A 144,179-nucleotide genomic window follows, 5' to 3' on the forward strand; every position below is an offset into this window, starting at 1 on the left:
GGCCCAGACCCGGCAGAGGCTGTTCACTGCTGTCAGCACAGCAGCATCCTTCACACCCAGGTTTCAGCAGGTTAAAGGGAGGGGTCATCTGCTTGCTCTATTCGACATCGCTCAGGACAGTATAGCTTGTGTAGTGGGACAGAGCCCTGGACAATCTACACCAACATAAATGCACAGCCTGCTTAGGGAGTAGGGGAGGGGCAGCAGAGACTGGAGAGGCCAGAAGAGCCTTAGGAATAGATGTGACTCGCCTGCCTGCCCCTCTCAGGTCCCTGCAGGAAGGAGACTCTGATCTAGATACTGAGCATCATTTGGTTGGTGCTTGGAGTCGGGGAGCCTCAGGAGAAGCCTTGAGCCAGCCCTCCAGCCGTACACCTAGGAACCCCAGCACTAAACTCTGCTCCATTTCAGAACCCTGGAAGCAAGGTTGCTCCACGGTTGCAATTAGAAGCATATCACACAGTTGTGAACCAGGGCTGAGGGGGTGAAGGACTGTACCCCTCAGTGGCTGCTGGGTGCTGGAATGTGGACTGTGGATGCCCCCAACCCCAGTTATCATAGGGTCTGGGAACTGGGATGCTGAGCCCAGAAGGTGGAGTCTTCACATCTCTAAGATGGCATATTTATGTTCAAGTGTCCTTGAAGCAGGGTGCCCTGTGCAAGTGATTGCTGAGGGAGGAGTGCCCACCTCCTGAGGGTGGACAAAGGAGATGAAGGGCAGGACAAAAGCTAGGATGTGGCTGAGGAGATCCCAGGATCTTCTCATGGGCTGGGGGTGGGGGTCAGGGTGGCCAGTGTGTGGGTTAGGGAGGGATCAGTAACAGGGCCAAGGACATTCATAGAAGCTCAGAGTGTGAACTGAGGGACCCTTGGGAGCCAGGGTCTTCTTGAGGGTGACCCATGGGAGTCTAATATGTGGGCTGGGTGGGTGCCATCAGGGTCCAGGCTATGACTGTGGGGTGTGGGATCCCATGGGGGTTTGGAGAGTGAGTCAGGATTGGAGGTTTTCTGTCCTGAGGCAAAGGCCTGGAGTGTTGTGCCCACATAAGCCAATCCTGGATGTGGGCCACCCCCAGGAGCAGTGCTCAGCCCTGCGTTAGTCATGGCTGTGCTGTGTAACAAGTTGTCACACAGTACCTGCCTTGAAATCCTGGTCTGGAGTTTGGGTGTGGCTTGGCTGGGTCCCCTGCTTGAGTTGGCATCTAGATGCTGGTTGAAGTTGATGTCTTTCTGAGCTTAGGGTCTTTCCATGGCTCCTGTGGTGGGTTTCAGGAATCTGTTGTGATGGCTGTAGGACTTCTATCTTGCTCCCTTGACAACGGTTGGTGTGGGGGCTGTTGGAAACTCCTACAGACTCCTAAGTTTGCTTGCCATATGACTCTCTCATGAGACAGCAGCTGGCTTTGTTAAGTCTTAGTCCACTGGGGACATTGGGTAAAACACCATGAACTCACAGCTCATGGTGGCAAAAGTTTCCACTTCCACAGTTCTGGGGGACAGAAGCCCAAGAGCAAAGCGCTAACAGCCTTGATATTTGGTGAGGTCTGTGTCCTGGCCCATAGATGGAGTTTTAAATTAGGGCTCCATTCTCATGGTCTAAACCTCCCAAAGGCCTTATTACAGTTGGCTTAATGTCAACTTGCCATAAACCAGAGTCCCTTGACTAGGGAGCCTCACAGGAAGAAGTGTCTAGGTTTCATTATTGGTGTGGGGAAGGCCAGTCCTGATCGTCAGGGATACCTTCTGCTGTCAGTCCATATAAATGGGGATGGTAGATGGAAAACCATCTCTCCTTGTGCTTTCTTTGCCTGCATCCAGCTGCAGAGTTGACTTGTCCTGCTGTTACTGCCGCTGAGTCCTTCACTGATAGCAGAACCAGTTTCCTTGTGAACTAGTGACTAGTGGCTCTCTGGGAACCTTGCTGGCTTCTGACAACCTATTGGGACTGCTGAGGTACCCAGCCTCACAGACCACATGACTACTAATTGTCAGGTAACCAATGAGAGGCAGGCATTGTGAGTTGCTCTGACTGCCCTGGAACCCAGCCTCAAGCACAAAGCGACTACCATGTTCTCAGCCTCTTAGATGTAACTCTGCTGCTTAGATGTAACTCTACTGTTTTCAAGCTGACTCAATAAGCTCATGGGGCACACAAAATCTTCCAGGGAGCCAGGAGTCTACCACATGAGTTGTGAAAGGGCGTAGACATTCAGACCAGAGACAGAGCCCTCTGAACTGAGAAGAGATGGCTGGAATGGTTGTCCCACCACCGCTTTATACAGTGACCTCAACGAGGGAGCCACTGTTCTTGTCAGGTGCAAGTGATGCTGGTCAGGTTCCATGTGCATGCAGGAGGAGAGATTAGACAGGGTCTCCCTTCAGCGGAGGCCTTTCTTGTACTGTGGCTACCTCATCCATGGTATCTCTAGAATGTGCAGCTCCCCGAATCCATGGACAGTGGCCCCAGAAGGAGTATAGACGTAACCCAGTAGATACCACCTTTACGTGGAGGACACTGGGAGAGAGCATCTTCTAAATGACGCTGGCCTGTGGAAACAAGGCCAACCAGAGTAGTCACCAGTGTCTCTCTGGTTACCTTTTGTGCAGCACAGCGATCAGCAGCGTGTCTGAAGTGCATCTAACCCCCACCCAGCTCCAGAGCACAGGGGCGCCTTGGAGATGGATCTGTTAACTCTGTCAGGGAAGACAATGGGAGTCTCCCCCTGGAACCAAATGGTAGAGTAGAATCCCAAATATGGGTGGTTGGGTGAGAAAGACATAGGGCTGGGATCTCCTCGCCAGTACAAGGGAGATTTGTTATGGGGTGCCACCAGGTTCCCAGAAGTCTCTGCAGTCACATGTGAGGTGGGGGAGGGTCTAGGTCACAGTAACCATTGCACAATAGAGAGTTTAAGCCCTTGTTGGGCACGGACACTTACTTCTTTACCTCTCATTGTAGCTGGCATGGCACCCTTCTAACAATGAGCGGGAAGAAGCTATTTTGAAAAGGCACAGTTGCGTTTGGACTCGGCAGAGAGAACCACCCATGGAATCCTATGCAAGGTGACAGTTCGGTTAACCTCACTGGAGGGGGCTGCTCTCGGCATTCAGCTGTCATTAAAAGTTGTCTTTTGGTAGCAGAGACATGTCCTGGGGCAGATGGTTCTCCCTGATGCTAATCTTGAACTCCACCCAAGAGAGAGGCAGCAAGCACCTTGGTGTTCTGTGAGGCCAGGATTCATGCCTGCATGGTGCAGAGAGGACTAGGGTGTGAGCAGGGAATGCTGTCCTCCCCACCCCGCCATGTCATATTGGGGGTGTGGTTTAACTCCTAGAGCCTCTGCTCCAGTTTTTACTTAAAGTAGGTAGGTGAGGACCCCCCCCACCCCCCCAGTTCAGGTCTGCATTCCCACTGCCCAGCAAGTGTATTCTCAGCAGCAGAGCATCAGGAAGCCATGGAGATGCATTGAGATTCTTCCTGGGGTGCTGCCTCCCCTTCTTCCCTCTACCGGAAGGAGGTAACACATAGAAGAAGCTAATGATTTTGTTTTCTGCACATGACTCCGATGGGACCTCCTAGTAAAATACAGATATCTCCTGATGCTTTGAGACATCTAACTTTTCACACGTGCCACTGGATGTCCGAGTGGTGAGAAGCGTAGAGGTATCCAAAGTTGGGGCTCTGACCTGAGCTCTGCTACTGACTCAGTGGGGGTCATAACAATGTCACCTGTCCTCTTGGGAATATGACTTTACTCATGTGTGAAACAGGAGCATAATTTCATGTTACCTCAATTCTCATGGGATCTGGAGATGGTGGTGTGGGTGAGAACACTTGGTATGTAAGTATGAGGACCCGTGTTTGAATGGCCTGCCCCCATTTAAGAAGCTAGGTGTGGCCAAGTGCGCACCTGCAGCCTCAGCAGTGTGTGTGTGTGTGTGTGTGTGTAGGTGGGGAGGATAGGGACAGGATTGGCTTGTCAAAGCTTGGCAGCTGACAGCTGAGTTCCAGTTCCAGGGTCAGTGAGAGACCTGTCTCAAGGGAATAAGTGGAGAGTGACACAACAGGAACCTGTGTTCTTCTCTGGCACCTAAGTGCGGGCCCCTCTTTCCAGCGTGTATATTTGAAAGGGCTTCAGGTCAGGAAAGTCCTTGAGATTTTTGAGAGATGTACTTTAAAGTGCTTTGCAAGGTACAAAGCTCTGTAGAAACCCATGCTCCCACTGGAGAGTTTCCGTAGGAGTCCGAGCCAGAAAACCGCCCCCATGCCAGTGTGCGTCCCAGAAGGAGACCGAGTCTCACAATCAGGATCATTATGTATAGAACTCTCGCCCTTCTTGCCTCTCGCGCTGGCAAACAGAGCTCTGGTTAGCGGCAAGCCAAGGAGACGACGCTAATTGCTGGGTTTGATATTTGAAAAGAGAGATTATTAAGCGAGGTCTCAGTTCAGAAACTTCAAGAAGAAATGGGAGGGTGTGGTGAGGGTGGAGGGGGGAGATTGCATTTCCTGTTTTTCTTTCTGATGGTGGTTGAAAACCATGGATACCCACGGAGAAATTCCAAAACTCATTCTTTTTCCTGCTAGAGGCCTGGCCCAAAAGGTGATGGGTGGAAGCGGCCAATTCATTATTTATTTTTGTAGCTATTGAAGTGGGTTTAAATTATTTAATTTCTTTATTTTATGTGTACGAATGCTTTGTCTGCATTTATGTCTGCACACCGTATGTGCCTCGTGCCCTTGGAGTTCTGATGGGGGTGTCAGGTCCCCTGGATCTGATGGTTGTGAGCTCCCATGTGGGCACTGGGAACTGAACCTGGGTCCTCTCCAGCCCCTCCATCCTTTTTGTCTTTTCTTTTTGTCTTTTTTCTTTTCCTTCACTCTCTCCCTCTCTCCCTCCCTCCTTCCCTCCCTCCTCCCTTCCTTCTTGTTGAGATAGGTTCTCTCTGCCTTTATTTGGAACTTGCTGATTCAGCTAAATTTACTGAGCAGTAAGTCCCAGAGATCTGCCTTTCTCTGCCTTCCCAGTGATCATCTGACACCGCAGTGTCTTTTTAAAAAAATTTTTAATGTGTATTTTGGGGACAGACCTCAGGTCCTCTTGCTCAGGCATTAAACATTTTATGGGCTTTGGTGATTTCCAACCCGTGGGATGTGACCCCCATGGGGGTCACATATCCCATATTTACATTGTGATTCATAACAGTAGCAAAACTACAGGTATGAAGTAGCAATGAAATCACTTATAGCTGGGGGTCTCTACAACATGTATGAGAGAGTCGCAGCATTAGGAAGGTTGAGAACCACAGGGCTAATGCTATTTCCACAGCACTTTAGGTTCTCATCGTTACCACAGTTAAGTTTTACTTCAGTAACCAATGACTGAAAATTATAATTCCTTCTAGCTCATGGTTGAGTTCCTTTTTTTTTTTCCTTTCTTAGAATTGGAGTTTGCAGGAGTCCAGCTAAATGCTTGTAGGGCAAAGACAGCCTTCATAGGTGACATCAGCTTGCAGAGCAGGCCAGAAGCAACAGAGCCCCAGGTCTGGTTTTCATTTACAGTTTGGGTCTGTCCTACGGCAGGGAGGGGAGAAGAGGGTCTGGAGGAAGGAAGGAGAAGGAGGAGGAGAAGAAGGCGGGGGGGGGGAGGGAGAGAGAGGCAGAGGCGGGAGCAAGAGGAGGAGCAGGAGGAAGCCCTGACTGTACCCCTGGACCCTGTCCAGTTTGGAGTTCAGCCTTCCACCAAAGGCTGCTCAGTTCTCCAGGCTGCAGCTCCCAGCAAGGATTGCAAGAGAGACTGGATCCTCCGTTCCTTGGTGGAGAAAGGTTGCAGCAAGAAAAGGAGACTCAGCGAGAGAGAAAACTATGCATTCTGGTGAAGCGTGATTGAGTTTAGAAGCCCAGGGACACGCATCTTCAGGTTTGCTCAGGGTAAGTGTGAGTTTTTTTTCTTGTCTGTTTTTCTCTGTGGCATGAAGGAAACACTTCAATCAGAAGTGAGTTAGTGGCTCTTACGATCACCCTGTCAGTCAGTTTCTGTACATATTTTAGGTTTCTGAAAGAGTCTGCTGCTGCTCTTTCTTTCCTTTGTGATGCCTGGGTTTCTTTAACTTGCTGAAGGTCACGGATTGCCCAGTTGAGTCTATCTTTGCTGCTGCTGGGAGCGTCCCGTCCTGTGTGTCCCTGCCTGCATACTGTGCACCCCTGACTGTGGTGCTCTCTGCCTGCTGGTGTGTTGAAAAGTCGTCTCTCCTTCCCCAGACCAGCTGCTTTGTTTGCAGAGGCATCTGATGGGAACACAGGGCAACGGCAGAGTGGATGGCAGAGAGCGCTCATCTCTTTGGGCTCTCCAAGGGTCATGGGTAGGGGTATACTGGTTAATGGGGAGAGGCTCTCTTCTGAGTTGGGAGAGATACTGGTGCCAGTTTCAGGGCTGGGCCGGAGCTGCTCAGCCATGGCCATCAAGGCTTCATCTTTTCAGGAATCTGAAGTCACTTTTGCAGGATCTGTCCTTTGGGGATGCTTAAGGGATCTTCAGACCTAAAGCATGCAGAATGTGATACTAGGGCAACTTTCCCAGTGGATAAAGCAAGGCTTGGGATTGGGCTGCCCTGGGTTGTCCAGATGGGAGGCCTGTGCCCAGTTGGGAGGCCCAAGGGCTATTCCCTGGCCATGAGGATGCTGGGTGGGGTTCAGGCCCTCTCTCACTGAGGATGGAAGAGTTCCTGGATGGCCGCCAGCCCATTTGGGGACCTATTTCAAGCTACCATGGGATCAATGCAAGGGTGGGGCCAATGGGAAGAGTTCATTGGAGTACTGGAGAGAGGCTAAAGGAAAATGAACTTCACAAAAGCCCAGGCAAACTTAGGGACCGGTGTGGACTTCAAGAGCAATCTGTTATGAGCACGAGTGGGCACATTCCACCCTAGAGGAAGCCATCTCTCTCCCTACCCCAGAGCTGATTTCAGATGAAAGCCCCAGCGCCTCAAAGCTTCAAGGGTACTCATGGGACCTGAGGAGAGCTCCCAACTTCCCAGAGGAAGCCGAAATGTGGAAAAGCCTTTAAAATAAAAGCCAAATTGCTCTTAATAAAATAATGTGGAGCCAGCTGGTTGCCGTAGTTGCCAGTCCTGGGACTTTTGGCTTCTTTGCTGGGTGATTGTGGTCATCCCTGGCTTATGGGCGTAGAGAGAGAAGCTCTGAGATGCTGGGCTACTGGCCGGGCCCACCTGAGTAGCTGGCCTCCAGGAGCATCCTTTCCCATTGCTGGGGTCACTGGGCTGCTGATCCAGCAGTAGGGGGGGCCCTTTAGACCTCCATGTGGGATAGGCTGACAGACTGACCTCCTCAGAGCAGACTGTCCATCTGTTACAATCTATTCAAAGCCACAGGGCAGTCGGCTCAGTCGTCACAAGGATACACAACTCATGGGGACAGAAGGGAGGCCCACTTCAGGGAGGAGGGCATGGTGCTGTGATTGGGATTCCAGTGTAGGACTGTCATATGCCCAGGCCAGCTTGAGGGCTCGGAGGGCTCACAGTAATAACCTGAATTTTGTGCTGTGGCTTTCTGCTGAGGCTGAAGGAATGGGGGTTTAGAACTTCTGTGAGAGAGATTTACAATTGGGAACAGTGGTCAAATATCTGGGCATCTTTGATCAGGCAAAACTTTGCATTGCTATAAAGGGAAATCCCTCCCCCTGCCCCCTCTGTCTTTCTCTCCCTCACTCATAGCAGTGAAAGGCCATTCAGCTAACACTGGGTGGGGAAGATGGTCAGGATGGGTGACAGAGAATGGCTCTCCTGGATTTTTCCAGTCTGGGAACTAGAGGGTGTGGCCACAGTGCCTTCTTTGAGGGTGACTGAGGTATCCTTTGGCCTAAGAGTGTCTCTTACCTTGGAAGTGTGTACCACACCCCATTCTGGTGGAAACTGTCAATCCTGGAGCCTAATGATGTCCCTGAGACAAGACAAGCATGGTTCAGAGTGAGAATGTCTGAGGCTCTGCACTTTGCTTTATCCTACAATAACTGCAGTTTTGTGACTTCAGACAGTACAATGTACAATGTATCAATGACCATAGAGTATCAAAAATTCCTTTATTCACCCAGCTTCTGGAGCTGTGAACTGTGACCTTATTTTTGGAGTAAAACCTACAGACTCCAGTGTTCAAGGCTGCCACCTCCTCCTGAGACCACCTCCCTCCTTTGGCGTGGGTGGAGACATTTACTATCCAGGGCTCAGTTTTCTTTCCCGCTCTTTCCAGACGTTTGGTGACTTGGAGAAAGAGTGGCCAAAATAGAGCTGCTGTCTGAGCTGAGACACCACCTGCTTTTATGAGAAATTCCACATTTAGGTTTGAAAATTCATTAGTGAGTTGCCAGTTGTGTCGTGTAAGATGCTGTTGTAGGCGTGCTAACAATGTTAGCAAGAGAGAAACGAGACTGCCGTCACTTCTTTGTGGAAGAAGCCGAGAATTGGGTGTCTTCTGGGCAGGGGTGGCAGGTGATGCCCAGGGCTCAGTGAGACACTGTGCACTGAGGAAGCTTTTCTTCACTGACTGACCTACAGGCAGGAACTGCACATGGTGTCCTGGCTGTGGCAGACAGGCAGTAAAAACACACATAAATAATTTATGACTTGGGAAGTGACATTTAAAAATCCTGTTGGTAGCTCAGCCAAACCCAGAAAACACTTCAGATTTTAAGAATTATTATATTTTTAATTATTTCCAATATGTACATGCATGTGTGGGGGTGTGAACATGAGTGCAGGTGTCTGCAGTGGCTAAAGACACTGGATTGCTCTGGAGCTGGAGTTGTGGGAGGTTATGAGCAACCTAATATATGAGCTAGGAACTAAACTCAGGTCCTATGCAAGAGCAGTGAGTGTTCTGACCTGCTGAGCCATCTCTGCAGGCATGCTTCAGCTTCTAACACACGTTGTTAAAGGAGATGAAGATGTTTCTCTCTGTTCTCCCGCTTCTAGTTTATAAAGTTTCTTTGTGTTACTCATGGTCCAAACCCCAAGTGATAATTCTCCATAATATCCATTGCCGTCTAGATCATAGCTGTGAGTGTCTTGTTGGGGAGTTCACGCCAGGTCCTGGTTTTTAAAAAGAGAGACCCACTTTAGCAATGAATTAAGCTAGCTTTCAAAATTGAAATTCTTAACGCATCCCATTCTCCCAGGTCTGCTTTGGGAAAGAAAGTTTGAGTGGGCTCATAGCTGCTTCTGGGGCTGCATTCTGGTCTCTTTTCTCTAGAGGGCACTGTATCCCTTGGAGTGCCTGGAAGATCCAAGTTCCTGGCGAATTCCAGAGTGGGGTTTTGGGGAGTTGACCAATTCACACCCCAGCTTGTGGGTGGCAGTTGGGATTGGCTATTTCAGGCCAGCCTCTGTGATGGGCATACATCTAAAATTCCATTTTTCTTCCTTGCTTGTGTATGAGCATACAGAAATGAAATTACACCTTCATACAACACATTCTCTGTTCTTAAGTAATTGCAGGTGAAGAGCATTGGGCAACTGGGGGATTTTAAAGGAAACATATTGCCTGAATCTAAGTTACAAGCACTCCCACAGAGAGCATGGGGACTAAAACACACTCGCACACACACCGAATAAGCTCTTATTTGAACACTGGAAAAGTATTAAAATCTCCTATCTGGTAGCTCTTAATGAGTGTGTAACCTGCCCTTTGCTGCTCTCCCTAGCAGAGAAACATATTTAAAAGAATTTCATATAAATATCTCATTATAAGTATTTGTTGATTAAAATACATTGGCGACTCTCTGACTTTTCATCATTTATCAGAGAGGACCTGAGGCGTTGAATTCCATCTCAGAGCACCGCTAGCTTCTCTTAGTTGTCTCCCAACATGTTCTCAGGTTTACTTGTCCATCAGGTTCCTTCATTCCAGGGTGCTAAGCTTCAAGATCAGGTTGGCAAAGTTCATGACTTCTGTTTGGCTATTGAAATAGCGAAAAGAACATTGTCTTGGCAATGAAGAACACTTTCTTCATTCCCTTTGGGGACATGGGATGTGTTACTCAGGTGAAGTGCTGGTGTGTGGCTACAGTGTTAGGAGCAGTAACAAAGCCAGCCCCACCTAATGTTCCACACCTGCCTGACGGATTCCACCAGGCATGCGCCCAGGACCAAGGCATGGGGGCAGAGCGAGGGTGGATAAGCCTCGAGAATTACTATGGGAAGCAAGGTATCTTACGTTTTCCAGGTTTTCTTTGGAGTAGATGTGGCAGAGGAGTTCACTGTTGTTTGAAAAACTCTGAAGGATCTGGGATCTATTGCTCAATGGGGAGAGTGGTTCCCTGTGCCACAGAATCTAGAAGTGGTAACATATGTCTAGAAGCCCAGCGTTTTGGGAGGGGGGAGGGGGATCAGAAATTCCGGTCTAGTCTTGGCTGCAGTGTGAGTTTCAGGCCAGGCAGGATGACACATGTGAAACTGTCTCAAGGGAAAAAAATCTGGATGGTCAAAAATGGGAGAAATGAGACGAATAGCGCCTTGCAAGCCACCATCCAGAGGCACAGCACTCATCTTGCAGCACCATCCTCTCTCCTCCCTAGCTTTAACAATCAGGAAACACTGGGAGCTGGAAGTGGGCAGGGAAAGCCTCACTGGGAGCCATCTCTGCAGAATCCCCCAATGTGCTCTGTAACCCCGATTTCCACAGTCCCAGCGCTTTGGGAATTGTCAGCTGGAAGGAAGAGCGAGCTCATGGGTCACTTTAATTTCAGAGCTGACCAGCAGCTGGAGATGACTCAGGTCTCAGGGGGAACTATTCCAGGAAACTGGATTTTCACTTCTGGAATCTTCTCTAGTTGAGTCAGCACCCAGCGCTGGCTTCTAGAATCAGCTCAGCTCGAACCCACCTATGGCCTTACAGGGGATGTGGGGTGTCAGAGACCTGCTCATCAGACGCAGTGGATGCAGGCAGACATAACACAGTGGTCCAGGCATCCCTGCCAGTTTACCTTGTTTTACTCCTAAGTAGTAACTCTAGGGAGGCTACTTGTAGAGACAGTAAGGAGGTAGACAAACTAATATAAGATCTGTCTACTTAAGATGGGGTTTTCTCTTACTCTTGAAAGCCAGCGAAGAACATAACTTTTCCTTAGGCTGTGAGATGCCGTGGCCTCTTGCTCTCATAATTCTGTGGTGGCACACATGGTTTTCAGAGGCTGGTAGAACTCAAGTCTCTTGCCAAGAAAGGAAGAAATAGGATAAATGTGAGACGTGCCTCGAGCTAGAGCCAACTGTGGCCTGTGTCGTGGGTTGGGAAGGAGGGGCTGCTTGTATAATTGCTTGTGAAGCATTTTGTAGCAGGCTCTCTCTGCCGACTGTTAAAACCCAGCCCGCCTCTGCCTAACGGTTATAATTAGCTGGGTAAGCAGGCACAGCATCTCCTCATCTGGCTGCCACACCGTTCATAGAAGGCCTTTTATGTTCCATGGTGGCCTCTGGTAAGATGGATTCAGAGCTTTCTGCTTCGTGGCTATTTTCGTGTATTTTAGGAATATATTTTAAAGCCCGTTTCTAAATATCTGGACGATTAGTCTGGAGTTTGCTCCTGTTCCCTCTTTAGGGCACAGGGACTCATGTAGCCCAGCACGGCCATTCTAACTCACCATACAGCTTTCTCGCCTTGAACTCCAGAAATTCTTGCCTCTGCTTCCCAAGTGCTGCTTCTAGAGAAGGGAAGGAGCGAGGCCCTAAAGGGCTTAGCATGTGTCCAAGGAGCTCCCTGTCTTCTCTGCAGAAGTCTGTTAGAGGTGGCCACACCCTCTCTCCAATGCTTCTCTGTAGCACACTATGATAGTTGCTAAGCCTTCAGGCATTGCTCTATTAGGTCCCACCAGGAGGAGCCAACACCCTCCCATGCTGGTAGGGGACAAGGAGGGGGTTTGTTCATGTAGGATCATATAGGGTCAGAAATCTTGAAAGAATTTGTGGTCACAGGAACGATGTAGATTCAAATCTTTCTTGTTGAACACTGTCACAGACCAGAAATGCAAGGCGGTTGTTGTCAAACAAATGGAACAAACTCGATCTCTGATGCATTTCTTTGCAATGTGTGTCCCAAACCATTTGCTTTGGAAGGTTTCTGCAAAGTTGTGCCATATAGTGTTATAGTAACCCCACCCTCTTCTCTTAGACCTCACCATAAGACCTCTGCAACTAAGGAGTCTATGGGTGGCGATGAGGGAAAGAGTTCTTTCTATTGCTCCAAGCCAGTGGGAGGCAGAGGCAGGTAGATCTCTGAGTATGAGATCCAGCCTGGTCTACAGAGCAAATTCTAGGATAGCCAGGGCTACACAGAGCAACCCTCTTTCAAAAAACAAAACAAAACAAAAAACCCTTCAAAACAAACTAACAAACCCCTCAAACCCCAAAACAAACAAACAAACCCCTCAAACCTCCCCAAAACACACACACACACACACACACACACACACACACACACACACACACAAACAAACAAACAAAGACAAAACAAGCCTAGAAGCCAGGGAAGCAGCTCACTTGGCGGGATGATTACTCAGCATACACAAAGCCCAATTTGTATCTGTTCTGTGTCACTAGCTAGAACCATATACACAGTGGTGGTACATTTCTACAATCCTAGGACTCAGGAGGTAGAGATGAGGTGGGTCTTGGAGTTCGAGGCCAACCTGGTCTACAGAGTAAGTCCCAGGACAGCCAAAGAAATCTTGTCTGGAAATGCCAAAACATTTTTTTAAATTAATTAACTAATTAACTGTGTGCGTGACCATGGTCCCCAGAGACCAGTAGAGGGCACTGGATCTCTTGGAGCTAGAGTTTCAGGCTGTCATGAGCTGCCTGATGTAGGTGCCAAGAAGAGAACTTGGGGCCTCTGCAAGAACAGTGTATCTCTTAACTGCTGAGCCCCCTCCACAGTCCCTATTTTGATTCTTAACATCCAGAGACTGCCCTACCTGGGGATCCATCCCATATACAGTTACCAAACCCAGACACCATTGTGGATGCCACAAGTGCTTGCCGACAGAAGCCTGATATAGCTGTCTCCTGAGAGCCTCTGCCAGTGCCTGACAAATACAGAGGTGGATTTGCTCAGCCAACCATTGGACTGAGCACAGGGTCCCCAATGGAGGAACTAGAGAAAGGACTGAAGGTGCTGAAGGGGTTTGCAGCCCCTTAGAAGGAACAACAATATGAACCAACCAGTACCCCCAGAGCTCCCAGGGACTAAACCACCAACCAAAGAGTGCACATGGAGGGACCCATGGCTCCAGCTGTATATGTAGCAGAAGATGGCCTTGTTGGACATCAACGGGAGGAGAGGCCCTTGGTCCTGTGAAGGCTCAGTGCCCCAGTGTAGGGGAATGCCAGGACAGGGAAGTGGGAGTGGGTGGCTTGGTGAGCAGGGGGAGGGAAGATGGGATAGGGGCATTTTGGAGGGAAAAGAAGGAAGGGGATAAATTTGAAATGTAAATAATGAAAATATATAATAAAAAAGTTCAGAAATGAGGGTGGTAAAGACCAGGGAATGGGAGCACCCCAAACTTTACTGTGAGTTGAGATTGCATTCCATAGCGGGGGAGGGGGGTGTACAGCTAGGCTCTGGCTGTGGCTCCAGTTTAAGCAGGACAGTGAGGTGTTAATGGAGGCTTCAGAACTCCATAGGAGAACTGTCTGGTTTCCTCAAGTGTTGCCTGGAGACAAATCAAATGAAAGACTTCAAAATGGGAGCTCTGGATGCACTTAAGCCTTTGTTTCAAAATTATTTCCGCGTGTGCATGTATGTGTGTCTTTCTTTAAAAAAAAAAAGATTTCCAGACATGGAAAATGGAAATGCTTTTGAGGAGGCTTAATGAAAACTAATTTCACAGAATTGCAAAATGGCCTGGGAAAGTCTGAGCAGTACGCTTATGATTTCAAGCTGAAGATTGTGTAGGGCAACCTTGACAACCAAAGGAGTCTCCTGGGACTTCATGTGGGCGGCAACCACGTGGGAAAAGACACCTCAACTTGGTGAAAAAGAGACAGAGAAATGCAGAACTTAGACATGCTAACCAGAAAGGGGAGGATACAGTTAATAATGCACTTGGGTTTTGAGTCTGTTGCCTTGAGGGTACAGAGTCTCTGACAAAGGACAGACCACCCCACCCAGCACAAGGGTCCCAGGCAGCCAAGTCTGACTTTTGTGTTTTCATATGGGGAAGAAAGGAACCAGACATTCACCAACACCAAGGATGTTGGTCCTCCCCACCCCCAAGACTCAGGGAGTTTCCTGGAGGTCCCTGCCAAAGCCTGCCTAGCCTGTACCGTTTCCTGGGCTTCATTCCTTCCTTGGAGCTGTGGATTTTAGTCTGGATGCTGGCCCTATCTTGTTTTATCTATGTGGCTTTTGCAAATCACCTTTCCTCATCCGGTTTTAGTTTCTCAGCTTTAACCTGGTGGGAGCAGTGAACAGCCTCCGGATTCAGGGAAGGAGGTGGGAATCTTGCCTCTAAGATAGAAAGCCAGTGGCTCATTTCCTCTGCCCAGTGGTTTCTTCTCTCTCTTCCCCGAGAGTGATGAGTCTGGCAGTAGGAGAAGAGAGAGTGTGGCTACCTCTGTTTCCCCTCATTAAAAAGAGCGATCCAGGCCACTGTCCGGGGGATGATGCTTGCTGCCTTAGATCAGTGCAATCTCAATAAGTGCTCCCTTTCCTGCAAGTGCTTCTTCTGATCATCATTGTAGGGGGATGCAGTCCTATGATGTAAGGGGCTCCTACTCCTTGGGAGAATATTTATTAATGTTTTCATTTACTGTTAACTCTACTGTGTGGCTCATTACTAGAGTCTTGATTTCCTGACAGTAAACCATGGAGACAATTTCCTTTTGGTTTCACACCTGGGGATCCAGCAGCTTGGTGGGACCCCAACAACAGCTCAGCCCAGGGCATCGGCTCCTGTCCTGCTTCTCAGAGGTGAAGGGGCTTCTCTCATCTTCCCCTCTCCCTCAATACCTGGATAGAGTCTGGACAAACAAAGCTTCGACTTGTGCTGTGTGTATTTTGTCTCTTGGAGCCACCAGGTACTTAGGAAGCCTCTCTTCCGAGATGAATGCAAGAAAAATGAACATCTTGGCTCAGGCCACTCACGGAACACGAGAGCCATTTCCTTAGAGAAGCTCAATTAGCTGGTGGCTTCAAACATCTTCACAGAGCCATGGCATCACCGCTTCCAGCCTAGGGAGCACGGAAGGCTACGAAGGAGCTTTAGGGGTTGCTCCAGCGTGACTCACTATGTGACTAACACATGGTAGGATTAGTGTATTCAAAGGAGTCCCCTGTGTGAGGGGCAGGGATCATTAGTGAAACAACTCCATATGACTCACCCACAGTGAGCGCTCTATCCATGTGGTTTGCAGAGCCATGGAAGTATTTCCTGTCCTCAACATAGACTCAACAGTGGTCAGACAGCCCTTACCTCAGGCCCCACCTTTTCCCTTCCATAGATGCCACGGCTTATTGCCTCATAGCGAGGTGCTAGAATATTCTTGAATCGTAACCCTCCCACAAGAGGCCCCCTTAAAAGATGAAGGAGTGGCTCAGCTAGTGAAGTCCTTGCCTCTCAAGCTTGGGGACAAAGTTGTATCCAAGACTCAATAAGAAGCTAGGTGTGGCTGTGCACACCTGTTCTCCTGGCTCTGGGAGGCAGAGGCTGGATTCCTGGAGGCTTGCTGGTCAGGTTAGCCTAACCGGTGAAGGCTGGGTTTGGTGAGAGATTTTGTCTCAAATCAGGAGGTAGAAACCAGTGAGTAAACCACATAATATTGACATCTGTCCTCTTCATGCATACATGCACTCACATGCACACATATGCACACACTCACACATACATACACAATGCTACTTAAAGTCTTACATTTCCTGAATTAATTAAATATTTGAAATCATTGAACTGGAGTGCTAGAAGACCCGCATGCACATCTTTTGATTGGCGTTGTGATGCTTAAAACTCTGGTGGAAGGTGGTGGCAGGCAGTGACATAGCTGGATTTAGAGTCACAAAAGAATGCACCCTGTCCCTGGGCCATAGCTCTTTCAGAGGCGTAGTTTGGTGCACAATGGTAGGAGAGTTTTAGAGTTTTCATATATGTCAACTCGGCATTAAAATACAGCTCCAGACTAATTACAAAACTATTAGGGACTCTGGATGAACAGACTGTGTGCCTGGATCCAGAAGGATGCAGATTCTCCATCAAATGTCCGATTATATAACCAAATGAAGATTAGCATGTGGACAGTGTCCTTTTGTGTTGCTCTGAGTACGCATCATCAGTTAGTTTAACACACACACACACACACACACACACACACACACACACACACACAGAGAGAGAGAGAGAGAGAGAGAGAGAGAGAGAGAGAGAGAGAGAGAGGCAGAGGTATTGCTCTTGCTTTAGTCCTTTTAATGAGGAGAACCCTAGAATGGTCTAGAAGGGTAGAAAGGTCTAGAAGGTTTCTGGGTGGAACATGGGGTTGGCAGTGTTCTATAGAGTGAAAGGGCAGGGTTGAGGCAGTGACGTGGTGAGAGTAACCAGTCCATCAGCAGTGGCTTCCATACTGGCTCTGGACAGAGTCCCAGCACTGCCACTTAGGTTACATCAAGACATGGGCACATATTGTGGAGCCATATGTCTGAGCACCACAGACTGCTCTTCAGAGCTGTGTGTTTCTGTGTCTAAGAGGCAATGAATACGTCAAGCCAAGGAAATGGGACTGGGATTTGTACTGTTGCCACAATCCGACGTCATTGCAGAAACAAATGTGTGGAGAGCTTCCCTGATGTCATTATAGAACCGTGCCATTATAGAACCATGCCTCCTTTCCACTGCCGCCATGCTGCCCAGGGGTAGTTGTATTGGCAGGTGGTTTTGTGGCAGCTGATCTCAGTCCCTGAAGTCTTGGAATCTGAGCCACAGGCAGACTCTGAGTCCCAGGTGATGCTCACTGTTGATGTTCCTTGGAGATCTAGACCTATGACGGTGTGGGAATTGAGTCTGTTGATTATGGTTTCACCTTTGGGCATGCCATACCTCAGTCAATGCTGTGTCCCATTCTTCAAGGCTGAGCTTGGCCTCAGGAAGGAGGCTTAATAGCAAATTTGTGGATGAGCTGCAGGTGTTCTATATACTTCACTCTCATGTAGCAGCCTCAGAAATGCTCTGCTCTCCTAACTCCTCCCCGTCCTATTTTGCCAAGTGTCCCGCCTTCTCCTCACTCACAGCAAAGCTCCATCACCATCACCCAGTGGTTGGCCACAGTATCCTCTCCCATCAGTCTCTCAGTGACAGTTTTGGCACCATGAGACCATCTCATCTGGCAAAGTGCACACTTGTGTTCATTGGATGAGAAGCAGCCAGGGTGGACCACAGAACCAGAGCTGAGCCTGTGGGGGGGCAAGGCCAGACTTAGATGCACAAACTTCAGCCTTAGCCAGAGTCTGTACCAGGCTAAGATATCAGTTGGGGGAGATGTGACCCTGGTACCCGGTGCGCATGCTCACACCAGATTCTTATTTTCATAAAACTCACACCTTTCCCTCAAACACCATCATTTTTGCTACTACATGCTTCCCTTCTTTTCCACAAGTTAGTTACAAGCAGAAACAATAGTGGTGGTGCTTGAATACTGGGGCACAGTCTATGGCCCCTCAAAGATCTTCCATATTCAATATCATTTTTTTTTGCAAACACAATGACTGATTTTAGGGGTGCATCATTACCTGTGTCTTGAAAGCTGTCAATGGGGCAGGTGAGATGGCTCAGCACGTAAAGGTGCTTGTCACCTAACCTCAGTTTCATTCCCAGGACCCTTATGTTGGAAGGAGAGGACCACCTCCTCCAAGATGTTCACTGACCCTCACATGCACGCTTGTGGCACACCTGTTCATCCCACCCCCACCCCTACCCCCAGTAAGTAAGCAACTAACTAACTAACTAACTAACTAACTAACTAACTAACTAACTAAAAACTGGCTGTGATATTTACTACCTTAATTTTCTAACTTACTTATTTTGTTGTTGCAAACACATAAAATGTAGCATTTTAACTGTGTTTAGGTATACAGCGCAACATCGTTAGCTACATGTGCCTTGCACCACAGAACTCTAAATGTTTGGATTTTGTAGAAGTTGCTATAGCCATGGAGCGTCAATACAGCCTTCCTTCCCCTGCATCCTCTGTCCATTCTGTTTCTAACGCTGGCTACATTAGATGCCTTGTGTGAAGGAGTCATACACTGTTTCTTTATTTTTATTTGTTGATGTTGTTGCTATTTGTTCAATGCATTTAGCTTGCTTTGCTTGCCCATTGCACTAATGGATTAGGACTTTCTATTTTCTCTTAAAAAGAAGCCAGAGAGAAGGTACAGTTGCTGTTCAGAAAAGGGCTCTGTTTTTAGCCTTGTCTTTTGTTGTTTGGAGATGGGATCTAGTATCTCTCATATGTTCATCAAGTGCTTCATCACTGAGCTCTTCCTGATCAGATATTTTTTTTTCTCTACTGAGTGTGATGCTTGCTGGGGTTTTTCTGGGTATTATCTTTATTCTGTAGTGGTTTCCTTTAAGACCCAGTGTATTGAATGGTTTATTTTATTTATCTGTATCATGACAATGTGTTAAAGTTTGTCACACGAATTCTCTGAGATGATCATGCAATTTCCTCTGTCTGTCTGTCTGTCTGTCTTGTTTCACACCATCCTTGCATTCCAGCAACACATCCTACTTGGCCATGGTGTGTCCTTATTTTAAGCTGCTTTTGAGTTTGGCTTTCTAGAATTTGGCTGAGAACATCAGTATTTGTCAGGAATATTGACTGCACTTTTCTTTTCTGGTAGCATTTTTTTCTTATTCTTGTTTCAAGATAAGCCTGGCCATGTGAAACCAGTCTGGAGGTATTGCCTCTTCCTCGCTGTTTTGGGAAGGGTTTGGGCAGAGCTTGTTTAGTTCTTTTAACATTTGATGGGACTTCCCACTACAGTCTCCCGCTCCTGAGCCTTACTTTCAGGAAGCTTTGACTGTGGACTCAAATTCCACAGTAGCTACATTAGCTCGGAGTTTTTATTGTTTTTTGATACGGTCTTGGTTATTGAATGTCTGGTCCCGCCATCACAGCTTCCTGGTCTCATGGAGTCTTGTTGTAACTGCATGATGGTGGAGGCTCTTGTGCAAACTGTGATACAGGACCACTGTGTCACTGTGTTCTTCTTTCTCATTTCCCCATAGGCAGACTCAAACTTTTCACAAGACAAGGGATATAGAAGCAGTTTACAGTACTGGGGATTTGTGTGTGTGTGTGTGTGTGTGTGTGTGTGTGTGTGAGAGAGAGAGAGAGAGAGAGAGAGAGAGAGAGAGAGAGAGAGAGAGAGAGAGAGAGACAGAGAGAGAGAGAGGGAGAGAGAGGAGCAGAGGCGCTAGATTATAGTCTACATTGATTTGAGATTGATTTAGCTAGAGATTTAATTCACTAGAAGAACCTCTTTTACCATTTAATACCCTAATAGTGAAATATAAATTATGAAGTAAGCCAAATATCCCCAGATTAAATGTTTTTTCAGTTTCTTAAACCAGACAGACTTTCCGCTTTAACCATACACTATTCTAGATGATTCCCACTATCAAACAGTATGTTTTCAAATTCAGTACAAAAGAAAAAGAAGTGAGAGTCTGAGCCAATACTGATGATATTATTGGCTCTGGTCTCTCCCCTGGGCCTCTTTGAAGTACCCTTGGTCACCAGCGCCTTCCAGCCTTCTCATTTGCTCACTGGGAGATGCTGAGTCCCACCCCCAAGGGCCATGGGTCCCTAATGGCAGACATCAGTGCTTCAGGGCACAGGGAAGAGGGGGAGGAGAAAGGAGACCTTAGCCTGCGTGGAAGCCCCCAGGCAACTCTGTGGAGGAGTCTTGAGGAAGACTCCAGCCCCAAGCTGATTCATTACTGGAGAGAAGAGGATGAGGAGGCCTGAGAGGAGAAGAGAAGCTGTTGTCAGACACAGGCTACTGAACTTTCAGAACCTCAACTTGTCTGGAAGTCATGTTTGCAGTCATCAGCTGGTGCATGGTGGGAGGCAGGCAATAAGCACTCTGCCCTCAGGTCTGGCTTCGTTGTCTCCCAAACTGAATCTTCCTGGACTTGTTCCATTGTGATGAGATTTGAGGTTGGCACATGACAGGGAAAGCACTGGTTGGCAAAGGAGGAAAAGATAGAGATGCAAGTCTCACTGCCTCTGGCTAGGCAGAGCCTGGTCCTATCAAGAGGGCCAGTATCCCCCTTGCATCCCTACACCTCTGTACACACGAGGCTAACCCTCTACTCTTTCGTCAGTCCATTTTCTCAGGAGTGTGCCATCTTCCAGTTGCTGCCTGTCTCAATTTGGGAAAACATTAGTCATATAGTTCCTGACTACGGCCCATGTATGCATTGATTAGAGTTAGAGATTCTCATTTAGAGGGTCAGTTAATACTACTCTCAGAAGAGGGTGCACACCTGGCTCATTCCCTAGTAATCAGAGTGAAGAAAGAAAGTTCCAGTTGCACTGAGGTCACACTGAAGGTCCATTAAGAAAATATAACTACACCTTTCACACTGTGTTTGGGGATGGCCAGTCAGAGATGATGGCGGATATGATGAGGAAGTGCATTTTCCCTTCCTAGAAACCTCTGCTCAGTGCCCAGGCTTGCAGCAGGGAGCAAGCACTCTGGTAGAGAGAGTACTGTGACTCTGATCTTCTGCTGCTCTGTTTGGACTCAGAGAAGGATGACTTTTTATTTTTCTTTTAACTTGCCTCAGTCCCCTTTTTGAACACTAGTCCAAGGCTAAGTCCCATCTCCTTTTGCCATGTGGCTGTTTGTCCACCAACACTGCAAACAGCGTGGCTTTCTCTTTTTCTTGTCTTCATTTCCCTTCTTCTGGCATCCATTGAGATTTACAGAACTTGCCGACTCTGGTGTTTTTTTCTCTTAAGCTCTAATAAAATTGTCCTCAAACTTAAACAAAAAGTTAAGATAGGAAGTGAGAAGCCTCAACACACACACACACACACACACACACACACACACACACACACACAGAGGGAGAGAGAGAGAGAGAGAGAGAGAGAGAGAGAGAGAGAGAGAGAGAGAGAGAGAGAGAGAGAGAGAGACAGGGGGGGGGAAGAGAGAAATCTGTGTCCTGTTATCTGCAGGGTCCTGGGGCTGTAGGGATTGGCTCTGTGGCTAAGGGTCCTGGGGCTGTAGAGATGGCTCTGTGGCTAAGGGTCCTGGGGCTGTAGAGATGGCTCTGTGGCTAAGGGTCCTGGGGCTGTAGAGATGGCTCTATGGTTAAGAGCACTCACTGCTCTTGCAGAGTACTCAGGTTCCATGACCAGAACCCACATGGGGCTCACAACTATGTATACATCTAATGCCAGGGGTATCTGATACTTTCTTCTGACTTCCAGGAGCTTCTGCATATCCATGGTACACATACACACACTTGGGCACACATACACACACACAGACACACACACACATACACACTCAGGCACATATATACACATATATAATAAGACATAGTAAAGTTCTCGGTCCCCTCGGAAGAGCGCAATATACCCACCCTGTCTCTCCTCTTGACACCCAAATTGTTTGTAGAATAGAAGACTGTACTAAGGGCCCCACATTCATTAGACAAATGATTTATCTCATCATCATGTTTTATTTTGACATAGGGTCTTAGTGAGTTGCTCACATTGGTCTTGAACTCAACTCTGTAGATTAAACTGTCCTTGAATTTATGAATTTGTGATCTTTCTACATCAGTCTACAGTAGCTAAGACTATAGGCCTGAACCACAGGCAAGTGTGTGTGTGTGTGTGTTGTATAGTCATATGTCACTTAGAAGTGTGGGGTCCTTTCTGAGAACTGCCTTGGGTGGTTTCATCCTTGAGGGGGCATCAGAGTGTGTCTTGAGAGAACTGTGACATTACTAGGTAATAAACCTTGAGGGACCATTGGTGTTTGTGGGGGGTGGGGCTTTGCCAACTGGATGTCATTATGTGGCATGTAATGTATCTGTGTCTCTGGATGTCATTGTGTGGCATGTAGTGTATCTGCTTGCATCCCCCTGTCTGCCCACCCGTCTGGGTATTTATTGTCTACTCATTTGTTGCTGGTTCAAACACTAATCACACCCGAAGCCTGTTCAAACATCTAAAAAGTACACACAAAAGAGAAATGGTACACACACACACGCACACGCACACGCACACGCACACACATGCACGCACACACACACAAAGAAAAGGAACAGTTTTGGAGAGCTAAAAACCAATCATTCTTTTCACCTTGTCCTTTCTTTTAGGTTCACACTTGGTGCTTAGACATTCAAAATGAGGAAACACCGGCATGTGCCCCTAGTGGCCATCTTTAGCCTTCTTCTCTCAGGCATTGCCATGACTCGTGCCCAACAGCAAGGAGGTAAGGTTTAATTTTGTTTTAAAAAAAAAAGTTACTAGCAAGTGTTTGAGTCTAGATCAAATCACCCAGAGCTTGACATGGGGCCTGGGAATGCTGATGTGAGCAGCATGTGGGTGGGCCTTGCAGGCCTTCAGAAGTGGCATCTAGGGCAAGGTGGCTTTTCTTTTTTCTTTTTCTTTGTTTTCTCCTTCCTTCCTTCCTTCCTTCCTTCCTTCCTTCCTTCCTTCCTTCCTTCCTTCCTTCCTTTCTTCCTTCCTTCCTTTTCCTTCTCGTCCTCCTCTTCCTCCTCCTCTTCTTTTTCTTCTTCCTGTTTCTTTTGCTAAATCATGAAATTCAAATGTTAAGTTGCTTAGTAGCAGAATTATCTTCATATTGGGTCTGAGTAAAGTCTCCATCCCATGAAGTTTTCCATCTAAGGGACTTTCCCACATCTCTGGCACTGGCCTGCAGGAAGAAGACAATTATTGTGATAAAAATTCTTTCCTTAAAAATAAGAAAATAAAAAGACATAAAACTCAACTTTCTGGTCTCTAACCATAGACACAGAGTGATAGTTGTACACGGGACCACTGGTTCTTTAACAAAGAAAGATGTTTCCCTAAACAACTTTAAATAGTGGACTCCGATACTCCTATTAAGAATCTGCTTTGAGAATTTTAGGCCAGCAAGATAATCTTTCTGTGTTGGAACTGGAAGCCCTTGATGGGGTCTCCCTGTCATTGGCCAGTGACACCGGGCCTTCGGCAGGCCTGTCTACAAGGCTTCCTTAGATGGAAGGGGAGGCAGCCTACGTCACTGGGAAAGCAAGGCTTAGGGACCTCGTAGGAAAATCTGGGGTAAGTAGAGTTTCAGAGGGAACCTGGCTGCAGTTTCTGAAGGACCCTCCCAGGGCTTCTGACGGCCTGGTCCCAGGGTGTCTATATTTCTGTGGGAAGCCTCTCATCCTTGAGCAAGCACAGTACTGCTCAGGGTATAGCAGGCTCCTCTAGTATGGTAATATGTAGTAGTTGCTTAGAGAGCTCATCTTCATGTTCAAAAATCCAAGAGAAACAAGACTTCTCCCTGTGAAGATTCACAGTTTTCCCCACTTGTAGACTTACTCATCACATTACATTTCTTGCAAGTTTTCTAAAGCCCCGTGGGTTGGGTGTGAGCTTACAAAGCGTCAGTGGGCTCCTTATGCCTCTGTTGGGGCCATTTTCTACCTCACACTAGGGAATGAACTGCTAATGATGGTCATTTACCAAAGGCAAGAGATCTCTTTGGTCTGGTCAGATGGACACAGGAGGGTCAAATTGTCACAAACCGTTGTGCCTCAGCTCAAAGACACCCAGGCTTGTTTCTCTTCTTCTGGAATATTCTGCTGACCCCTGACTTGGGGTTACTCAGTATGGGACTTGGGCGATTGCTGGGTACAATGGTAGTCATGTCCTCTTTCTTGGCTCTGCTCTGCAGGTAAGTCCTCCTACTTACCCTCATTTAACTGAAACGTGTGAATTATTTGGTAATAGCAGAAGATCTGCTTTAGCTTATTTAGGAAAAGGTGATGGACAGGAGGCCACTGATCGGTAGAAAAACCTGAACCAATGTCTTTTTTTAAAGATGTCAAAAGCGGTGCGGCGGCTGACATAGTGTTTCTAGTGGATTCCTCTTGGAGTGCTGGGAAGGACCGTTTCCTGCTTGTTCAAGAGTTTCTGACTGATGTTGTAGAGTCTTTAGCTGTGGGAGACAATGATTTTCATTTTGCTCTGGTCCGGCTCAACGGAAACCCACAGACCGAGTTCCTGTTAAATACGTACCACTCTAAACAAGAAGTCCTTTCTCATATTTTGAACATGTCTTACATTGGGGGAAGCAATCAAACCGGAAAAGGATTAGAATACATAATTCACAGCCATCTCACTGAGGCTTCTGGAAGCAGGGCCGCTGACGGAGTCCCTCAGGTTATTGTAGTATTAACTGATGGACAATCGGAGGATGGCTTCGCTCTGCCCTCAGCGGAACTTAAGTCTGCGGACGTTAACGTGTTTGCAGTGGGAGTTGAGGATGCAGATGAAGGAGCCTTAAGGGAAATAGCAAGCGAACCGCTCAGTATGCATGTTTTCAACCTAGAGAACGTTACCTCACTCCATGACATAGTAGGGAACTTAGTGTCCTGTATACACTCCTCTATGAATGCAGAAAGGGCTGGGGACAAGGAAAGCCTTAAAGACATCACAGGTAATGTCTTCATTGCCAGGCTGCTCCCTGCCCTGCTGCTCTGTGGCTGTGAGCTTAGCAAATACTGCCCTAAAGCAACGTAGTGCCTAAGAGACGCTGGGGACTTAGAGAAGAGATGTTCTCAAGCTTAAAAACAAAGGTGTGACTTCTTCAGTCTCCTTCAAACACAGCCTCCACCTGTGCCAAGAGAAGGCTTCTGAAACAACCAACATTTGAAATTCAAACCCTACATACTGATGCTATCCCAGTGTTTGTTTACCTTCCTTAAAAAGAAAGCCTTCCTCAGATGGGCAGGCATCCATCCACCTAGCTGTAGAGAGCGTCAGGAGACACTGGGTTGAGAGAGGAGAGAAAGCCTGTGCTTGTATTAAAGATTTGATAGAATCGGAGGGCAGTGTCTTAGCTGTGGTGTGGTCCAAGTTTTTGTGTGTGTGTGTGTGTGTGTGTGTGTTTTAGAAGAAACTGAGTCCTAAAGGGTGGGTGACAAGCTTGGGGAAAAGCCATTGCTGAGCTGTGGTATTCCTGCTCATGGTCTGCATGGTTGTGTCTTTTGTGCCCTGGGACTGTAACCGTGAGACTTTTCAGATTCTAATGCCCCTACTTGTGGTCACCCTGGGAATATGCAGCAGCAAGTGGCCGTCACATTGTATGTTAACATTATACAGTTTGACAGGCCAACCCTGGGACTAGAGAGTCTTTAAATCAATTAAGACTATTTTTCCTTCCATGGATAAGTGCCCAAAAGACTGAGAGGGAAGAAACGTAGCAAGAATGTAAATTCTACTGCTCAACAGCGATCTTGCTTCATGTCTAGGACTAGCTTCATCATCAGTCAGGGGTGGGGGCAGGGTACCCTGTGCCAGAGCCCAAGTCCTTGAAGGGCACAAGTGGGAAGGAGGGAGATCCTGAGAGAGTGGATGGGGAGTAGAGAGGCATGCTGGGAGAGACTCACATCTCTTCTAGAAGGGGAAGGGTCTGCATCCCTAGGACTCTGGGATGGGGAAGCTGAGTATCCCAGGTGGAATGGGCGTGAACGGAGGAGGGGAGCACCAGGTATGGGAGCCTGGGGTTGGAGCTTTTTTGGAATAAGGATCACAGAGATGCGATGAGGGCTCACACTTGGGACATGACTGTGGACTTGCAGCAACACCCACTAAAAGCCAGAACTTGTCAGCCAGGGGACCTTCACCAGTGTGCCCCTCCCTTAGCTTGTTTCAAACTCTTCAGGTACATTTAGAAGCCAAAGAACTCCCAAACTGAGAGAATCACTCAGGTAATGCAGAGTAGAAGCTACTAGAACCATAGCCACACCCTCCTGGGGAGTCCTGGCAGGAGGGTGGGGAAGGAGGTGAAATGCTGGAGGGAATGGGGAGAATTCTGAGAGCCACAGGATGAGATGCCCAGAGGCTGTGCTCAGTGCTCAGGACAGTTGAGTGAGTATGGAAGAAGCATGTAGTAAGAAGGCGTTTGGAATCATGGAGTTGGAGAATTGGAGGGGGACGGGGTTGCCAATAAGGCCGGAAGGGCAACCTGTGTCCTCTAGAGATGGCTTCTAGGGGAGAGGCTGAAGAGGTGAGAGGCTGGCCATCCACATGGACAGCCATGAAGGTCTCTTTAGACAGCTCTTGAGTATGCAGTGTGGCCTCAGTTGATCGCCATGTGACTGGGGCCACGGAGAGAGGCTAGGCACAGTGAGTGGTAGGTGGTTCTTGACTAGGGAGAGTGATCTTGCAGCCAGGACTCAGGGGGCATGTGCAGCCCGGAGGAGGTGATAGAGGAAGCCAAGCTCACAGGCAGCTTCTCCCCTCTACCAAGAGCATGGCCGAGGCTGGAGGCTGGAGGTAAAGCATCTGGTGAAGCCAGTCTCCTTCAGTGAAGATGCTAAGGAGTGGGGTGAAGAGGCAGTAGAGAATTTGAGGCAAGAGTCAAACACTTCAAGGATCATGTGGGGCACAGACGGAACAGGCGGCAAGCCTTTGAGATTATAATCAGGTCAATGGGAAGCTCTAAGGAAATAATATCAGACCAGTTTCATCACAGAGATATAGAAAAAGGCAGTTGAAGAGAGGTGGCGGGTGTCAGCAGAAAGACACCTGCTGCTGTGGACATGCAAGGCTTGGGTACATAGGGCTTTGGGAATGACCCATCCTAAGGAGTTTCTGAAGGCTGGTCCTCCTATGCCTTCTCCACAGTTCACCTTGATCTCAGCCTTGGTAGGATTGGGGTCACCAAGGTCTACCAAATGACAGGGAAGAGACTACCTGGCTCTCTTATCTGTACTACTAGGGTTCCCTGCTTCCAGGGGGTAGGGGGGGGTCTCTCCTCTGGCATTGCTTTATAATTGCCAGGTTATAGGAAGCAAATATGTGTTCTAGAGGTCACCCTGGGTGGTATTCCAGTTTCAGAGTGAAGGTCAAGGGGGCATCTGGGGGATCTGTATGTGTCTACCAAGAGTCTTGACCCACTCCTTTCAGAATATGGGTATAATGACATACTTATTTAAAAATGTGGTTAGTAGAGAATGGCACATTTCTAAAGTTAATGTATTGGCAAACTTGTGAACACAAATAGATGATGTAACCACTATATAAATAATAGAAACTGAACTGGTCACAGCAAGAGCAAAGAGTCTACCTACTGAATATCTCTACACAGCTAAAAACCTTTGTTTTTATGCCAAGAGAGCATCTCTTGTCTTCTATGTGTAAGTCACTGGCAGCACCAGGGTAGAGTATTATTAGCCTGTTGTCTTTTCTGATTAACTGCGCTCTGCAATTCCTTCGAATCACATCTCACTGGATGTTTGTCCCACAGCAAGACTGAAATAAGATAAAACAAGTAGCCAGGATCATGATCGTGAGCCCTGCATAAAATTCTGGAAAAGGTGCATGGGTGGTCTGACTGACCTTAGATGTTCCCTGCCGACTGTTCTTGATTCTAACGTAAGAGCAAGCATTCACACGAAAAGCCATAGGGATCACTGCTCTGCATGGACTCTGCCCTCCTAATTAGCCTTGGTTGTGTGTCTTTTTTAAAAAAAGTCTCTTTGCCACCCTTTGGAAATGGGTGCAACTGAGATGTGAGACCTTTAATCTAAAATGGAAACTGAAGGTGATTCTGAGGGACCTATACATTTTCTTTATAAATTGTGTTTCTCACAGGAAATAGGAAGGTGATGTTTCCTGGGTACCCAGGCAACTGGGGCTTGGGGCTCTTCCATGGACATCTTGAACTCTTTCCATAGAAAGTACCACAGAGGGTATGACCCACGAAATACAATGTAGACCACCAACCAGCTTCCACATTTTACACTTTCAGGCTGATCTGATTTCTCTTGAAATTGGCCGTTGGTGCGCCTTGCTGCACACAGCCCCTGTGTGGCTTCGGCTCTCGCGGCTAACAAAGCATGCTGTGTGTGTTCCATTATTGTGTGTGTAAGAGGATCACGGTTCTGACTCAGTGATGACAAATTATCCATCATTTTATGACCTACCACTGAGCGTGTTCAGCCTGCTGTCCCATCCAGAGAGCTCTTGAGTGGTATATATGCCATTAGAAACTGCTATCCAAGAATGGTGGCGGTGAATATAAGGAAGACAGAATCATGCCATGCTATGACTGAAGATCTGCTTATTGTCCACCTTGATCATAAATAACCTTCTTTTAAAATATTTAGATAGGATGTGTAAGAAGCAGGTCTTTCTATGTCCTTTGAGGTCACTGGCTTAGACCTGGACAATGGAGGCATTTTCTGATGCTCTCTGTGCAATGGTGAGAGCCATTTTTAGGCTCTGTGGGACTCAAATGCCCTGGCTCTGCATCCTCTCAAGATCCTTCAGAGGTCTTGTATTCTGGCCCAAGACTGGTGAATGCTTTGGAATTTAAGCCAAGGGTCTGGTCTTACGTTGATTTTGTACCACAATTACTAACACCTAAGACCTCAGTCACTGGAACAAAGCTCTGTCCTCTTATAGCTTGTCAGGAGGACAGTGGTAACAACATTCCAAGTTAATACCATTCCCTGTGCAAAGGGTTAAACCCTGAAGGGGTTGTCAAGGTCTTTTAAGTCGGGAGGGAGGGAAGGTCATGCCTAAGTCTGGTACTCCCTGCTCCACCTCTTATAAGAACACAGCTTGAGTGAAAAAAAATATCTAATTTTGTGAGATGAGCTTTTTCCCCAGTGAGAATATAAACAGATTTTCTGGCACAAGGAAAAATTAAATTTAAATATAAAATACCCACTGGCACTCAAAAATCTAAATGAATGGTCCTTTCTTATATTACAGTGTAATAATTATGCTTCTGAGCCCTTCAGTGTGAATATTCATCCTCACGCAGAGGCCCTTCTTGTTCCTGGGTACACCCTTAATTCATTAAAACATTTGCTAGGGTGATTTTGCCCTTTTTCTAGTATAAACCAGTTTGATTTTAGTGCACAAGTTGAGCCTTTGGACTCCTCTGTTCTGGTTTATAGGCTCACTCACTTCTCTTTACCCAGTCTCCATGTAACCCTCATTTCCAGTAATGGATGGAAGGTTCAAGTTTCCCTCACTGGGAAAATGAGGTCTTTGGCCGCCATTTTTATTTCCTGCAGTGATGACAACGCTGATTGGCTTGGGATCTCTCAGCCAATCTTGGTTCTGTTAGGCAGTCCACTAGGATGTCATAAAATGAGGTTGGATAATTATGTCATGACTGGCTTCACATCACTCTGCTTAACATCGTTCTTCATTATTTGACTGAATACAGAGGCAATGCAAACCAAATACTTCTGATCCCAGCCCAACATTTGGATTTCACACACCCAAGCACCTGAGAGATGATTGTAGGATCTGACACATGCCAAGGGATCTTAAAATTAAGACTTAACCGTGTCTGAGTTTTGGGTCCCAGATGTGCATGGGGTCATCCATTTTGATTTTCAAGAAACAAAACAAACAATAGTTACCCAGGGAATTAAGTAATCTTCTGGAACCATCAGTCACTCGGCCATGAACCTGGGTTTTTGTTTACTCAACTGTGTGTTTGCATCAAAATCTTCATAATCATGTGAGGAGTCAGGAGAAATCACAATTTATAAAAAAAACATTGAATTTATGTCAACCTAATCATCTCTCCTGCAACATAGTATCCTATAATCAAATACAATTATTCTTCCCTCTAAATTTAGAAGAATAATCCAGAATGTTGATTTCTCTTGGGGTATGATGCTTTGAACTTTAACTGTGAAGGAATCACAGACAAAAATTTGCTCTAAATGCTGCTAGCACAACCATGATCCCTGAGACGTTCGTTGCCTCTTATCCACTCAGAATGCAGAACTAAAAGAGACTTCACATTCCTCCATCGACACTGTGTTTTGTTTGTCTGTTTCGTGTTTCTTGTTGGTTTCCAAGGAAACACGTCTGAAAGCCGGGATGATGCATGTGGTCACTTGTTCTAACACTTTCACTTTTTTTTTTTTTTTTGCATTTCTTTCTTTTAAAGCACAAGACTCAGCTGACATTATTTTCCTTATTGATGGATCACAGAACACCGGAAATGCCAATTTCGATGTCATTCGAGACTTCCTTGTAAATGTCCTTGAGAGACTCTCAGTTGGAAATCAGCAGGTCCAAGTAGGGGTGGTACAGTATAGTGATGAGCCCAGAACCATGTTCTCCCTGAACAGCTACCCCTCCAAGGCTGCTGTTCTAGATGCTGTGAAAAGGCTCAGCTTCGATGGGGGGGAGTCGGCCAATATAGGACAGGCCCTTGACTTTGTAGTGGAGAATCACTTCACACGGACAGGTGGCAGCCGCGTGGAGGAAGGGGTCCCCCAGGTGCTGGTCCTCATAAGTGCTGGACCTTCCAGTGATGAGATTCGAGATGGGGTGGTAGCTCTGAAGCAGGCTAGTGTGTTCTCATTTGGCCTCGGAGCCCAGGCCGCCTCCAGGGCAGAGCTTCAGCACATAGCTACTGATGACAGCTTGGTGTTTACTGTCCCGGAATTCCGTAGCTTTGGGGACCTCCAGGAGCAATTACTGCCGTACCTTGTTGGTGTGGCCCAAAGGCACATTGTTTTGCAACCACCAGCTATTGTCACACAAGGTATGTATGCCCTTTTTTGCCATCTATTCAGGAATGGGGGTGTGTTATATACTGTTTGTCATGAAAGGAAAGTGGACACTGGAGTGATTCACCTTGGGAGAACCCGTAAGTACTCACAGCCAATCAGCCATCATTCTGTGATGTGTTGGCGTCTATATGTCCTGTGTGTGGTCATTGCATTGTTCAGTGTTCAGGAACCTAAAGATGAACAAGTGAGTGGATCACTCTCTTAGAACATGGGTTATAAGGAAAGTGTGGTCTTTAGGCTAACAAAGTAACCAATATAAAATGTAACAAACGCACTGCTTTGAGCTATTAAGCATTGATAAATTATTTGTTCATCATCCAGTCATCTTGAAAGAGCCTTAAGGGATTCATCACAATTCTGAGAAAGCCACTCTAAGATAAAATCAGTGTGTTAGAAGTATGCTCATAGTGTCTTCCCAAAGGCAGTGAAGGGGAGTGGTTTCTGCTCCTGTCTGAGTATAGTGGACACGGGAGGGACTCGGGCTGAAGGTAAGGCTCAGCCAAGCTTCTGATGAATGGGGAAGTTATAGAAAATTCTGCTCCTGTGAGTCCAAGTTTGGAACAAATTGTTTTGAATGACATACTTCGGCAGCACAGTCAACTAGAGTCACTTAAGGAATGAATGTAAGCAAACCAACGTTATATGAGAGATACACGCTTAAACACGGATGCTATGGGGGTGCCAGAAAGGCTGTTGGTCTGAGACTCCACCACAGATGGTGTAATTTTTATGACCCTATACAGACAGTGAAAACCATCCAGTAAGTGGGGGACACAGTTGCTACCAAAGGCTTCAGTATCCATAAACACCCAATTCACTTCTTCCTGGTGTTGTCTTCAAGAAGGGATGTGCTCAGATCAGTCCTTAAATACAAGACCCTGTTACTCATTGTTCTTCAGCAGAGCACAGGCTCAGAGAAAGTGAGCACTTGGAAGGGACTCATAGGAAACTCCGGCTAGCATCTGCAGGCTGAGATTCTAATTTTTCTGTATGGAACCACTTGTGTGTCTAGCTATGTTTGCTAACTTTATAAAGAAAGAGCCTGGACCTATGAAATAACTGTTGTCATAAGCAGTTTTACCTGTTGTATCCCCTGGGATTCCAGGCTGGGTTTTCTTAGCTAATGGGGTAACTGTGGTCTTAACAATAAATGTTTTGATGAACACGCCACTGTATGAAGTGGACAGAAGTCTGAATGACATACTTTAAAGCTCCCCACTGGCTCATGTACGGAGCTGTCCTCTGCTGCTTGGCACTTTGTTAACTGGCGGTTCTAATCATAGCATGGTGGTAACAGAGACCTGGCCATACTTCCTCAGTATGAAATTCAGCTGGAATCAGGATAGCTTCCTTCAGATAAATTTAAGGCAGAGCTCTGGTGATAACGTTATCTGGTGATAACGGCAGTTGTGACAGGAAGCTCGGAGCTCCAGGACATCTTCACCTGACCTTGGCACCAGAACTCTTTGTGAGACCCTCTTTCCTAGGAAGGTTCTTGGTAAATCTGGGTTCAGAGGCTAGTCTGGCTGTAGCTTGTTGGAGCCTATTTTGCTTTCCTGCTTCTCCTATCCTGATGGCGGACAGGGTGCAGGAAGGGAGGTCAACAGCCTGTGATGAATTTTCTGAAATGTTGAAGAAAGGGGACTCCAGGTCTGAGTCCTGCCCAGTTGTGGTCTGAGTCCTGCCCAGCTGTGGTCTGAGTCCTGCTCAGCTGTGGTTTGAGCTGCAGATATCCATCCAGCTGCCTTGCTCCGGCTCTGGTGGTTAAGAAAACAGTGATAGGGAAATGCACAGCCCACTGACGCTTATCTGAGCCTGCGCACACTGGAAGCAAACCATTGCTCTATGCTTTAGGAACAGAATCAACACCATGGCTGCCTTTGGAATGACTGTTTGTGTGTGTGTGTATGTGTGTCTGTATGTGTGTGTGTGTGTGCCTGGATAGATCATACAACATCTTTGGGCTCTGATTTCTTTTTTTTTCCTTTTTTTGTTTTGTTTTGTTTTGTTTTGTTTTGTTTTGTTTTTTTGAGACAGGGTTTCTCTGGGTAGCCCTGGCTGTCCTGGAACTCACTCTGTAGACCAGGCTGGCCTCGAACTCAGAAATCCGCCTGCCTCTGCCTCCCAAGTGCTGAGACTAAAGGCGTGCGCCACCACTGCCCGGCCTGGGCTCTGATTTCTTAAATTCTCATCCAAGAGTTTACTGGGTGAAGATCTCTTGCCTTAAGAGAAGCTTCAACATCTGTACTTAAACAGGTGGTATGCTGCCCTTAGATTAGATTTCTTGTAGTTAACTAGCATTCTAGCCCCTTCCTCACAGACGTCACGGTTAGTCTCAGTGATGAACTCATAGCTCTTCGGCAGATGTTCTCGACTATTTGACATGTGCTAATCACTCTGCCAAGCACTGGAGACAACGGGAAGAGAAAGAGAGATACAGCCATTGGGTCTGTCACATGTGAGCTAATGATGAATCCATGTCTTAAGTGTGACAAGCTATGAGGCCATCAGAAGGGGCTGTGATAGAGAGGATGGGGGCAGGGGACTTAGTAGAATGGGCTGCAAAGTCGGAGGACAGAAATGAGCAGGGAAAGAAGAGCAGAGGGAAGAGATAAAGGGACGGGGTGGCCTTGCATCAAAAACTGAGATCCCTGCCCTGCCCTGACAGACAGATGCCAGCTCAGCTGGAGTGAAGGGGACACAGGCAGAGGCTTGAGAAGCAACTGGCTTGGGGGAGAGAGAGTCAGCAGATATTGTAGTTGTTAAGTGGGAGGTCAGACCCCCCTACAGCAGCGACAGTGGAGGATTGAGCAGAAAGCAGAGTCTTGAGGTGGTCCTTTTGGAGACCGGGGAGACCCACTTCCTGGGGGCCTCCCACTGTGACATGTTGGTGCCGTCACCCTCGTGTGCTCTGAGGTCCCAGCTGTAGAGCACAGGCTTTCTGACTGTGCATCTGTTTGTTGGATGCCGCAAGGAGAGAAGGGAAGAGAGCTACGGCTGCTCTGCCAGGAGGGTCTGATGGGGACAGGGCAAGTGATGGCTGGTGAATCAGAGAATCCCTGAGGATAGGCCCAGGGCATTGGTTGTGAGGCTGAGAGTGGTTGATTGAGGGAGAGGAAGGGTTAAAGGTCAGGTTTGAGAACTTGGTAGATGAAGAAGTGGGGGTTTAAGTTGACTGAAAGAGAAGATGCTGGGCAGGTAGCAGGATGTGTGTCATCTGTGGTGACCATGGGTAATAGGCATGACCTCAGAACATACTCAAGGCAAGTCCCAGGGCCTTCAGATGATGGAGAGAGGGGAAGATGGATAGATGGGGCTCTAAGGACGTGGCATAATAGTATCACGGACAGGAAGGCGGTTCCTAGGGTGGGGACAGGGTAGCTAGTTGACAGGGTTTGTTTGGTGATATTAATAGGAAGAATGAGGATATCCTTTTCCAACTCCCAAGCTTTGCTGGGAGGAGGGATCCTGGGGTGTCCTGTTGTCCATCCCAGGAATGAGGGCTGAAGAGCATCAGTCATGGCTGAGATTAGCTGGACCTTCAAGGTCACTTCCTAAGAGACAATGACTCCTCCAATCTCTGGGGAAGAGATTGGGGGCAGGGCGGGGATGGTGGTGGCGAGGAAGTGTTGGTCATCCTTGAGAGAATCATGAGGTTTGATAACTGGGTGTAAGATGGCCCATAAAGCAGCTCCTCCATCCCACAGAAAGAGAGGTCCAGAGAAAGGACCCGGTCCTGAGAAGGCTCATCAGCTAGTATCAGAAGCTTGAAGCAAACACAGGAACCTGACTGCTCTTTGAGTGGTGTGGGACTTTTTTTTTCAGCCCTCATTGTAGTTGCCTAAGCATCACTCCAGGTGCCTCCCTGTTATCAGTTTCCAGAACTTTAAACACAAAACCAAGTGACCTCTTCTATAATCGAAGAGGACATGTCTTACGGAACCTGAGGGTTCCGTAGGTATACTGTAGAATCCACAAAGCTGAGTCCATGGTGGATGGTTTCCGTGTCCCGTACATGTGGACATCTGTCCTTCCCATGGACCGCTGGTAAAATGTATGGTGAAGTGTTAAAACTTGTGAGGTGGTAAGTGTGACTCTTATCAGGTTATAACCTGATATGGTTATATGGAGATATGTTGGTGAAGGAGCGTGCCCCCTCTCCAGTGGCCATCCCATGGATATTTGTCTATCAGCCCGCTGTGTGAGAGATGCGTGATAAATATGTGTGCTACAGATATGGAACATTATATGTGTAGCATATATGTGTGTGCCCTTGTGTGCATATTGTTCAAAGCAACACAAGATATGAGATGTCCACTATACATACACACAAGCACTAGGTTTATATACAAAGATATTTTTATATTACAATCAAAGTTGCAACCCCACGAGACTGCATATTCCATACTGAAGGAGGAATGAGATCCCTGAATAGGTCATCATATCCATGTTTGTGGCCCAGTGAGCAAGGGCAGGTAATGTCACATACACATTTGCACCAGCAGGTAACTAACTGGGCTTCTGGGATAAAAAAGTCTTGTGCAGAATTGCCTCCCTCCTGGCACAACAGCTTTGTCTCCTTTTGGTCATAGAGTGTTAGAGGGGGCTCAGTCACACTAATCCCATTCCTTATGACAGCACCAGTGACCCTGGCACCATATTCCTAGCCTCTGGTCTCTGAGACCAGGAATGAGCGGTGAATTAGAACACATCATGAGAAGCATCTCTACTTCTTAGGAAGCCCTTCCTAGCCTCCTTTCTTCTGATGGGTGTAAAACATTACATTGTCATGCCGGCCGTCTGCTACAAGGGATATACGGGTGCTTCTTTGTAAACACACCCACCCCTGCTCAGCTCATCTAGAATCTTTACAGTCTAGGAGGAGCCTGAGACATCAGGCCTGGGCTTCGAGCCTGGTAGAGCCACTGTTCCCATCCCTTGGGCAGGTTGTACATGTTCTGAGGCAGCGGCTGGGTGAACTCATAACTGCTGCCAGTAGCAATCTGGCCCAGGTGCTTGCTTTCGTGGTTTGTTTGTGTGACCCAGGTCATGGCATGTCATTGACTGCCATTCCCACCTGGACTGTGAAGTAAGTGACAAGCTACGGCTGCCTTTGGTGGGGTGGACGCTGGCTCCTTTTCCAAGATTCATGACAAACCCGTAAGCCTTTGGTTTTCACTTGCCAAAGGAAGCCATACAAGATTGAACCAAAGGAAAAAGGAGCATTCCTGTTCTATTTTGCATTTGTGTGTGGATGTCCGGCTGCTGATGCAAAGAGTTTTCTGAACAGACATGAGTTTTACTCATTTAAAGTACTTTGGGCAATAAAGAGTCACCTCGTTAGTGGTGGTGTGTGAAGCTAAGACTAGCTTTCTTCTGTGAAGCTATTGCTGAAACACAATACAGGTAGGTTAGGTTGGAAAGGAGCCGGTCACTCATGTGTGACAGTTCTCCCAAGGACATTGGCCAAGGCAAGGGAGGGTAGTCTGTAGATAGTAAGATTTACAGTGTCTCTGTTGACCCTGATCCCTGAGGCCATTCTGTTCATCTTTTATTATTGCAATCTACAGTCATGGAAGTCAACAAGAGGGACATCGTCTTCCTGGTGGATGGTTCCTCCAGCCTGGGGCAGTCCAACTTCAATGCCATCCGAGAGTTCATTTCCAGAGTCATCCAGAGGCTGGAAATCGGACAGGACCTGGTTCAGGTATCCGTGGCTCAGTATGCAGACACCGTCAAGCCTGAGTTCTATTTAAATACCTACGCCACCAAAAAGGATGCCGTAACTTCAGTGCGGAAGATGAAGGCCCTGAATGGCTCAGCCCTGTACACGGGGTCTGCTCTGGACTTTGTTCGAAACAACCTCTTCACTAGCTCAGCTGGCCATAGGGCCTCTGAGGGAGTTCCTAAGCTCATGGTGTTGATCACAGGGGGTAAGTCCCTCGACGAAGTCAGCCAGCCTGCCCAGGAGCTGAAGAGAGGCAGCATCATGGCCCTGGTTGTTGGCAGCAGGGCCGCAGATGAGGATGAGCTGAAAGAGATCGCTTTTGACTCCTCCTTGGTCTTCGTTCCTGCCGAGTTCCGCCCTGCTCCTTTACTAAACATGCTGCCCAACCTGATGGCACCCCTCAGGACCCTCACTGGAACCACAGAAGGTATGGCGGCTGTGCTTCACACACACAGGAGGGGGCTGGCAGGCAGAAACTTTGAGAAATACCTGGTGACTGTTTAGCTGACAGACTGCTGTTTCACAGTGAAGACAACCATTTAGTTTTCCCCCAGAGTTGAAACAGTAGAGTTGAAAATGTCACTCTGTAAATGCCCATGATTTTAAGTTGTAGCATCATAGGGTCACCTGGCTGTACAGCTTTTGGCCACAGAAGTCACTCTCAGTTCTCTGATTGACATTCCTTCTGTTTTTATTAGTGACCCTTTCTAGGAACTTCCTCTCAGCCCGGGACTTTTCCTTTCCTGAGCTGACAGGTTTTCTACTCATAGATGATACAGTACCCTCAGATCTTAGCCCCTCTTTTCGCTCTGTATAAAAGGGAGTCTCTCAAACAGGAAAACATACTGATAGATGGGTGTGAAGATCCAGCCCATGGGCCTTCTGCTCCCTCAATTAATATGATTGACAGTGCAGAGTTATTTCCAGAGTCACTGAAGTTCTCAACTTGTGAACTGGGGTAACACAAACCTTCATCCTCAGTGAAGAGAAGATGGATATCCTGGAATCCAGCTTTCCCTCTCACAGACCTCACACAGAAGGGCTGGGCAGTGCATGAACCTATTGCATGGGTGCCTGCTTGCTCTTCAGACCATCTGGTCTTGAGAGTCCTCAAATTCTCTCTCTCTCTCTCTCTCTCTCTCTCTCTCTCTCTCTCTCTCTCTCTCTCTCTCTCTCTCTCTCTCCCCCACTCTTTCATAGCCAAAGTTAAATGCATGAACATAGGGTCCAGTTAGTCTGAATTATAATGGGGCATGTGGGGGGAAACTAGTGTCTATGTGTCCTTCAGCATCCATAGGGCATAGACCGATTCCCTCCATCTGTGAATACAGAAATCCACAGATGCTCAAGTCCCTTCTTTAAGATGGTACAAGTGCTCAAATGTAATTTGTATATATCCTCCTATGTATACTGTAACAAATGCAAGGCTAGCATTGTAGCCAATTGTATAGGAAGCACTGACAGGGGACACAATCATATTCAGTTTAAATATGCTTTTTTTTCAAATATTTTGAGCATTGGTTGAATCCCTAGATATGGGACCTATATTTTGAGCATTGGTTGAATATAGGTCCCACAGATATTCGACCCACAGATATGTGACCCACAGATAGGCTTTTCTTCATGGCCAAACATGGGATATGATCTCTTTGTCATCCAACTTCCCTGATACCTGTGACAAAATACATGACAAAGTCAAGGTAGTGAAGGAAGGTTGATTTTGACTCACAGCCTGAGGATGCTGCCTGCAATGGTGGAGGAGGCGAGAGAGCAGGAGCTTGAGGTAGCTGGTCATATTCTTAGTCATGAAGCAGAGAGAGAGAGATGGACGCTGGCACCCTGCCGGGTGTTCTCCTTCTTACTCTTGCCCAGGAAGGACCCCAGCTCTCGGAAAGATGGCATCTCCATTTAGGGTGAATCTTCCCAACTCAATAGCTCAACCTAGAAACTCCCTTACAGCATGGAAGCCTGTCTCTCAGGTGATTTTCGAATCTGTCTAAGTTGACATCTATTTTAACCATCTATGATGCTGTCTTAGTTAGGGTTTCTATTCCTGCACAAACATCATGACCAAGAAGCAAGTTGGGGAGGAAAGGGTTTATTGAGCTTACACTTCCATGTTGCAGTTCATCACTAAAGGAAGTCAGGACTGGAACTCAAGCAGGTCAGGAAGCAGGAGCTGATGCAGAGGCCATGGAGGGATGTTTCTTACTGACTTGCTTCCCCTGGCTTGCTCAGCCTGCTCTCTTATAGAACCCAAGAATACCAGTCCAGAGGTGGTACCACCCACAAGGGGCCCTCCCCACTTGATCACTAATTGAGAAAATGCCCCACAGCTGGATCTCATGGAGGCACTTCCAACTGAAACTCCTTTCTCTGTGATAACTCCAGTTTGTGTCAAGTTGACACACACAACTAGCCAGTACAGATGCTGCCACACCTCCTTGGAGGCTCTCTCCTGGGCACTCTGTTACCTGATACTGAAACAACCCCCTAATCAGAAAGGAGGACAGGGGGATGAGGACTCTGGTTGTAGGACCACATCCTTTGATTGGCCAACAGTCTTAAAGAAGCTGGGTTCCTAGGTCCACGTGGGCTGATATTTCTTGAGCTTTGGGTAGAAAGCTTTGTGTACCCAGGTGAGTCGCAGAGGGCCCAGCCAGCATAGGTGAGGATCCTGTGACCGGAGCTCTGGAGACAAGGAGCAACAGAAAAGACAGCACCCTGTGGACTTCAGTTCCAGGGAGGAAACACAGTGTTTCAGGATTCTTCTGGTGATGTTGGTTGTAAACATTCTAACTCTAGCGCTTTGTCTGTCTGTGAGCCATCTTGGTTTTGTACACTTGTCCATCAGTGTGCCTCACAAGCTCCAGCCACCGCAAGGGGAAAATATGCAGCCGCTGGCCATATTTTACCAGATGACCTGCTCTGCCACGTTGACTCCCTCCGTGTTCTGAATGTGTCATGTGTGCCTTCTTGGGCACACATGGGAAGCCCTCTCAGGGCCGTGTCTCACTGTGTTTTCTGTGCTTCACTGCAGTTCACGTAAACAAGCGGGATATCATCTTCCTCTTGGATGGCTCCGACAACGTTGGGAAAAACAATTTCCCTTATGTGCGCGACTTTGTAACCAACCTAGTTAACAGCCTCGATGTCGGAAGTGACAATATCCGTGTTGGCTTGGTGCAGTTTAGTGACACTCCGGTCACGGAGTTCTCTCTAGACACTTACCAGACCAAGTCAGAGCTGCTCGCTCACCTGAGGCGCTTGCAGCTCAAGGGGGGCTCCGGTCTGAACGCAGGCTCTGCCCTGAGCTATATCCATGCCAATCACTTCACGGAGGCGGGCGGCAGCAGGACCCGTGAACACGTGCCTCAGCTGCTGCTCCTGCTCATGGCCGGGCCGTCTGAGGATGCCTATTTGCAAGCTGCCAATGCTCTGGCGCGCTCAGGCGTGCTGACCTTCTGTGTGGGGACCAATCGGGCGGATAAGGCTGAGTTAGAGCATATTGCTTTTAATCCCAGCCTGGTATATCTCATGGACGATTTCAGCTCCCTGCCAGCTTTGCCTCAACAGCTGATTCAGCCCCTAACCACATATGTTAGTGGAGGTGTACAGGAAGTTCCACTATCCCAGCCAGGTAAACCTTCCAGCAGTGCGGACCCCTTTCTTTCCCTCTCTGGGTGCCTCTCTGGCAGTGGTAGCCAATGAAACCCCAGAGCCTGTGACTTGTGGAAGGATGGTGGGTTCATTTGGGTTGGGACTGGTTAAAGGCAGTGTGTGAGCAAATGCAGACTCCATGTCTAGAATAGCCAGCCACGCCCTGTTCATGTTGTTCATTAAGAAGCTGAACAAGGTGAACATTCTAGAGTTCGTGAGGGAGAGGTGGTGGGGGAAGGGAAGGAAAGGAGGGAAAAGAAGGGAAGGAGACAGAGACATTGATTGATGATTGATTGGTTCTGTTACAAGATTATGTATTGGCATCCTTTAAAGCTCACATCCCTCCTTTATACAGACTCTGCCATGTTTAAAAAAACAAACACCTGCATGCAACAGTCTGTGGTTACTACTGTGGCAGATTATTATTGTTATTATTATTATTATTTCCCTTGGTGATGAATACACAAGACCTACCAGTTGGCCACTTTCACTCAGATGCAAGCCTGAGCCAACGGCTGTCTCACTGAAGTAGTTCTCAGAATGGTTTGAGATGATATTTACATGATGGTGTGGCCTCCCTTTGCTGTTACCCATGTTTTCTTCAGTCCAGTTTCAGTAAATTGGAAATGTTTGCAGAGGTTTGGACTGGCCTCCCCGGCCCTCTAAAGCACCAGCAGGTAATATGTTGAGTCTTAACTCTTGACCTTACAGGTTCAGAGGTTCAGTCCATCATCATCAAGACAGGAGCATGACAGCACCCAGGCAGCCATGGTGCAGGAGAAGCAGAGAGTTCAACATCTTGTTCCCAATGTAAACAGGAAACTGGCTTCTAGGCAGCTAGGACGAGGGTCTTAAAGGTCATGCCCACAATGACACACTTCCTCCAACAAGGCCACACCTAGTCCAACAAGGCCACACCTGCAAATAGTGCCACTCCCTGGGCCAAGCATATTTAAACCACCACACATGTCAACCCAGAAGTCAGGGGGAAGTTAGTCTTCAATTGGTCTCTGTCCCAGGAGATAGGGGACAGTTTTCAGGGTGAAGTGTAGACAGGAACAGTTTCAATGGTCTTATTTATAACAAGAAAACATTGTCTACTCTCAGTGGTCTAACCTGCTGCAAGAACAGGGTGGGCAGGCTTTCCTGCAACTTGCTTTGTTAAGAATGTCTGGTGGTGGGCTGGTAGAATGGCCTGGCCAGTGCTATTCCTTTGCAAATATGTGCTGCTCTGAAACAGCAGAGGCCATTGGCAGGGGCCTTGTTCTCCTCCCTTGCTGGTACGGTGATGTCCTAAGAATCTGGTGAACTCCCACATTGTGGCAGTGCGAGGCAGAATGTTCTTGGTGTCTCTCCGCTTACTGTGTCCATCTGTTTTCCTTGTAGAGAGCAAGCGGGACATTCTTTTCCTCTTTGATGGCTCAATCAATGTCATGGGCCAGTTCCCTGCTGTCAGAGACTTTCTCTACAGGATCATTGAGGAGCTCGACGTGAAGCCGGATGGAACCCGGGTAGCAATAGCTCAGTTCAGTGATGATGTCAGGCTGGAGTCCCGTTTCAGTGAGCACCAGACTAAGGCTGAAATCCTTAATCTCGTGAAGAAGATGAAGATAAAGACAGGCAAATCCCTCAACCTGGGCTACGCCCTGGACTACGCACTTAGGAACATCTTTGTGAGGTCAGCGGGCAGCCGCATCGAGGAGAACGTGCAGCAGTTCCTGGTGCTGCTGGTTGCTGGAAGGTCTACAGATGCTGTGGCCGGGCCTGCAAGCTCCCTGAAGCAAAGAGGAGTGATACCTTTCATCTTTCAAGCCAAGAACGCCAACCCCGATGAACTGGAGCAGATTGTTCCGTCCCCTGCATTTATCCTGACTGCAGAGTCACTCCCTAAGATTGGGGACCTCCAGTCACAGATTGTGAGCCTTCTGAAAGCAGAACAGGGTTCAGGCCCTGTATCAGGTATAGCTCACCAAGATGCCCCCCACTCCCTGCTCCCTGCCCCCCCCAGAACCCCCTGTATCCCAGTCTCTAGCTTCAGATCTTTAGCAGAAGCTGCTGGCTAGAGTTCTTAGATGAATCTCTCCCAGGGCTCACATAGAATGTGGAAATTACAGGCTATTTCTAGGTGAACCAAAGAACAGGAGTATACGCTCTCTGATTTTCTAACTTGTGTCTTGGAAGGATACTGGTGAGTAGTTTTTAAAGGCACCAGAATATTTCACAAGAAGATGCCTTATAGAGGTTTAGATACCAATAGTTTATATCTTGAAAAAGTTCTTGTCTGATAATAAAGCCATGCGCTATAACTATGTTTATTACTAAACAGCCTTCGTTAGGACACAGTGTCAAGCGATGTGCTTTAAGTGGCTCTTACTAATGTAAGTCATTTATTTACATTCATTAAAGACTAAAGATGCCAGAGAAGGCAGATGAGTTCAGTGCCCCTTGCTGCTGTGCCCAGTCCTGTGCGAATCACCAGATGTTTTCCTTCAATTTCAGGTGAAAAGGATGTGGTGTTTCTGATCGATGGCTCCGAGGGTGTCCGCAGTGGCTTCCCCCTGCTAAAGGAGTTTGTGCAGAGGGTGGTGGAGAGCCTGGATGTGGGTCCCGACCGGGTGCGTGTGGCACTAGTGCAGTACAGTGACCGGACCAGGCCGGAGTTCTACCTGAATTCCCACATGGACCAGCAGGGTGTCATCAGTGCCATCCGCAGGCTGACACTGCTGGGTGGCCCGACCCCCAACACAGGGGCGGCACTGGACTTTGTGTTAAGGAATATCCTGACCAGTTCTACTGGGAGCAGGATAGCAGAAGGTGTTCCTCAGCTCCTGATTGTCCTCACAGCGGAGCGGTCGGGGGATGACGTGAGAGGCCCCTCGGTGGTCCTGAAGCAGGGCGGGGCTGTGCCTATCGGCATTGGCATTGGGAATGCTGACATCACCGAAATGCAGACCATCTCCTACATCCCCGACTTTGCTGTGGCCATCCCCACCTTCCGGGAGCTTGGGACCATACAGCAGGTCATCTCTGAGAGGGTGATCCAGCTTAATCGTGAGGAGCTGAGTGCGTTGAAACCCGTTTTGACGCCCTCACCAGGTGCAGGTGAGGGGTTGAGAATGGATTCTTTTAGTTTCTCTCCACATACTCACTTAGGGTACTTGCATGGACTGTGAGGTATGAAGCCCTTTTAGGCTTTTTCCTCTGCCGAATAGCGTGTGTGGAAAAACTAGGAAACTTTTTTTTTTTCAATGTCAAGCAATAAAGTTAAGATTCATGTCTGTGGTCAAGTTAAAGCATCCAAGAGGGCATGCACATGACGTAGATCCAGGCTCTACAGAGGGGCCTGAGGAGGGCCCTTTGCTGAGTGTCCAACCTAAGTGGCAACCAGTAGCCTTCTGCTATCTAGAGGAGCATAATCACAGGTGCTCTGCTCTGCTAAGAAAGGTGGGGTCTCTGAGATATTTTTATCTATAGCCCCCATGTGTGACATTTCCTTGAAGCTGAGAGGTGTGCCAACTGTGGGGAGGCCTTCCTGTTCTCTGCATCATTAAGATTCAACAAGGTCTGAGCTGCAGTAGCTCAGGAAAGAGGTCAAGATGCTGTCACCCTCAGTGCAAGCCATCCTAAGGCCGTGCCCCCTTCCTGGGCACTCAGGGCTGAAGAGGACAGATGTGGCCAGGTGTTTTCATGAGAGGGAAAATGAAGGAGCAGGCAAGGAAGGCAGGGGAGTAATGCCTGTGAAAGATAGTGAGAAAGCAGGATTTGTACAGCGGATTTGCACGTCCTGAGGAGGCAGCTTGCCCCTGGTGTTCAGGAGAGAGCAGTGTGTTCTTTACACTTACATAGAGTGATTTAGGATGTTCACACTCATATACATTTGGGGATGTCTCTGTCTGTCTCTGTCTCTATCTCTGTCTCTCTGTCTCTGTCTCTCTCTCTCTCATATAGTAGAGGAACACAGCCATTTCCAAACCCCGTGAGACCACAGGAGTATGTGTTATGCTGCACCTTGAGGCCCTTGGGCTCCTGTATGTGGGTGTGGGTGCATGCATGTGTGCACCCTAGGGCTCCTGTATGTGTGAGTGCATGTGTGCATACTCACAGAACCTCCTTCTTGTGAATCCAGACCTGTACTTCCACAGTGCTTGGTTCTGCTCTTTCTCCCACAGGTCAGAGTGGCCACCTGGTGCGCGCCCCGCTTTTTCCCATGTAGCTTTCTCTACCCTTCTCCCCACCTTGCTCTCAGCTGCAGACCCTGAGTCCCACTTTCTAGAGAATGTTCAGGAGCTCTGCTGGGTCTCTCCCAGGGATGGTTTCGCTTCTCCGAGGTTTAATTTTTTTTTAAATCTGGGATGGCCTGTCTCGACTCCGCCCTTCTCTCTGAGCCTGTCAGCACACCGTCTTCATGTCTCATCCACCCTGCCCCCGCCATTCCTGCCCCATTCTTCAGTATATTGGACAGTTCTTGTGATAAGTGTGCATTGCTCAGACCGGTTCTCTCAGTGCCCTACAGAAGAGCCTCCGCCATGAAAAGGCTTACATGTGCTCTGAGCAGTGTCTCCCCTTCTGTCTAATTCATTGCTCACTCTTCCTTAGAAAGTGCTTTCTCCAGAGTCCCAGTGGCTGCCTCTGGCCAGTGCTGAGCCAGTGGGCAGTTCTTGCCACAGTTGATGCCTCCTTCCTAAAACACCATCTCCATCCTAACGTAGGCACAACTCTTTGGTTTCGGGCTCACGTTTCCATGCCTCTTGCTGGTTCTTCTCTCGTCTGGTGTTTAGATGTGGAAACACACCGGACTTGTTCCTTCGCTTGGTGTTTTCCCTATGGTGCCTGGTCTGATTGCCCACAGGGCACTGATCTGATGACAGACTGAGCCTAGGAAGCGGCTCAACGGCAACTAGGGTCTGGTGCCCTTGAAGCTTAAGACCGTGGTCACGTCTGCTTTTCAGGTGCTGGCAACAAGAAAGATGTGGTCTTTCTCATCGATGGATCCCAGAATGCCGGCCCCGAGTTCCAGCACATCCGGACCCTGATTGAGAGGCTGGTCGAGTATCTGGACATAGGCTTTGACACCACCCGGGTAGCCGTCATCCAGTTCAGTGAGGACTCCAAGATGGAGTTTCCTCTGAACGCCCACTTCAGCAAGGACGAAGTCCAGAATGCCGTGCGCAGGCTGCGGCCCAAGGGTGGGAGGCAGGTCTACATCGGAAATGCCCTGGAGTATGTGCTGAAGAACATCTTCCAGAGGCCGCTGGGGAGCCGGATAGAAGAGGGCGTTCCGCAGTTCCTAGTCCTCATTTCGTCTGGGAAGTCTGACGATGAGGTGGACGACTCAGCCGTGGAACTCAAGCAGTTCGGCGTGGCCCCTCTCACCATTGCCAGGCACACAGACCAAGAGGAGCTGGTAAAGATCTCCCTGAGTCCTGAGTACGTGTACTCCGTGAGCACCTTCAGGGAGCTGCCCAGACTGGAGCAGAAGCTGCTGACGCCCATCACCACTCTAACCTCACAGCAGATACAGCATATCCTGGCCAGTACTCGATATCCCCCTTCAGGTAAAACCCATGGAGGCGGGGCTGCGTGTGTGGGCGGGGCTGTGTGTGGGCGGGGCTGCGTGCATGGGCGGGGCTGCTTGGTGAAGTGTGTGTCTGTGTGTGTGTGTGTATTAAAGTTTTTTTTTTAAATTTTTTTTATTCGATATAATTTATTTACATTTCAAATGATTTCCCCTTTTCTAGCCCCCCCACTCCCCGAAAGTCCCGTAAGCCCTCTTCTCTTCCCCTGTCCTCCCACCCACCCCTTCCCACTTCCCCGTTCTGGTTTTGCTGAATACTGTTTCACTGAGTCTTTCCAGAACCAGGGGCCACTCCTCCTTTCTTCTTGTACCTCATTTGATGTGTGGATTATGTTTTGGGTATTCCAGTTTTCTAGGTTAATATCCACTTATTAGTGAGTGCATACCATGATTCACCTTTTGAGTCTGGGTTACCTCACTGAGTATGATATTCTCTAGCTCCATCCATTTGCCTAAGAATTTCATGAATTCGTTGTTTCTAATGGCTGAATAGTACTCCATTGTGTAGATATACCACATTTTTTGCATCCACTCTTCTGTTGAGGGATACCTGGGTTCTTTCCAGCATCTGGCAATTATAAATAGGGCTGCTATGAACATAGTAGAACATGTATCCTTATTACATGGTGGGGAGTCTTCTGGGTATATGCCCAGGAGTGGTATAGCAGGATCTTCTGGAAGTGAGGTGCCCAGTTTTCGGAGGAACCGCCAGACTGATTTCCAGAGTGGTTGTACCAATTTGCAACCCCACCAGCAGTGGAGGAGTGTTCCTCTTTCTCCACACCCTCTCCAACACCTGCTGTCTCCTGAATTTTTAATCTTAGCCATTCTGACTGGTGTAAGATGAAATCTTAGGGTTGTTTTGATTTGCATTTCCCTAATGACTAATGAAGTTGAGCATTTTTTAAGATGCTTCTCCGCCATCCGAAGTTCTTCAGGTGAGAATTCTTTGTTTAACTCTGTACCCCATTTTTTAATAGGGTTGTTTGGTTTTCTGGAGTCTAACTTCTTGAGTTCTTTATATATATTGGATATTAGCCCTCTATCTGATGTAGGATTGGTGAAGATCTTTTCCCAATTTGTTGGTTGCCGATTTGTCCTCTTGATGGTGTCCTTTGCCTTACAGAAACTTTGTAATTTTATGAGGTCCCATTTGTCAATTCTTGCTCTTAGAGCATACGCTATTGGTGTTCTGTTCAGAAACTTTCTCCCTGTACCGATGTCCTCAAGGGTCTTCCCCAGTTTCTTTTCTATTAGCTTCAGAGTGTCTGGCTTTATGTGGAGGTCCTTGATCCATTTGGATTTGAGCTTAGTACAAGGAGACAAGGATGGATCAATTCGCATTCTTCTGCATGCTGACCTCCAGTTGAACCAGCACCATTTGTTGAAAAGGCTATCTTTTTTCCATTGGATGTTTGCAGCCTCTTTGTCGAGGATCAAGTGGCCATAGGTGTGTGGGTTCATTTCTGGATCTTCAATCCTGTTCCATTGATCCTCCTGTCTGTCACTGTACCAATACCATGCAGTTTTTAACACTATTGCTCTGTAGTATTGCTTGAGGTCAGGGATACTGATTCCCCCAGATTTTCTTTTGTTGCTGAGAATAGTTTTAGCTATCCTGGGTTTTTTGTTGTTCCAGATGAATTTGATAATTGCTCTTTCTAACTCTGTGAAGAATTGAGTTGGGATTTTGATGGGTATTGCATTGAATCTGTATAGTGCTTTAGGCAAAATGGCCATTTTAACTATATTGATTCTACCGATCCATGAGCATGGGAGGTTTTCCCATTTTTTGAGGTCTTCTTCCATTTCCTTCTTCAGAGTCTTGAAGTTCTTGTCATACAGATCTTTCACATGTTTGGTAAGAGTCACCCCAAGATACTTTATACTGTTTGAGGCTATTGTGAAGGGGGTCATTTCCCTAATTTCTTTCTCAGCCTGCTTATCCTTTGAGTATAGGAAGGCCACTGATTTGCTTGAGTTGATTTTATAACCTGCCACTTTGCTGAAGTTGTTTATCAGCTGTAGGAGCTCTCTAGTGGAGTTCTTTGGGTCACTTAGGTAGACGATCATGTCGTCTGCAAATAATGATAGTTTGACTTCTTCCTTTCCAATTTGTATCCCTTTGACCTCCTTATGTTGTCGAATTGCCCGAGCTAGTACCTCAAGTACAATATTGAAAAGATAAGGAGAAAGGGGGCAGCCTTGTCTGGTCCCTGATTTCAGTGGGATTGCTTCAAGTTTCTCTCCATTTAGTTTGATGCTGGCTACCGGTTTGCTGTATATTGCTTTTACTATGTTTAGGTATGGGCCTTGAATTCCTGTTCTCTCCAAGACTTTAAGCATGAAGGGATGCTGAATTTTGTCAAATGCTTTTTCAGCATCCAATGAAATGACCATGTGGTTTTGTTCTTTGATTTTGTTTATGTAGTGGATTGTATTGATGGATTTCCGTATATTGAACCAACCCTGCATTCCCGGGATACAGCCTACTTGATCATGGTGGATGATCGTTTTGATGTGTTCTTGGATTCGGTTGGCAAGAATTTTATTGAGTATTTTTGCATCGATGTTCATAAGGGAAATTGGTCTGAAGTTCTCTTTCTTTGTTGGATCTTTTTGTGGCTTTGGTATCAGCGTAATTGTGGCTTCATAGAAGGAATTGGGTAGTGTTCCTTCTGTTTCTATTTTGTGGAATAGTTTGAAGAGTATTGGTGTTAACTCTTCTTTGAAGGTCTGGTAGAATTCTGCACTGAAGCCATCTGGTCCTGTGCTTTTTTTGGTTGGAAGACTTTCTATGACTCCTTCTATTTCTTTAGGCATTATGGGACTATTTAGATGGTCTAGTTGATCCTGATTTAATTTTGGTATCTGGTATCTGTCAAGGAAATTGTCCATATCCTCCAGATTCTCCAGTTGTGTTGAGTACAGGCTCTTGTAGTAGGATCTGATGATTTTTTGGATTTCCTCAGTTTCCGTTGTTATATCTCCCTTTTCATTTCTAAGTTTGTTAATTTGGATACTTTCTCTGTGCCCTTTGGTCAGTCTGGCTAAGGGTTTATCTATCTTGTTGATTTTCTCAAAGAACCAGCTCCTGGTTTTGTTGATTTCTTGTATGGTTCTCTTTGTTTCTACTTGATTGATTTCGGCCCTGAGTTTGATGATTTCGGCCCTGAGTTTGATGATTTCCTGCCTTCTACTCCTCCTAGGCGAAGTAGCTTCTTTTTGTTCTAGGGCTTTCAGGTGTGTCATTAAGCTGGTAATGTATGCTCTCTCCATTTTCTTTTTGGAGGCACTCAGGGCTATGAGTTTTCCTCTTAGCACTGCTTTCATTGTGTCCCATAGATTTGGGTATGTTGTGTTTTCATTTTCATTGTGTTCTAAAAAGTCTTTAATTTCTTTCTTTATTTCTTCCTTGACCAAGGTATCATTGAGTAGAGTATTGTTCAGTTTCCACGTGTATGTGGGTTTTCTGTTGTTTCTGTTGCTATTGAAGACCACTTTTACTCCATAGTGATCAGATAGGAGGCATGGGATTAGTTCTATCTTCTTATATTTGTTGAGGTCTGTCTTGTGACCAATTATATGGTCGATTTTGGAGAAGGTACCATGAGGTGCTGAGAAAAAGGTATATTCTTTTGTTTTAGGATAGAATGTTCTATATATATCTGTTAAATCTAATTGGTCCTAAGCTTCAATTAGTTTCATTGTGTCCCTGTTTAGTTTCTGTTTTCCTGATCGGTCCATTGAGGAAAGTGCAGTGTTGAAATCACCCACAATTATTGTGTTAGGTGCAATGTGTGCTTTTAGTTTTAATAAAGTTTCTTTTACGAAAGAGGGTGCCCTTGCATTTGGGGCATAGATGTTCAGGATTGACAGTTCTTCTTTTTGTATTTTTCCTTTGACCAGCAAGAAGTGTCCCTCAGGGTCTCTTTTGATGACTTTGGGTTGAAAGTCAATTTTATCTGATATTAAAATGGCTACTCCAGCTTGTTTCCTGAGACCATTTGCTTGTAAAATTGTCTTCCAGCCTTTTACTCTAAGGTAGTGTTTGTCTTTGACCCTGAGGTGTGTTTCCTGTAAGCAGCAAAATGTAGGGTCCTGTTTACGTATCCATTCAGTTAGTCTGTGTCTTTTTATTGGGGCATTAAGTCCATTGATGTTAAGAGATATTAAGGAATAGTGATTGTTACTTCCTATCATTTTTGACGTTATTTTTAAAATTTGAATGCTTAACTTCTTTTGGGTTTGATGAAAGGTTACTATCTTGCTTTTTCCAGGGTGAAGTTTGAACACATCTCCCCATATTAGCTACTCCACCTTTTCTTCCTCTTCTTTGCTCTCCTAGATAGGTGGTTCTCTACCTTCCTAATTTAGTGATCCTTTAATAAAGTTCCCCACACTGTGGTGATCCCCCAACTGTACAATTCTTTTCTTTGCTACTTCATACCTGTAATTTTGCTACTGTTATGAATAATAATGTAAATATCTCTGTTTTCTGATGGTCTTGGGCAACCCCTCAAAGGGGTCATGACCTTTAGCTTGAGAAGCACTGTCCTAGATAATTTAACTTCTATTTTTTTTTGTGTCATATATACCTCTATGGTTGTATGTATCTTTATAAAATCTAGAAACCACAAGTGAGAGAAAATAGTCCTTCTGAGACTGGTATAACTTAACTCACTTAACATTATCTCTAAGTGTATCCACTTTCCTGAATGTGACTTTGTTCCTCATGGTTGGAAATAATTCCATTGTGTGTGCAAACCACATTTTATTGAGATTCTGACCCCAGCCAGAGTGGCCATTAAAAAAGAAAAGAGTAACAACAAATGTTGGTGAGAATATGGACAAAACGGTGCCCTCATGTGTGCCTGCTGGGAGTGTAAACTGGTTTAGCCTCTGTGGAGGCCTTTGTGGAGGTTTCTCAAAAAACTAGAAAGAAGTCTTCATACAATCTGGACTTCTGGGTGCTTATTTGAATGACTCCAGATCAATGTGCCTCAGCACTCTGTGTAATAGTGAGTAAAGGAACAAGCCTAAGTGTTCAGTGACAGAAAAATGGAAAAGAAAATGTGTGTATCTCCTGAGGTATTTTTTTTATATAAAATACACCAGGTTCAATGACCTCCATAATAAGGTGTCTCAGCTTGCTTTCTTTTGCTGTGCTAAACACTGTGACCAAAAAGCAATGTGGAGAAAAAGGATCTTCATTTGGCTTATAAGTCTTGACTACAGTTGACCAGTGAGAGAAGTCAGGGTGGGAGTTCAAGCAGGAGCAGAGACAAGTACTACGGAGGGATGCTGCTTGCCAACTTGCTCACCATGGCTTGCTTGGCTTGCATTCTTATACTGCCCAGGACAAATTGCCTAGGTGTAGAACCACCCACAGTGGGCTGGGCCCTCTCACATCATTAATTGAGAAAATGCTCCCACAGACTTATTCACCGGCCAGCTTTCCCTCTTTCCAGAGTGGTTCTAGTTTATGTAAAAAGAACCAACAAGCGCATAAAAGCATTAAAAATGGAGGGTCCTTCTTTGCTTTCATGAAGTCTTCCCTACCAGCCTAAGAATACCGGGACACACTGCTAACAAGGTGACTTTTGTTTCTGTCTGTGTGGTGCAAGGAGATGGGGCCTGGAGCCTGTGGTAGAGAATGCTGTGAAAGGCTCAAAGCAGGGGTTTCTTAGCCAGGATCTTGGGCTTCACAGAAGTCTGAGATAGTTCTACAAATGGTCTTATCTAGAAAGAGGAAGGCCTTGGGAAAGACTGGAAATGTGAACCTGTCAATCCTACTCAGCAGAACAGGGACTGTGGGCCATCCTTGGTGTTTTGAACAATGCTTTTCTGTATGTATGTAGATATAGTTGGTGGAGCACTCTGATCCTTATCTTACCCCATTATAGTCAGAGTCTGCTGATGCTGAAGTCCTGGGGTGGGGTGTGCTTAGCAGGAGACCCCAAGGTTGTGACCAGGCTCAGGTCTGCAGTTTTCCTCTTTCTCAGTGATGGCCTCATTCCAAAATGAACTCGACACTTCCCTTTGTAGCATTGCACTGTGAAAGCCAGGGATTGAAGCAAATAACAGGTCAAAATTCTCCAAGGTAACCTATTAGTTTAGTTAAAGGCTGTTCCAAGAGGCATCTGGAACTCCAACAGGAGAATGTGACTCGTGTCTCTCAAAATATTCTGATTACTTTTATACAAGTTGAATATCTTTAATTTAAAATGCTAGGGACCAGAATTGCTTCAGATTTTGGATTCATTTCTGTTTTAGAATATTTGCATATTTGTAATGAGCTAATACGGGCACTGGACATAAACTTACTTCTGTTTCTTATAGATCTAATACAACAGTCTGCAGGTAATTTTGTGAAATTAAAAAAAATAGAAACTCAGAACAAAGTAAAAATTCACAGCCTGGAGTTTTCCACCAGTTAAAAACCATGGCATGTGGAAAAAAAAGAGAAAAGAATAGTAAAAAGAAAAAATAATAAGTTTAATAGGATTCAAGGGAATATAAGAAAGCCAATATCTAGGGACAGTTAACATGACTCTTGGCATACAGCATTGCATTGTGGGAACCCTTTCCCTCATGGATGAAGGGGAGACAGCAACAATCGCTGGAAAGCCACACGGGGTTCATCTTAGTGCTGGGCACAGCAGCCAAGCGAGGACAGTCGACTTCAGCTGTCTCTCTCTTTTCCTATGATGAAGATGTTGGTCCCAGCAATCCCAGTCTCTCTGGTGATTCATAATCCTGTAGCTATGGTAATATAACATTAGTTTCTCAACACTCTCCATAAGATCTTAAATTAGTAGTAACCCAGGCCACAAGGCCAAAACCAAAAAAAAAAAGTTATCTTAGAGAAAGTTTTGGATGACTTAAAACATTTGAAGTAGTTATTAGCTGCATTTAGAATACCACACTTTTGTTTAAAATGTGTGTGTGTGTGTGTGTGTGTAGGTCAGAGAAGAACTTTTAAGAGTGGTTTCTCTCCTTTTCTGGGATCTGAGCATTGAACTCACACCATCAGGTAGGTTTCTAAGCACCACCAACCTTGACAACCCAACTTTTAATGATTAACTTACAAAAGCCCAACACATGTGTTAGAATATCACTTCAGTGTTGGGTCACCATGGATGCCACAAACACAAGTTCTAGAAGCTGACTAGTGGGGTAGTCAGGGCATGGCCGCTCAGGAACTAAACCCCACCTTTTCTTTCCTCCACAGTGGTTGAAAGTGATGCAGCTGATATCGTCTTTTTGATTGACAGCTCCGATGCTGTCAAGCCCGATGGCATTGCTCACATCCGAGACTTTATCAGCAGGATTGTTCGCAGACTCAACATTGGCCCCAGTAAAGTGAGGATTGGGGTCGTGCAGTTCAGCAGTGATGTCTTCCCTGAGTTCTACCTGAAGACCCACAAGTCACAGAACAACGTGCTTGAAGCCATACGGCGTCTGAGGTTCAAAGGAGGGTCTCCCCTAAACACTGGCAGAGCCCTGGAGTTTGTGGCAAGAAACCTCTTTGTGAAGTCTGCTGGGAGCCGAATAGAAGATGGGGTCCCTCAACACCTGGTCTTATTCCTGGGTGGGAAGTCTCAGGACGATGTGTCTAGGCATGCCCAGGTCATAAGCTCATCGGGGATCATGAGTTTAGGAATAGGAGATCGGAACATTGATAGGACAGATTTGCAAACCATCACCAATGACCCCAGGCTGGTCTTCACAGTTCGGGAATTCAGAGAGCTGCCCAACATAGAAGAGAGGGTCATGCTTTCCTTTGGGCCCTCTGGAGCTACTCCTCAGCCTCCCGGGGTGGATTTACCTTCTCCTTCCCGGCCAGGTAGGAGCCATTTGATGCATGGTTATTGGATGTGGTGTCAGCTGTTTTAAATTAAACAGTAACTCCTTTCTTTTCAATAATGTCTGCAGATATTAGAAACCAAACATTGGGGGATATAGTTCATTTGAAATTGTAGAGGGAAACATGTCACCCAAAGTGTATGGTCACCAATCCTTCAATTTTCCTGATGTTAATTGTTGGGCTGCTGAGAGGCTTGAGGTAGCTGTCTTGGGGTATCACATTCATTGGCTAGAGCCAGTGAGTCTGTGCACCTCTGGACATGACTTTGGAGTCAGGGCACCCCTCTTGGTGAGTTACGTATTATGGTCAAGACATACTATATATTTTTTGGACTGATACGGTCACCAGGATGGCCCTATTGACAGGAGCCTCTCCATGTTTCAAATTTTCACCTATGAGACTCTAATTCAGTTCTTCCAGCCCCTCTCCTTGCCTTGCTTCTCCTCTGGGTGACACTTCTTCAGACGCTTGTGCACGCAAACAGGGCTGGTTTTTCTGAAGGATCCAAAGTCTCTGTTTGTTCGTTAACTGCCACTTCAGAGCTGGGTGGGCACATCCTGCATCCCTCACACCGTCCCCAATTTCCCACAATGGTCTAGTCTTGATTAGTTGACTAGAACCAGAGAGTGGCTTTTCCTCATGCTATAATCCGGGGTGTGTCCCATAGTATAGTAAGTCTCCTCCAGCCTTTCTTTGCCCTGCCCTTAATTCATATTTCCTCATTCCTGCCAGAGGATATCCTTTACTGTTTGACCAAAAAAATAAGGATTGGTGACATTTTCTGAAATGCCTGAGACCACAGAATGCTGACTTCATGTCTCTATTAAACCCGCAGCACTAGCCCCTGCTGCCAGGTAACTGGGGCTTGATGGCTGAGTTCTTATGCTTCCTTTCCTCCTAATTTAGGTGACTTGTCATTTTCCTCCAGTTTTTAGTGTACTGTCTTCAGGAGGGAGCTAGAGGGGCAAGGTATAGAGAGAAGCCTCCTCATGAATTAGCTTAGTGGAAATGTTAATTACTTGTATTTGCAATGTGTGCATTCATATTTTTTGGAAGCCTGAGCTCTCCTCAACTTCCTTGTGATTCACTTATAGAGAAGAAGAAAGCGGACATTGTATTCCTGTTGGATGGTTCCATCAATTTTAGAAGGGACAGTTTCCAGGAAGTGCTCCGTTTTGCATCTGAAATTGTGGACACAGTCTATGAAGATGGTGATTCCATCAGAGTGGGGCTGGTCCAGTACAACTCGGACCCCACAGATGAATTCTTCCTGAGGGAATATTCTACCAAAAGGCAGATTATTGATGCCATCAACAAAGTTGTCTACAAAGGAGGGAGGCACGCCAACACCAGGGTGGGCATCGAGCATCTGCTGCGGAATCACTTCGTGCCTGACGCTGGTAGCCGCCTGGCTGAGCGGGTCCCTCAGATCGCCTTTGTGATCACGGGAGGCAAGTCTGTGGAGGATGCTCAGGATGTGAGTCTGGCTCTCACCCAGAAAGGTGTCAAGGTGTTTGCTGTTGGTGTGAGGAACATCGACTCTGAGGAGGTGGGGAAGATAGCCTCCAACAGTGCCACGGCCTTCCGGGTGGGCAGCGTACAGGAACTGTCCGAACTGAGTGAGACGGTGCTGGAGACTCTGCATGACGCGATGCATGAGACCCTATGTCCCGGTGTGACGGATGTTTCCAAAGGTAACTGTTGTGTGCACAGCTTCAGGCGTCCTGCTCATGCTGAGAGCGGCCTTAGTGCCGTCCTGTCCGGTGGGTTCCTCCGGCTCATGGTTGCATTTATTCATGTCCTTGGTGCTCACCTACTCACTGTTCTAGAAGGTTCTTCCAGGATAAGAGTCAAAGTCTTATAAGCTTTATATTTTTCTCCCACTGTTTGATTCCCCAGATAGTTTAGACTCATTTATCTTTAAAAGCATATTATTTTGATACATAGTCTATTTTGGAGCCTAGACTGACCTGGAATTCATGAAATTCCTGAGTAGACTGGTGCTGGGGGTATGGAGAAGCCTCTCAGTATGTTTATTGGACCAATTGCCTGGATTGGGGCATTTGTGTTCTGAAGTACTTTCAATTTTAAACGCCAACTTGAGTAAATACCAACCAAATGACTAACCCCCACAAAGAGTGACCATGTCCAAATAGCCCATGATTTGGGGAGTCTGATCTGGTTGCTTCTCGGGCTCACGTGTGGAAGATCTCATCTTGCTCTCTTCCTGTATTTCTCTCTTCACCAGCCTGTAATCTGGAGGTCATTCTGGGGTTTGATGGATCCCGAGATCAGAACGTGTTTGTGAGTCAAAAGGGCCTTGAGTCCAAGGTGGACATCATCTTGAACAGAATCAGCCAGATACAAAGGATCAGCTGCAGCGGCAACCAGCTGCCCACTGTGCGGGTGTCTGTGGTGGCCAACACGCCCTCTGGGCCAGTGGAGGCCTTTGACTTTGCCGAGTATCAGCCAGAGCTTTTCGAGAAGTTTCGCAACATGCGCAGCCAGCACCCATACATCCTCACAGCGGACACACTGAAGTTGTACCAGAACAAATTCAGGCAGTCGTCGCCTGACACTGTGAAGGTAAGCAGGCCTGGGCCAGGAGCCCTGTGCAGTGCTCTGAGCTCCTCTGGCTTCTTGAAGTCTGTCCCGAGGGATTAGTGTTCGTCACAGTGAGTGGGCCAGGGCTGTTAGCAGCTGCCTTGGAGAAGAGTTACTTTCCTAGGGACTGGCCATTATTTTATATGTCTTCTTCCTCTTGTTAGCTTCCCTTAGCCTCTTCAACCCCAACAAAACACAAATACACACTACACACATCTCCATACCACACATATATGTAACATACACACTCATCACATAGCATAAACACATAACAAACACATACAAACACACACATTATACTACACTGTACATATATAAGACATGCACACTCACCATGATGCACACACACATAACATACACATACATGCACATACCACACCGCACATACATAAAATAGACACACTCACCACAATGCACATACATAAAATAGACACACTCACCACAATGCACATACACATAACACACACACATACACACACACACACACACACACACACGCACACACAAAATGTCTTATTACATGCACTCTGTATTTTTTTTTCTTTTACTAAGGCTGCCAAACAAAACACCACAGGCACGGTGCCTTAAACCACAAGGATTTATTTCTCCCAGCCTCTGCTGGAGCTTGGGAGTCCAACATCAAGTAAGACCTGGGCAGGGCTGCTCTGCTCTGCAGCCTTGCTGCTTGACTTGCCCATAGTAGCCTTCTCTCTGGATCCTCACACAATCATCCCTTTGGCTGCTAGTGACTCGGTCATCTTCTGGGAGGTCAGCCATTGGACTAGATTAGGGGCCATTCAGATCTTACACAGCTTGGCTGCTTCTTTAAGGTCCTGCTGCAAGTGCAGTCATCTAAGGTACTGGAAATCAGAATTTCAACCAGTTTTTGAGGGAACACACACACACACACACACACACACACACACACGTATGCACTCATCCATGCAGACACACAGTTTCTAGAAACCATATCTCATAAGGATGAGAATACCGCTTTATTTGTCACTGTTGCTTGTAGTTTTAAAATATCAGTTAGACATGAATGCACAGTCCTTTAAGTTACACATCGCCCTGGCTCTTGGCTGCCAGTCTCCTTGGCTATAGATGAGGAATCTGAACTCACTGTGACCACTCAGTTCCCTTCCGACTGTCATGACGCTCCCTGGGAGGATGGCTGAGCCTCCACTCCTCCGTTGCTTACAGGTAGTCATTCACTTCACGGATGGAGCAGATGGAGACCTGACCGACTTAAGCAAAGCATCTGAGGAGCTCCGGCTAGCAGGTAGGTTCCAGCCTTCCTCCGTGTGAGAAGTAAGCCCCTCCCTGCTGCCCAAGGCAGACCGGTCACTTTACTGAGAGATCTGTCAGTGCAGTCCTAGGGTGTGGACCATCAGAGCCTCTTGTCCTGCCATCTTGGTCCTTCCTTCCCCACTTGGGCTGTAACTTAAGGGAAATGAAGCTACTTCCGAGCCAGGAACAGCTTTAGAACTAGGCCAACTTCAGACACATGGACCAGGAGGAGGCACCCACAATGCACGAGGCTTTTGCAAAAGAGTTCAAGTCTTTGTTCATTCAAGGCCGTCGCACACACCAGGGATGGGATGAGCAGAAAGTCATCACACCATCAATTTGCAATGATCACAGCTTAGTATTTAGACCACTAAATTAATATAATGCAACAAGTATTAATCACTTAATATGCACATAATTAATATAAAATAAATCACACAAGCACTTATCAAGCACGCTTGCCAGTGGCTGCCTGAGCAGCATTGGTTGGATGAGCTTTGGAATATCCCAGAGCTGACTATCAAACAGTTGCCAATGCCAAAGGGTCTAGAGCCATAGTTCTCAACCTGTGGGTCATGACCCCTCTGGGGGTGCTAAGCACCTGTTCATAGAAGTAGCATATTAGACACTCTGCATTACAGATTTTTACATTATGATTCATAACAGCAAGATTACAGTTATGAGGTAGCAACAAAATTAATTGGATGGTTGCAGGGGAGGTTGTCACAGCAACATGAAGCACTGTGTTAATGGGTTGCAGCATTAGGAAGGTTGAGAATCACTGCTCAGAAGTTAAGGAAGCAGAACTATCCAAGTACATTATCTTTAAATAAGACTTATTTATCTGTTCATCTGTCTGTCTGTCTGTCTATCGTGTGTGTGTGTGTGTGTGTGTGTGTGTGTGTGTGTACCAACTGTGTCCTCTGAGGCTGAGAAGGGCATTAGATTTCTTGGAACTAGAGATACAGACAGTTGAGAGCTACCCATTGTGGGTGCTTGGAACTGAACCCAGGTCCTCTTTCCGAGTAGCACACACTCTTAACCATTTGAGCCATCTCTCCAGACCCACATTGTATTTATGAGCTCATGCCTCCCCAAACAGTGGAGAGGACACTTCTGTGACCTGACTTTAGATGTGTTAGTACATCTGTTCTTCCCATGGCACACTCTGTTGGCAGGAACAGAGGTGACATGTCACAGATCTTCAGTTGCTCAGAAGAGTTCAGTATCTCAACTCTTCCAAGAAACAAATTGGTTTCATTAAACACATGTAGATTACAGCAAAAATTTAACTGTGAAATTTTCCTTAAAAATAATTAAGAAGGGGAGTTGGGGATATATCTCAGTTGGGAAAGCATGCAAAGCACCCACACTTCATGTTCTGGGTTTGGTGGTTCGATCCCCCAGGACCACCAAAAAGTGAACATGGGCCAGAGAGATGGCTCAGTGGGGAAAGGCAACCACCGCCAAGCCTGTTAACCCCAGTTCAGTTTCCAGGGGTAGAAGGAGAAACTAATTCCTGAACGCTGTCCTCTGACGGCCCCGTGTGCACAAGGCACTTGTATTCCCCTCCCAAAATGAGCAATTATAGCTGAAGATCAACAATTCCCCCTCTCCCCCGCCTCCGCCCCATCAAATCACCTAACAGTAAAGCCAGAGTCAGGAAAAAATGAAATCCAGCACTCCAATGCCTAGGTGAAGTGTATTAAATGGTTCCTTTCCCACAGGTGCCCAAGCGCTGATCCTGGTGGGTCTTGAACGTGTGGCTAACCTGGAGCAGCTGATGCAGCTGGAGTTCGGGCGGGGCTTCATGTATGACAGGCCCCTGAGGCTCAACTTGCTTGACTTGGACTACGAACTGGCAGAGCAGCTTGTGAGTCTTTGTCTCAAAGAGTTTTACACACACACACACACACACACACACACACACATACACACATATACATACACATATACATACACATACATACACACATATACATACGCACATACACATACACACACATACACACATACACATACATACACACATATACACACATACACACACATATACATACACACATACATACACATACATACACACATATACATACACACATACACACATACACACATATACATACACACATATACACATACACACACATACACGCACACACACATATACATACGCACATACACATACACACATACACACATACACATACATACACACATATACACACATACACACATACACACACATATACATACACACATACATACACATACATACACACATATACATACACACATACACATACACACACATACACACATATACATACACACATATACACATACACACACATACACGCACACACATACATACACATACATATACACATATACATACACACATACATACACATACATACACACATATACATACACACATACACACACATACACATACATACACACATATACACACATACACACATACACATATATACACACATATACACACATACAAACATACACACACACATATACATACACACATACATACACATACATACACACATATACATACACACATACACATACACACATACACACATATACATACACACATATACACATACACACACATACACGCACACACACACATATACATACGCACATACACATACACACATACACACATACACATACATACACACATATACACACATACACACATACACACACATATACATACACACATACATACACATACATACACACATATACATACACACATACACATACACACACATACACACATATACATACACACATATACACATACACACACATACACGCACACACATACATACACATACATATACACATATACATACACACATACATACACATACATACACACATATACATACACACATACACACACATACACATACATACACACATATACACACATACACACATACACATATATACACACACATACACATACACACATATACACACACTGATTTAGATTTTTGGCATCTCAAGACTGGCGGAAGGGTCTGTGGATGCATCACTGACTCCCTCAAGGCTTGCTTTATTGCTGTACGAGTCCTTGGTATACCATATGCTTTTTCTGCATGATGGAATCAAGAATACACAAGGAAAGAGAGATGGAGACCACTTCCAGGTGGAGAAGTCCTCTCCCTGCCTCCCTGTCTGGGCTCTTCTCTCAGAGAGAGCAGTTGCCTCCTGGGATGGGGCGTGGGGTGGGGGTGTAGCCAGTGATTCTCAGTTAGTGACTAAGGCTGTAGGAGTGGGAGGGAGTGCGGCCCTCTCTTCCTCTTTCTATCTTAAAAACCAGGATGTTTTTATTGGCTAGAAGTAGCTCCAGCCTAGAACAGGGGCACGAGTGCACACCATCAGCACTAACTCAGTGAATGGCAGTGCGTTTGGGATGCGTAAGGTCAGGGGCTTGGTGAGGCAGAGATGCAGAGGTGGCTGGTGACCCAGATTGTGGAGATCCTGGCTCAGAGCCCAGGGCCTCACATGCTGCCTACCCGTGGCTTCTCCAGGGACTCCCCCAGGCCAGTCCTGATTTCCACCATCCCACCTGTGGCTCAGAGAAAGGCAAGCTATGGATTTCTAATTTAGAATGTTCTGTGACCTCAGGTTGCTTCAATATGCTGGCTGGATTTTATATTTGAGGTTTGGACATGAGGAAGTTGTCTTAATTAGGGATTCATTGCTGTGAAGAGGCACCATGACCAAGGCAACTCTTACAGTGAAAACATGTAATTAGGGCTGGCTGGCAGGTTCAGAGGTTCAGCCCATTATTATTATGGTAGGAAGCATGGCAGCATCCAGGCAAACATGGTGCAAGGAGCTGAGAGGTCTACATGTCGATCCACAGCCAGCAGGGAGGAGATGTGTTAGTGAGCATAGCCTGAGCATGGGAGACCTCAGAGCTCACCCCCACAGTGACACACTTTCTTCAACAAGGCCACACCTACCCCAACAAGGCCACACCTCCTAATAGTGACATTCCTCATGGGCCAAGCATCCAAACACATGATTCTTCAGGGACCATACCTATTCAAACCACCACAGAGATTATATCGAAAATCCAAACCTTGAATGTCTGTATTGGAACTATCTGGAAACTGAATGTAGTCTAGGATAAGAATTACCATAGCTGATTTTTCTTTTCTCTTCCACCAGTGACTTCCCACCCTATGTGGAGAGCTGAGCCCTCTGCAGCTAGCCTTTGAGGGAGTGACATTAGGTAGCTCACTGTAACAGATTGGGACTAATACAAACACCTTGGTCTTTTTTCTGTTTTCTCTTCTTGATATTAATTTACTTCTTCCTTGGCAGGACAATATTGCTGAGAAAGCTTGCTGTGGGGTTCCATGTAAGTGCTCTGGAGAGAGGGGAGACAGAGGACCCATTGGCAGCATCGGGCCGAAGGTATGGCAATGATGCTCCTTACCACAGGCTAGACTTCACATCACAGGCTAGACTTCAAGCTCCGGAACTATTTGGCTGGGTGACTCCCTAATGTCATAGGTGGATATGAGAGAGGAGGAAGGGTCCTGGCCATATTGCCAATCTGGGCTCCAAGGTACTACTCTTTGATCAGTAGCTCCAGTGTCTTGCTGGTGACGGAGCTGGCCCAAGCACCTGCCACATTTCCCTCTTCCACTGGATGCGACAGTCTGCTCTTTGACCTATGGGTCTGTCATTTCATAAAACAATGTGAAGACCCAAGCATACCCACTGGCAGCCTCACGGTGTGGGTCAGTGATTACCTTAAAAGAGAGTCACAGCTCTCTTGGAAAAGAAAGAGCCTGAGATAGATAGCCCAATGGAAAGATCATCACTGTATAGAGAGTGAATGGGAGCATGCCCAGCTCTGGGCAACGCCCACTGCCACGCTGTGTGATGTCACAGCACAGCTCCACTGAGCAAAGGCACTGCTGAGATGCTTTATGCAGAACACAGGTGACCTAGGAACTCATGTGCTTTATTTCAGGGTATCTCCGGGGAAGATGGCTACCGAGGCTACCCGGGTGACGAAGGCGGACCCGTGAGTAAAAGCTACCCCCTACCTTGAGTTTTTGTTGGCTCCTGTTCTTTCCACATGAGGACTGAATGGCAGAGTTTGTAGCCTGTTTGGTGGCTAGGGGCTTTTTCATTAGAAGGAAAATTTTCTCTTAACTTACTTAACCATTTTCCTTTCATTCGCACACTAAGAACAGCGAGGCTCTTTGAATGTGATGAGTGGGTGGTGTGCATGGGGAGACTTGATCTGTCTCAGAGTGGAGGGGGGTTAGACCGGGGACCACCAAGTATGGTGTGCCCAGTGACTACTAAGTATCTGAGCAGAAGTTGGTGGTGCTATGCACTTCTAATCCTAGCTTGTGAGAGTCTGGGGCAGGAGGAGGATGGGCTGCTGAGCTATTATGTAGCAAGGCTCTGGTAAGTCTGTGAGGCTCTGGGACTCAAGACAAGGCCCCTCTCTGGGATATGGCATAGAGGGGCTCCTGGGAGAATAACCGTGGTCTCCAGGTGTCCAGACCAGATAAGGAAGTCAGTGCTGATCCTGTTGCCCTGGGACAGCTGGATACCATGACAATTCAGTGCAATGGTCAGGGAAAAGAGCAGTGCCCCCTGGACACTGCAACTGTCCCAGAGCTACTCCACAGCCCGTGAGGTTGTGAATTCTTGCTCAGTCAGGAGCTGGGGGAATGAAGATGTCTGTACATGTAGCCTGCTTACAGTGAAGCCTTCTGTGTGCTGCATGCTGTTCTTTGGGAGAGAGTTTGAAGAGACACCAGACAAGAGATTCCTGCCTGCAAAATGCCTTTGTTCTCTTTACAGGGTGAGCGAGGTCCACCTGGTGTGAATGGCACACAAGGTTTCCAGGGCTGCCCAGGCCAGAGGGGAGTGAAGGTACAGTATGGATTCGTGTGTAGGAGAGTCAGCACACAGCATGCAGGGAGGATATGAGCTCTCCATGTGCCTCGGGGAGGGAGGGTAGCAGGCTGGGCTTTGTCCAGTCTCAGAGCCCAGTAGCCAGGGTCTCTTGCCGAAGGTAGCTCTGCATTGGGTCAGGAGCCCAGAGCACAGGCTATCACTGGGAAGGAGCCTGGGTGGAGACATAGTTTCCTGTGGAAACATTTAGCAGCCAGGAGTCAGTCATGAAGTGCAAGGTTCTGGCCGAGCCCAGGGAGGAGCCAGGGAAAGAGGTTCAGGAAAGAACTGCATGGGATTCCAGGGTCGGCTGCTTGCTGACTTGGAGCGCAGGGGTGGAAGGGAAGGGCCGGCATATTGCAAGTTATGAAACTGGCCTTCTGTCTTTGGAGTTGCCTCTCCTCCCTAGAGAGAAAGACCACCCAAGTATTCACCTCTAGGCAAATTTGCTTTATATTTCACCTGGCAGTGAGAGTGGAGACAACTGTATAGATCCTCAGAACCAGGGGTATTCAGCCACAGGTGAAGGGGCTTCTGTCCTGAGGAACTGGCTCTTGGTCACTCATGTTTCCTCTGTCCCCTTTCCTTCCAGGGTTCTCGAGGATTCCCAGGCGAGAAGGTACTCACGTTTGTTTGTTTTAATGAAAACTCCCCGGCTGCTGCTGCTTCTCCCCCGCTGGGATAACTCATTCCACTCACTCTCTGCCCCTTTCTTCTCAGGGTGAACTGGGAGAAATCGGCTTGGATGGTCTGGATGGTGAAGAGGTGAGTGGCCTTACCTCCCACATCCCAGCTGCTTCTGTTCCTGAGGTCCTGGTCACCAGCAGTCCACAGGAGCTGTCACATTGCACAATCCACTCTCGTTGTCTTTACAGGGAGACAAGGGGCTGCCTGGTTCGTCTGGAGAAAAGGGGAGTCCTGGAAGAAGGGTAAGTGTGCTCTTCTCTCCCTGTCCTGGAGGGGGTGTGGGACATAACACCTTCTTCAGGGACCAGTTAGCATTCTTCCCATGGGTTTCCTGGTAGATGTATGAGTGATGTCCTCCTCTCAACTGTGACACCCTATATGCCATTTCCTTGTTGGAAAGAATGTCCCACAGGATCACATACTTTCATAGACTAAGTTTGTTCTGTTGTAAATACATTTCTCAATGCCCGAGGCTGAGAGGCTCTCCAGGAAACATTTGTGGACTATCCAACACATCAGAAATAGTTTCACATAATTTAGGAACTATAGAGAATGGTTTAGTGGTTAAAAACATATATTGATCATACAGAGGACCCCAGTTCAGTTCCTAGCTCTCAGATTGGATGTTTCATAACTGCCTGTAACTCCCACTCTGGGGGATATGATGCCCCCCTCTGGTCTCTGCAGATACTGCACTCAGGTCTACACACATACATACTTTTAAAGAAAATGAATCTTAGAAAGATGGTCTTTTTCAGCTTCATGCTAAATGGAAAAATGGCAACAGGTGTTATGGTGAGGCTTACAAAATGAGGAACAATGGATTCTGATGAACAACATAGAGGTCTGAGGTGTAGCTTGAGGGTTATAGTTAGCAAACATTGCTGTATTATTCTGGTTTAAATAGCAGATACCAGCTAATTGATCACAGAAACAAAGTAGTGGGACAATAGATACAATCATTTTCTTCACCATAGCAACCACCCATATATATATATACATATATATATATATATATATATATATATGTATATATATACATACAATGTGTATGTGTATATATGTGTGTATGTGTTTGTGTGTATGTATGCATCATGGCATCATGTTATAGATCTCAAATACTCACTAAAATACTTGTCAAATTATCCACAAGAAATATCTAGTTTTAAACTTCCACTGTGTGATTGATTTAGGGTGACAAAGGACCCAAAGGAGACAAAGGAGAAAGAGGAGATGTTGGAATTCGAGGTGACCCGGTAAGGAAGATTTCTATAGTTCAGATTTCACGGGCGGAGGCTTATGAGGGAAGAGAAAAGGGGTCGTTTCCATTTTGAAATTGCTTTATGATGTGCTGATAAAATATGAGATTTATCCTGTCCTTTCAATTTGGGGGTCATGGGAGATGATTTGTTTCCAATGCAGCAAGTGTTTTTAAGTCACTCTGTAGGTGTGTCTCCGAGGGTCTTCCCGGGATGCCCTCTGAACACCTTTGCCTTAGGATGTGTCCTGCGCAGCTTTCTGGTTCACAGATTGGTAAACCCTTTAAGCAAAGGACCACTGCTGCGATGGCCTCCTCTTTAGGTCACCCTCCTCTATGGGAGAGGAAGGAATGTGAGGCTGAGTGTCCCCAGTAGGGCAGGATTTGTGCCATCCCATTGGGGCCACACTTAGGCTCTGGGTGTTAGCTAGATAGGAGGTGGCCTGAAGGGCCATCTTTGAGAGTCTTCCCTTCTATCTGATGCTAAGAATTCTAATGGCTGTGTTTTTTCCTTATGTGGGGCTCATTCAACAACTCTGTTGTTTTCAGGGTGACTCAGGACGGGACAGTCAGCAGAGAGGACCCAAAGGAGAGACGGGCGACATTGGCCCCATGGTACAGTGATCCATACCCAGAGACCCTCTGTGCTCAGGGTGGCAAGCTGACTCTCACGGCATTCATGTCTCACCAGCTGCAGCCCCCATGAGCTGCAGAGTCTGTGACACCAGCAGCACTGTCCCCAAGGCTGGCACCTGTGTGCCTGGGAAGGCAGCCTCTGTGGGCCTGGGCACCAGGGCTCCTCCAAGGCAGCTGTTGTGCCCTGCAGCTCTGTGCAGAGAGCTCTGGTGAAGCCAAAGTCTTAAAGGGTTGATAGTGGCCCTAAACCTGATGCTTCCCAAGAGTGCCTGGAGCTCTGTCCTCATGTAGACAGACCTTTCCCTGGGAATAGACCTCCCCGCCCCATGTCTCTAGAAACACACTCTGGGGTTTAATGTTCTTCTCTACAGGTAAGAATTTCATGTTAGTTTTTTTTTACCACCACATCAGGGTCTCCCAGGCAGAGATGGCATCCCCGGCAGCCCAGGAGACGCTGGGAAGGATGTGAGTACCTTGGGATGTTGGGTTCTGCTCAGTGGCAAGTGATTGGTGCATAGTGCCTGGCACTCGGCTATGGTGCAGCTCCTTACAGGGGGTGGGGGTGTAGAGCCATTCCCGAAACCATCTGTCTTGTCTATTTTATGCTGTATAGACACAGGACTAAAACCAATGCCATTTGCATCTATATAAAACAAGTAGGTTTTTGCCTTTGACTTAATGTTGCTACCTGGGATTGTTTACTGGCTCACAGTTCCGAAGGGTTCAGGGAGGTCCCAGAACATGGCATAGGCAGCTAGCAAGGGCTTTCATGCTTGTCTTCCCATGGAGGAGGGCAGAAGGCAGGATGTGGATCGTTTCCCTGACCCTGTTGCTGATAGGACATTTTCATTCTTAGCTTCCTCTAGCACCCATCACTCGCCTTCCCTAGGTCCTTTCTCTCCCCTTCAGTCCTTTCTCCTTTCCCTCTGTAGAGAACATTGAACACTTACAAAAATAAAGTCTTTGCTGCTTTCAAGTATTTGGTCAACCCTTACCCACTAAGTAGCAAATACATCAGGACAGAAATGCTAATGCTGGCTGATGGGGGGGGGGACACAGGGAAGAAGGATGGAGAAACAGATTCCTGTGGCCCGTATAATTGCTTCGATATTTGTGCCACTCACAGAAGGGAACTTAGGCACAGCGTGGTTTAGCTTCTGTGTTTCCAGTACATTCTGGAGCGTGTGCCGCTGAATAGCTTGTTCCGGACTCACTGGGGGAATGTGGAAGCCAAGGTGAAGTCCACAATCCTTTATGAAACTGCTTGAAAGCTGCCAGGGCCCAAGCGAGCCGAGAGCAGGCTCATATAGCTGGAAGGAGAGGCCAGGAGGTTACAGTCCTTAGGGGGATGTAGGAAGTTAGTGGGTACCTAGGGTGTCTCAGCAATGAACAGAGCAGGAAACACGGAGGACACAGGTGGGCAGCTCAGGACGGGGTCCTCAGCACTGCTGGGCTCAGTGACTGACCACCACAGAGAGTTCTTGAGGTATAGGGCTTTCCAGAGGAGTGACTCCCTTGTACTCAAATGGCTTTTTAAAAAAGATTTATTTTGTGTTCATGAGTACACCACCATTGCTCTCTTCAGACACACCAGAAGAGAGCACCAGACCCCATTATGGATGGTTGTGAGTCACCATGTGGCTGCTGGGAATTGGAACTCAGGACCTCTGGAAGAGCAGCCCGCACTCTTAACCGCTGAGCTATCTCTCCAGCCCAGCTTCTAACTTTTTAAAAGCAAAAATTAAATTGTTTTTAAAAAAAGAAAAAAAATTAAATTGTTTCCTTCAAACATTTAAACACTAGACTGGAGAGCTAGCTTAGTCGGCCAAGTGCTTACTAAATGGGCTTGAGTTTGTTCCTTGGCACCGGTGTAAAAGTCTGGGTGTGGTGGTAGGCTAATACGGTTGAGCCACACAGAGGCAAGAATTGTTCTATATCCTTTGGTAATGCAGCTCTCAATGTTATCGTAGGTCATGACTGAAAGTCCAGCTGTGGGTAACAGTAATGTTTGCTATCATGGGTGAGACAGAGACTGGAATCAACTTAGGGGCTCACTAAGTGGCGGGAGATGGAACACAGTATGTTTGCTTCAGGATGAGGACCAACCAAGAGGCCTTTTGTCCCTTCCGTCTCTGCTTTGTCAGACACAGACCAAGAGGTGCTCCAGGGTGTTAGAGCCCTTTCTCAGCTGCCTCTTCTGGCCCCTGCAGGAGTCTGAATGAGGAACATGCTTCTTAGGGAGGAGTAGAGTTTGGTTGCTTCTCTGTGCAGGACAAGAGTAGCTTTCTAACTCACACCCACCCCAGGAAGGAGGCCAGCACTGTGGTGGCTGCAGAGTGGCCAATTGCTGGGCTGATCCCCCTGGGGGTAGAGAATATGACTCCTAGGTTGACCAACACCCTGGCCTTGCAGAGACAGCTTAGCACACCCGCAGATTCTCTCCCAAGACTCTCCGCTGGAGCAGTCAGGAGGTGGGGAATCCCTGGGTCTTTCTGTAGCAGGCTCACATGCTCAAATAAAGGTTCACCCCTGGAACATCCACAGGAAACTGCCAAGACATGAGCCCAACTTTCAGGTTCACCTGTGTGCACTGGGGTTGCTCTTGTTGTATTTGGCCTGGAGGGTTGAGAGCCCAGGGCTTGCTCCCTTCTCCTGTAGCGAAGCATCTCCACTCTGCTAAGTTAGAGCAATGGGCAGGTTCGCATTCCTGTTTCTCATTCTTCTCTGGGAACTGGCTGGGATTCTGCAGCCAGAAGCCATTATTTTGCTTGGCAGGTCAGAAGTCATTCCTAACTGGTCACTGGAGTAACTCACAGGCACAGCATAGAAGTAGAAACTGCTGGAGATTGGGGAGGATGGCTGAGTGCACCAGCCTCCTAGGTATAGGGACTAGTTTCTGGCATGGACTTTGCACTACAATGGGTAGATACATGTGTCAGGATTCAGCATCTGCATCTCCGCCTCAAGACATCTGCCTTCTTCCACAGGGTGGCTTTGGTCGAAGGGGGCCTGCAGGAGCTAAGGTAGGTGGCTGGACTGGCTTGGCATGTCTTGTCTCTTAGCTAGACTTCCAGGAGTCTCCTGGACACAGTCAGCCCAGGAATTAAGATATTGTCCCTGTCCAACAGCTTACAGAACCCTTACCCTTTTCTCTATCACTCTCAAACAGCCTATTCTACGATAGGTGTTTCCTGTGGTTTGGGGAGTCGGGGGAGGGAGGGAAAAGCTGACAGGCAGGGCTCTGGGCAGCTCTCTGTCAGGCATGTCCATGTGTCTGGCCATCTTGCCTGTGCCAGAGAGGATTCAGTCCAAAATATCCTTATTTATCAAAGCTGTCCCGTGCAACAGGCTGAGAGAGATTGCTGATGCCCTGTGTGTGGCTTTTGCCCACACCATCACCATCCATACCCTTTCCCCAGTCCAGAGGAGAGAGTTGATTTTGTTTACCTGCTTGTCTTGTTTCCAAGGGCAACAGAGGTGGTCCTGGTCAGCCAGGCTTTGAAGGCGAGCAGGGGACCAGAGGTTCACAGGTCAGTATCCTGGCATGACTCGTGCCTCATAGAATCTCCCAGACCCTTGTGGCTTTGTCTTAAATTTAGGTGATGGTTATGTGACACAGATTCTGCCTCTAGTAAAGATTCCACTCAGAGCACTCACCGCACTGTGTAATAATTTTTAAAATGTTTTATTAACCCAAAAGGAGGCATTGTACAGTCACCCTCTATTGCTTTCTATATTTGGGGTCCCCCCATCAACCTTAAACTGTTGTCCTCCACCTCTGCCATTCCCACATCTCCCCTCACCTTTATAGACCCCACACCTGTCACCCTAACTCCTGTCACCTTCAACCCCTATTGCCCTCCACCCCTATTGCCCCACCCCAGCTGCCACTAATCCCTGCTGCCCCTCCTCTTTACTGCCCCTCCCTGCCCCTGAAACCCTTAACCCTGATGCTTCTTCCTACCTCTGGCCAACACTGGTCCTCCTGACTTCATGGATTTTCCTGTTCTGGAAATGACATTTCATATAAATGATGTCACTCAATAGATGGAATTTATTTTTGGCTTCTTTCACATAGTATGGTTTTCTGAACTCTAGACATGTTATAGAGCCTGGCACAATTTTATTCCTTTCACTGGCTGGGTAATATTCCATCACATGGGTGAAGAAGAATCTATTTCATTCACTGGTCGCTTGGCATCTGGGTTGTTACCACTCTAGTTACTGAGACTCAGATCAACTGCATTCACCTGTGACATGACCTTTTCCTCCCCAGGGCCCACCTGGTCCCATTGGTCCCCCAGGCCTGATTGGGGAACAAGGAATTCCTGGACCTCGGGTGAGCATCTGAGTGTGGCAGCCGGATGAGTGTGTTGGATGGCAGAGCTGATGTGGGCATGGCTGGTGGTGTGTAGTCTGCAGGACCCACACTGTGACTCTGTGGGCTTAAGTGGGCAGCACGGGACATCATAGAGCGCTTGAGGTTTGTGGGTGAGACTGGCCTCTGACCAGGGACTGTCAGGATCTTAAGTCTGGATGGTTATTGATTCATGTACACCCCCTCCTTGCCTTACAGGGAGGCGGAGGTACAGCTGGGGCTCCTGGAGACCGTGGCAGAACTGGTCCGCTGGGGAGGAAGGTTTGTCTGGGGAACAGTAGGGCTTTGCTGAACTGGGTGCTGCCACCTCCCCGCTGCCTGCCCTCTCCTCTGCCTCCTCCTCTTCAGCCTAAGCTCTGTGCACCAATGGTCACAGGCACACCAATGTTCTCCACTGTTCACACCTGTATGTTACAATTAGTGGTGATCCATGCCTTTAATCCCAGCACCTGGAAGGCAAAGACAGGTGAATCTCAGTGAATTTGAGACCAACCTGATCTACATAGTGAGTTCCAGGACAGCTAAGACCCTATAGATGTCTCAAAACACCCCTCCCCAAACAAAACAAAAAGAAAAGGTAGATACAGAGATACTTGTAGTGGCTCAGGTCTATAATCTCAGCACTTGGTGGGGACTTGGGGAAGGAGGATTATTCTAAGTTGGAGGTCAGCCTAATACACACACACACACACACACACACACACACACAGTCAATATTTTGTTTTATTATTATATTTTAATAAAAATTTAAATAATATCTATCATCTATCTATGATCTATCTGTCTATCTATGATCTATCCATCTATCTATCTATGATCTATCTATCTATCTTTGATCTATCTATCTATTCTGTGTGTGGCTGTGTACATACCATACTGGGTATATAAAAGTGATTGGACAGTTTGGTGGGATTTGATTCTCTTGTTCCCCCACATGGGATTTGGGGCAAGAACTCAGGTTGTCAGGTTTGGCAGCAAAAGCACCTTTATGTCCTGCGCCATTTAGCCAGCCCCTGCATTTAGCACTTTTAAAATATGTGTACCCATTTATAGGGCACAACTTAATAGTTCCGTACATACATATAATGGTCAGGTCAGAGAAATGGACCTTTCTTTGTCTTGGAGGCACTTGACATTCTCTCTTCTAAATATGTAGCAATTTGTTATAAACTACAGTCATCCCACAGTGCCTACTAGATCATTCTCCCCCTGCTTAAACTGCATGTTGGTACCTGTTACCCAGTTATGCTCTGTCCGACAATGCTCTGTCTCTACCGATCATGGGTGTCCACTGTAGCATGACGTCAGCCTTTGCTGCTTCATGTGTGAGACAGCATGTGACACTTGTCTTGCTGTGCTTGGCTTATTATGATTAAAATCTGATTTCATAGAAACCTAAAAGGTGATGTATGAGGCACCTTCCCCTGGACATCACTACCTCCGACATCAGTACAGCAAGTGTGGGGCTTGGGTCCCCATGAGCTGGCCCCCACTCAGTGAGCCATTCTTGTTCTCCTCATGTAGGGCGAGCCGGGAGAGCCAGGGCCGAAAGGAAGCATCGGGAACCGTGGACCCCGTGGGGAGACGGTAAGGCCACCACCCAGTGCCCTTCAGGGGTCACTGACTAGGATGAATGATGCAGAATGCATTGTAGACTTGGAGAGATTTGCAGCTCCGTTTGGATTATTGAGAATATGGCCGACAGTGGTGAAAGTGGCTTATTTCAAAGTGAGTTTTATTTCCCTGGCAGCTTTGTGAGCAAAAAGGAAATCTATAGGCTGTTGGGAGTTTTCCTAAAATGAGTCACTCTTTGAAAGACTCTGTAAAAGGACCAGACACTAGATCATTATAATCCCATGCTTTAAAATACTGATATATGTCTTCCCAACACGTTCCTCTCATTGTGGGACAGTTAACAGTGTTCACTCTGAATGCCTCACATGATGGTGGGCACAGGCCTGGGGCTACAGAGCCCAGGAGGAGGGCTGTCTGGAAGGGGTGTCAGGCTAGTACAGGAAGGGCTTGGGGGCTGGAAAGTAAGACCTACACACAGAAGACTCAGGATGCCTGAGAGGCTAAGGGCAGAATTCCTGTTTTGAGGGAGACTCACAGATAATGCTCACACAGATCTGTGTATCTGTGTATCTCTACGAACACGACTTTGCTCACACCTGTGGAGGAGGGCTCAGAGATGGAAGGCTTCTTTCTCTTGCCTTTTGGTCCCAAAACACTCATGTGCTCCCCCTCTGTTGAGGGGACAGTGTGATATGGTATGTGTGAAGTGCCCTATGCAATGGCTTGCAGTGATACCCTCTCTCTGTTTCTCTTAGGGAGATGACGGGAGAGACGGGGTTGGCAGTGAGGGACGCAGAGGCAAAAAAGTACGTATCTGCTGAAGTGTCTAGAGATGCCTAGACACTGTTGGGAGTCACCGAGGATGGCTTCTGACATTTTATATCAAAAGTGATTTTAGATGGCTTTAAGTTGGCACCTGATACTAAGGTGTTTATCGATGTGTTTATAAAAAGATAAAGAGGTATAAGAATATGTTCTGTGGGGGTGTGGCGAAGTGTGGGGGAAGTGGGTGCCTCAGTAGGGCCATGACAAGGCATGCTCCCCCCCCCCCCACCCAGGGAAGCCACTCGAGGGTATAGTATAGAGTTTATTCAGGGCATGGGAAGGGGAGTTAAGAGGGTAGTAGAGGCAGAGAAAGGCAGAGAGAGGGAGAGAGTAGAGGCCATGACTGTGAGCATGTGGAGAGAGGGGAAAGGGAGGGGGAAGGGAAGAGCCCAAGAGGGCAAGAGAGAAGCAAGCAAGAAGCAAGAGTGAGAGAGGGAGGAGGGGACAAGTAGCCCCTTCTATAGTGGGCCAGGCCTGCCTGGCTATTGCCAGGTAACTGTGGGGAGGAGCATACCTGGCTCTGGGTGGGTGGGGTTTAAGCAGGATGCTAACATTTATTGTCTTTTACAGGGAGAAAGAGGCTTCCCTGGGTATCCAGGGCCAAAGGTGAGTGACCTGAGTAAAAGGATGTCAGGACTGTTTCTGGTTAAACCTGGGCTTTCCCATGAGCTGAAGTCAGAGTACCCCAGCTTTAGTCTTGGGTCAGCCACTCATGATAGGGCTATGCTGGGAAAGTCTCTGAGCTCTCTAAGATGCTCCCTCCTGTGTGGACAGAGTTGGCAGTGCTTGCTGTTCATGGTGCTTGTTAGTTATGTAGACAGCAGAAGAATCTGAGACCTGTAAATACCACAACCTATTTGGCAGTAATGCCAGTAATGACATAAGCCCAGGCTGTCTATAAATGGCACCAATACAATGGAGCCGTTTGTAGATGTGACCCTGTTATCTATTTGGAAAGTATGGTCCCGATGCTCTGCTGGGGTCCTACCTCAGGGACACCCCCCCAGCCAGACCTTCTGTTGAAGACCCTGATGTGTCACTTCTTGGCTGTCTTCTCAGGGAACTCCTGGTGAGCCAGGGGCAGATGGACCACCAGGACCCAAAGGCATCAGAGGTCGAAGGGTAAGTTCGCCCACACCTTGCTGTGAGTGGGAAGGAGCAGGGTCATGGCTGTGTAATGGGATGCTGAGACTTAAAAATCACCCTCTTCTTTCTCAGCTGGATCAGTGACAGCCCCAGTGGTAGGAGGGAATTCCAAGTTTCAAACCACTGTCCTCCCAGCCCATGAGAGCTGTGTTCGGCACCTGCCTTCCTTCAGTCATGATGTCTTGTTGGGAGAGCTTGATAGCTCTTTCTCTGGCACGTCTCAAAAGTCACTAGACTGCAGATTACCCCATCATGGTGCCAGGGAGGCTTAGGTCTTGGGCTGGGTGGTGTCATGACCATTCAGATGTGAGGAAACAGGGCTTAATAAGGCCTGCTTAGGAAGCTGGTAGCCTTCAAGGTGAGCCCTGCCTGTGCTACGGGTTCCTCATTGCCCTGTTGATAAGATCCCTCAGTGTTGATTCTACATTTCTCTCTTCAATGATCATTCACTTCCCCTCCAACATTAACTAAACAGAATCTCAATTCATAGTCCGGATATAAATAATGCTACTAACAGCTGTTTTCAACCTGAAATATAATTAATAACAATAATTACACAGTGAATACGATCAGTAAAGACAGTCCATCTATATCATTTTGAAATGGGTTAGTGGTGTCCATGAACAGTTATCTAACTGATTGTCAGTTGCTAATTCTCTTGGATACTCAGAAAAATGTTAGTGATGGTTTTGGGACAACCATCTATCTTACCCTAGCCTGCCAGACTGTGCAGTGTGGAGACTCAAACTCTTTGGGGTCCTTTATCCTTACCCCCAAATTTTGGAGACTCCTCACGGTGATAGGTAGTTTGGAATGGATTCCTCTTACCACCATTCTCCCTATAGGAGCTAAGAATGTTCCATCTTTTACCTCTTCTAGGGAAATTCAGGACCTCCAGGGGTAGTTGGACAGAAGGGAGACCCTGGCTACCCAGGACCATCTGTAAGTATCCATCCAATCGCTAACGAGTCACTAGGTGGAGAGAAGCATGACGGGTACCTTACATCTAATCTCTGTAAACTTCCAATCATCTTCTGTCCTCAAAAAAGTTCCCTGCTATGTGTTATCTGTTTATTAAACTTATCACCTTCTGATACTGCAGTGGATAAAAGCGTACTTGAGTTTTGAAATAAGCTCTGAAAAAATGTTTTCTGGGGACTGGGAACATAGCTCAGTGGCAGAGCATGCACCTATCATGAGGTAGAACCTGGATTTTTGTTCCTAGAACAATAAGCAAGAAATAGCATTTTTTGTGGTACTAGGAATTGAACACAAGACCCCATTCCTACCAGGCAAACACTCTCCCATTGAGCTATATCTATGGTTTATATGGTACTCTGTGATCGAGGGAATATTATACTATTCACCTTATAATCTCTCACTGTAGGTTTGTTCAGAGAAAGCAAGTTGCAATATAATTGCTTGTATCATGCAGAAGCTGCACAACTAGACCAAATCTAGGTTTGGGGAGCACTTTCTTTGTTTATAAAATTCCTAAGGGAGCCACTGACTAGTGTTTAAAGATCCATCTGTTTAAGGATCGTCATGCTTTCCCCAGAGCCCAGGAGGAATCTTTGTCACAGCTACTACTGTTCCCATACTTGGTTTGCCCCTCTACCGAAATGCATGAGGTTCGAGGAAGAATAGACCACACAAACCAAGAGTGGGGCAACCTCTCCTACAGGGAGAATTTGAGGGATTGGGCTGCTCAAAGGCAAGGAAAGAAGGCTGAGCCTTTGCATGTGATGGAGACAGGCTGAGGGGGTGATTAATTAATGGGGTGTGCTGAGCCTGTTATTTACAGTTATTAGCCAAGAAAAACTGCTTCAGGGAAAACCAGCCAAGTAGCCCCAAAGCTTGACCATAGGTTGACAAAACAAGGGGACAAAAACACAGACTCAGGAGTCTGTCCCTAGAGCCTAGGGGGGTAAGGTACTTTTGACACAGAGGGGACAATGTGATAATTCCTTACCTACGCTTCCTTGGGAGCAGACTGTGCAGAGTGAGGAAGCTGTGTCCTCAGGGGGAGCTGTTTTCCTTGCTCGGAGCAGTTGAGAGGGGCCCAAGTGGCTGTGGGTAGTCACGTGGGTGAACAGTTGAGCGACCAGGTAGCAGGAGTGGAGCTTCTTCAAAGTAAGCTCACATCCTAGGGAGAAGAAAACTTTGTCTTCAAAAGTATGTTTCCTTGGCTGCAGGGTGGAATCCAGTTTAGACAGAGGGCCTGTGGAAGCTCAAGGCTACACAGTGTCTGTTGCACTTCTATTACTTCCCATTCTGTTCCTACAGCTGAAGGATGGCCTTTCTGTTTCTTTTTTTTCTCTTTATTATAATTCTTTTGTTTGTTTGTTTTGGTTGGGTTTTTTTGTGTGTGTGTGTGTGTGGTTTTGTTTTGTTTTGTTTTTTTTAAGATTTACTTATTTACCTTGTTATGCAGTTAATACACTAGCTGTCCTCAGACTCACCAGAAGAGGGCATCAGATGCCATGACAGATGGCTGTGAGCCACCATGTGGGTGCTTGGAATGGAACTCAGGATCTTTGAAAGAGCAGCCAGTGCTCTTAACCACTGAGCCATCTCTCCAGCCCCTTATAATTCTTAACACACATTCATTGCATAGGCCATTGGGTTCCACTCTGATACCTCCACGTGTGTACATACTGTGATTCCATTGTGCCCATCCTGTCTTCTCCCATCCCCCTTCTCTTCTTAAACCACATCATATGCATCTGCCTCCTCTCTCTGACTTTCATTGCTTGGTTTTACAGGGTCACAAGGGCAACCGAGGTGACTCCGTTGATGTAAGTAGTGTGTGCCCAGAGTGAACTGTTGTCTTACACGCCTGTCACCTGCTCTTCCTAACACTGTGATTTCCTCCACAGCAATGTGCCCTCATCCAAAGCATCAGAGACAAATGCCGTAAGTACTCGCTCTTCTGGGGCCTGTGGCACATCATGCCTTTATCGTTACCATTCTTACCCTGCAGACCTGGCTTTCATCCTCTCTTCTCTTTGTTTCCTTTATAGCTTGCTGCTATGGTGAGTATTGGTGGCTTCACATTCTTCTGAGGACAGATGGATCCTCTGCGGTGAGTAGGGCTTATCTCTGAAACCCCCATCTTCCGCAGGGCCCCTGGAGTGCCCTGTATTCCCGACAGAACTCGCCTTTGCCCTGGACACCTCTGAGGGTGTTACTCAGGACACCTTCAGCCGGATGCGAGAAGTGCTTCTGAGCATTGTGGGAGATCTGACCATCGCAGAGAGCAACTGCCCGAGGGGTGCCCGTGTGGCTGTGGTCACCTATAACAACGAGGTGACCACAGAGATCCGGTTTGCTGACTCCAAGAAGAAGTCTGCCCTCTTAGACAGTATTCAGAATCTCCAGGTGGCCTTGACATCTAAGCAGCAGAGCCTGGAGACCGCAATGTCATTCGTGGCCAGGAATACATTCAAACGTGTGAGGAGTGGATTCCTGATGAGGAAAGTGGCCATTTTCTTTAGCAATAAGCCCACGAGAGCATCCCCCCAGCTCCGAGAGGCTGTGCTCAAGCTTTCAGATGCAGGGATCACACCCTTGTTCCTTACAAGCCAGGAGGACCGACAGCTCATCAATGCCTTGCAGGTCTGTGCTCCATGCCTGCCCCCCCCCCCCCATCTTTGAGAGAACTCTAAGGAATGCCATGTTCTCTATGCAGAGTGTGTGTCCTTAGGCTTCTGCACAGTCTGAGTGGGCTGGGATGGTTGAGATCTCTTGTAAGGTGTCTAGGGAAGCCTATGGCTTCAGCATCAGCACCAACATCTGGAGGACTATAACTTACTCCCTCCGGGTTTTTGCTATACATGGTAGTAGTGCTGGGTAGGAAGTAACACTTTGTTCTTCCTGGTCAAGTGGAGGTTGTTGGCGTGAATGGATTCTGTCTCTCAGTGGAGTGGGACAGTTCTGACTCCTCACCAAGTGGCTGAGTTTTATATAACCCTGTTTTGACTCCCTTTAACATGCTGCTAAACCTTTTGTTCATTTTTACTCATGGGTTAGAAGATCTTGGAGTTAGTGAGGGTCTCAAGTCTGGAGAACACTGCTGGGCCACTGGATTCTGAGGCTCATGTACTGGGTATAGTTCACCCCACTCTGTTCTGGAGGAGACTCTCCTGAGCTGGCCATTAGGACCTACAGGCACTCAGTGAGGTCCTCAAAATATGAGTGACTTTGGGGATCCTCCCTACCCCGCGCTGTGCAAACCTTTCCTTAGCTAGCTCTCCCAGCCAGTCTGTGTAGAGGACACATCCTGTTCTCACTTGTTTCTCTTTAATTGTAACTGACAAGGACTATATTCAGGATCACTTCTAGTGACACTAGTTAAGACACATGGACAATAGCTACAAAGGACAGGAGCCCCTGACCAGAATTAGGTGTCTTTAGTCCCCATTGCCTCCTGCCTTACACCATGGCATGTAACCCCTCTGTGTCTTGGGTTTCTCACTTGCGCGGTGAGGCTGTGTGATCTGGGCTCTGTGCCTTGCCAGTTGGGAGCCCCACCTTCTGTGTCAGCAAGCTATGGCTTGCTCAGTGCCACTGTCCCTCAAGAGTTTATTCTGCCAAACTGCAGCCTGGTTTGGGGCCAGACACTGGGTTTGAAGTTCAATATAAAACTTGGGCTCCTGGCCATGAGTTCCTGTGAGGGAACATTTTTGTTCATTTTATTTTGTGTGATCTAAGGGGCCCAGAAACACGTGACTCCACAGATCAGAAAGGAATCCCTTTACCTATTCATATCAGTTACTCGTTATGTGGAGTCACATGCCCATCACTGTAATGGGAAGGATGTTTTTATCTCCAAGGATAGATATTCTTGTTTTCCCTGTCAGTGACTACCCTAGAGAGAATAGGGAAGAGGCAGATCAGTGTTTGCTGCCACTATTAAAGCCACCACCATAATATTTTAGGCCCCTACTGTTCATCAGAGGCATACCAGATACTTTGTTTAGTGTCTAATTAATCATCTGAGCAACCAGAGTCCAAAATGATAAGATGCTCGCCATGGGCAAGTTTATCGCATTGATTTTGTCCTGTTGTTACTCTGTGTTCTCATAATGGCTCCTTCTGTGTTTGTATCCTGACATCTCCCTTTGTCTAAACCAGATCAATAACACAGCCGTGGGACATGCCCTGGTTCTGCCTGCAAGGAGGGATCTCACAGACTTCCTGAAGAATGTCCTTACCTGCCACGTTTGCTTGGGTAAGCTGTTCATCTATCTGGGCACAGGGATCTGTCCAACCATAGCCACCAAAGTTGTGACTACAGAGGGACCTTTGAATGAGGAGTGATAATGTTAAATTAAGACTCGAGGCTCATTGTATTTCCTAAGGTAAGGGCCACTCAAGGGAGTTCTCATCTTGGAATCTAGAGCCTACATGTTTGTCTCAGAAGCACTTTAAGAAAATATATCTTTAAGGCACAGCAAGTGACAGGAATGTCTTAGTCTCACAGAGCACTATGAAGACTTTACATCATTGACAAGTTTCATTTAGCAAAACGAGGGGACAAAAACTGAAATCTGGGCACAATTAAAGCAGCGAGGCACAGTCTAAGTATGCATTCTAGGCTGCCTCAAACTGGTGATTCTCTTGCCTCTGCCTCCCAAGTGCATGGATTTGGGGGTGTGCATCCTATTCCCCACCAAAGTTTCTATCTCCTGTGATGATTGTAGTCAGCTGACTCCCCGAAGGTTGGGATGCTGCCGGGATTACATGGTAATGGACCACTGTGCTTTTTTTTTTCTAGATATTTGCAACATCGACCCATCCTGTGGCTTTGGCAGCTGGAGGCCTTCCTTCAGGGACCGGAGGGCAGCAGGCAGCGATGTGGACATAGACCTGGCTTTCATCTTGGACAGTTCAGAGGCTACCACTCTGTTCCAGTTCAACGAGATGAAGAAGTACATAGGCTACGTGATCAGACAGCTGGACCTGAGCCCAGACCCCAAGGCTTCCCAGCACTTTGCCAGGGTGGCTGTTGTGCAGCAGGCACCCTTTGAGTCTGTGGACAATGCCAGTGTGCCACCTGTGAAGGTGGAATTCTCACTGACAGACTATGGTGGCAAGGAAAAGCTGCTGGACTTCCTTAGCCGGAGGATGACCCAACTTCAGGGAACCATGGGCCTGGGCAATGCCATTGAATACACTATAGAGAACATCTTTGAAAGTGCTCCAAACCCACGGGACCTCAAAATTATGGTGCTGATGCTGACCGGTGACATGCAGAGGCAGCAGCTGGAGGAAGCCCAGAGAGCCATCCTACAGGCCAAGTGCAAGGGTTACTTTTTTGTGGTTCTGGGCATTGGCAGGAAGGTAAATGTCAAGGAGGTCTACAGCTTTGCCAGTGAGCCCAATGACGTCTTCTTCAAATTTGTGGACAAATCAACTGAGCTCAACGAGGAGCCTCTGATGCGCTTTGGGCGCCTGCTCCCATCCTTTGTCAGCAGTAAGTCCTGTGCCACACATAGTGTGTTCTGCCTAAGGCTAGAATAAGGCTCATACTCTCAGGCCACGAGGCTGGGTGAACAGCCATAGAAAATGCATCTTTGTGCTGATGTGACCTGTTCATTCATCCAACACACACACACACACACACACACACACACACACACACACACACACACATCCTGTGCCTTGAGTTAGGAGCTAGAGTCAACAAGGCACACACAGGCCAATCCCTTGCATCCCTTTGTTCAACTATTATACCCGTTTGACTGATGCTTTCCATCCATAAGGCACTGATACTGTTTCAAAGAGTTCACGACTAGGTTCACAAATGGACCAAACACACATTAACAAAGTATGTCCTAGTATGCTGGTTGTCCAATAAGGAAGCCTATCCTATCAGAGGGCTTAAGGGAAGCTTCTAGAAGGGGTTGCATTGATTTGGGATTTGCTGCCAAACCCATGCTTGCCTCTGGGCAGAACTCCTCCTCCCCCTCCTTTCTTCTTCCCTAACGAACTTCCTCTTAAGCGGGTGTTCTGCAGTTATCCAAGGAACTAATTTTCAACAGTCCCCACCTTTGGACACTGGGCTTAGGGCATCTGTTAATAGGCCTATGGGTCTTTTGTTCCCTATGCCTGTGATCTCTTGAGACTGCATCCTCCGTGGGGGTAGTTCAGACCTGACATAGTTCATCGTAACTGAGATCAGGCCACCTAGGAAACAGACGAGGGAGGCCTGTGAAGCTAAGGCAGCATGTCCACGCTGAGCGCTCATCGCTCAGGAGCGAGCTGAGCACCATGAACAACACACTAGTCACACCAAGGGAAGCCTCAGCTTTACCCAGGGATCCATGCTTCTGCCTAGGAGGATTAAGCAAGAATATATGTACCCAAGAAAGCACTCAGAGAACCTTGAACAGAACTGGATTATAATTTGATGTTCAGCGTGTATCTGGAAACAGGTCTGCTCTCTCACACTGAGGACATCCAACCTTTCAATGAATTATCTAAGTAGCTATGCAACTAACTCATCATACTAAATTTAATCTCCATATGATTCACACAAAGTTTGATTCTCCCCCCCCCCCCAGGTGAAAATGCATTTTACCTGCCTCCAGATCTCAGGAAACAGTGTGATTGGTTCCAAGGGGACCAACCAGTAAAGAATGGTGTGAAGTTTGGTCACAGGCAGATGTAAGTATCTATGATTGTTGTACCAAATATCATAGCACTAGAGTAGCTGCAGAGGCTCTCCGGTTAATCTCTAGCTTCATGGAAGGAGACATTGAAACAGAGAAATATGAATTTCCTAAAAGGATGTGAGTTCTTAAACATCCTTTTGTATTGGTTAGCTTCTGCTATATAATGAAGCATCCAGAATTTAGAGGCTTAAAACAAGAATAATTTTGCAATCCTGTGGGTTAGAAATTTCTGACTAGGTTCAGCTGGGTGGTCAGTCTGTCATCTGTCTGTCTGTCTTTCTCCTGGCCTCCTTTATGTTGATGTTAATGTTTCTTGGCTACAGACAGGCTGGTCTAGCCTGGTCTTAGTGGGAAGATTCATCTCTGCTCTACATGATTTCTTCCAGTGACCTAGCCTGAGCTTGTTCACAAGTTGATCAGGAGGATTTTCATGAGAAAAAGACTAAATATAAGTTCTCTTGAGACATAAGCCAGGCCTAGCACATTGTCACTTTAAATAACATTTTATGGGTCAAATATGTCCAGAGCCTAGACTGAAGTGTGGCAAGTGTGAACAGAGCTGAGGACTATATTGCATTATGCATTCCTTTCCCCAGTCTCTATCCTTTCTTTTTGTCTTTTTGAGACATGGTCTTTCTGATTAGTCCATGTTGGCCTGGAACTTACTTGGTAGGCAAGATTGGTCTCAAACTCACAACAATTCTTCTGTCTCATCTTTCCAATGTTCTAAGATTGCAAGTGTGAGCCACCTCAAGCAATGAGTAGATACTTTGTGGTGCAAATAGTACTGATGTTGTTAGACACGACTTAGTTGATTGTTTAAATTAGAACATTGCTAAATATTTATTCTTCTCTCTTTTACTTTCCTCCTTTTCTTATCCATTAAAAATAAGATGTCTGATTTATGAATAATTAATGTAATCATTTTTGAATAATTCTATTTTAATATTCTGTTCGATATTTTCTTTGGGACAGATTCTGAAAGTAAGAGTTGTATATGTAATATTATAGAAACCAGCATCTTCATGTGGCTAATACAGCAAATTTCCCATAGATCACAGGGTTATGATTCTCTAGAGCATGTAAAAGCATGGGTACAGGTAATGTTTAATTTGTTTTTAACAGAAACACCCCACATACTGTTAATTCAAGTCTTACATCTAAAGTTGTGACCACAATGAAGCCAGTGACAACAACCAAACCAACAGCAATTGTAAATCTACCACCTGCTAAGCCAGCCCCGGCTCAGCCAGTTCTCCATAAGCCAGACCCTGCCAAACTAGCCCCTGCTAAACCAGCCCCTGCTAAACCAGCTTCTGCAAAGCCAGTGCCTCCACAGCCAGTCCATCTTCAGCCAGCCCCTGCTCAGCCAGTCCATGTCCAACCAGCCCCTGCTCAGCCAGCTTCTGCTAAACCAGCCCCTGCTAAACCAGCTCCTCCTCAGCCAGCTTCTGCTAAACCAGCCCCTGCTAAACCAGCTCCTCCTCAGACAGCTGCTGCTAAACCAGCAGTCCCCGCTCAGCCAGCTCCTGCTCAACCAATGCATGCACAGCCAGCCCCAGCTCAGCCAGTCCTTACTAAACCAGCCGCTGTGAAGCCAGCCTCTGCCAACAAGCCTGTGGCAGCCAAACCTGTGGCCACGAACACAGCCACAGTCAGACCGGCAGTAGCCGCGAAGCCAGCAGCAGCGAAACCCGCAGCATCGAGACCCATTGCCGCTGCTGTAAGGCCAGTTGCTACCAAGCCAGAGGCCCACAGGCCACAGGCCAAACCAGCAGCCACCAAGCCAGCCACTACTAAGCCCTTGGGTAAGAAAGCTTTGTTAGAGACACCATCTTTTATGCCCACATTTACTACTCCAAGGATATGGTCCTGGAATCTGTTTACAGGGTAGGCTGCTGACTCAAGGTTGCCATAGTTACATGAAGACCTTAGAAGATGCTAGCCATGCACAGGATTGTCCACATACCGCTTTTGCTTTTCTCTGTATTGTAAAGCAGTTTTCCCTCGTACAACCTCTCAAGGATGCTGGGGTCCTGAGGAAGACATCTCCTTCCTATTCTTCCAGCCCTTCCTGTACTCCCTTCCCTGGGTATAGCTTCTCTGCCACAGAACTCCATCCTGGTTCTCTGGCCCTTGCGATATTTCTGCCCCATCTTCTATGATATTCCCTGGGACTTAGGTACAAAAGTCGTATTTGAATTAACAGAGATGTCATCAGTCAGGGCCATTTGTTCTCCATATTTTTTTCAATGTAGTTAATTGTCTTCTCTGCTGCAAAAGGAAGCATCTTTCATGAGGTGCAAAAGCTATGCTTATCCGTGGATACAGAGACAGCCATTTAGAACTTGCACTGCACCACAGTAGGCTCTTCTCCGGGTCCCATGGCCTCATCATCCATGGGCAACCAGCTAGGCCCTACGACGCTCTCACCTACGACACTCTAGCTTGAGAACCTTGTGATAGAGTTACACAAGAAATGTTTTGTAATATTTTAAGTAAGCTTGTGCTTTTGTGTTGGGCCATACCCAAGGCTATCCTTGGCCGTGTGGAATGTAGGTCATGAGTTGGATGCTCCTGACTTGAGAGAGAGAGAAAGGAGAAGCCTGCTGTTTTGTTCTAGCTAGGCAGCAGAGTGGTGCCCCTCTCCTCTCCCTCTCCTCTCCTCTCTTCTTTCCTTCTTTCTCCCTTTCCTCCTTCCTTCCTTTCTTTCTCTCTTCTTTCCTTATCTTTCTTTCGTTCCTTCCTTCCTTTCTTCTTTCATTCTTTCTTTCTTTCTTCCTTTTCTTTCTTTCTTTCTTTCTTTCTTTCTTTCTTTCTTTCTTTCTTTCTTTCTTTCTTTCTTTCTTTCTTTCTTTCTTTCTTTCTTCCTTCCTTCCTTCCTTCCTTCCTTCCTTTCTTTCTTTCTCTTCCTTCCTTTTCTTTCTTTCTTTCTTTCTTTCTTTCTTTCTTTCTTTCTTTCTTTCTTTCTTTCTTTCTTTCTTTCTCTTCCTCTCTCTTCTTTGCTTGCCTTTCTTCCTTCCTTTCCCTTTCTTCCTCCCTCCCTCCCTCCTTCCCTTCCTCCCTTCCTCCCTCCCTCTCTCTCTTTCTTTCTTTTTTTCTTTCTTCCTTTCTTCCTTCATTGTTTTTTTCTTAAGCCAGATTTGCTCCCTTCTAATATGGCTTGGAAAGATCTAAGCTGGTACTATGATAATCTATTCCTTCTTTCCAAAAGGGACAAGGTTACAGAAAGGGGCCCTGCACTGAGTATCGTGGCAGTATAAGGGTTAGTTCAATAAAGTGAGAAATTACACCTCAGAAACTCCGTTCTCCCTCAGAGGCTGACCAGCATGCTCGCTCTGACTCAAGAAAAGCACATTTCTGATTTTATTAGTGTGTGTGTGGGGGGGGTGTGAATTAATTAGACCCAAGGGGTATAATTGTTAGCTTTTCAATGAAGATGTAGGAAGATTCTATAGGATGCCATAATCTATAAAAGAAGATGAAACATAGAAACTATCCTTACCTCATGAGCAGATGGGGATCCCAGACTACGTTCTTGTCATAGTCTCCAATGCCATGATTTTCTACCTTTGAAATCCTAGAGCTGGTCTTGTACCACACATGTAACTTCCTGCTAGCATATTGTAATGTACATTTCAAAGTATCTCCTTCACAAGGGATTTTTGATACAAAAGTGAAGGTAGTTACTTATGTACCTTGTTGATGAATAGGATGTTTTTGAGTCACTGTGCCCTTACATGCCAGGCAGGCTGGCGGAGGATGTGGCTGGTGAATGGGACACTAGTTCCCTTTCTCAGCAAGCTTCAGACCAGCTGTCCATAAACATCTCCCACATCTCTTCTGAAGCTCCCACACGTGTTCCCATTGTGAGGAGTTTTACTTTTAACTCTGCGCTCTGATCTTTCAGCGAGAGTGTCCCGAGAAGTCCAGGTCTCTGAAGTCACCGAGAACAGCGCCAGACTTCACTGGGAGCGGCCCGAGCCTTCCAGCTCCTATTATTATGACCTCACTGTAACCTCGGCCCATGACCAGTCCTTGATTCTGAGACAAAATCTTACTGTCACTGACCGTGTCATCGGAGGCCTGCAGGCTGGACAGTTGTACCATGTCCTAGTGGTCTCCTACCTGCAGTCTCAGGCCAGAGCCATCTACCAAGGAAGTTTCAATACGAGTAAGTACTGATGCTTTGAGAGCACTCGGGGATTTGATTTCTACATGGCATACCAAACAGGATATAAAACAAGGATGCCTCGAATCCATTCTGAAGCACAGACACAATTAAGTAAAATCCATTAATCTTGGGTACTTAGACTACACCCTGAAAATTGAAGCCACAGCAACAGCATGGGAGTCGGCATTCCCTGTGCCATATGCCCTTGTCCTTGGCTCCTGGGACACTTTAAGGGGAGACCAGATTTGCCCTGCTTCAGTCTATCACATTTAAGGCACCCGGGAAATAGGGGTCTGAATCCTGGCAAGGAAGATGGAGGGGTCTCTGCTGTCACTTCCAGTCCCTGTTTCCAGGTTCAGTGAATAGAAGTGACTCCTGAGGGAGCCTTAGGGAGTTTGAGAGCTCTTGTTGTGCAGTCCTGGGACACCTGAGCTAAGGAAGACAGGCTAGCAGACGCTTCCTCCCTAGCCCTACCTGCTTATTCTTGGCTGGCTTGTACACTTTACTCAGGCCTTTCTTTGTAATCCCTTTCTTGTTTCTTTACTTTTTAATTTTTTAAAAGCTAGGGTCTCTATGTTGTTTAGCACGTCCTGGAACCTTTGGGTTCAAATGATCTTCCCATTTCACTTCCCAAGTGGCTGGGACTACAGCCATGCACCACCACGTCCTTTATTTCCAGACCTTCTAAACAATTCGTCTCTCTCTATTCTGAGCCATTTTGGGTTCTCAGTCCTTTATTCTTGACCTGATTTATTCTGTATTCTGCTCAAGAGTCTGGGTGGAGCATCTCCTTGGTTCATAATGGTCCACATGGTGGAATCATTCTTGAAGAAAGGAAGTCATACCAGTAGCCCCGGGTTAGAGAGACCCGCCCAATTCCAGGGCGCCATTCTCTTAAATCAGGAATGTCCCCTATCTACTCATAAACAGTTGGATTTAACCATATATTAAAGCACATGTAGTGAGTTCAAACCTCTCCTATGTTTTTAATAGCACCCATCACCCAAGAGATCAATCCAGAAGGGGAGCTTAGCATTTCCCAGCCCTTTTAGTTTCTCAGTCAACTACTTTTTTTTCCCTTAGAGAAAACTCAGCCTCCACTTCTTCAGGCAGCACACCGAGCATCCAGTTCAACCATCAACCTAATGGTGAACACAGAACCATTGTTTCTCACAAAAACAGGTAAGTCACAGCAGTAGTAGGCTCCCCAAGGGACTTCAGAAAGCATTCTCTCAAGAGATGAAAACCTTTCGAAATGAGGTCATCTGCCAGAGACTAAGTCACATGACTTCCATGGGATAAGTTCCAAAGGGGTCCTCAGCTGCTGGGTTTCATCTCACTCTGCATGGTCTCAGTTTCAAAAGCAGAGGAACCAAGCTTGTCACCATAGTATTAGAGGAAGCTGGCTGGCACTGCTTCTGAGCCCATGGCTATTATGCACAGCTCCATTAGTCACTTCCTCTGTGTTATGCTGAGACTAGCTAGGGTTGGCTTGTGGTCTGTGGTGCTGCAAAGAATAGGGTTTTATTCAGTCACCACATCATCTCTAAGATACTGCTTAGGAGACAAGGTAACCAGATTGGACCCCACACAACACGTGGGTTTGGATGTGTTCTCCATTCTCAAAACACCACATCCTGGCTTGGTTTTTTGTATACCACTTTCCTGGATGCCTGAGCACAGAGTGTGTCTTTTAGTGACAGGCAAGATCTATGTTCTTAGAATACAAGTCTGAGAACCTGTAATGCTCCCCACCCCATACAAATTGCTTTCTCTATTGCTATGACATGTTCTTGTCATATGGTCACTTGGTTATGACCAAAGCAACTCATAGAAAAAAGAATTTATTTGGGGTCACAGTTCCAGAGGAAGAAGGGTCTGTGATGATGGAGCAGAGGTGGCAGGCTGCAGGCAGCTGGAGCAGCAGAGAGATCATATTGGGATCCACAAGCAGGAAGCTTGGAATTCATTGGGACTGGTGGGGGGCTTTTAAAGCCTTAACACTTGCCCGTGACACACCTTCTCCAGCAAGACCTTGCCTCCTAATCTTTCTTGAGCAACTGGGGACTGTCTTAGGCTGCGTTACGTTTATTATTGGGCTCGCACTGTTCATCACCGGAGGAAGTCAGAGCAGGAAGTCAAACAGGGCAGGAACCTGGAGGCAGGAGCTGATGCAGAAACCAGGGAGAAGTACTGCTTACTAGCTTTCTCCCTATGTATGGCTTGATCAGCCTGCTTTCTTACAGAATCACCAGCCCAGGCAGGGATGGTACCACCTATAATGGAATTACCCTCCCCCATCAATCATGAATTAAGAAAATGCCTTATAGGCCTGCCTACAACCCAATCTTATGGAGGCGTTTTCTTTGTTCTTTTTTTTTTTTATTGAGTATCTTCCTCATTTACATTGCCAATGGCAAAACCTTTCCCAATTTCCCCCCTCCAAAAAGCCCCCCTCCCCAAAGATTCCCTACCCCTCCTCCCAACCCCTGCCTCCATGTATATGCCCCTCTACCCAACACACTCTGCCCTCCCCCCCATCTGTTTCCCTTTGTTGGGGCCTCTATTGAGCCTTTACCTGACCAAAGACCACTCCTCCCACTGATACCCAACAAGGCATTCCTCTGCCACATTTTTGGCTGGAACCATGTGTACCCCTTGGTTGATGGTTCAGTGCCTGGGAGTCTTGGGGTGTCATTGTTCTTCCCATGGGGCTATAAACCCCTTCAGCTCCTCCGGACCACCCTCTAGATCTTCCGTTGGGGACCCCATGCCCAGTCCAATAGTTGGTTAGTAGTTTCTGCCTCTGTATTTGTAAGGCTCTGGCAGGGCCCCTCTGGAGACAGCCAGGGCATGCTGGAGGTGTTTTCTTAATTGAGGTCCTCTTCTCTCAGATGACTTTACTTGTGTCAAGTTGTCACAAAACTAGCCAGCACAGGGACCAAATGTTCAAACATATTAGCCAATGGGAGACATTCACATTCAAACGACACTCTCAATTAGCAGAACAAAGACTTGGCTCTTAGCTTTGAGGAAGTGACTATGCAGTGCTCAACATGTTTTACTTAGGCACCAAAGGCGCCATTACTAACAACAAGAACTCAAAATCCTGTGAGAATTTAGGTATGGTACTGCTTCATAGTCCTCAAAGTACAAGCCTCTGCTTAGCATGGAGATGGTCTGATGCTTTCTGGCCAGTCAGGAGGAACAGGACACCCATCACTACATGCTTTCTTTCTGCAATTCATCAGGGTCATAAGCAGCATTTGTAGCTGCCTTTGTAACTGTGCTAGATGGAAGAGCTACCACAGTCATTTAATAGCAAATGACTGCATGGTGTCCAATGTCTTTAGCCTCTCCTGTGAGAGACTAGGGAGCTTTCTCAATAGGAATGTATGGGGCCGAGGGAGGAGGGACTCCTTACAGGTGGCAGTAATTAACTACAGCTGCTGAGAGCTTCTATAAAAAGCCCTGAAGAAATTTAATGCTGTGGTGTAAATGCCAACTGGAACACTGAAGTAGGTAGGTGAAGTGAGAATTGGTTGGGGGAGGGGGGAGAAGAGGAAGAGGAGGAGGAGGAAGAGGAGGGAGAAAGGAGGAGGAAGGAGAGAGAAGGGAGGGAGGGAGAAGGAAGAAGAGGAGGAGGAGAAAGAGGAGGAAGAGGAGGAGGAGGAGGAAGAGGGAGGAGGAGGAGACTCCACTGCTCATCAGTTTCTACTGCCTACACTTAAGACTGCGGACAGACTTTTTTCTCCAACCTGGTCCTACCCTGAGTGCGGCTCAGAGTCTATTCTGGTCTATTCTTAAGCCGCCATGTAAGGATGCCCCAACATAAACATTGACCTCAAAAGAAAGCCACATCTCTGTGGCTGGGGTTTCTTGGGTTTTCCTTTGGGATACTGTCACAGGGTCAGGTAGATCGCTCAGCGGTACAGCACTAACGGTGTCAGCTTGAGAACCCAAGTGTGACCCCCCCCCCCCCAAGAACCCAGGTAATTATGGAAGGACAGAATCAACTTCACAGCATTTTCCTTTGACCTCCATACCCATGCCATGGCCTGCCCCTCTTCTCTATCATGCATGCACACACAATAATAGCAAGTAAAATTTAGAAAAAATAACCACCAGCCAACGAAGACCCAAAATGCATTCACTTTGAAGACACAGAAAACTATGTGTTTCATTTGAATCCCTCTTAGCTTTTGCCTCTATGAGTGTGGAAAATGTAACATTTCCAGCAAACTCTTCTTTCATTGAGAGACTTGGAGGAACTCCTAGATAGCAGGATTCAGGGATAAGTTTGCTTCTTTATGTGTGGCTCTGAAGGATGAGATTGTATAAACAGTGTTTAGTTAGTGTAAACAGCATAATCTTTAAACTCGAATCTGGGTCAGGCTGTTCCGTATTTAAATGTGGAGTTGCTGTTTCCAGAATTAGGGAGGGATTTTCTACACAGACTTGTAACACTGTCTGACAAATAGGGATGATTTCGGTTTGGTTTTTAACTGGAACCCACGTTCAGGTATCAAGGCTGCAGAACATTTGGTTGCAGGTGAATCTAAGATCTGTCTCCTTCACGCTGATGATGATGAGACAGTCAACCTGCGGATGCAGGTGAACATCTGTGTCTGCTTGACATAGCCTGACAAGGGGAGAGGCGTCTGACTCCATGTTTCCCATCTAAAGTCTGTCCTTTGTGTAGAGAACTGTGCTTCCATAAGACCTTGCCCTGAGATGAAGGTTGATTCTGTTGGTAGACCTCCAACATCACCCATAACTTGCCTTTCAAGATTCTAGACTTTGAAGCATTGCATTTGAAATAGTTAGAATTTGTAGTTTTAAAACCAAGCAAAACAAACCTTCCTTGGAATTTTCATTCTACCGTTTGCTTCTCTCAGCTTTCAAGTATCACAATGCAACCACTTTTAAGTAGTAAGGTTATTGCCTGTTAGAGACACTTAGCAAGGACCGAACTAGTCCTTCAGTTTTATCTTACTCAAGGAAAGCAAGGAGGGGCTCTTCGTGAGAGAGAGCTGCGAGTCAGGTTGGTAGCTACTCCCACAAACATGCAGATTATCTGATCCCCAGCTTTTGTTGAAAGAAGGCTTAGACTTTCAGACATTTAGATGAAAACATTTTACATGCACACGTCTTTCCCAGCAAATTCCAGCATTTGCCAGAAAGTTCTATAAACAGAAGCCTTGCTGTTCGCAAACTGTAAATTTACTTCCGTAGGCATTTGGGGTGTGTGTGTCTAGCCTGATTTTGCAACTAGGCTCCAGCAGGAGTATGCATTCAAATCATTAACACCCTTAACTGGAGAAAAAACTAGCTTCTGCTCCCATAAAGTCCTGCATTTCTGCTGTCTGAAGTTTCATCTCCACATTAGTTTTAAGTGAGAGGCCAGAAAAAGAGTTGGGTATACTTGTGTCTGCACACACACTTATCATAAAGAATGTCTGTGGAGGGCCTGGCGAGAAGGTGTGGTGGTTAAGAGAGGTTGCTGATCTTGCAGGGGTCAGAGTTTAGTGCTAGCACCCGTATCAGGCTGCTCACAGCTGCCTGTAACTCTAGGGGATCTCACCCAGTACACAAGCATAAACAATGAAGTGCATATATTTATTTTTTCAAAGAAGAATGCCCATTTAAAATCCACATACATTTTCAATCTACTTTCTTTGTGAAATGTATAGCCTTACACTTGAAGTACATTCTAATAGAATTTAATGCCATTTACCAAAATGGTCTGGAAATTCAATTTCTTCTCTGGACTGTGTAGACAGAAAGAACTGGAGATCAGATAGCCTGGAAATTGAAATGGGGAGAAGTTGGTCATTTTATTTTTGTTATTTGGTGATAGTTAATAGTTGAGAATCTTGGTGTGATTTTTGTTTATTCTTTGCAAACCTGAGACTGACTGCTATGTCTGTATAGTAATGAGGAAACAGAGGCTCAGGTGGGTTGAAACCTTCCCACCAGGAAATTCTTCTCTACAGTAGCACTGAGATCCAACCACAGGCTCCAATATGGAGGAGTCTGGAGGCTGAGACGTTGGCACAGACAGACAGATGTTCCTTTCTCCTATTGATCTTGTAGATATATGTAAGCTGTCCAAGGATGCTGGGACTTGTGAGGACTTCAAATTACTATGGTACTATGACTTAGACAGCAAAAGTTGCAAGAGATTCTGGTACGGAGGCTGTGGGGGCAACGAGAACAGATTCCACTCACAGGAAGAATGTGAAAAGATGTGCAGTCCTGGTAAGCGGCCCCTCACTCCCTTGGGTTTTATTTTTCTATTATACATGAAGAGAAGAGATTGGGGTTAATGACCTCACCACTGAAACACCTGACTTACAATGATTATGGAAACCCTGAAAACAGTTAAATCACATCCTCAGATAAAGATGGGCCAATGAACCATTAGAAAGATAAAATTTTTAATTTTACACACACATGAAAAAAAATACAGGAAATGAGTGATTGGAATGACTGATTTGTTTCCTGAAAGAAAGCGCATGCGTATCTTTGGCAGTTAGGAAAAACAGAGCCAAGAGCGTCAGGAACATTAGCACAGCTTTGTCACTTTAGAAGTGTCACATCACACTGATTGTTAGAATAATGATCAACAACAGACTAATGATAAACACTTGTACACACTCATCTTTAAATAGCTGTGCTTCCATAAGCAGTAATGTCGACACCGAGGCTATCCAGTCTCTCCATCGGAGTGAGCACACAATTAGTGATGGCACAGGGCCTGGGTGAGTTCAGATTTCACATAGCCCGAAGATGAAGCCACAAGGGTCACAGGGACCAGTGAGGAAGGGGTGCAGACTGGAGGCCATGGGACTGTGCTGTGGGACATACAGTATATTTTATGTTTACTGACCTCTCTTTTCTTCTCCCATTTTCTCTTGCTCTGCTTTTCTCTCCTTCTCTCCACACTCAATGCTCTCCACACCCAGAGTTAACAGTCTGACGAGAGAAACTAAGCATGGCCTTCGGGCAACACGTACCTCTGGGAGGAGGAGGAGGAGGAGGCAGCCATTTCTAACTCGTTTTTTATAGAAGCTCTGGGTAGATGCCCCAGCACGGTGCCTTTTCATGCTTTGATTGACACTCAACCTCGGGAAGAAACCCTCTGCACGTGACCTGTCGATATGGTGCTAAACGTGTCTGTGGACCCTGCTCTCTGTCTCCAGGCAGTTCTACCGTATACTTGGACCATTGTGTAATAGCTAGCCACTGCTGGTGTTTATGTGAACATTCCTATAAATTCAGATTCCCTCTGGAGTTCCGTGCTGTGCCTGTGCCAGGCAAACCCTGTGCCTAGAACATAGCTTCGACATCACAGCTACTCTGTACATTTCTGCTTGGTTCATTCCTCTGTAGTTGCATGGCTTAGATGGAGAAACAAGAGTCTAACCTTCTCATGGCCCCGGTTTCCTGGATTAGACTTTGAGCAATATTCTTTGAAATCCTCTGACAAATGATCTAATTAGAAGAAATCGGACCCCTTTCCTGTAGCATTGCTGGGACAAATGCCTCCATTAAAGAATTCAAAGCAAGTCGTAACTGAGAATCTCTGTGGTCGTCCTCTAAAGTGGGCTGTTTTTCAATGTTGTTGTCTTGGAGCTTGGAGGTGGGATTCAATGTTTAAAAATTTTTAGGAAATTTATACAAAGAAACTTTTAAATAAAATATATTGAATGTGTCATGAGTTTTGGTGTTCTTGGTTCTCTTCTTTCTGAAGTGTCCATTGTCAGGATTCCCCCAAGGCCAAGGACATTTGGCTCAGACCTAGACTCTGGTTTCATTGAAAGAGTCAGAAAACCCTATGGGACAATGTTCTGGGAGGCCAGCAGAGTTGGCCCTTTTGTGGAAGATCCAGGTGATACTGCATATCAGGGCCAGGCTCACTGTACTCTTACTGGAGAGCCCTGGATAGTCTGAGACTCAAGAGAAGATTTCATCCTCTGTTGGAACTTCTGGTTGACCCCCAGACCCTCATCTTCTGGCCTCTTTACAGTGATTTTTTTTAACCTAGGGACTATATTGTTCCTATCCAATAATGGCTGAGGTAGGATAGTTCTTTGATGCCACTGCTTCCCTGGAATCTCTAGGACAAAATATACTTTGCTGTTACCATGTTCCCCCTTTCTTCAGAAATCTCTCTCAGGGCTAGAGAGGTGGTTCAGTGGTTAAGAACACATGGACATTCACTACCATCTGTAACTCCAGTTCTGGGAAATGGAATCTGATGCTTTCTTCTGGTCTCTGAGGACACCAGGAATACACATAGTACAGAGACATACCTGCAGGCAAAATATCCATAAAATAAAATGAAGTCCTTTCCCAATCTGTTGGTTGATGTTTTGTCCTTTTGACAGTGTCCTTTGCCTTACAGAAACTTTGTAATTTTATGAGGTCCCATTTGTCAATTCTTGATCTTAGAGCATAAGCTATAGGTGTTCTGTTCAGGAACTTTTCCCCTGTGCCCATGTCCCCAAAGGTCTTGCCCAGTTTCTTTTCTATTAGTTTCAGTGTGTCTGGTTTTATGTGGAGGTCCTTGATCCACTTGGAGTTGAGCTTAGTACAAGGAGATAAGAATGAATCAATTCACATTCTTCTACATGCTGACCTCCAATTGAACCAGCACCATTTGTTGAAAAGGCTATCTTTTTCCCCACTGGATGTTTTCAGCTTCTTTGTCAAAGATCAAGTGACCATAGGTGTGTGTGTTCATTTCTGGATCTTCAATCTTATTCCATTGATCCACTTGCCTGACATTGCGCGTGTGCAAACACACCACACACACACACACACACTATGGCTACCACCATCAAACAACAACATTGCAAAACAGATACACTTTCAGAGGATACACACACACACACACACACACACACAAATTCCCACTGCAGAAGAAACTATTTTTTGGACAGACTGCTTCTGCTCAGACAGGTGTTGATGGTAAGACTCGGATAGGATCCTAGATGTGATCAGGATCATATCATAAGGTTGAAGGTAGATTTGCTAGTGGATCTGTGGGGAGGGTGGAGAAAAGAGGGATAGTGGGTGTGCAAACCTGGCAAGTTAGGGGAGACACTAGCCTCAAGGGCCATTCTCAGAATACCCACCAGCTTTTCAAAAGGGATTTCTAAGTTCTCAGAGTGGACAGACAGTTTAGAAACAAGGGCAAGAGCTCTGTGCTGATGTCACTATGTAGACATGAAGGGTGGTTTGAGTGAAGGAGAGGTCTGTTGAAAATTAGTGATGGTCTTAGGAAGCACTGAGAGCTTCATGGTCCACAGCACTGAAGCACTTGAGTTCACCTATATCTTGTGTCTAGATGACACCTGATTTTCAGGGTGTCTTTAGAGGACTTGCAAAGCTTTGGGGATGTTTTAAAAGCCCTCACAATCAGGTGGTCTGGAAGCCTATGTTGGATGACTTTATGTCAACACAAGTCATCTGAGAAGAGTGAACCTCAATTTAAAAAAAATGCCTCCATAAGATCAAGTTTTAGGCAAGCCTATAAGGCATTTTTTAAACTAGTCTTTGATGGTGAGGGCCAGTCTCATTGTGTGCTGGTGGTTCTAGGTTCTCTAAGAAAGCAGGCTGAGCAAGCCATAGGGAGCAAGCAAATAAGCAGCACTCCTCCATGGCCTCTGCATCAGCTCCTGCTTACAGGATCCTGCCCTGTTTGAGTTCCTGTCCTGGCTTCCCTCAATAATGAACAGTGCTATGGGTGTATAAGCCAAATAAACCCTTTCCTCCCCAAGTTGCTTTGGTCATAGTTTTAGCACAGCAATAGAAATCTTAAGACAGAGTCTAAACCAAGATATTAGCAGAACTGTGCTGCCTCTAAAACAGAGGGGAGACTCCCCCTCTCTGAGTCTCTTCCTGTCTTTCAAGGTTGCTACAGCCCTGGGTATGCCTCAGCTTGGAGACATTACCCCACCAGTCTCCTTCATAATTGGGAATTCTTCCTATGCACCTCTGCCTTCGCATGGCTATGTTCTCATGAGAATAGCAACCAAGGTTGAACAAGTTCCCCATCCTCTGGTCTCACCTGATCTCAACTAATGAGATCTGCAGTCAGCCTGCTTTCCAATAAAGACATCATAAGTGACTTAGGGTCAGGAAACCATCCTTTCTTTCTTTCTTTTTTTTTTGTTTGTTTTTTGAGGCAGGGTTTCTCTGTGTAGCTCTGGCTGTCCTGGAACTCACTCTGTAGACCAGGCTGACCTTGAACTCAGAAATCCGCCTGCCTCTGCCTCCCAAATGCTGGGATTACAGGTGTGCGCCACCACCCTTTCAATCAACAGCACCATCTCATCACCTTCAATGTCTGTTCACATCTCGGGGTGCCTTATTGCCAGACAGTGGCTCCACAGATCAGACCACAGCAAATCCCACTGTTCCTTTGTCACGACTGGTGCCTGAAAACATCACTACTGAGTCTTAAAACTGAATCTCTTATCCATTTAGAGGTTAAATATCAGATCCTAGATAAAGCCTTTCTGTCTCTGCCTCATACAGGCTCTGCTCCCCAGCAAAGGCTCAACTCCCGGGTCTGGGTGGAATTTGAGTGAAATCTGACATCCCAGTCTTCCCTCTTTGAGTGCCATGGTAGACTGTTTACTGAAGTCTAAATGGGAGGTGTTAGCTGGTGTCTTGTCAGTTGCTATTGTTCTTGGCTTGTGTCTGTGACAGGTTTCCCCTGCCAACTCCTTTTCGAGGCATATACTGGCTCTCTGGAGGACTCTTGGTCTGACTTGCTTGGGGAAGAAGTTCCTTTTCTCTTCTGCATCTCTGTATGAAGCAATGTTGCCCACAGCTCTCAATGCTAGGGTCCTTTATGAGGCAGGTCACCCTCTAGTAGAGTATAAGAAAGTTAGCTCAAGCCCCTATCTTTCTAGGCTTACTCAATCTATAGAAAACTCATGTGATGTTGCCACATAAAGTGGCATTCCGTCTTTCTGTTCGGTCACCATAACAGCCTTTTTTTTAATGAAAATAGGTTTTAATGTTTGCACTGATTAATTATTAAACACTGTTTAATTGAAGTCACACATTTTCAGTCCTTCAAATTATGTGAAAATATCCTGACTGAATTGCTGATATTGTGTTCTTCTACTATTCAGTACAACAGAGAAACTGCATAGAAAATACTGAAACTAAATAGGAATACTGAAACTAAATTATAACTAATACAATGCAACACAATACCATACCATACCATACAAAACAATACAATGCAAGACAATATGATACAATATACTTAGAATATCTTTATGCTTACATTTGTCATGTTTTATTCCCAAAGAAATATTAAACATATGAGAATGTTTTCTTCTTTCAGAACTTAAGTGATAAAAATCTTGCACCCTTAGGCAACTAGTCCATTACTCATAACATCCTTTCTTAAAGAAAAGAGGCTGGGCACCTGGTCAGTGGAGAGTGGAGTCCACCTGGCGACTCAGAGGTGGGGGGAAGGAATGGCTCATGCCTACCTATACAACGTTGAATGTCCTCTGTGGATCATTAATAGATACATTCTACAAGAGCAGAGGGGCCAGAGACATCGAGAAAGGAGGAGAGGGTACACAGGGTGGGAGTGTGTACATTCGAAAGCCCTGTGTGTATGATGGATAAACCACACAGAAACCTGAAGTCAGTAGGCAGATAAACTCCACTTAGGGTGAATGAAGGCTTATAAAGTTTTGGGGGACTGAGGGAAGGGACATCCAGGATCATCAAAAGGTCATTGGCTGAAGCTTTGGGTACTTGGAATGCCTCAGAATGGGAAAACATTTCCTGAATCTTAGATGCTGGCTGAACAGGTTCCTATTGGGAGAAAGGAAATTGATCCTGTAATCTAATTGTGGCTATGTGACATTCCCCGGGTAGAGGCATGTATGGGGCTTAGAATTCCCCAAACAAGGTCAAAGAAGAAGAAAATCCGCTAATGAAAGGCGTCTCCTATCTTGTGCAGAGCTGAGGCCACCGGTGGACTTTGACCTTAATTAGAGTTTCCCCACAGTCCTCTTGGCTTTGAGGAAGGATCAACAGAATGCCCCCACTTCCTTGACAGAAGCTGGGGGAAGCACATGTCGTCTTGCAGAAGTCCTGCTTTGCCTTTCCAGGACCACTAGGACCTTCTTTTCTGGTCCTCTTCTGTTTCAGCAGTGACCTTGGTGGACTCAGATAAGACATTGGTGACTGATGACTCTGAAAAAGGTGAGACTGCCAGGCACCCAACTGCAGCCCAAAAGAACTCAGTAGCAGAGAACTCTGGACCCTAGCCATGGGCTGAGCTCTGCATCTTCCTTCTTGATTTATATGACATGAACCTAAAATGGTTATTTTGGGGGTAGTGATTATTTGGATACCTCCAAAGCAGCCCCAAGGTGTTGTGAGTCAGTTCTTTGAGAGATGAAGGGACCCCAAGAGAAGTCAGAGAGTGTGAAGTGAGACAGAGGTGAGACCATGATTAAAAGGTGGTAGATAGCTCCCACTGTGTGCGAGGGTTGGTTAAGGCTTTAATTGTACATGCAGAATTCTGAGAAGCACTGTAGATTGAGGACCTTGCAGTCTAGTGGTGTGAAGACGCAGGGATGTTTTACACTGATGCCCAGGGGTAGCTGTGCACCTGTTCTAGAGGATGAGCCCACTGGTTGTTCCTATGTATATGCCCACTGGACCTGTGTGTAGTGTTCTGGAAAGACCTGTAGATACATGTGGTGTCTATAAAGCACAGGGTGGGACCAGTGGAAGGGAGCCCTATGTTTCTGACATCCCTGAAGGGTCTGTTCCAGGTAAGCTACAAAAAAACCTGGGTAGCATCCATTAGTTAAAGAGTCATTTTCTTCTCCTGCAGAAAGAAGGCCTCTCTGATCTTCCTTTCTGCCGTTGCCAGCGGTTTGCCTCTTCACTCTGATTTGATCCACTGCAGCTGTGTGCTGCCTTTCTGCACCTGTACTTGGGCTGCTTAAGGTTTCTGGGAATATCACACCCACCATTATCTACAGTTAGAATAGCAGATCACAGACATTCAGGTGTTTGGCTGAGTGAGCTGGGATTCCATGTTTTCAAGAGCATCTCTATGAAAGAGTAAGTCCCTACTTTCGAGTGATTCAGCTACTGTCACAGGAGAATTGGATCAAGTAATGTGCCTACCAGGTAGATCACTTTCTCTTTCAGTTTAAAAGATTCCATGTTACCTGGTGTACTGGCTGGTTCTGAGTGTCAACTTGACACGAACTGGAGTTATCACAGAGAAAGGAGCTTCAGTTGAGGAAATGCCTCCATGAGATCCAGCTGTAAGACATTTTCTCAATTAGTGATCAAGGCGAGAGGGCCCATTGTGGGTGGTGCCATCCCTGGGCTTGGTAGTCTTGGGTTCTATAAGAGAGCAAGCTGAGCAAGCCAGGGGGAGCAAGCCAGTAAGAAACATCCCTCCATGGCCTCTGCATCAGCTCCTGCTTCCTGACCTGCTTGAGTTCTAGTCTCGATGTCCTTTAGTGATGAACAGTAATGTGGAAATGTAAGCTGAATAAACCCTTTCCTCTCCAATGTGCTTCCTGGTCATGATGTTTGTGCAGGAATAGAAACACTAACTAAGACACCTGGTATCTTAGTTTGGGTTTTATTGCTATGAAGAGACACCATGACCATGGCAACTGTTATAAAGAAAAATAATTCATCGGACCTAGCTTACATTTTCAGATATTTAGTTCATTATCATTATGGTGGGAAACATGGTAGCATGCAGGCAGGCTTGGTGCCAGAGAAGGAGCTGAGAGCTCTACATCTTGATCTGTAGGTATTAAGGAGGAGACTGTGTTACTGAGCATAGCTTGAATATAGAAGACCTTGAAGCCCACCCCCACAGTGACACACTTCCTCCAACAGGGCCATACCTACTTCAACAAAGCCACACGTCCTAATAGTGCTTCTCCTTATTGCAATGTATTTGAGAACTTGAGTCTGTGGGTGCCACACCTATTCAAATCACCACATTTGGTATGAGTCAAGAACCATTTTTTATCCTGTAATGGGATCAATGACCTATGATGGAAGTAGTCAGGGCCAAGGCACAATTTCTCTATGATGTGTTTACTTGCCCACAGACCCTCTTTTTTCTTCCTTGTTACTTTTGAAAGAAGATAGTACACCAAGGCAGCCACACATACTATTTTAAATCTGTTTCTGACATACATTCTTGACAAATGACCATTTTGTTAAAGGCTTTTTGAGAGCAGCCAATACCGAGTATACAGTTTGAATCTGTCTAGCTGCTCTATCAAAGTCCTCCATAAACATGCCCACAGACTGACCCAATTCAAATAACCCTTCAACTGAGATCCTCTTCTCAGATAGCTCTGGGTTGTTGACAATTAAGCTATCTGTCACATCATCTATCCATCCATCCATCCATCCATCCGTCCATCCATCCATCCGCCTATCCACACGTTTGAGAAGCATCAACTGCATGTTGGGCACTGGAGATATAGTTCTTATGAAACCATAGAAAACAGATACTTCTGTAAAGTGCTGGCTCATAGGAAGAGCTGAGGGTAGTCACTGTGGCAGGATTCTTGTTTATTGTTCATTTTATACAATTAGGACCTGGTATTCTCATGGGAAGGAAACCCTGACTACCACTGTAGACCTTCTATCTATATCCCGGGATGCTCAGAGATACATGCTGCTGAAAGGAGAATCCCTTTGTCACAAACACTCCTTATGTATTAGAAGTGGCCTCCCTTGGCCAGCAGCTGACTTCTGTGTACCTATACCAGACTTGCTTTGCATCTAGTGCACATTCCAAAGCAGAGTGGTGAACTCATCCACCCCAGACTTTGATGTTTGTGTGGAACTTCCAACCCATACGGTTGATTGGCCTAATAAAGATAGTCGACAGATGCTGCAATCTATTCAAAAGGCACAGCGCTGATCCTGTGTGCTATTCTGGGCTTGGAGGGTAAATGAGTGAACACATGAGCCCTGGATCCCTCCCCTGAAATGCATGAGGATGCGCAATGGTGGGCTGCTGTGGGGGTGATGGTGGATAGCTGGGGGACGATGTGTGGAAAGGGACAGAGTGGCAGCTAGTCTGTGATGTCACCGCTACACCATCAGATCTCTGTAGGCCTCCCTGAAGTGACTGATTAAATAGTCAAGGAAGAAAAGGAGGCAGACAAGAAGGAAATGTAAGGTCAGAATTTTTCACAGTAGGAAACCCAAGACCGAGAAGTCTTGGTTCCAAACCCAACTCCTCATAGGAGTAACAAGACTGGTTAGGTCCATGGTGGAAAGGCCGCGGGCTTCATTGGGTGGTACAAGAAGACTGGCTTTAGGCCGGGCAGTGGTGGCACATGCCTTTAATCCCAGCACTTGGGAGGCAGAGGCAGGTGGATTTCTGAGTTTGAGGCCAGGACAGCCATGGCTACACAGAGAAACCCTTTCTGGGGGGGGGGGGAACCAAACACAAAAAAAGAAAACTGGCTTTACATGGACACTGAAGGAGGCCTGGGTGGCCAGGTATGGGTGGGCAGGATGCCAGGACTGCACAGTCATGGACAGTTATGAAGTCACTTCAGACATTCAGGGAAGCCCATAGGGACACTTGATGAAACACCAGTGTGGTAGCTTCTGGGTTCATTCTGATTCAACAGATGCAGAGTTACGTAAGTTCCCACACAGCAGATAGATTCAAGACAGTTATGGGATTGTTTGTGCTGGTTAGGCCTTGGGAGAGTTTGAGGGGAGCTGCAGGGCTCCTCCTGATCCCTGTCTTCTTGCTATTCTCCACCCCCCCCCAGGGATTGTTCTTCACTAGACCACATGAGTGTTGTATCTTTTCTTGACCCCTAACACGTTCACGACACTAATGTCCCCTCAGTCTCTTCGGGGCAGCTTCTGGCTTGGCTTGGCAGTAAAGAGCACTTCCTGTGTTGGATTCTCTTTTTAAAAGAAACTGATGTCTACTGGGCTAAGGCACTGAAGCCATGAGCTGTCCTAGCAGCTGGTGTGACCTCAGCGCATACAAGTTGCCCTCATCAGTAGTACTGAAGTGTGACATGGCGGTAGATGCTTCACACACAGCATCCTGGATAAAGTTCTCCAGTGGAAATGTTTAGCTTAGCTGTGCAGACGATAATTCTAAATGTCAGAGTAGTCCAGTTCACCCATCTATGATATCACACACAAATCATTACAGCCCAGCAGCAATACCAGCGTTCCAGTGAATACTTGTCCCCGAGTGATCCCAGCTGTTGTTCCTCAGAGGCCTCAGCTATCCCTCGGAGGTCAGAGCATCCTGTATCTTCTACCAGAGCCAAGCTCACCCCCCTCTTATCAGTTTTGCTTGGACTTTCCGTTCTTCTCTCAGATAGAGTATCATCACTACTCTTCCCTGTCCTTCCACGGACACCTTCTCTATCCTGCCAAGTTGCTCTGGCTTCTGTTAGGACCTGGAGAAGCAGGCTGCCCTGGAATGTGTTTCTGGCTTGTGGAGAAGTGACCTGGACTGAGGACCTCTTGCAGCCCAGCATGCTGCCTCCCACTGTACTGACTTCTCCATGAGCTTCCATGTCTGATTATGCTAACAGTTCAGGGCTGATGCTGTGGTGATGGGCTGTGGGCTGGACAGGCAGGATAATTGTGGTACAAGGCTGGTGGGGCCTGGTGCAGGGAAGGCTCTTTGCTCCTTCTCTGTTTCCTTGCTGGTTTGAATTTCCACGCTGCCTGTGGGTCCCACCCTCTCTTGCTGCCAGGGGTCAGTAGCTGTTCTATGTTCCATTGCACTCCTAGGGCATCTTTGCTATTTGCTTGGAATCTTGTACTTCTGAGGCCCCACATGGATCCAGTTCACATATTAATTCTGTGACCTACGTGTGGACACTCAGTTGCTATGGCGCAGAACACCCGAGTGGAGGGTTCACACAACCTAGTTGCAGCATCTGGTAGGGGGTGATGAACAGTGTGACAAGGGAGTTGCACAACGAGGACATCTCTTAAGTAATATTCAGCCCAGAAAATAGACACTGTGCTCTTGCCTTGAGTCAGAGGTGTCTGGGAAAACCTTCCTGTGGCCATCACAGTCGCCTGATGGAAGATATTTGGGTATCTGCTGAGGGAACTAGCTACATGTGTTGATTTCAAGAGAATGATAGATTTCCAGTATTTGAAAAAAAAATTCTAGAGATCTTGGGAACAGAAGTAGCACAACACAAAAGAAATTATTGGTGGCACATACCCGAGAAAAAGTATTTCTGCTTTTGAAGGCACGTGTGTCTGATAGCTACTCTGTTCAGTCCTGTGAGTTAAGAGACCTTGTGTAAAACAGGTTGCCTGAAGCAGACTCTCAAACTCTAAAGTTTCTACAGAGAACTATAGAGGATGAAATAAAACCAGAGCACCGAGCAGCAAGCCTGTGTGTGAGAAAGTCAACACAGGCACATTGAGAGCAGCTGAGGTTTGATCACACTCAGCCCCTGGGGAGCTGTCAGAAGTAGTAACTGAGCCCAGAATCTGCCTGTGATGTGAACTCTGACCATGTTTCTGGATGCCTAGGCCCCTATTTCCCATCTAGTTTTGGAGCTGATCCTAGTTTTTGAGCATCTCCATTGTCACTGAAAGCTACAAAACAGTTTCGCACCTTCAATAATGGGTTCTAATGCAATGTGATGGAAAGCCAAGGGAAATCTGAAGCCAGGAGATGATATTCTGATACCTGAATGGGTCCCATGGTCATTCCTAAGCCAGGCATTGGGGAAAAACTGACTGGAGGCTGGGCTAGAAAGATGGCTCAAGGTTAAGAGCACCTGCTGCTCTTGCAGAAGATCTAGATTTGGCTAGAGGACCCAGCACACGGTGGCTCACATCGACCTGTAACTCCAGTTCCTGAGAATTCAGCCCCCTCTTCTGACATCAGTGGATACAAGGGATCGCATGTTGCCCATACATATGGGCAGTGCCAATACTCATAAAATAAAATAAATGAACTAAAAATCACCATGGTTTGTAGGTTTTCGTTTGTTTGTTTGTTTGCTTGCTTGTTTGTTTGGGTTTTTTTTTTTTTTTTGACCCAAGCAAGCCTGAGTCCCAGGACAATTCTAGGAATCAGCGGGGCTCTGAAAAGAGAATTAGGCTGAGGGCATCTGTGAGCACACTGGTGAGAGCACACATGTGCTCACCTGTGACATAACAATTAGTGCCATCTAACGAACTATGTTAATATGTTCAGTGGACCAAGCTTTAGTCTACCCAACTCATGCTCTTGATAGTCTCCAAAGTCAAAGCATTAGAAATACAACTCTAAGGTTTTGTTGAAGGCAGTCCCTGAGGTGCAGGATTTGAGGACTTTTGGAGTCCCCTCTGCTTCCCTCCTTGGAGACCAGGAGGATCAAGTCTTTATGTGACTATGAACCAACTGGCCCTGCTGCACTCTGAGTTTGACCAGTCCCTGGAGTTGGATACTGGGGGACCTCTGCTCACACTCCAGACACATCTTATCCACTGTTCACGTTCTAATGGTCTTTACTATTGTCTAGACTAGATCTAACCCTTGACAGAGTGGAAGACAGGAGTATGGTTAAGTGTTAATTTGACTCTAAAGACTTCAAATATACATACACACATACATACATACATATCTCTTTATCTATGTCTATGTCTATCTCTGTCTCTACCTCTACCTCTGTCTCTATCTCTCTCTATATGTTTGTCAAATGTGGAAGTGTGGTGATACATAACTTCAGTCCAGCCCTTGGGAGGCAGAGGCAGGGCAGGTGTATCTCTGCGAGTTCCAAGACAACCAGGACTACATAATGAGACCCTGTCTGAAAAAATTACTTTTGTTTTTCTTTGCCGCGAAAGGAGGCTTTGGCAAGAGGGTGCCTGCCCGTCATTCACTGCTAATAGTCTGCTGAACCTCCCATCTCAAGGGATATATACTACTTGGGGTAAGACCCAGCTTCAAGATAAAAATAAATATTGGCCATTTCTAGAGACAGCACTTGTACACACTTTGCATTATTTCTCCCAATAAAGGATAACAATGAAGACATATTTTAATTCTGTTCTAGTTCTATTATTCTATTTTCTCCTTCCTTCAGAATGTGTTCCAAATGCTTTCTTTCTGTGGGGTTACCCTGGGGAAATCTGGTGCCAAGGACTAAATCTGAGCAAACTGTGACCAACTGACTGCACAGCTTTAATTCGAAAAATAAACGCCTGGAGGAAATTTGTCTAGGGCTCCTACCTTTGGGCAGAGAGCATCACAGCTATGGCTTCTAATTGTCCCCCTTGATGTTTCAAAGCAAAATCCTGCTTCCCTTATAAGCATGTTCATAAGAAGGTTCTGGGGACTTTGTTGTCCCAAGGAACTCTTGGCAGGGAACATGTCTGCATCTGGGGCCCATCTTCTTAACTCAATCAGTCCACAGGCTTCCTTGTGCCTTTTAAGGGAGCGGGCACTGTTCCCCACCCCGGGAGTGTTTCTGTCTCTGCATTTCAGCCCATGTGTGAAGCCTGCCATCGGGTGGGAGCTTCTGCCAGAGTGGCAGTAAAGATGGCTAAAAATAGCAGGGTGGGCCAGCAGCAGCCAGATTTCATCGACTGAACGTAGGGATGTCTCACTGGGACGCTGCTAGTGCCCTTGTTTGGCAGAAGCTATTATCCACCCAAGTCCCAGCTAGTTGCTAGTGTTAGAGAAAAGGCACCGGTGTGGAATCTCACAGAGCCCTCATCCTGGAATTCCCCAGGCATGAGACCCTTACCTCCTTACACTCCAGAGCCAGGAGACATCACCTTTCTGCCAGATTATGCCAATGCAGGGTAAATGAAATTAAAAAAAAAATGGAGTAGCTAAATAAAACTCTCAGCAGCCAGGGCAGCCTCTGGTTATATGACCACCCTGCCTCAGTCAAGTTGTCACCATGGTGGCTGCTTGATTGACTGCTCACGGTGACATCAGTGAAAACAGTGGTGCCCAGGGACCCTGTTGTTACCCCCCAGTGAAACACCAGGAGCACAGACTCAGAGCTATGGAGACAGCAGCCAACTCAGAGCTATGGAGGCAGCAGCCACACTAGATCTGGTTCTGTTCCTACACACCCCCAGTCAATCCTGTGGTTTTGATCTTTAGAACTGCTGTTGTGGCCTGGCACTGGGAGGGGCCTGTCAGCTGTCAATCAAGGCACTAAACTGCTCTCATCTGACAGGTCCCATCACTTAAGGAAAACCTTTCAGGAAATAACAATTATTAATAACAATTATTAATATCCAGTTGATCTTTCTGGTGAGTTTTCCTATTAATGTTCCCCTTCAAGCAGACAACCTCAGATAGGGTTGGGTCCTCCTGATGTCTCTCAGTGGGTTCTAATGGCCAGGTGTCAGGTCCTTAACTCTGTGTCACATTCTCAGTTCATCCTTCAATTCATCTCTCATTTGCTCTTAGTCAAGTGTATCCACAACCACACTGCAGAACCCTTACCTTTATTATGGAAGGAACTAGAAAGATTGACAGTGGGGCTGGAAACTACTGTGTATACCTTTCTCTTAATGTCTTTAAGGCTGAGTAGCTCAGGGCTACAGAGATTGCTCAGTGGTTAAGAGCACTGTCTGCTCTTCCAGGGGTCTCAGGTTTGACTCCTGGGATCTATATGGTGACTTAGTTTGTCTTAACTAGGAGATCCAATACCCTCTTCTGGCCTCCACAGATGCCAGGCCAAGAAGTAGTGCTTAGGCATACATGTAGGTGCAGACACATATGCATAAAATATTAATAATTGTAAAGCTAAGTAGAAAAGGAGTGAGTGGTGTCCCTTGGAGCTGGAGGGATGGCTCAGTGGTTAAGAGCACCTGCTGCTCTGGCAGAGCAACTGGGATCGGTTCCCCAAACCCAAATAGCAGCACATAACTGTAACTCCAGTTTCAGGGGATCCAATATGCTCTTCTGGCCTCTTTGGACACTGCATGCATGTGGTGCATATACACATATACAGGCAAACTCTCATATATACTTTTTTAAAAGAGTTAATGATTTCACCACATCCTTTCTCTGTCTCTGTCTCTGTCTGTCTCTGTCTCTCTGTCTCTCTGTCATTCTGTCTCTGTCTCTCTGTCTCTCTCTGTCTCTCTGTCTCTGTCTCTCTCTCTCTCTCTCTCTCTCTCTCTCTCTCTCTCTCTCTGTGTGTGTGTGTGTGTGTGTATGTGTGTATACCCAAGCACAGATGTGTTCGGTGGGGTACACATGCCACAGGACAGTTTTCAGGCATCAACTCTTTTGTTCTACTTTGTGGGTCCTGGCGATTACACACAAGTCATTAAGTCCAACTTGCCAAGCCATTTTGCTGGTCTCTACTTTTAGATGATACGTTTTAACTTTGAGAATGTTATTTCTGAGAATCTGGACAACTTCCATTTGCGGTTCCCCAGCAATTGCGTATCCGCCAAGGTTTTAACTGTGGTTCATCTGCTGTGGACTTCATGATCTAGAGACTGTTCTGACACCATAACAAAGGCTAAGCTTGAGATCAAAAGCATCCACTGCCACTGCGGAAACTTGTATGAATTAGCCATGATTCATCTCCAGGAAAGTATTTGTTGCTGCGTTTGCCATAGAAACCTGCTATCTAGCCTTGGCACTGGGTTGGCAATTTCACATACATTACTTCCTTTTGCTTCCCAGCAGGCCCTTGTAGAGGGCACAAAAGGAAGGGGGTGATGCAGTGAAGATGAAGACTTCATTAAAGAGGTGGGGAGGGCACACTGAGCCCACTGCACAGATGGAGGAATCAAGTTCCGAGAGGCTTAGACTGCCTTTGTCAAGGTTATACATGTAGAGGGGGACAGGGAAAATGGGAAAGGGTGGGGGAGGGAGACAGATGGGGAGACACAGAGAGGAATTCACCCATCACCAGATTTCCAACACATCCAACGGCTGCTCTGTGTGGTCAGAGGAAGGCTGGGAAAACAGCCTCACCACGTGCTGTCTCTCTCTCTCTCTCTCTCTCTCTCTCTGGTTATTGAGCAGCTCTCTCTCTCTCTCTCTCTCTCTCTCTCTCTCTCTCTCTCTCTCTCTCGGGTTATTGAGCAGCACCGACTAGCAGGTGTGACTGTCCACTGGTGAAAGTCCTTCATCAGATGACCTTGAGACCAGGGACTCGGCTTCACCTCATCCCTCAGCTTTGAGTGCAGGCCTGGGTGTGCCGGAAGTGACCAGAGACAGCCTGTCAACATCACTGGATAACATTTTCCTTTGCAACACTGCCCCCTCCCCCCTAAATGTTAGAGCCATAACTTAAGCACTTTCCTAAAAGTAATTCGAACTGTGAAGTACAGAACTTGTCCTATAAAGATAAAGCAGGATGGGGGAGGGGGAGCTCTTCCAAGATTACCCATTTGCAATCATTTGTATTGTCAGCAACTTCAGAACTGACCGCATGTGATACATTTAAAAAAATATTTTCTTGATTGAAATTTTCATGCATGTATACAATGTATTTAAATCTTTCCCACTCACACTGCCTCAATCAACCTCCCCTAGGACCTAAGGAAAGTTATTTGATTAGAATTGTCTCATCTTTGCAAAAGGTGTGTGGTGTGTCTGAGACAGGGGTGCCTGGGTCATGGAAGGGGTGCTGGGATAGTGTTGTGGTCACCTCACACACAGCACTGGAGGGAAGTTTCCACCATGTGGGTTCTTTAGCTCAGCTCCACTGATGCCCACCCTAAGTCAGAGACACATAGGACAGATACAGAGCTCACACTATTTACAGGAAACCAAGTGTGCTCCCATACACTGGAAGGCATACAAAACAGACCTGATCACGGAACTCTTCTTCTGATTCTCTGTCTGAGGCATCAAGGGAGCTAAGTGTCATTTTGAATTCAGGGCTTGTTTGAAGTCATCTCTATCTCCGTTGTGCTTAGTGGAAGATCTAGGGAAAACACCGCCCCCACTCCCAGCAGCCACTGCCCACAGAACTGGCTTCCTCCTTTGGCAAGCGTGGCCCTGGGAATGTGGTTGCTTTTAGCAGCATCTGTTCCCCATTAGGGCATCTGACAGTTCCTGACGATGTGATGCAGCCAAGTGGGGAGCTGTGTGTGGAGGCCGTGCAGTGAGGAGTATTTCTTACTGGTTAGTGGTAACCAGAGGAATCCCTGGTTCACTAAGCCAGAGTTCTGGTTGTGGGTTGCTGAGCTCTGCTCTTGATTCTAGTCTGGGCAGTTTTCTGGTCACTGCTGTGCACAGAAACATGGCAGTGGGAATTTTCACACGGAAGAATATCAGGTAGCTGAGAGGAAAGGGAAGAGATATGGATAGAAGGACCCTGATTTATAAAAGTCAGACCGGAAGTGGTAGCTCAAGGCAGGTGGATCTCTATGAGTGTGAGGCCAGCCTGGTTTACCTAGGGAGTTTCCAGGTTAGCTTGGGCTACATAATGAGACCTTGTGTGCTGGATAGTTTTATGTCAAGTGGGTGCAAGCTAGAGTCATCTGAGAGGACAGAACCTCAATTGAGAAAATGGATCCATGGGCTGGAGAGATGGCTCAGAGGATAAGAGAAAATGGATCCCTGAGATTGGGCTATAGGCCTCTGCTTGTTCTTGGTGATTGATATAGGAGGCCCAGCTCTGTGTGGGCTGTGCCACCTGTGGGCTGGTGGTCTTGAGTGCTATAAGAATGCAGACCGAGGGCTGGAGAGATGGCTCAGCGTTTAAGAGCACTGGTTGCTCTTCCAGAGTTCAAATCCCAGCAACCACATGGTGGCTCACAACTATCTGTAATGGGATCGGATGCCCTCTTCTGGTATGCAGATAGAGCACTCATACATAAAATAAACAAATCTTGAAAAGTAGAAGGAGGAGGAGGAGAAGAAGAAGAAGAGAAGAAGAAGAAGGGAGAAGAAGAAGAAGAAGAAGAAGAAGAAGAAGAAGAAGAAGAAGAAGAAGAAGAAGAAGAAGAAGAAGAAGAAAGAAGAAAAAGAAGAAGGGAGAAGAAGAAGAGAAGGAGAAGGAGAAGGAGAAGGAGAAGGAGAAGGAGAAGGAGAAGGCTGGCTGGGCCAGCCATAGAGAGAAAGCCAGTATGCAGTGTCCCTCCATAGCCTCTGCATCAGTCCCTGCCTCCCTATTCCTGCCCTAAGTTCCTTCAACGATGAACAGTGATATGGAAATGTAAGCCAACTACTTTTCATCCCAGGTTTCTTTGGTAATGGTGTTTCATTATAGCAATAGAAACCCAAGTAAAAACCCTGTCTCAAAAAAAAAAAAAAAAAAAAAGACAACTGATCTACCTCCCACTATAGGATGAAGGAAGGTGCTATCGTACTGCAACGTTGACTCAGTTTAACCAGAACACATGCAGACTGAACTTAGTCTGCAATGAACCAGGCAGAAAGCTGCAGGGAGCAGTGAGGTGTCCACGAGAAAGGCTGATTAGAGCACATCTATGTGACTGCCACTCTGTATGGTTTACAGAATCAATAGTATGTGGAGCACACTGTGCCCAGGTGTAGGGAATCTGCCAGACCGTGTCCTGAGGGCATGGTGAAGGGATCAGAGCTGTCCTGTGGCTCAATCCTCTGTCTGTGTGCAAAGCTTTCTGGTGGGAGAAAGACCTTCCTTGTTCTCCTTAGGCATAAGGGATAAAAGCACATGGGACAGTGGTAGGAAGTGGACTGGGCTGCCCAGAGCTTGCCTGTGTGCTTTATGCCAAGTGGAATTTTGTCCAGACTGTCACCATGAGGCAGGGGAGACTCCAGATGGAGTTTTATCATATGACTTTCACGCTCGGCAGCCAAGTTTGCCCAGGAAATGCTCCAAGGTAGAGATGAAAGCCATATTGAGCTTTCATGTGAAGAACACAGAGGCCTGGGCTGCAGGGGTGCTGGAAATGTCCCAGAAGTCACAGGGCAAAAGAGCAGCATGCTGGATGAGCAGACAGAGCCAGAAGAATGGAGCGTTTGGTGGCTCCCGGAGTTAGACTTTGTGTTTGATTACACTCTGCCACTGGATAGTCTTGTGATCTTGGTGCTGTGGATAGAAGAATGGCCCTTCTCAATGCAAAGATGACCCTATCTCAGCCCTCAGGACCTGTATGTAAACATGTCACATTGCATAGCATAGGAACTTGAGGTTGAAAATGGAGTAGAATTTATCTTGAATTATCTTGTGGACACAATGTAATAACAAAGGTCCTTAAAGGTGGAAGAACAGGGGTGTGGAGACCACTTATCTGGCCAAATGCTTGCCATGCATTCATGTCATGAGCTCAGCTTCCAGAGTCCAAGTAGAAAAGCTAGTCCTGTTGGCACATACGTTTAGAGATGGAGATGAGAGAATCCTGGAGGTTCACTGGCCAGCCATTTTAACCAGTTCGTCAGCTCCAGTTTCAGCGAGAGACTGCTTCAAGATGAAGAACAATTAAGGAAGAAACCTGTAGTTGACTTCTAACTTTCACAGGTACGTGCATGCATGGCCATATGCATCTGACAACATAAGTGGACACTACGTACTTTATTTTAAACATGGAAAATGGAGGCCAGAGGCCAGATGTGGTACTGGAGCAGTCTGAGCTGCTGCACTTCTGGCTTTGGACCTGGGGTTGAGGCCATGAGCCAAGAGTGTGGCAGTTCCCAGAAGAGAAGACAGAGGGGCATATTGTCTTCTAGAAGTGTTCCTAGCAGCACTTAAGTCTTCATCCACTGGGACCCATTTTAGACTCCTGCCTCACAAACCTGAAGAATGATACATTGTATGTTTTTATGTCAGTAAGTTTATTTGTTAAGTCAACAGTTAAACCACCTAATGCATCTGGGATAGTTAGACCTCTCTGAGTCAGGTTATGTTGTATGTACAACAGAAATACTATTGTCTGCTTTCTAGAAATATCAAAAATAAAATACCAGTTCCCTACCTGGTGCAAGGTACATGCTCAACAAAGACAGTTGTTATCAATAAAGAGAGTTGTTTAAGTGAATTTCCCTAACATCATTTAGCTGTTAGAGGAAGCCATACCCTCCCTGTCCTCCAGGTATGGTATGACTGTTTCTGTCTCGAAATCAGAGCAGCTCTGGTTACTCATACAGAACTCTGACATGTCCGGGAGATCACTCAGGGGGAACCTTGTGAAAGAGCACATGAAGCCCCACCCCTCCCTGAGATACAGGAGGCAGTAAGTCATTACTGGGCAGAGAGATGTAGACTTTTCTTTCTCCTCCATGCTGTAGCTACTCATATGTCACCTGTGTTCTGGTAATCCATCACTTGTGCTCCTGTAAGTAAACTCAGTTGGACCCATTGGCCTCTCAAGCTGGTGCTCGGGGTAACTGATTCTTTGGTTTGTGGTTGGTGCCCTAACTAGGAAGAGTGCATGTTTTGCTCACAACTCCCCAGAGAAAGATAGGAAGTAGGTCCTGCCACCTAGTTTTGATTAAATACCTTTCCATCCTAATTAGGTCAGCTGTGTGTGTGGAAAACAGCAAAAGCAATTTCTAGGTAACTCTCTACATACATATATACCTACATATATACATACATAACATACATATATACACACATACATATACACACAAACATACAGACACATATACACACAGACATATACATACACACAGACATATACACACATACACATATATACATACACATATATACACATATATACACATACATGCATACATACATTCACATACATATCTACACATATGCATACATATGCATACATACATATATACATGTGCACACACAAACACATACCACTCATTACACCCTGAAGTCTTTTCATGGAGCTGCCATTGTCACCTTCCATGCCAGCTCTAAGAACGGGCTGGGGGTAGGAGGAAGGCTGACATTTTCATTTCTCTAAATAACCTCTACCATCAGATAATGGGAAGTCAAATGATTTAATTATAGCCACTTCTGAGACCGAAGAGAAATTGTCATTTATGACTTGACTTGAGGAGGAAGCTATGTGCCAAGTAGTATAGCTGGGAACCAAAACAAATATTTATCACAGCATTGCAAAGCCACACCCTTTTCCAGCTTTTTGCAGATACATGCACAGAGCATGTGTTTAACTTAAACTGACTTGCCTTAGGGTGACTCCCTAAGTGGCCACATACATCCCATCCTTGTTCTTACTACCAAACATACTGGGTCCAAAGTCAGAGCAGAGACCTATGATCCTGCAGAGGGGTTGAGAACAAAGCATACATTTTCATTGTAGTACAAAGTTGAAGACTCCGTGTTTGTAATGAGCTCTTGGGATTTTGGAGTTTCTGGTTTCTGCAGACTTCCGCCCCCTCCTTCCCCACGGTTTTGGAAAATGATGTGGTGAGACTAACAGTTGCTCATGTGCTCCAGAGTCTGTTTCTTCCCATTTTTATGTGTGTAAGTATGGTGTGCATGTATGTATATGAACACAGGTCACATACATGTGGACACAGGTGTGTATGTGGGTACATGCACATGGGTATGTGTACACATGGAAGTCTAAGGTTGATGTTGGGAATCATCCTTGGTCTCTCTCCCACCTCCCATTTAAGACAACCTCTCTCAACCAACCTGAGCCTGCTGATAGGACGCTTCTCACTAGCCGACTTCTTCTGGCCATCCCCTGTCTCCATTTTCTGAGACTAGACTCACGGTCAGGCTGCCACACCCACCTGTATTTGCATGAGCTCTGACTTAGCAGCAAACTTAGACCACCAAGCCATCTCTCTAGCCCCCAACAGCCTATCATTCTGTAACAGCTGGTAACTTTTAAGAACTTTATTATGAGAGTCAGATTTATTAATCCATCTTTTCTTTTCAACATCCAAGACACAAAATTTAGTTCTGAATAAATATGAAAAAAACGCCCACTAGATGTTTACATATTGGTTAGCTATCAATAATACGGTTTGAGAGCTAGAACAAGACTCCATGCCTTGGCATTTGTTATTTACATTTACAGCTGGGTTCCTCTCAAGCCACTAACATTATGACTACAGCAAAGAGTATTTGACAGCCATATTATTTCTTCCATGAGCTGAGGCTATTAAGAAAATGCATGCAGCTATAAAATGTGGAAAACGGAAGTCGTGTTGTGATAAAAATTTCTCTTCTGCCCTTCTCCTTCACCTCACTCGGTGTTGGATTAGTAAATGGAGTTCCTGGACCCTCTGGGAGCCATTTAGTGATTTTATTGTGTATGAGGAAGAGTAGTTGGTTTGTGGCTGGTAGGTCAGGAGCTCAGGTCACAAACAGGATTTTATGGCCAGCAGCTGGAGATAGAGACAGTTTGGGGGACAAAGCCCTGAGAGGCCTCCTCCAGGCAGATGATCTCAAAGCTGTATTGGGTAGTACCACACCCAGCTGATGCTGTCTGCTTGGAGGGAGAAGCCCTGTCCTGCACATCTGGAGCAGGTGGCAAGAGCTAGTGGGGGCGGGGAAGCTGAGCTTGGGTTTGAGCTGATTGTCCCATCATCCTCAGTGGCTTTTCTGAGTTTTAACTCCGCATTAGAGGAAGTAGATCTCATTGTGGACACTGGCTGTGGATCATATCGCACTACAGATCCACACTGGAATAAGGAGTTAGGAGGAGTTGGGGAATGGCCACCAGCTCTGCTTCTGTTTTACTGTCTGGGAACTAAGACAATGTTACACTTGAAGATACAAAGAGGCAGTTGAATCTGGGACTTAAAAAAGTTTAGGGTCTTATATTAGGCAAGATTCTTGCTACAGGAGTATCCTAGCCTAGTCTTGCTAAGCTCCTTAATCTTTTGTGCCTCAGTTTCCTTGTCTGTGAAATAAGGCTAACAGCACCTAGATTTTAGGGTTGTCATGAGAACAAAGGAAAGAGACACCCCTAGCATTAGCTAGCACATAACTGCTCTTACTATTGCCCCTCTACTTTGAAAAATGTATTTAAAAATACCAAGGTGTCTATCTCCCGCTACAATACAACACTTCTTGATATACAATGTGTGATATAACTCTAACTTCAGAATAGTCAAAGCAAAGGCTTGACTAAAATGAATTCTCTTCTTTACTGTTCTAAAGCTGGCTGAGAAAATGATCAGCCTAGAAGATGGCAGCCCTGGGTGGAAGGAGGAGGAGGAGGAGGAGGAGGGAGGAGTCCATTCTTCTATAAAAGGAGATTCGCTGAGTAAACAGCGCTGCGTGGCCGAGCGCGGGCCAGATGAGCAATGATTTATGAGTGGGAAATCTGGGCCGCCCGGCTTCAGCTAAACAGTGGGGGAAGATGGAAAGCAGATGTCTGACCTTCATCCCAGAGGCCCTCGGGTGAAGAACGAGTGGGAGCAGGGCGAAAAGCAGCCGCCAGGGATCTCTAGGAGCCTGTGAGCTCTGGGGAGCCACAGAGAGAGCAAGGAGAAGGAGGAGGACGGCAGAGAGAAAAGGCTGATGGGAAAAAATCCCCCACCCACTACCCCACCCCATGAGGATGCTCTCAGCCAGACCTGGTGCTTGTGCAGGACCTGTGCACTGCTCTCACGGGTTCCTATAGAAACCAGCTGGGAAGGTTCAGATATTTTCATTGACTGGACTGCTTGAATTACAAGTGTGTGTGAGTGTGTGTGTGTGTGTGTGTGTGTGTGTGTGTGTGTGTGTATGTGTGAATGTGTGCTGGTGAGTATGAGTGAGCAGAGTGTGCTTATATGTGTGTGGAGCATGAATGTAGGTGTGTGTGTGAATAAGTGTGTGTAAGTGTGTATGAGCATACAAGTGTGTATGTGTGTGAACATGTCTGAGAGGTTGTGTTTGTTAGCACTGTGCCTGTACTGTACTGGTTGTGTTTATGAGTTTGGCATGTGTGTGTGTGTATGTGTGTGAGTGGCATGTATGTGTGTGCATATACAAGTGCCTATGCAACACACACATGATACATTTCAAAACTCTGTGGTAAACTATTTCAAAACATTGTAGTAAAATATCTCTTCTTTTTCAATCAAATCTCTCCAATTTTCTAAAATCCGAAAACAAGATTAGGTTTTAATGTAACTCTAACAAAGCTGAAATCATTCTAGAGTCTGTCCTCACTGATAAGCCATGGAAAGAGAAGGGAAACCTGGCATCAGGCTTGGCAAATGGTGGTCCAGAGCTTAGTTTTTGCCCACAGCTTGTTTTATAAAATTCATGATTTCATGTCATGCAAAGTCTCACATGACATTTGGGCCATGTCTGACCATTTATCAGGAAGTCTGCTAATTCTTGGTCCAGACTATGTCACTATCACAAGTGAAGTATCACACATCTATCATGGGTCAGCAGGATGATGTCACACCTGTGAGAGGAGAGTTACTTGAAATACATTAGAGATCTACGGGGTTCTGCCTGGGTTACAAATATGTCACCTCACTAACTGCTGAGGCCCTGTGAGCCACCTGAGAAGCTGGTATAATCTGTCAGACCTTACAGGAGCATGACTCATGGACCGTAAACAGTCAGGAGAGACTGATGATTCTTGCACTTTGAAGATTTCCACAGAACAAGGCACACAACCAGAGGCGGTCATCAGATGACCATGGTTGAGGTGTGTATAAACCATGAGAATAATAATATGTTAATTGTGATGATATGATGAGCCCAAACGATAATTAAACTAATGACAATGAAAATCAATCATGTGTTGGGCGCTGCTGTGCTGAGTAGCTGCTGTGAGTTTATGTTTAGTCCTCACCCTAACCCTATGAGAATGAGGGAATGGACTCAAAAGGAAGGTGGCATCTTTGGGGCCAGGTAACCACAAAAAAGGCTGATGCATGGTCTGAGGTCCAGCTCTGAGCCTTCAATGGTTTCTCAAATGAAAATCCCAAACAAAGTGTACAGGTATAACTAAGTAGGACACAAATGGAATTGAAAAGATCAGATATTATGTATGATATATTTTAGTTATATATTAAATACTATATAAATATAATATATAAAATATATTTATCACATATTTATCATTACACACACACACATATATATACATATATATATGTATGTATATATATATATATATATAAAAAATCATAAAGTATCATGTTTATTCCCTTCCTCAAACAGCCTTCAAGAAAACCCTCAGTGCCACAGTATCACATTATGTGGTTCTTGAAATTACTTCCCACAGGATCTGAAATGGCCCCTATTGGGCCGATCTCAGTACTGTAGACTTTGTCTTTCTAGAAATTAAGATTTTCTTGCCTTTATTGCTTGTTCCTTGAAGCCAGCATACAGTAGAATATATCTTGGCTTCACTTGGAACCAAAATCTTGATCAATATACCCATGCTCTTCCGAAAGTGCGTCAGCATGTTTGGTGATCTCTTACCACAGAAGGCTGTGAATGTCCAATGAATCCACAGCAAAGGACCCTCATGGGGTTCAAAGAAGGCTCAGCAGGGGCAGACACATCCCTTGTCCTCAGGCCTGAATGAGGCAGAGCACTGTCAAACAGGGAGCACGGTAGCTAACAGGAAGAGCCAGGATTCTTTCTCTCTAGAATTCAGTGTGTACAGCTTTTATTAACACTGGCCAAACTCTTATCTTCCCTTTCCTGTGGTAATGTGTTGGGTGCCTTCAAAACGTTCCTCTTTGATTTAGTTTTAAGCCGTTTAGATATGAAGTGGCGAGGGGTGATTTTTTTTTCCCCTCACCAGTGTTCTCTGTGTTTTGAGGGAATCTCTGAGTTTCTTGGGTCTGTCATCTAATGTCTTACATTGGTCTGCTGCAGTCTTGCTACAACTTCTTCCACAAGTCCTTTGAGCATCTTCTTTCTTTTTTAGGTGTAATTAAAATTGTGTTAGGTTATTTTCCATTTGTATTATTGCCCTTTATTTGATTGACAAAATATATATGCAATTTCTAAATGTTTTCTACTTAATTAACATATACAAGTCTTCTCAAAGTTTGTTTGTTTGTTTGTTTGGATTTTTACTGTTGTTTGTTTTGTTAGTGCTCTCAATTTTTTTCCCCACTGTATAGTTATGGACTGGTGAACTAAACCAGAATCCTCGTAGTAGACACTCATATTAAGATCATTTCTGCCTGTGTGGAAAGGCCATCTAGATAATATTTAAATGCATACTTGTACCCAGATGCTTTGATTTTTATGGGAACACTCCTGAAATAGGATGATGATCAGGGCATGCACACATGCTAAATATGTGTAATAGCCATTATGATATTGCTTTTGAGATGCTTGTAAGTTGATAAATCAAATCTAAGAAAGCCACATTTTCTCAGTCACAAAAGCATCTCTGGTTGTGCTGGGGTTGACTGTTCTCCATTGTTGGCAGGAAGAACTTTGATATATTTCCACTTTTTGCTGGGTTGGGACTGTGTACAAGCCATTTTATCGTGGTTGTGGGCAGGTGAATGTTTTGTTGTGTGTGTGTTTGTGTGTTTGTATATGTGTGTTTGTGTGTGTATGTGATGCATAACTTGCATACGTATGTGCTTATGTCCACAAATGCCCAGACCAGTGCAGGGTACCAGGTATCTTCTTCCATGCCTCTGCAGACCATTTCCTAGACACAGGGCCATCCACTGTTGAAGGCTTTACCCTCTTTTAAGTAAGGGCTATGTTCTTATTTTGAGAAATGTTCCCCATTTGTCAAATGCTTGTAAATGAGGTTACTTCAAGCTTTTTGAGAGAGGCAATACTGGGGATAGAATTTTGTGAACCTATTGAGGATTGTGGTTTCTATCTCGTGAGGTTGAGACCCACTAAAGATGGGGACACGGGAGCACACTAATTTCCAAAGATGGTAGATGTAAAGGATAGAATGAATTGGTAAAAGGACAAAGATGCTGTATCTTCATCTCTCCAAGGCCAGAGAGCAAGAACAAAGCAAGGTTGCATCACAGAGGCAACGGTGGGTGTAGGAGAGAGCAAGTGGGCAAGCGGTAATGAGGGTGATGGTGTGTGGGGTAAGGCAGCTGTAGACATTCTCAGAGTTCCCTCTAGAACATGACTGCTGCCTTCACTAATGTGGTGCTGCAGAGCAGAAGGTGCTTCATCTGGGTCATGAAGGTGGGGGACAGACTCTGGGTTGAATAGACAGAGTCTGAGGTACCATTTGGAACTCCACGTGGAGCTGGAGATGGGGGGCTGTGGATGAGGCTGGAGCTCGGATGAAGGTGGAGTGAGAAACAGACATTTGAGAAACTCAACCCACAGCTAGTATCTGGAGTCATGTCGGATGAAACTCCTGCAGTAGAGGGTTGACACGGAGACAGCAGGCTTCCAGGGTCCACAGGGACTTTGGGTGGAAGGTTAGAAGGGCTGTGGTGTGAAAGGGAGAGAAGAAATTGCCAGGCGATTTATAGGGAGCGTGTGTCCTGCAGGCTGGGACTTAAGGAAGGGGGCAGTTATTTGAATGAGGTGTGTTTTAGGCAGGGAGTGCACGTGGTTCTATATGTAAAGTTGTAGATTAGCAAGAAGATACAAAAGTAGGGTGCTAGAGAGGGAAGAATAAGGATCTGAGCTAAAAACAGGGAACAGGATACATCCTGAAGGACTCCCCGTTTTATGTTAGAGAAGAATGAGCTCTTCTGAAGGCCACTTTCCTCCACTTTCAGTGAGGACATCATAATGACATTTGCATCTGGAAAGGTCAGTCTTCCCCACCTCCCAGACTAAATGGGAACAGCAGAGCTAGCAAGTCCTGTGGTGTTTAAGCTGTGACTGAAGTCTTAAATCCTATAATCTGCTTCCCCTTGGGTGGGCTCCTTTGTCTTACATGAGTGACTTTCAAATTGCAGTCAGAGAACTCTGGAATGCATTTCTTGGGATTGCCCCCAAACCAGCCTGTCTTTGAGAAATCCTACCATCCAGCAGTGGTTGTGATTCTGCTGCAGGCTGCGGTCATGGGCTTCCAACTCTTGCTCATTTGCTCTCTCAGGAGTATGCCAAAGCCTTTTTGGTCCACTGTTGCTCAAGGTCTCAGTGAGTCAGATCCTCTGGGAAGTGAGATGATGCTGTGGTGTACTTGCAGCCCTTATTAGGGAAAGGAAATTTAACTAACTTAGAGGCTAAAGCAGTGATCTTTGAACAGCCGAATACGATTCAAGCTACCAAATGCAGTGTGTTGAGATCTCTGGCCACCAGACTGTTCCTAATTCACTTTCTGTTTGGATGTTAAGTAAGAGACAGTGATATTCATTGTCTGAATATTCTGATTTTTTTTCCACTTGAAACCACTTTATTCTTCTGTGGCAACAGCAAAACTCCAGTGTTGTTGTTTTGTTTTGTTTTTTGTTTTTGTTTTTCAGTCAGGGATACTTTTAGGACAATACACATTTTGCTAAGTGCTCTCTATCTGGGGAGAAAACTTTTTAAAGGAATGAATAGTGGGTGCTTTTCACATAGCAAACATCTTTCACACACACCATTACTATAAGACGCTGAGTAGGGCACTGAGGACTCAAATGAGAACAGGCTGGAGGAACTACTGTCTCCACATCACTTGAAACTGCCTAGAAGGCACCCAAATGCAGCAATGGGCCTGCTCCACCCACTGACTCCAGCCCTCAGCTCCTGGGTGTTTGTTACTCTTCTCAGACAAGGAGCTGACAAAGGTCCGCTCGCTGGTGTCTACAAAGACTGGACGTGAACAAGCACCACAGAAAATTTTTCTAATAGACGCAATTAGAGACCCGGGGTTGGAGGGATGACTCAGTCCATGAAATGCTTACTGTGTCAACCTGACGACTGGAGTCTGAGCTTCAGGACACACACAAAAAGCATGCATGGTGGCACATGCTTATAATCTTCCCAGCCCTGGGAAGGCAGAGACAGAAGGTTCCTGGGGATTTTCTGGCTACTGAGCCCTGGGTCCCAGTCTCATATGAACCAAGGGGGTCTTTTAAAAATGTGCACAGTTTGCTTAGTGTCTCCAGTGTGTGCATGGCTGTAGGCCTGTCCACTGGAACAGGGATAGCCTGTCAGGGGGCACATGACAGAAGAAAACTGATCTTCTTCTTCCCGAAGCCATCAATCACAAATGATGATTTGTGCTTCAAACAGAGGTGAGGCTGCCTGAGCCCCTCCCCATCCATCCTGGGATTTTGACTGTTTCGATCTTGTGATCAAAATACATCATATGCATTTGTGAAATTCTCAAACAATAGGTTAAAAGAAAAAAAATGAAAGATCAAGGTAGGTATCTTCTTAGTCATGAACCACACCCACCAGAATTGATCTTTAATCTACACACATATACACACATACCACATCACATACACACACCACACACACACATACACATACCACACACCTACACCCACACACACCATACACACCACACATATACACCATACACACCACACATACACACCATACACACCACACACACACACACACACCACACATACCCACTCAAGATACTCCACCCTACTTGATTCACTGTTCCATTCACTGAGGTGTTATACAGACATGGTTAGGATCCACATAGACTTTCTAAGAATTGTGTGTCTACGAAGTTAGCTGTAGTGTGTCATCTCCTGATAACCTAGAGAAGATGGCAAGGTAGGTATTATTCATCCAACTTATTCTACAGTGAATGGGAAGAACTGTCTCCCAACCCACCCTTCATCTCTTGTAGCCCAGGCTAGCCTCAAACTCACTGTGTAGGCTCTATAGCTGAGGATAATCTTGAGTTTCTGCTCCACCTGCTTCCCAATCCATAGTTCTGGGATTGCAGGTGTGCTCTGCCCTGCCTGGCTTGAGGAACACAACCTTTGAAAGTTTATTGTATGTTGAGTCCTGTTCTATTTGCTGTAGGGTTTAAAGACATTGAGATGAAAAAGATGTGGCTAACTGAAGAAAATCTCAGAGCTTAAGTACAGAGGGCGTGGTGTGTCCAGAGGGTGTTCCTCAAGCCAGGCATGTCAGGGCGACCTCTTCTAGCCACTGTGGGTCAAATGGCCTTGTGGGACTGGGTTTTTATTCTGAACCCTTGGGGTGTGAGTGAAGAGGGAATCCTGCAGCTATAGATGATGGCTAGTTCCCATGGTGTATCCTAGGAGCCATTAAGGGCATTTCCTTTAAGGTGAGTCACTAGGGAGTGAGCAAGGTGTGGGGGAGGATGGTCTCTGATGGTTTTCCTCACTGACCTGGCTGACGGGAGTCAGCTCACACATGCACAGTGCGACTTGTCAAGGTTGCCTCATTCCAAATAAGCTCAGAACTTCTTGATCCCGTTAAACTGCAGCCCAGAGATTTACAGCCATCCTTTAAAAATTCCATCGAGCTAGTTCTGGCTCCTGCTCCTAGTTTCCTTCTGCAAGGGCTGGGTTAGGGTGGACTGCTCAAATGTCTCTCAGTTATAGCTTCTGTAGAGCTGCCTTGCTAGGATCCTGCCACATTGATGCCTCGAGGCACACAGACGAGGTCCCAGGAAGTTCCTGCCGGAGGTGCAGTGTGTGAGAACAGAAGTGTATGGGGCAGAATGGCTGCCCTCATGCAGACCCCAAAACTGTCATGCATGAAAAGCCACCATCCTATGGTACTGCTGGTGACTCCGTCCCTTCACCCCATCTTGCCAAACACTACTACCAGGAGACTCCTGCACCCCTTTCCGGTCTCACCTTTCTTGAGGTACTATTACCAGTAGCTTTAGAGAATCCTCCGTCCCCATACTCAGAGCATCTGTCTCTGTCTCCCTCGAAAAGACCGGACTTCCAACATCTCTTTCTCCGTATCTTCAGCATCTTTCTCCTACTTCATCCATCAGTGCCCACATGCACTGGAGTCTCCTGCTCTAAAGCAAACAGGGATATACAGGCAATCTCTGCGAAGACTTACAGTGCAGTCTTCCTGATTCAACTCGATGTCACAGTCGAGCTGTTCCTAGTCCCTTTCCATGTTAACCCCCCTGCAGTGGTTATGTCCCAGACCCTGACTACCCAACAGTATGCCCAATCTGGCTGCGATTCTGACCCTGTCTAAGGGAGGTGACTTGTGGGTTATCCACAAACCCAGATTATCACCTCAGAAGGCAAGTGAGAGCTTTCAGGATGAAGTGAACAGAGCACCAAGGCGAGGATTGCAGTTTAGGCAGCCCCCATGGAGAAAAGTGAGCTCTGTTTCCCACCCCTCAATTTTTTTATTTTTAATTAAAATATTATATCATTTCTTTCCTTCTCTTTCCTCCATGCTCTATTTCTATCACTTCTGTAGTATATATATATATTTTTTTTCTCCAATACATTTTGGGTTTGGAAAAACATGCCACTCATTTACTCTTACTCTAAAAGTGATAATTCTATTATTATTATTATTATTATTATTATTATTATTATTACACACACAAATACAACTTCCTGAATCCATTTGAGCTTTGTTTGTATGTGCATGATTTCAGGCCTGAGCGCTTGGGATTGAATAAACGATGAAGAGGCTCTGTTGATATGATCCTTCATATCAAAAATGCTTTATTCATTATCAGCATACAGTAAGAATGTTCTAGATTTTCCAGGAATGACAGCAGCCAATGTATGGAGCAACTGTGATAAGTGGTTGTGTGCTCATATAACAGTTGAAGAAATGAAGGTGGTCTCCAAGTGTGTATATTCAAATATAGGTCTTACCCATGGACTTCTGTGAACCTTCCTGTGTTCTAATACAAGTTCATGAGAAGTAAACACTAACTATTGTTGTTCTTCTCCATAATTTTGGAACTTCTGTTGGTGCATAGCTCTGTCTTTTAAGCAAACATCATTCCCTTCATGCAAGATTGAGCCCAGTGACTCCACTAGAAGGGACAGCGTTCATCCCTGTGGGTGGAATGTGGAATTGACGGCTTTATAGCCTAGGTCTCAACTCTGATGACAGCTATTAAGGACTTTACATCATAAGTACTCAAGCACCGGAGATTCTGGATGCTGAGTGTAATTCAGAATCCTCCGTGGAGATAGAAAGTGTGGCAGACAATGGTCAGGAGACCCAGGGAGATGATGGAGAATGACAGACAGTTACATAGATGACGGAGAGACCAACAGAAAACTGAGGAGCCATGGGAATCCGGCCACTGCGAGGATCCTCCGAACGACATGCCCAGCACTTCCATCACTTCATGGCCACACTCCAAAACTTTATTTTCCTCCCTTTACTTTTATTTAGCAGACGTTTTGTAAACTATGTTTTTCAAAACCCAAAAAGTGTTGGGGGAAAAATGTAGAACAGAGTGGTGGGACCAGATGGGGATGGGGTTAGCGACTGCCAGCCAGTTGCAGATTTTCTCCAAGGTCACTGTCCTTTCCTGTCTCTATCTATCTATCTATCTATCTATCTATCTATCTATCTATCTATCTATCTATCTATCTATCTATCTATCTATTCATCAATCTATCTATCTATCTACCTACCTATCTACCCACCTATCTATCTATCTATCTATCTATCTATCTATCTATCTATCTATCTATCTATCTATATCTATCTGTCTGTCTGTCTGTCTGTCTGTCTGTCTGTCTGTCTATCCATCTAACCATCTATCTATCTATCTATCTATCTATCTATCTATCTATCTATCTATCTTTTTAACGGAGGAAGCCTAGGATAACAGATGACAAGTAACCAGCGGTGGGGTGGGGTCAGCACATAGCCAGGCCTGGCTGCTGCTGGTCACTGCATGGTGACTGCTTTCTATTTGCTGCCCAGGCAACAAAGCTATCATCTCGGAACCCCTGCTATGTCTGCTCACCTGACCTGCCCCACCCCCACCATTGGGGTTTTTCAAACTGCCCCTGTGCAAGTGGTCTTATGTTATCATCCTCTAACTTTACTGCCAGGGACCACTTCCTCCACGAAGCTTTCTTTGGTGCCTGATGATTTTCTGGTTTACCCTAAAGTTGAGAGAGAGAGAGAGAGAGAGAGAGAGAGAGAGAGAGAGAGAGAGAGAGAGAATACAGAGCCAGAGTCTCGTCTTGCAGCTGGTTCTGCTTGCCATAAAATTCTGAGATAAAGCAGAGCTGGCGGGCTCTTTGCGGAGGATGTGCAGGGTCCCGCGGAACAACTGTGAAACTGCTAGGCTGTCAGGAGACACTCCATTGTCATCGACAAGTACCTGTGGTGTCCAAGTTTGCAAGGAGACAGGGAGGGGCTGGAAGGAGGTGGTGTTCCTGGTGTTCCTGGAATCTCAGTGGCTTTGATACCTAGTGGCTGTCTGGCCTGGAAGGAATAACTCAGTGGCGCTTGGCTAGCACTTTAGCCTGCTGCTCCTGATATAAGCTGGTAAGATGTGTTTTAGTGGCAAAGATATCCCATTTTCCCCAGAGCTACCCAGATGCTTTGCCCAAGGTTAGACCACCCATTATGATTATTCTTCACCCAGGATCCCGAACAGAGTGAGTGGCCCCAGTCCCTTCTGTTTGCTCTCTGTTAATGGGAAGCTTCAAGGCACCCTAACATTGTACCCAGGAAGCTCTGCTCACTTAATAATATAGTACAGCTAGAGAACAGATGGAGGAGGGGGAAGGATGGGTGGAGACCATGTGTAGACACTGTATCCCTTCACCTTCACACACACACACACACACACATTGTCCCAGCACCTAGCCCAGACATCCCTGACAGTCACCGATGGCAGCCACACTGGCAGCTTAGTATTACAGGTAGCAGACAGATAGCTGTCTGGGAAATGCAGGCTCGCACCTGCATAAGCTGCGTTAAATTCTGCAGAGTCATATCCCTAAAAACCCCTTCATTGAGACAAGTCTTTCGTAAGCATAGAGCCAGAGCTGCCATTGCAACTATGTCTCAGGTAGGTCCTGAGGTGAGGAGGTTAGGGAGGAGGATGCGTTGGTGGAGCAGGGCCAGCTGGAGCCTGCTCCTGGGGACGGGGAAGCCTGAGGCCCCAGCCTCAGATCAGGCTTGTAGGCATGAGCCTGCCTCTTTCCAGAAGCAAGCAGAAGACAGAGCAAAGCTTCTTCTGAGAGTAGAGGGTGAGCAGCTGTCCCTGTTCATCCCAGACAGGACACCTCGGCCTCCAGGGATTCTGCCAGCAGGCACGGGAACAGAGGCTGGACGCTCATTCCTTTCCCCACTTGGCAGGGAGTGGCCCAGGATGGAAAAAACATTCAAACCTCAGTTTGGAGTTTTGTAGCCAGCCTTCTGCTAATGGCAGAGCAATGGAAAAATCACAAGGCACTTAGGAGGCTGTCTGCCTGTGTTCTCAGGGAGAAAATCCTGGCATTTATTTAATCCTTTCAAACTAATGCCAGGCAGCATTTCCCTAGTGGCTTCATTTGCATATGCACTAATTGGATTATTTTTACATAGTTGTACTTATTAATTAGCCAAGTGAATAATTTTACAGCTCGAAGAACCTGAACTCAGGTGCTGACCCCAGGAGCTAGCATTTGCCTGGATGATGGCTATTTTATTTATGTAGGCATTTGGGAGTGCTTGATAGGGGTGGTGGTCTGTGGTTATGAAGTCCTCTTCATTGTTTAGATTGAATGACAAGATAGAGAGAAGAGAGGAGTTCTGGAGCAAGGCAGTATAGGACGCTATCTGTTCCATCATTGGGAATGTTGGAAGGTCACAGAATGTCTTATTCAGGGTCTTGATAAGGTCTGAGAACACACAATGGCTGTCTGCAAATGAGCATTCAGCACACGGCCAACACGTCCTTCTTGTTGCCTAATGCAAGGTCAACCATGTGTAGACTGTGGGCTGAGCAATTGTGTTCCCTGTGGCAATTCTGTGGAGTGGGGTCCCACCACATTGCAAATACATGGAAAGAACTGACTTCCCCCACATTCCAAGGCCAGTAATCCACAAAGCTGGGATTTGAACTTTCCCAGTGTGGAAGGATCCGGAGTTGAGTCTGTGTTTCTCCAGGAGTGCAAAGAGGAGATTATCAAGACTTTCCTACAACCGTCAAAAGGGGGGAGGGTCACAGGATGTCCCACAGAGAGTGCAAGAGAGAAGGCAATTTCAGGGTGAAGCAGGTCTCCATGGTGGACACCTGGAAAGAAGGAGATGATGGCTTTGGGCTTAGGTCATCTTTCTGTCCCCTTCAGGGGTCAGCTGAGCTCTATGAAGAGGCTGACTGGGCCAAAGCTGAACCCAGCGTGTCAGAACTGAAGTTATTTCTAGAGTCATTCTTGATATATTAGAGATGAGGTCTGGAAACTTCCAGGAGGCAAATGCCTTACCCAACGCGATGGCTTCTAAGCTATTTTCCTTGGCAGGCTGCACCTCGTCGTTGGTCCAAACTCCCCATCATTCATTCCTGACAATTCAAACAGGGTACCAAGTATAGAAGTGGTATTGAACCCAGGCTGCCAGCGATCCATGCACCGAGCTGTTTCCACAGACATAGACCCGTCACCATGGAAACCCCATGAGGTCACTTGGGACAGAAACAACTGCTTCGTGTTATTTGTTCCAGAGTAAAATGACTTTTAGATAATTCTGTCATTTTTTAAAAAAATACCTGTTTCTTTTCTAAAAAAGAAAATTTAAAAATTTATTATTATTAATTTGTGTCCCAGGAACTCAGGTCATCTGTTTGCATCGATAAAAGCCTTTACCTGCTGGTGGCCCATCTCGCCAGCCTGGCTTCGTTGTACGCACAGGTAAATTGTATAAATTCTTACCACCCGTGTAATGAGCTTCTTAAAGCAAACGGATAACCACCTTATCACAGCTGGAAAAAAACAGGGAGTTCCAGAGGAGGGGCGAGCCAGCCTCTCAGACGGGAAACTCCAGGCACATTTATTTGATAAGGAGGAACCCTACACGTTTAAAATATGAGAGCTTGTTTCACATGATTGCAAAACTGTCCTCCTGTCTTTCCTCTGAGATATTTCTTATGGTTTTCAGAGGTAAAACTGTCTTTATTCTATTCTAAGTAATTTTATTCTAAGGTAAATAAATCTTTCTTGAGAGACACTATGAGGAAAGAAGATATAAGAGAACTAAAGCTGATTCAATCGGCACAGCCCATGGCTAGTTCGAGGACTCATCTCAATACTCTTCTTTTAACTTTTCATTCTGTTTTCAAATAAAAACACAGCATAGTCATTTCTCTGCCTTTTTTTCTTATGATCAGGATGATGATTTCTACTATCTTTTAGTCTAGTATTTTAAATAAAAGCACAGTAGCATAACTCTTGAGAAAAATGAAGTGGTTATTGTATGTGACGGCTTTTGAATTTTTCAATCAATTAGCCAATTAATTTAAAATTTTATATGAATGTGTGCATGTGACTGCTTATTACATGAATCCAGTGCTCGAGGGTCCTCTGGACCTGAAGTCTCAGGTGGCTGTGTGAGCTACCCAACGTGGGTGCTGGTACCTGAACCTAGGTCTCCTGTGAGAATAGCAGGTGCTCTTAACTACTGAGTGTTCTCTATACACCACTTATGATGTTTGTAATGAAACTTGTCCCTGAGAGTTTGTCTTGTAAGACCCCAGGGTGACACGGTTATGAAGTGGTGGGACCTGGACCTTAAATCATGAGATGCTGCTTTCAGGTGAGATGACCATGGTTTTTTTTGGGGGGGGTCCTGACTAGTTCTCTATTGAGTAAGTTGTTATAGGAGAAGCAAGCCCTGCTTTCTCCCTGTTCCACACTTGCTATGCAGCCACACAACCACACTGGTATGATGCCATCTGTCCTGAGGTCATCCCCAGAGCCGTGTTGATCAGGTACCGTACCCTGAGCCTTTATATCTATGAGCTAAGTAAACCGCTTATAAATGCTTCAGATAATCAATTTTAATAGAAGAAAACAGTTGAATACATTATATTACAATACTCAAAAATCTGTGTGCTCTTGTCATAGAGCCTTGACATACACCTATCTTTTTATGACTTTAGAGTGGATACAGCCCTTTTCCTTTCAGAGAAACTGGAGTTTTCTACATGTGGATAGACATGGAAAGGTGTTTTGTCCTAACCCAAAGTTAGGTAGAAATATTTTCTCCAGCCTAGAGATGTCCTCCTGTTTCATGGTTCATACCACGGCAGCTAGAATACCAACATGAGCCTTCTGAGTGTCTTGTTTAGTTATTAACTTTTATTATACTCATTTATTTATTGTATTGCATGGTTGTGCAGGCTGTGTGAAGACTCCCTTGTGGGAGTTCACTGATTTATGACCATACAAATTTCTCTCGATTTTTCCCTTTATTATGTGATGATGAACAGCTTCATCCACACGGCTGACAATCTTTTAGACTAATTTTCTAGAAGCCCTTTGGCAGGGCAAGAACACAAGGGACAAATCACTCCAATAGAAACTTAACCCAAGTTGCCTTTCTCTACAGATCTGTTGGCCTGTCTGTTTCTTTGCAATATGGAGGGCCTTGCTGAAGTCTTCTGGTTAGAACCTTCTGAGAGTTCTTTCTCACTTTACTGATGACTGATGTCAAACAGCTGTCTTTTGTTTTGTTTTGTTTTGTTTTGTTTTGTTTTGTTTTGTTTTGTTTTGTTGCTTGTTTTTTGGAGACAGGGTTTCTCTGTGTAGCCCTGGCTGTCCTGGAACTCACTCTGTAGACCAGGTTGGCCTCAAACTCAGAAATCCACCTGCCTCTGCCTCCCAAGTGCTGGGATTAAAGGTGTGTGCCATCATCGCCCAGCTCAAGCAGCTGTCTTGATAAAAGTACTTAGTAGGGCTCTGCTCTTCCTCTAGCTCTTTCCTTCTGATATGGAGCATGGCAAATTCATCAAAGCACTTATCTTGAAGCACATCCTTGTCATCTGTCACTCTTCCCATGGGAGAAGCTTCTAGGTGACATTCTTCCTTCAGGAAGGATGTTCAGTCCCAGCTCTGTCTGCCTGCTAAACCATAATTTTTATGGTAATTTTTGCATGAGCTCCTGTGATGGTCAGTTTTTATTGTCAACTTGACACAATCTAGAATGACCCAGGAAGGCAGTTTCAATGAGGGATTGTTTAGGTTGGCCTGTGAGCATTTCTATGGGAGATTATCTTGATTACTTTCTGGCGAGAAGACCTGCCTATTGTGGGTGGCGCTATTCCCTATGTAGGACATCCTGGAATGTATAAGAATAGAGAAAGCAGGCTGAGAAAATCAAATGTGCATTCATTGCTCTCTTCTTGATTATGGATGTGATGTGACCAACTTGGACTGTAACCTGGAATTGTGAGCTGAAATAAATCTTTTCCTTTAAATCATTTTTATTAGGTATTTTATCATAGCAACAGGAAAAGATTTTTGACTCCCTCAAAAAGGGTAAAATCAACCAATTACTCCATAGTAATTTATTCTTTTATTTTAATGCACTGTTAAATAATATGTCTTAAAGTAAAGAAATAAAGAACTTCCATGTGTCCCTGGTAGCATGCTTTACCCATCTTTTTTTGGCTTTCTATTCCTCTCCTTTCTCTTTCCCTGGTGGAACAAATACATTTCAGAAGCCCAGAACTGGTGTTAGCTTCCAGCTATGGGAACTATGCCCTGGGATCCAAGGTGATGCCATTCATAGGAAATTTGCTGAGGGGAGGGGAGGGACCCAGGACCAGTTCTGGAGTGGACTTGACACATCACCTCTGACAAGCTGTGTGACTTTGGCAAGCATCCTAACTTTCTATTGGGTGTATCTGCTGGTCTACAACAGCCAGTGGAAGAGCACAACAGTGCCTTGGTTCCCTGTGTGGCTTAAAGAAAACCCAGGATGCTGGACCCAAGAGGCACATAGGTGAAGTGGATGGGTGAGCTCAGCTTTGTGTGGAAGCTGTGGGAGCTGGTGGTTCGTCCATCAGTGCTGAGTTAGGGGCCAGGACCAGTAGCTGTGACAGCTGGAGTGAGAGTCTCATCAGAGAGCTGTTGAAGGGAACAGGGTGACTCACCTGGTCTCCTGGGACACCACCCATTCCTATTCAGTATTGGTGATGTTCTAGAGTCATTCTTCTAGGCAACCATCGCAAGCATGGAACAGTCTGTTGGCCACAATGGCCACATATAGCCTTATTTGTTCTGTGGATGTGGGTGGGGTTGGAATGGAGCTTTTGCTTCATTGAGAAGTTAATTAGAAGGTTTAAATACCTGGTTCTGCAGTTTCTTGTTTGTTTTTGTTGTTGTTCCCATACTAGGGATCAAACCCAAAGTCTGTGAGGGCAATGTTCTGCCACTGAGCTAGGCGCATTTCTAATCCTTGTGCTTTCTCTTTAAACTGACCAAGTTCTGTCTCTGCCCAGCCATGCTCCAGCTCAATCACTTTCCTTCCTCCAAGGCTCAGGACCCTTTCCTGTAACCCGATGCTGGGCACCCTGCCGACCTCTGGTATCATTCATACTGTGTTTATTGTAGTAAAGAGAGGAATCAAATATTTCTCAATTTCTCTTTATGTTCTATAAAGACACACGTTTTTAAAAGAAAGAGCACTATGGTTTCCAAGAAGAAGAAGAAGAAGAAGAAGAAGAAGAAGAAGAAGAAGAAGGAACAGATGTATAAAAACCAAACCAATGGATGTGTGAAAGTGAAATGACTCTGCTTATTTTCTCCTCGAGAACTGTATACAGAAAACCTCCAATTGGAACAATAGTAGTTTGTTCCACTAAACAATAAACATTTATGAGGGATGAAAAACCTGGTAGAGAGAATTTAACACGCTGTAAAAGCAGATTATTCCAATGGGCCTGTCTCAGCTACTTTTCTGTTGCTGTCGGTGTCTTCTACGTATCGCTTTGCTTATAAATGTCACTGACGGTGACTTCAGGGGTCATTTGGCTCATGGTTCCAAAGGGACACAGTCCATCATGGAGGCAAGGTGTGCTGGCAGGAGCAGAAGCTGGCAAGTTACACTGTATCTGCACTTAGCCTAAGCCCGATAACCCACTTCCTCCATTGAGGCTCCACCTCCTCACGGATCTCCAGAATTCACCAACAATGCAAACAGCTGGAGAAACAAGTATTCAAGTACACAAATCTGTGGAGGACATTCCACACTCAAACTGCACACAACACACACACACACACACACACACACACACAGTCTTTACGATATATCAGCAACTGATATGCACACTAACCAACCAAACAAACAAACAAAAAAACCTACTTATGTTGTAAGTGAAAACAGCTACCCAGTTACAAGATCAAGTTTATCAGCATCTCTCCAGTGACCTGAAGTTGTGTGTTTGCACACATATACTGGAAGTGTACTTGTTTTTCTGCAAACAGGATGAAGAACATTTAGGGAAACCTTGGGGAAAAGGCCACTCAATTGCGGTGAAGTTTCCTTATTAGTCAAGAAAACATGGACACCAACCAGGCTGTCTGTGAGTTGTGCTTTCCCAGGTGTTGGTGAGGATCTCTGGGAACTTCGGCATCTGTTATGCAATATATCCCACAGTTTGAAAATGCACATAGTTTTTAAAAACTGAGAAACATCATCAAGTTCAGTGTAGTTGGGTCAGAATGAGCATGTATGGTCACAGTAGGGCGCCTTTAATAGTTGTGTTAGTTGCCTGCCAGGGTGAATCCACACAACCCAAGATGCTCAAACCAAATGACCAGGCTTGCTACTAGCACAGGGCTTGAACCATTCTCAGCAGCATTCCCAGAACATCCTTTGTGCTAAAAAGAGAACACAGGTGTGAAATGAGTCAGTAAGTCTGACGTGGTCTAGCTCTGAGTCCTCAGTGGCTATGCTGGGATCACGTAATTGTGGGTGTATGGTCACTGCTGTATGTGCTCTAGTGTGGTGGTTTGCATAGGAATGACTCCCAAAGATCCATGTGTTTAACTGCTTGGTCCATAGGGTGTGGCACTTTTGGAAGGCGTGGTCTTGCACCTCTCATTTTGCTACTGCTATGAATTATAATGTAGATATTTGATATGCAGGGTATCTGGTATGTGACCCCCCGAAGAGGTTGTGACCGACAGGTTGAGAACTGCTGCTCTGGAGTCACAAGGGATCACTTTGTAGTGTGGGAAGTCTGCCAGCACTTGGGTAACAACCCACTCTGGGGTGGCTGAGCCCTTGTGGAATGGATTTGACATTTTTGAGCAGCAATATTAAATACAAGCACACACCCCTTGCTAGCATTTTAGTAACAGAAAGTCATGATTTTGACTCTGTGCTGTTTTGTTTGTTTGTTTGTTTTTGTCATCCTGATGCAAGTTGATGTCATCTGGAAAGAGGGAAGCTTAACTGAGAAAAAAGTCTACCATCAGATTGTCCTGTAGACAAGTCTATAAGGGGTTGCTTGACTAATGATTGATGTAGGTCGCCCTAGCTTATTGTGAGTGGTCCCTTGCCTGGACAAGGTGGCCCTGTGTAGTGTAAGAAAGCAGGCAGAGCAAGCCAGTAATTAGCACCCCTCTGAGATCTCTGCTTCAGTCCCTGCCTCTAGGTTCCTGCATTGAGTTCCTGCTCTGACTTCCCTTCATGATAGATTATAAGATGGGAAGCAGAAGTGGCCCCTTTCTTGTAGAAGCTGCTTTTAGTCACAGTGCCTTTATTCCTGCAATAGAAAGCAAATGTGGTAGACTTCAATTCAAAGGTTATTTCATTTCAGATAAATAACTAAGAAAATAATACGTATCTTTATCGGTTTGTATTTTTCCAGTTTCAAATAAAAAGTGTTTGTTATCAGATGCATCATGTTTTAGGAAAATTAAAGTTTTGAAATATGTTTCCTGGAAAAGGCTCCTTTACTTGTGTCCTTATCTGGTGCTTGGGTTCCATCAGGTGTCTCTATGGCAACTCTTTGTTCTCTCCCTATCATGTGGTTCTTCCTAGAGGACATTTAAGCTCCCCACCCAGAGTGTGGGATCATGCTTCATTTCTTTGAGGGTGAAATACTTAAATTTATGTGGAAATCTGTGTGGGCAAGTCATCTCTATTTATTTTGATGTCATAATGGGCTAATGTTTTGGTGACAACCTCATTTTGCTCTGTCTTCTTGTTCAAATCTCTCTGCTTTGGCAAAAGCAACCTCTACAGTTGGTTCCTCCAACACCAGCCCTGCTGTTTATTTTCCCTTTAAAAATATTTGAGTGCTTCCTTACTTTCTTTCTGGCACTATAAAATACCCAAGGCTCATTTTGTGTATTTCTTTTTCTTTTTCGAGAAAGACTTATTTTTAATTGTGTGTACACACACATGGGGGAGGGGCAAAGGGTATAGATGCCTTAATTGTGGGGAGGAGCAGAGGTTTTGGATGTCTCACATGTTGGAAGGGGCGGAGGTTAGACATGTCTGAGAGTAGGTACCTGCAGAATCCAGAAGAGGGCATTGGAATACCTGGAGCTGGAAATGTACAGGTAGATGTGAGCTGTTCAGTGTGGATGCTGAGAACTGAAGTCAGGTCCTCTGTAAGAGCAGTGTGTGCTCCTAACCACACTGAGCCAACCTGCCATCTTGTATTTCAGACCCAATTCCAGGAGTCAGCTCCTTTCTCTTTCATTTATTAGAGAACAGTACTCTAAATCAATATCATGACACTTGTATACACTAGTAGGTTTTATTTTAAATATCTTACCAACTACATTATTCATTCAAGTATGCTGGGTATTTTTCATTTTTTTCCTAGTAGGAGTTACTACAATCAGTTAGTCACATAAGAGGGAATGGGTGTGTACTTTTGGAAGAGTGTGTGTCGATCCTTTATTTCGCAATAATATCCTTTACAAGAAGTTGGTCAGCCACCAACAGTAGTAAAATGGACATGTGCAGGTGGCTACTGAGGCCTTGAGGCTCGAGAGTCTCAGCTCTTCTCACCACTGTATGATCATTTGCTCATCAAAGGTGAGAGGGCAACGTATAGGCAGACCGGTGGCCACACTCTGTTCTGTGGCTCCCGCAGACCACCCTTTGCCACTCTTCTTTCTCTTTGACTCTCAATGCATATGCACATTTTACCCAGGGGAGAGCAAAGGGGATCATTAGGTTCCTTCCCAGAGGTGAAAGGAGATGTTCACTAAGTTAACCGTTCAATGTAAAGGATGAATTTTGTCACTGTAGGACAGACTGAGGTGGGTGTTAAAGACCAAGTTCTCATCAGTCAGTGAATTTTGGCAAACACATTAAGTTTCCATCTCCAGCAACAGCTGCAACCCCAAGTCTCCCAAGCCATGGTTTTCAAACAAGCTGTTGGCTGCTTCTCTTTTCCCATGTCAAATACACTGAACCCTCTGCCATAAATGGCCTGTAAGGTTTCTATGCATTTCATCCCCACCTCCTGCTACCAACTTCATTTCCTCTTTACCATTTAAGAATCTGATTTTTAAATAAAGCTGTTTTGGAAGATTTGAGCATGCAGATTTCTCTACAGGAGACTTGTATGAACTATGGTTTCAATGGCAGGATTAGTAGATTACTAGTAGGAAAATTAACTGTACACCCAGATAAACAGTTATCCAGTTATCCAGCCAACTGACCAACCAACCATCTAGCCAAACAATCAACCAGTGATCCAGCCAGACAACCAACCAACCAACAAACTAGCCAGCCAAACAGTTAACCAGCCAACTAATTAACCAGTGAGTCAGCTATTCAGTCAGACAACCAACCAACTACCCAGTCGACCAGCCCACCAGCCAACTAATCAACCAGACTCCCCAGCCAGACAACCAATCAACCAACCAACCAACCAACCAACCAACCAACCAACCAACCAACTAACCAGTCAACAAGCCAGCTAGCCTGCCGACCAATGAACTAACCAATCAACCAACCAATGAGCCAGTCAGGTAGGCAGTTAGACAGACAGCTACCCAATCAAATATCCAGCCAGTCATCCAGTCATCTAGCCAGTCAAACAACCAACAAACCAGCCACTATATTAGCCATCCAACCAGACATACTCAAACACCCATTCACCAGTCTCTAATCCATCCATCTATTATCTATATCTATATATCTATATCTATATCTATATCTATATCTATATCTATATCTATATCTATATCTATATCTATATCTATATCTATATCTATATTTATATCTATCTACATCTACATCTACATCTATATCTATATCTATCTATCTATCTATATATCTATATATCTATCTATATATATATATCATCTATCTCTCCATATATATATCCATCCATCCATCCATCCATCCATCCATCCATCCATCCATCCATCCATCCATTCATCCAGTTAGCCTGCCAACCCACTGATTAACTAGCCAGCCAGTCAATCAACCACAAACCAAGCAAAATACCAGCCAACAAACCAGTCAATCAGCCATGAGAATGAAATGAGGTTTGGTCTCCAAAAAGCTTGAGGGGAACCTAGATCTTTACTGTTCTATCATGGCCATGCTGTGATGCACTCCAGCAGAGATGGGTATTCTTAGCAACATGGTTTATACAATTTGCTTTCCTGCTCCTCTCCTGCTGACTTTCTCATCAGGTACTCAACCTGCACAGCCCTCAGATGTAGGGATAAGATGCCTTCAGGGTCTGTTACCAACTTGCTGTTTCTCAGCTCCAGTTTTACCCTTCATTGCCTGACCTGGGGAAATAAAGAGCTCTTTCAATATTTTCCCTTTGCCTACTGGAACAATGTCTGTCAGTAGAAGTGTCCAGAAAGTCATGATGGAAGAAGTGTTCCCTACTTTGCTATGAGGTATCCTGCCAAGCTCCTGTAGTTTGGCACCTCCTTGGTACTTCTACAGTGTTGGCATTTTCTCCAGAGTGGAATGCTGTGCCAATATTAGACTCTGTGACGTGAGGCTGCCTCACATGCCTGCAGTGTCTTCGGGTGGATGGCTTTGTGGCAGTCTCTTTATCAAGATGCCTTTTCATGAATAGCTCTTCCTGAATCCCCAAAGGATAGAGTTCAGCAAGTTTCAGAGGCTGATATCTAGTGAACTGCATGGGTACTGTGCTACGGCCATTCTGTGGCACCCAGTGAGATAGAGTGGTGTGTTGAATGGGGGTGGCTCTTCTTCCCTGCCCCATGCTCCCAGAAATAGGACTCAGACTCAAAATATATTGACAAATACTTTGGCCATATAGTTAGGCTCTTCTTTGACTAGCTCATAACTTAAAATAACCCATTTATTTTAATCTACTTTCTGCCACATGTGCTCAAACACCATCTGTACTAGTCACCTCTTCCTGGGCAAATCTCCTGCCTAGCACTATCCCAGAATCCTTTCTGCCTCCTGGATATCCCACCTCCTATTTCCTGCCTTAGCTCTAGGCCATCAGAGTTATCAGACAGATGCCCCATCCATACAGACACAAGATATCCTTTCTCCAGCAGTGTCTTCTCCAGCAGGCAGAATCTTCTCAGCCCTGGTGGAGAGCAAGTCTCTGTGAGCATTGTTTGTCTCAGCTCCAAGGAGAATGGCCATTCCTTAAACCTATGGTTCCCAACTTTGTCAGCTTTTACCTGTTACCACCCAGCCCTCCTCCCCCCCTAGCCTTTCAGGTCATGGAATCTTTTTTTTTTTTTTTTTCATCTTCATTTTTCTTCTTTTGTTTTGTTATTGGATATTTTCCTTATTTACATTTCTTTTTTTTTATTAGATATATTCTTTATTTACATTTCAAATGATTTCTCCTTTCCTGGTTTCCCCTTCCCGAAAGTCCCATAAGCCCTCTTCCCCCCTCCCCCCCTTCCCACCCCCATTCCTCAATCAACCCCCTCCTGCTTCCCTGTCCTGGTATTCCCCTACACTGCTGCATTGAGCCTTTCCAGGACCACAGACTTCTCCTTCCTTCTTCTTGGGCATCATTTGATATGTGAATTGTATCTTGGGTATTCCGAGCTTCTGGGCTAATATCTGCTTATTAGTGAGTGCATACCATGTGTGTTCTTTTGTGATTGGGTCACCTCACTCAGGATGACATTCTCCAATTCCACCCACTTGCCTAAGAATTTCATGAATTCATTTTTTTAATAACTGAGTAGTATCCTATAGTGTAAATATACCACATTTTCTGTATCCATTCCTCTGTTGAGGGACATCTGGGTTCTTTCCAGCTTCTGGCTATTATAAATAGGGCTGCTATGAACATAGTGGAGCATGTGTCCTTATTACATGCTCGGGAATCCTTTGGGTATATGCCCAGGAGTGGTATAGCTGGGTCCTCTGGTAGTATCATGCCCAGTTTTCTGAGGAACCACCAGACTGATTTCCACAGTGGTTGTACCAGCTTGCAACCCCACTAGCAGTGTAGGTGTGTTCCTCTTTCTCCACATCCTCACCAGCACCTGTTTTTTCCTGAGTTTTTGATCTTAGCCATTCTGACTGGTTTGGCGCTCTGGAGTCTAACTTCTTGAATTCTTCCTATATATTGGATATTAGCCCTCTATAGGATGTAGGGTTGGTAAAGATCTTTTCCCAATTTGTTGGTTACTGTTTTGTCCTATTGACAGTGTCCTTTGCCTTACAGAAATTTTGTAATTTTATGAGGTCCCATTTGTCAATTCTTGATCTTAGAGCATAAGCTATTGGTGTTCTGGTCAGGAATATTTTCCCTGTGCCCACGTGCTCAAGGCTCTTCCCAAGTTTCTTTTCTATTAGTTTCAGTGTGTCTGGTTTTATGTGGAGGTCCTTGATCTACTTGGACTTGAGCTTAGTACAAGGAGATGAGAATGGATTGATTTGCATTCTTCGGCATGCTGACCTCCAGTTGAGTCAGCACCATTTGTTGAAAAGGCTATCTTTTTTTCCACTGGATGGTTTTAGCTCCTTTGTCAAAGATCAAGTGACTATAGATGTGTGGGTTCATTTCTGGTTCTTCAATTCTATTCCATTGATCCTGCCTGTCACTGTACCAATATCATGCAGTTTTAAACACTATTGCTCTGTAGTACTGCTTGAGGTCCAGGATACTGATTCCCCCAGAAGTTCTTTTACTGTTGAGAATAGTTTTAGCTATCCTGGGTTTTTTGTTATTCCAGATAAATTTGAGAATTGCTATTTCTAACTCTATGAAGAATTGAGTCGGCATTTTGATGGGGATTGCATTGAATCTGTATATTGCTTTTGGCAAGATGGCCATTTTTACTATATTAATCCTGCCAATCCATGAGCATGGAAGATTCTTCCATCTTCTGAGGTCTTCTTTGATTTCTTTCTTCAGAGACTGAAGTTCTTGTCATACAGATCTTTCACTTGTTTGGTTAGAGTCACACCAAGATACTTTATATTGTTTGTGGCTATTGTGAAGGGTGTCATTTCCCTAATTTCTTTCTCAGCCTGTTTATCCTTTGAGTATAGGAAGGCTACTGATTTTCTTGAGTTTATTTTATATCCGGCCTCTTTGCTGAAGTTGTTTATCAGCTGTAGGAGTTTTCTGGTGGAGTTTTTTGGGTCGCTTAAGTATACTACCATATCATCTGCAAATAGCGATAATTTGACTTCTTCCTTTCCAATTTGTATCCCTTTCACCTCCTTTTGTTGTCTACTTGCTCAGCTAGAACTTCAAGTACTATATTTAATAAATATGGAGAGAGAGGGCAGCCTTGTCTAGTCCCTGATTTTAGTGGGATTGCTTCAAGTTTCTCTCCATCATTTTTACCCCCAGCTGATCCTGTTTAAATTACCCTGTGGCTTCTGCCTCCTGCTTGCAGTGTAACTGATACCGGAATGCAATTTTACAATGAGAAAAACACATTCTAGAAGTTGTTAAGAATCACACTGATTGCATTAGTGAATTTATAAATGTTTTCTTCTTTCCTGACCCTCTTATGCATTTGATTTTCATACATCTTGTGTTCTGCTCTTATTTGTAAAATAACCTCATTGACTTTTATCCAAAGGCGGTCAGAGTGCTTTCTTTTCCCCACAAGTGATCAGCCCTGTGGATAAAATAACTGTCTTTTGGGACAGGCAATGTTCCCAGCATGAGCTTGACCAAGCTGTAAACCAGCTGGGTTCAGGACTGCTTAAGATGGGGTTGGGGAGAGCGGAAGGCTTCCAGCTAGAATGCGTGCGTGCCTGTAGGTTCCTGTGTTTCATTTTATGACCTCGAACTGTAATCTGAAAAGAAAGAAAAATCCATCAAGACTTCAAAGGAAAATGGCCTTTTAATTTCTCAGTGGAATGATGGTAAGAGAATCCCCTGCAGCTGTTCAGGATATAGTGTTGGAAAATCATTTCAGATCCTGTATCAGGCCAACTCCACCCAAGTGTCAGAACCAGCCCAGGGTATTCCTGCCCTAGGGCAGCCAGGCCAGGCACAGCTGCCTGACTTTGATTTCTGGGAGGGTATTTTGGCCTCTTATCCTTGAGAGCTCTTCCTTGTCGAAGTGTTGAAGGATACAAGGCCAGTTCAGTCCCAGAAAAAAAAAAAAAAAAAAAAAAAACAAACCTTAAAATCTGTTTCCCCAAGAAAGAAAGCTCTCTTAAACAAAAAGTCAATCCAGATAATATTTATTTAGTCAATGTTACAAAGACATAGGCAAAGCCAGTAGCACTTCAAGTTGTATGTGTGTGTGTATGTGTGTGTGTGTGTGTGTGTGTGTGTTCTCAGCTTCTTCAGAGTGCAGACGGCTGTTGCAGGGCTAGTCCCTATTGTATAAATAATCAATCTAGTGAGTTTCTTGGTGTGTGTGTGTGCACACACACGCACACACAGACACACATACATATACATGTACACATTGGTTCTGTTCTCTAGAGAACTCTCTCTAATACATTTGAGGATGGCTCGGTGACTTGGTCCATTTCCAGAAAGTCTTCTCTTTTGACTGCTGGCTCCATGTCAGAGCCTAGGGCTCCTTACTATACCCTACAGCGCAGCTGCTCAGTCCCTCAAATATCAGCCTTGTGGTTTATAAAGGAACCTTTTTATACTGTCTTTAGCATTAAAGGAGACAGCGATTATGAGACTCGGTGGACAGCTCCAAATCCCTTTTGTAGTATGTAGTAACGCCTGAATTCAGTTATCAATTTACTGCTGTGCTTTGGCCAGCCACCAGAGATGGGATGCTATACATACTCAGGGACATAACAGCAAAAAAAATCAGACATGATATTACCCTTACAATACTTCTGTTCTGGGGGCACACATGGCACAAAGTAAAGACACCAAGTTCCATGAATGACATGTTCAATTTTAAAAGTTTTCCAAAGGTTAAACCCTTAGAATTGGCTCTTGTACTAAAACTTGGGATGGGAAGAGGCCAGAACCTTCCCTACCATTTTGTAACTATGTGGGCTTTGTGGGAGGTGGGCTGGGCCATGTGTGTGTCTGTGGGGGGCAGTGAACTTTGCATATATCTGTGTGTGTCTCTCTGTGTGAGCACACACATGCATACATACATGCTTGTTGGTATGGGTGCATGCAGAAGCTGGAGACTGGTGTCAGTCAGTATGTATTTTTTTTTTAATCACTTCTTCACTTTGGTTTTTGAGACCAGATCTCTCATTGAAATCTTGTACTTGCTATCTTGGCTAGAAAGGTTGACCAGAAAAGCCTCTGGGGATCCACCTCTCTCTGTCCCCCAGCAGTGGGATTACAGACATGTGCCACCCTGCCTGGCTTTACGATGCAGGTGCTCAGGATCTGAACTCATGTCCTCCATGCCCGTGCAGTGAGCCCTTCACCTTCTGAACCATCTCCCAGCTCCGTGTGGACTCCTTTCCTGAAAAGTCACCACATTTTCCCTTACAAGGAAGAGTCAGGGGTTTTCAGTAAGCTGGAAATGTTCTTTTGGTTTTTGTTTGTTTGTTTGTTTGTTTTGTTTTGGCATGCAGTTAGATTTAGTACATGAAGTCTTGCTGTTCCTTTGCATATTTAGAAGCACAGTCCAACCACTTGATTTTTAGATTCAGACCAAATTGAAGGTCTTTATTCCCATACCTTCTCATGCTCCTGGGGCAATAAATAGACTTGGGCATGGAAGAAAAAGCCAGTCCCACACAGTTAACAAAAATGGAGCCCACAGCCAAGTACCAGAATGACTCACTACCATCCTGTAAGAACCAGAGGCCATTGCTCCCCTCCTGTCTGAAGCTGGTGGTGGTGGGTGTGGGGCTCAGACTGTTTTAGGACTTCAGGATAATTTAATAAATGAGTCACTTTCCACACACAGAAAGGGCCCAAGTATGCAGTTCTTTGGAAGGTTTTGGATGTATCCCATCTGTTCTTTGGGCCTTTGAACCCACAGCTCTCTTCTGGCCTCAATGATTCTAAGGGAACTTTCTGTGAAAAATGACTTAGCAACTCCAGCGCAAACACACAACATGTATACATTATTCAGTGGTGGCCACGTCAGGCCTGGCTTGATGCGTTTATAAAAAGTCATGACTGTGTAACAGCGGATACCTTGGAAACAAACAAAAAGCAAAAGCAAGAGGGTCATTAGAAAAACAGACTAAATGGAACAGATAAATTGTTTCTTGTACATTCAGCTCTGAGAGGCCAAGCACTTGACCTTGATGGCTAACTCGAAGGCACAGAGGGCCTCCGCTGGGTCAGGTCTGTTTCGGGCGAGCATCCATCCAGAGCTGCATCTCTAGGACTGGCTCACCTCTGAATGCCCAGTGGACATGTCTAAGGCTTATGCTTTCCTAGAAGGTGCACCCTGGGGAGTTCCCACACCTTCTATTCCCACTAGGCTTTTCATAGAATATTTTATTGCTTCTTTGAGAGTTTCAAACGTGTATACAATATATTTTGAAAACCACACCCTACTCCTTCTCTTAACCCCTTCCAGGTCTACTCTACACACCCCCAACTTCAGGTCCTATTTTTCCCAATAATTTACTTAGTCTAATGAGTGCTGCCAATATACTTCTTGGTATAGGGCAACCAACTGAAGCATGGCACATTCTTAATCCTTAAAGAAAGCTGATTCTCCCTCCCTCCACAGCTGTTGATTCCCAATAGTTCCTCAATCATGGGCGGGGCCTTTAGTGCCCTCTTCTTCATTTCAGAATGGTGACTGGCTTGATCTTGCGCAGGTCTTATGCAGGCTTCCACAGCTGGTATAAGTTCTTGAATGTGATGGTCTGGTCACACCCAGACGATAATTTGAAGGAAACCAAGAGCGTTTTATTATTACCTGTAATTATTCTGCTTAACTTTTCCTTTGCTCTTTATTATTAATATTGTTGTCTTAAAAATTGAGTATTATTGTTGTTGTTGTTGTTACTAAGACAAAGTCTCTTAAAGCCTAAGCTTGTCTCAAATGTACTATGTAGCCAAGTCTGTCCTTGCATTTTCTACTCTTGCCTCTACCTCCCACACTTACTATTATTAATATGTGCTACTGATCCCAGTTAGTATGTGTCCTATTTGAGTGGAGACTTGCACGCATGGCAGAATCCATGATGGATGTGGTGGAGACAGGGGTAATAATGGCTATACCTGGCATTTGTGGGTACTGAATATGTAGCAAGCTTGTCAGGCACACTGTCACCAAGTCCTTACCACCTTTGACAAGGTATGTTTCTCCCACTCTCACACCACAGCATGTACAAAGCCCTGGGTTCAATCCCCTGCAGTGCATTGAAGTACAAGCCTGTGGCCCAGGAGTGCAAGCCTGTGATGCCAGCTCTTGGGGAGGTGGAGGTGAGAGGATCAAAGATGCAAAGTCATCCTGACTTTTAAAGAGAAAAACATAGAGGAGGCTTAGGGGATGGCTCAGTGGATAAAGTGCCTGATACACAAGGACAAGGACCAGAGTTCAAATCTCTAGGATCCACATAAATGCCTAGAGGTTTAGAAGCCCTCCTGCAATCCAAGACCTCTGAAGGCAGAGATGGGAGATCCAGGATAAGCTGGCTAGTTAGATTGTCTCAACTGTGAGCTCCAAATTCAACTGACTCTGCTTCACTGAATAAAATGGGGGTGGGGGAGCAATCAAGAAAGGTGCTAGATGTCAGTCAACCCCAGGCCTCCACAGAGATACGTGCACACTAGTCCACAGACATACATAGGTAGGTACACCACACATGCACCACTTGCAAGAGAAAGACAGTCATCACAGACCTCTGTATTCCCCAGTTGGGAAGGCTTCCTCTCAGCCAACCAGCAGATAGCCACACCTCCAGCAGACCCAGGCTGGGGTCCTGTAATTCTGCTGACTCCTGACACTGCCTACCTGGAAATGATATCAGATCCCATGGCCAGAGGCCTCAGTTCCCGGAACTACCCGCAACCAGCTTATCAGATGGCAGTCACAAGCTCCACAGAGCTTTGCCTGTGCCTCTGAAAAACAGAAATACAAATGGGGCACACAGATTGGAAACCAAGACTTTCCAAAGTTGTGCCCATGGAACAAGCAGGGAACCGGGCGACTCAGTCAAGAGTACACTTCTAGAAAGCAGTGGTCACGCTAAGAGTCGGACCTCTGATGGGT

At 46.0% G+C, this 144,179-nt stretch overlaps 1 protein-coding gene across 1 annotated transcript; it reads left to right on the plus strand.

Annotated features, from left to right (window-relative positions):
• Nucleotides 1–5,746: 5,746 nt before the first annotated feature.
• Col6a3 (collagen type VI alpha 3 chain) lies at nt 5,747–93,621 on the plus strand. Its single transcript, XM_052193189.1, has 44 exons — nt 5,747–5,929; nt 22,392–22,507; nt 24,110–24,727; nt 30,215–30,817; nt 36,416–37,000; nt 39,614–40,213; nt 41,620–42,192; nt 42,733–43,335; nt 45,183–45,788; nt 53,043–53,657; nt 54,773–55,372; nt 55,927–56,264; nt 57,486–57,564; nt 59,300–59,445; nt 61,947–62,039; nt 62,605–62,658; nt 63,453–63,524; nt 64,138–64,164; nt 64,266–64,310; nt 64,421–64,474; nt 65,426–65,488; nt 66,040–66,105; nt 66,538–66,591; nt 69,114–69,149; nt 69,594–69,656; nt 70,403–70,465; nt 70,703–70,765; nt 72,029–72,091; nt 72,835–72,885; nt 73,475–73,510; nt 73,964–74,026; nt 74,930–74,992; nt 76,816–76,848; nt 76,930–76,966; nt 77,074–77,085; nt 77,175–77,668; nt 79,187–79,283; nt 79,830–80,528; nt 81,619–81,721; nt 82,855–83,537; nt 85,640–85,903; nt 86,987–87,085; nt 92,000–92,164; nt 92,872–93,621. The coding sequence occupies exons 2-44, from the start codon at nt 22,420–22,422 to the stop codon at nt 92,883–92,885; spliced, it is 9,783 nt and encodes a 3,260-aa protein (XP_052049149.1). The 5' UTR covers nt 5,747–5,929; nt 22,392–22,419; the 3' UTR covers nt 92,886–93,621.
• The last annotated feature ends 50,558 nt before the right edge of the window (nt 93,622–144,179 follow it).

This window comes from Apodemus sylvaticus, chromosome 9 (assembly GCF_947179515.1).
Source record: "Apodemus sylvaticus chromosome 9, mApoSyl1.1, whole genome shotgun sequence".
Classification (NCBI taxonomy): domain Eukaryota; kingdom Metazoa; phylum Chordata; class Mammalia; order Rodentia; family Muridae; genus Apodemus; species Apodemus sylvaticus.

Bases quoted from the DNA above. Each gene is read 5' to 3' on its own strand.
- Col6a3 (XM_052193189.1), top strand. From the start codon at position 22,420: ATGAGGAAACACCGGCATGTGCCCCTAGTGGCCATCTTTAGCCTTCTT. The intron at 69,657-70,402 runs GTCAGTATCCTG...TTTCCTCCCCAG, and splicing joins AGGGGACCAGAGGTTCACAG to GGCCCACCTGGTCCCATTGG. The intron at 87,086-91,999 runs GTAAGTCACAGC...TTGATCTTGTAG, and splicing joins ATTGTTTCTCACAAAAACAG to ATATATGTAAGCTGTCCAAG.